Here is a 116,431-nt window from a genome sequence, read left to right on the forward strand (position 1 = left end):
ATGTCCGTTCATTTTGTAAAATTTTTGCTGTGTCAAACATTGTATATTGGAATCTAATGGGCTTTGACAAACAGACGCTTTATTTTATAAAATGCTTCTTGTGCATAACAGAGTGTTCAGTTTCTCCAAAATTTTCATTTGACCCATAGTCAATCAATCCTACACATCAATGACAATTTCTGAAGCTAAAAATTGATTAAATCTATTTAAGGTTAGTAAATCTAACTAAATAATATCATGTGAGGGTTTTCATTGTGATATTATAGAATTAAATAGATAAAAAAAGTAATAGTTCAAAAAATATATAAAAAAGTAGTTTAGCTAGACCTGAAGTTTTTTGAAACATCACAAACTGTTAGCTGCATGCAGCTATACTGGAAAATTTAGTAAGACAAACGATAAAGCTATACGTGCATCACATACTAACACTCTACGGTGCACATGGGCATAAATTAAACTAATTTCCTACTATATCCTTTAACTAATACCAAACAACCTTCAGAAGTTTTTTTTACTTATATGGTCATATTTGCCTCTAAATTATGTTAAACTCCCTCAATATTCCCGTAAAGTGAAGAAGTGGGAAACGCTGTGTTTTGTTTACCTGTAAAGATCAGAACGTGACATTAACATACTTAAATTTTTAAGGTCGTTGTGTATACATGTTTTTAGGGGAAAGTCTGAGGCAATTAAAGTGACGATATCAATTGAAAATTGCCTGAAAGTTGTTGGTGGTTATTATTTGTATTTGTGGTTTTAAAAAGTTATTTTGTCCAAAGCTATAGTTCAAAATTATGTGGGCAGTAAATTGCATATTTTACGTAAGTGAGGCACAGTGAAGCACTACATTTTCTGACCCGGAAATTCCCCGTAGGAGTATAAATCTTCAACTAGCAAACTGCTATGTGGTTTGAGAAAAAAAAACCTCAATGGAGACCATGCATTTTCAATTTATGCAATTTATAATTTCTGAATATGAACAGATCTTTTGTTTCTTATCTTTGCTTCAAGTTTTGAATACGTCAAAGCAATGCATGTATCTTGTTTTTGTTTTCATTTTAACAAGTTAACAAACATAAGAATTTATTATAGACAATATTACGCATACATAGCATGCATGTTCAAATAATTCCACAAATAACTCGTGGCGGATTTCAGAGAACGGCAGGCAAAGCCCCCCTCCCGGTTTTTAAAATAAAAAAATTAAAAAAAAGAAAACTAGATGACAATTGGTGCGGCATAATTCGTGCGTTGTGTCACACCCTCGAATAACCAGTAAAGGACCTAATACCGTCAAGGCATAACAACCTATGTAGGGCATGTTTTTATCACTAAAGTACAAAAATAGCACCCCCAATTGCAATGTCCCACTTAGGTCGCCTCTTTACATCATGTGATCATTTTGTTGTGACAGCTGTTGGGAGACATCGTGGCATTTTTCTTTCAATATAAATCTAAACAAATTCGACCAAAAATTCAAATGGATTGGGTAACAGACAAAGCCTATGTAAATACTTTCCAAAATACATAGTCAATAAATGATGTCATAATATAATTCTTCAGAATATAGCTAGTTCAAAGAGTGTGATATATATATATATATATATATATATATATATATATATATATATATATATATATATATATATATATATATATATATATATATATATATATATATATATATATATATATAACAGGAATAGAACAGAACCATTTCCAAGTACTGAACCTTTGGGAACCAAGCATATAACATTTTAAATTTAGATATAAATCCTTTTAATGATACTCTCTGTTTCCTATGAATCTAATAATCTTTGATTCTGCCAAATATGTTTACTCCAAAACCTAGCATCTCAAGATTATGAATAAGACTTAAATGCCAAACTCTATCAAAATCTTTAGAAATCTCACAGAAAATAAAACGAATATCTTTTGCTGTTTTTAAACGAGATACAATTTTATCATTAATTTCTACTAGTTGGTTATATATAGTTGAATCCCCTGGCTGGAATCTAGCTGCAGGTCTGTAGCTCCCGGTCCGAAAAAATTCGGATGGACGACCCGAGGTCTCAGGTCGTCCATCCGAATTTTTCCGACCTGGAGCTACAGACCTGCGTCTAGCTGGAATCATGTCTGAAACTTTGATAGTATCTCACTGTCTTTAATATAGTTTAATATATTTGAACAATACCTTTTCCCTACTCTTACACAATGAGCTTATTATAGAAATTGGTCTATAATTAGTAAGATTGTCAACGATACCTTAGTTCTTGAGCACAGGTGTAACATTGGCTTGACTGCATATGTATTGGTTACCTTTTTTTACTGGGAGATAGGTTGAATAGTCAGTAAGAGATTATTATATAGTAAAAGAAGTTTCTTGATCGACCATTATTCATATCCTGGAAACTTGATATTACATTGCAGTGTATGATGGCGTGTTATCCTCATGGTTAAGGATTCCACTATGAACTTAGCTGGCATCGGATTAAATCTTTTAAAAGTCCGTCCGGGCTTATCAAGATTTGATGACGTGACCAACCAGGTTTAGATTATTTCTCAGTTATCCCTGATTTATTTCCGTTTTTGTACGAACTTGTGGACGCCAGACAGCCAATCACAATTTCTCGGGTCTTTCCGGCAAGCAAGGAAAAACAGTGTTTTTCTGAGCTTGCCGGAAAGGCCTGAGAAGTTGTGATTGGCCAGACAGCGTGATATACAACGTTGTCTAAGCTCCATGGAGTGTCGTTTGTCGCGACAACGGTGTGTTTCGTTTTAAATTTGGTTGTTTTTTTTGTAAGTCTGTTTGCTTTCTTGATTGCTTGTTTGGTATTTTTATTTACACTAGCCGGATACTTAGATAACAGCAAGGGAATTTTACCAAAATATATTGTTAAGCAAATCTGCTGAAATGCAGTGTTTTAACAGTTTACCATTCGAGTTTTGTTAGCGTGTTTATGGTTTTGCGGCGAGTTAAGCGACATTAAAAGTTCTATTTGTCTGAATATACCTAAGGCATTAAATATTTTCACAATAGTAATAAAACTTTATGCAAGATTTGGCTGTTATGTAAAATATATTTTTTAATTCTATCATTTGATTATCTGCTGTTACCGTCTAACATATTAATATAAAAGTGACCAATTCATATACCATTTCATTAATATTCTAATTCATGTAATGTATTCATAATATTATAGTTTAAAAGTTATAAAATAATCTGTGTAGCTCAAGAACACATTATAATGTTTTCCAAGACTATATAAGGAATATAGAATCATTCTTTTAGTATTTTGAGAGGGTAATTTTGGTCGGGGCGTGATCAAATACAATAAAGCCCGAAGGGCTTTATGATAGATTTGATCACGCTCCGACCGAAATTGTCATTTCATAATACTCGAAGAATGATTCCTTCTTATATCATATATTTATAATTTTATATTATAAATATAATATATATAAAAACTAGTATATATAATAAATATTATATATTATATTATAATATTTTATATTATGAAATTAAAATATTAAGTAAGCAAACCCCACTGGCGTTTTAACAATACGTTATTTGAATTCATTGGACTGAATAGTACATAATCGATTCGTAGTGTTATAACAGACAAATAGACTGGAAAGTGTTGATATTTTGTCATAACCCAACATAGCTCTCGACCATAGAAAATGATACATAAATGTATATCTACAAAAATATTACTAAATGTTTCTTGGCAGAAAACATTTGTGTTTTCATCGAAATGCAATTATGATAATCATTCTCACAGCTTGCATCTATCGTGTTCAACGCCAGCAAAATCCATAATTTGAAATAGAAGGAGGTCAACAACCTATAGGGCTATAAACAGGTACAGGATATGAATAATACGGCAATCGTTCCATTTGGTGGAAAACGCTAAAACAATTTTTATATCTTTAGTTTTGGAAGGCTCATTATGAAAGCAATTTAAATTTTTTATTTATTTATAAATGATTTTTAAAGTTCGTTCCAACTCGTTGAAAAAGAAAAGAGTCGTTCATTTTGTAAAATGTTTGCCCTGCCAAAGTACATTATATACTGAAACCCTAATGGGTTTTAAAAACTGACAACACTTAATTTCCTTAAACGATTCTGCATTTATAGAACATATTTACAGAGTTGGGATTATGCTTTCTGGCGTCCAGTTTCACCAAATTTTACATTTGTTCTTTAATCTATTAACTCTGCAAATTCATGACAATTTCTGGAGCCAATAATAGAAATATCCATATAAAGTTTGTACATGTAATAATATCAATTATGTTTTTTGAGAGATACTTTTGGATTCTCATATCAAAAAACAAGTTCAACCGTCTTAAAGACAAAGTTCAGGTTGTAGCTACGTTTGTTTAGTCATAGCAATCGAATAGGTAAACGTTAACTATATACAGCAATAACATCAACATATATATAAATATATAAGCATGTGCCTTTTTAACATTGATAAAGATCCATAAATCTTCTGTAAAGGCTCTTAACATCCAAAACGTGCCTCTTTTTTTAAAAAAATTGTCAAGACAAACATATTAACGTCTTATCAACTAGATTGAAATTTTTTCAAATACATTCAAACCACTGTTTTATTCAACTTTACTTAATATAAATAATTCAAATTAATTTTTCATTAAATCATAGTCCTATTCTTGTATATCAACATCGAGTGTTCAGTAAGTATAGCATTTACAGATTAGATATAAATGAAGGTCAGACGATACGTTCCACGTGCTATATAACCTTTTCCAGGAATTTGTTTTTGATTTACTTCTACTTTGACTAGCTTTCCTGCAAAAGATTAGGGTACCTTATCAGGCATTCGTGCAAGATACAAGAGTATGCAATTTCCTATATAATATATTATTGAAAAAACACTTGAATTGCGGATATATATATATATATATATATATATATATATATATATATATATATATATATATATATATATATATATATATATATTGTATATATATATATATTATCATTTATATAAAATCGTAAACATTTTTAAAAATTATAATATATTATAATGATTTTATTTCGTATTTTATTAGGCCGTTGAAAATTTGAAAAATAATCATCATTTTCGAGGAACGCGTCATATGACCTTTACAGAAAATCTGCCATGATGACAATATCAAAATAATTTTTTTATGCAATGATACATTTGTTTTTATAGAGGAAGTATATCCAAATATAAATACAGTGACTTAAATTTGAGTACACGTTTCAACTGGGTTAGATGTGTAAACTATCACATTATCAATCAGTAATCTATGTATGCTACATAAATGGAAAAGTTGGTAGGCATCAGCTCTATGAAGCTTCTCAAATTCTGATCAGGCATTTCGCTTAATTCTGTTATACATGAAATGCATTCTGACATACAATACGATATTGCCTATTGTTTTTGTTTACACTTTTATGCAACCCTTTGATTGTAATTGGAAATGTACGAACATATCACCTGACAATAGACGATATACGGTAGATATAAACCATGTGAATTATATTAAGAAAGTGATTGGAATTTGTTGTTTGACTTTCTACTTAAATTGCTTCTCTGATGCAGAGGCGCCACCAGATAACATTATAAAGTTTCATATAGATACTTATCATTGAACTATGAGGTTTCGTTCTTGTCGGATGGAATGTCAACCTGTCCTACATTGAGTGTCATACAACGAATCCTGATACAATGAACTGTCCAAACACTCAATCATTTATCTTTGTTTTATAAAAGGGTAAGAAATAATATCAAAGTAGCATTATCATGAATTGTCAATTACATAGTGTAATATCATATCCATAGTCTATCTAACCTCTACGCTACACTTCGAGATAATCTTTGCAGCAGAAATCCTGCTTAAACTAACCCAGTTACTAAAGCCCTCTCAAAGCGCCTGCCCATAGGATGTCATTGGGGCCGAGGTTTTCGTACAATTAAGGTGGTATAGGACACTGAACGATAATAATGTGGATAAAAATATATACTAAATAGAATACATTCATCACTTTAGAATTTTTGAATATTGCAATATTTGACCAATAAAATTGGTTTAAAATGTTTTTTGGAAGGGTGAAAAGTATACAACAGAATAACGTGACATGACAATTTTACCAAAAAAGACCATTAAAAATACGACTTCACCAAAACATCAGACTAGAATCATATAATCATAGATATTATGAAGAAAGGCTTATCTAGACACAAGATATATATAGAGGTCAGATACAATATGAAGAAAAGTATAATGAAAAATAACACAAGAGGTCCATGGGCCACATTGCTCACCTGAACTACAGTTCATTGTATCATTTTGTATTAGTATTTTTGAACATTTAACCGATACATGTATATTTCTATGTTAAACTTTAAACACTTAGGGCCAAAGTATTAATCCAAGGGCCAGAATTTTAACAATATAGAATCTACATCATCTTAGGATGCTTGCATTGTAATGGCACAATTTATACCATTGTAGTTCTTGAGAAGATTTTTAAACTTTTTACAGATAAATATCTACGTTCCACCTTGACCCCTTCTTGGGGCGTCAGTAATAGTCCTGCCGTCATGATTTTAACAATTTGAAATCTACATCATTTAAAGATGCTTGCACAGAAATATCACAAATTAGAGCATTGTAGTTCTTGAGGAGAAGATAATTAAAGATTTTCCTATATTTTTCTATGTTAAACTTGAACCCCTTTTGAGGCCTCAGTATAGGTCGGGGGGGGGGGGTATCAATTTCAACAATTTAGAATCTTTATTATATGAGGATGCCTGCTTAGTAATCTCACAAATTGTAACATTGTAGTTCATGTAAAATATTTTTAAATATTTCCCCTATATATTTTTATGCTATGCTTCGAACCCCTCTTGGGGCCCAAGAATTCGTCCCGTCGTCACTTTTCTCATTATTTATCACCTACATTATTTGAGGATGCTTGCATAGTAATATCTCAAAAGGGAGCGGTGAAGTTTAACATTTTCCCTACATATTTCTATATTAAACTTTGAACTACTCTTTTGGCCCCAGTATTAGTCCGAGGGTAACAATTCTAACAATTTAGAATCTTCAAACTATTTACAAGGTTTGGTGTTGCAGTGGTTCTCAAGAAGATTTTTTAAGACATTCACCCTATTTTAACTGTTTCGCAATTATTTACCTTTTAAAATGCGATTTGTTATTTATTTTAACAATTTAGAATCCCCTTCCCATAAAGATGCTTTGCACCAAATTTGGTTAAAATCTAAATGGTTCCAGAGAAGAAGTATAAAATGTGAACAGTTTACAGACAGGCGGTCGGACGACGTACAGCAAGTGATTCAAGTGAGCTAAAACAAAACAAAAGAGGAATCAAAGTTGACTATTGAGAATACCAAGCAGATAAAACGTAACAAGACTAGATAAAAGAACAGTCAGATCACGTCGAACTTAGCAGGAAAGAAGACAAACACAAATAGACCGTAAAGGGACTAACTTAGAATTGAAATATTGTGACCATTCTAGAAGAAAAACAGGTGAGCTGGGAAAAATTGTAACAGCCTAAATATGAAAAAAAAATCCCTAGATATTTTCCCTTGGGAAGACTAAGTCAATGCAACAACACCAATCAGGCGAGACCATGCCAGTCATAAACATTCACAGAATTCCTCTTTTTCTCCAGACATCCTGGAACGATCCAAAGGACCAATGTCAATTTTACACCAAAACTTTTGAATATCATGACAGACGAATTTGAAGAGCAATGATGCAGCAAAAGCAAAGGTGACACTAAATTAAAAGAGAGAGAGAGAGAGAGAGAGAGAGAGAGAGAGAGAGAGAGAGAGAGAGAGAGAGAGAGAGAGAGAAAGAGAGAGAGAGAGAAATGTTGAGAGAGACCTGTAAGATAAATATGTCAACTTGTCGAATATTTATTATGATTTGCCAGAAAGGCATGTCATCTTAATAATTTTGACTTGTCAGATCCTTATGTCGACATGTCAAAAACATTTTTTCAACTTAATGGCACACCTCGTTGTGAATTTGTTGTGTGATTATATATGACAAGTCTACAAAAATATCTTAGATGACATAAATATCTGACAAGTCGACATAAAGATCTCACAAGTTGATATAATTATCCGAATAGTCAACATAAAGATCTGTATGCATTAAGTATTCTGTATATGTGCGCCTTTTATTTGATAAACATAAACAACATCAACATAACAACAAATTTCAACCCAAGAAAATGTAATGATTGAATACATTGCCCCTACATTCACAAAAAATATTGCGTCTTGCATTACTGAAAAATTGTTTTCTTCGAAATGCAATCAGATGTTTGTTTATCATACCCAAAGTTTACATCTGTGTGGAACGCAAGCACAATAATTTCAATGATGCATATAGAAGAAGCGGGGGAAAAAATAAAGAGATTAACATATTGTGGATTTCATTAACACAATTCAATTTCGTGGAAACACATATTGATTCTTTTTTCTAGGAACCCCTAATGGAAAAGATGTCTCCTGTTCCGAATCGAAAAAATCGAAAAACTCATACATTTCATACGCAATGATTTGCCCTTTTAAATATACTTGTTATGCTATCTGATGAACACATAGATTAAGCAAAATTCCTAAATATGCTGTGTAAATCAAGTCAAGTCTCAAATACAAGTGATCTTTTTCAGTTTCTCAAAAACAAATTAATTCTCTGTAAGGGTCAATATATCATTGAAGTGTTCGCGTTAAGAGAGTTACTCTGTATACTTACAAGGTTAATTTAAAAAGGAAACAACATAAACTAGCTTATAAAGGGGCATAACTACAACGGAATGTCGATGTCTTGCCTTGGTCAGCTGTTTCCCCCGATTTGTCGCCGATCGAGCACGTCTGAGATGAAATGGAAATACGTTTACGCCGTTTACCAAATCAGCCAGTGACATTGGCTGATTTAGGCCAGGCTTTAACCAACATCTGGAACAACATCCCTCAGGCATTTCTGAACACTTTAGTGGCATCAATGAGGCGTCGCTGTCAAGCATGCGTGAACGCAAATGGTGGTCACATGCGTTATTAATTTTGTAAATTCAATTTCAAATAACAATGACTTTTGAGTGTGCTGAAATTGACGTTATTCGACGTTGACATTAATGTGTAATGATATGTTGTTACGAATAAATGTGTTAACAGTATTACAAAAAATAAAATTTGTTCATTGTAATTTTTAAATGTTTTTTTCATTTAATAAATAATGCACATAGCTAAGGGGTTAGTAAGGATATGATACCATAATATGTAGTAGTATTATTATGATACTTTGACATTATATCCAACATTTTAAACAATGATTGATAACTGAGTGTTTATACAGCTAAAAATAAAAGAATTTGTTGTTTAACATTCAATAAATTTCAACCTCATAAGGACTAGATTTCATTTGGACAGTGGTTCGAGCTCCATCCACAGCAGTCATCGGTAGAAAGTATCTGAGCATTCAGCCTCTGTAGGACACATTGACATTCCTTCAGACAAAAAAAACAAGAAGTATAGCATGGAGGCTAGACAGTCCTTGGAAATGATATTGTAGTATACTTATATATAATGATGATTAATAAATGGATTTTAAACACTTCAAGATGTAAATATATGTTGTTAACATTCAATGAATTTCACTTAGATAAATACTTGACATGACAATGCTTGGAGAATCTTTAAAGAACAGGCATGTCCAAGCTCTTCTATATACTACTGATATGGATAAGATGATAACTAACCCGATCAATACTATGATAAATAAAGATGTAATAGTTTTAAAAGAACTATTGAAATAGAGTTAATAGTTTTACTTGAATATGCTGATGTACCAATTTGCTGGTGTGCTGACGGACATGTTTGTGAATAACATCAATAACATTCTAAGCAGTAAATCTGTAAGAAACATCAAAGAAAAAATTGATACTTTTAAAGATCAAAATAAATAATGATTGTTTGATAATATAAAACGTTAAGAATTTTTTTAATTGGAAGGTGTCAAAATGACTTAATGCACTGTGGCCGATGTTAGATAAGGCCCAAATAAAATAGTAAGAATAAAGTTTGGTATGGGTATGGTGTTGTCAAATTTAAGTCACCGCAGCATTTATAATTTGATATACTTCCTCTATAACACATAAGAAACTGGTTTTTATGACAATGATAATGTCATCTTGGCAGAATCTAATGTTTTATATATAATTTATTGCATAAGAAACTGGTTTTTATGACAATGAAATTGTCATCTTGGCAGAATATGATGTTTTATATATAATTTATATCTACTCAATAAATGTCACATAGCTAATGGACACCTAACAATGGTACACTCAGATAAAGATTATTATTACAGAAATGAATATGAATAATTATTTCAACTAGAAATAAATACAACCGTGGTTTGAACTTATTCGAAAAGAGTTCAGTTTGGTTTAAGAGGCTTTGATATTTCTGGTTCGACATACTTTATTTTAAAGACGCAATTTTCGGAAGTTTAAAACCTTTAGAGAAAAGGACTATATATGATATGGGCCTAAAATGGCCCCTAAAATGAACATCATCATTTTACTGTTAATCTTCGTTTTCTTTGTACAGATATATATATGTGATGTTTAACGTAATGTTCATTTTGATTCAACTACCCACAATTGAGAAATATGACATCGTAAAGACAACCTTTTCTCGCCATTTCTGCATTTTTAGCATTAAACAGCTAGTTTTCAAGCAGTATTTCTTTCAGAAAACATAGAGTGCATGTTGACCAAACAAAATTATTTTATTCACAGATTTATCTAGCCAAGGCTAATAAGTGACAAAAAAAATTCCTTGTTTTAGCAGGCACTCTATATTTCCCATTCATAATAAGATAAGAAAAATGTCAATTTTTGACAGATTTTGATTGAATTATAAAAAAAGCGTCACTTCTGACGTCATATACTGCCAGTGAGTGCAAATAAATCAAATAAATAGGTGGAAAATATATTTTACATCAACTCTTCTAGGATATAAATAAACATTTTATTGCACTTAAAAAATGGCGAATTATGGGGGCCAAATTGACCTCATACAATATATAGTTCTTTGTAGATCTTATCAATACCAAATGGTCACATGCTCATATGTGAATGCTATTTTATTCATGTACATGTAGTTTGTACGTCAGAAATTGTGTAATTTTGTTATGTTGTATCTATCACATGTTTATGTCAATATGCGGTGGATATCACTAATGGGATACATTTTTGTAACACTGTATATTCTTATACGACATGACGTCATAATTGAGCATTACGTAGGTTTATGGGGTTGATTGTCGTAGAATAAAAAAATGGATTATTAATTCAATTGAAAAGTGTTTAGTTTAAAATGTGAAGCATTTAATGTTATTTCAATTGTTTTTCATGAATTCATGTAAAAAAAGGTCGAAAATGAAATGTTTGTTAAACATCAAGGAACTTTTTTTTTACATGCGTGAAGTTGTGAACGTCTTGAAGATAATGTGTTGTGCGGCTAGTACAACATGTGATAAAAAGAATATCTAGTGATTTGCGATGGAACATGGTTATTACCTGTTGGATTGTTTTGACTAAACAAACGGAGCCTGAACTTGAACACATTGTCTTTGTTTCTAAATATGAAAATTCAGTTTTTGAGGGCATTACAAGCTTTATAAAGATAATTTAATTATTAGCTCCAGAAATCGCTATAGATTGGTAAAATCAATCAACTAAGGAACAAATGTAACTTTTGGTGAAACTGAATGGAGGAAAGCTTATTCACAACTCTGTAAATATTGTTTTATGAATGCATAAGAATGCATTAGAAACGTTTTGTGAAATAAAGTGATGTCAGTTTTTTAAAATCTAATAGGTTTCATTATACAATGCACTCTGACACAACAAACATTTTACAAAACGAACGACCCTTTTTCATCGAGTTGGAACGAACTTTAAAATTCGCTTGAATAAATAATTAGATTTTTCCCATTATGATCCTTCCAAAACTAAAGATATAAAGACTGTTTTTGCTTTTTCCACGAAATGGAACGATCACTGATTATTTATATCCGGTACGTGTTTATAGTTTCCCTGACCTTCTTCTGTATGCATTTATCAATCTATTGATTTTGCTCGAGTTCAACACAATAGATGCAAGCTGTTGGTATGATTACCATTATTGCATTTCGAAGAAACCACAGTTTTTTTAATGTCATTTTAATATCAAAACTATCTTCAGACAATTTGCTACTCTGAATGTCGCTTTACTTGCCTCAAACTTTCTTAAACTGTTAAATCACTGTATTTCAGTAGCTATGCTAGACAAAAATATATTTTGATAATTTTTTCCTGATGTTATCCTAGTATCCGGCCATTGAAAAATAGGCCAAAAAAAATCAACAAAACAAAGAAGCCAGCAAAACAACAACAAAATATAATTGATAAAAAAAAGAAACAAAACAAACGAAGCACGCCGTTGCCTCGACAATGACACTCCATGGAGCTTATAGACAACGTTGTACATCCTGTTGTCTGGCGTCCACAAGTTCGTACAAATCTAATATAATCCAGGTATTAATAAGAAATAAGCAGCAGTTAAAACGTTCACCGGCATATAAACTTGTTTGTTTACGTCATCAAATCTTGAAAAGCCTGAACAGCCTCTCAATAGATTTGATCCGATACCAAATAAGTTCAGAGTAATATCATTGACCACGCGGGTAGGTTAAGGCAAAAATGACAGGCAAAATTATGATCAATTTAAAAACTGTTTATTTTTATGAAAAATGTGCGGAATGTGAATACCAAGTGAATGTTTTCACCAAGATTTTATTTTTCTACTTCGGAATCGACTCGATCTTTAAAGCTGCCGTACCATGGTATCACGTGACAGTTAAAAATAGATCACTTTTTTACCTTAACAAAAAATCAAAAAGTGTAACACTACCCCGAAGTTCATTTGTATGTTTGCTACAATAATTCGATCGGCAATTACTTCATGTTTATTAGTATTACTGCTATAGAATCCTATTGTTAATCCCATAAAATAAATATTGGAAATATTTATCGGAAACCCCCTCAACTTCTATAATTTCATTGAAAATACGACGTATTTTTCATTTAAAACATCGAAGCACAGGATTCTAGCAGCACTTTTCAAGTAGTTTAGGTCATATACCGTTGATATTTACCAAAGTCATCTTTCATAATATCCGAGGTAGTATTACACTTTTGTCTTTTTTTGTACACACTGGCAGAGAAAAGGCTGGTCAAGCCATATAAATGTCGATCTGCTTACCTTATAAAACTTGCTGATTAAACAAAATATCAATGCCTGTATTATCCCGATTATATCCTAACTGACACTCATCTAAATCTAAGGTATCTGTATTAAATAAGTCTTATTTCGGCATTGTTTACACTGCATTCCGATGATTTGTCTCCCGACATGATCTGCTCTATTAAACATGCTTGTGACGTCATCAATGATTATTATACGTAATAGAGAGAAATCGAAGATATATTTAGTTAGAAGAGTTTCTAGTGATATTTTATGCCTGCACTTTTTATAATTTAAACCAGAGATAAAGTTAAAATCGACAAGTTTCTGAGTAAATTATGACATCATGCTGCTTATTGTGACGTCATATCGATCAGAGGAATTTGATCGCTGAGAGTTGCCTTATCATACCCGCGCATGTGGATAACACATCGTCATACACAGCAATGCAATATTGCAAAAACAGATCGAGTTTCTAGAATTTAAATAGTTTCAGAGGTCGCTTTATTTTACTCAAACAAACTTCATAAACCTCTACCTAACTATTCAACTTACCATTTCTGTGATATTTCTAAAGCTTTGGATAGAGTTTGGCATTCAGGTCTAAATAATAAACTAGAAAGGCTATGTTTAGGAGGAGACATATTTGCCAGAATCGATTATTTGACCCTTAGGCAACAGAGAGTAACATTAACAGGATTTATATCTATACTACTATATTAAAATAATAGACTCGAATTTTTAGTCTTTAATACCGAGAAATCGGAAGAATACTGTGTTTTGATTTATACATTTTAAACATCATTGGTTCTTGAAGATAACCAATTTGTTTTTATTTTTTCTCAGGTAAGCTTCGCTAATTAATAATCAACGAAAATTCCTCAAAAAATCCCGGAAATCACCTTGATTTTTTGGATTTTATAATCTTGCGCTTGCGCAATACGTTCATGCTAACGGGATCTTTTGTTTATGTTTCCACAATATCACATCCGCATGAATAAACTCAGAAATGATAAGTCAAATACGGGTAAATTTTCATTGGAATTTTGCTATATATTCTGTTCATATATATTAATGATTTCTTATTCAAGAAAGTATAAAATAACAAATATACATTTCAACTCAGTACTTACTTTTATCTTCGCGATGACAAAAAATATTTGATTACATGCAAAAAAGTTGCATTATATTTGTTAGGAGAGTGAAGATATAATATGTTTTATCGTTAAAATGAATAATGTCCTACGGACCCAGTTTTACAAAGAAAATACGTGTACGTTGGTGAAAAGGTGTTGAATTCTTCCATTCTATGGATTAAAATTTTTAGTTGAAAGGCATTTGCAGTTTCAGAAAGATTTGTTATGATGAATTTTACTGTTATTTTCAAGGCAACTTCATTAACTTTCTCAAAAATCGTTCCGGAGCGATTCTGCAATTTTCTGCTTCATTACGAGTTTAAGGGAGGCCTTTCCCGAGACAGTTAGATTATTCAAACTAAGGAAATTGTAGTGAAATTAATAGCATTATTGTAGGCTTATATATAGCTTTGTTATGTAAATGTTAATAATTAGTTGTGTCGATGTACCTATTTCGTAAATGTACGATACGCAATGTCGACCCGTGAACGCACGGGTCAAAGTCTAGTTTACATTAAAAATGTTAGATGTTGGGTTCTCCAGGGTTCACTACTTGGTGCTTTCCTATTCTGTTTTATATATGACACTACAAATGGTATTTTAAACATTATCAAGTTATTTGCAGATAATATTTTTTTATTTGCTATGATTGATGATAACGTCACAGAAAAAACTTTATCAATTTCAAATAAAATGTAAACTGGTGGGTTTGTTAATGTAGGTGTGAATACGTATAACCAACAAATTGTGTTATGGTATGTGGTGATAACAAACGGTGTTCAAAATCAAAAGTCCAACGGTCAAATACAAAACAGCAGCAAAGCAAACACGGACCTCTAGAAATTAGAGGTATGATCAGGTGACATGAAGAAGTGAGCGGTCAAACCCACGTGTGTCCATTGTCATAGTCGGAAAAACTGGGAAAATCTTAGACAATTGAGTGATTAATTAGGTTGTAACAATAAGTATGAAAAACTAAAATCAGCATGCGACTCAGCTGAAGATCGTATTTTCTCGCATTATTACTGATGTGAGATCGGTTTGTTCAGTGTGAGACAGCAGTGTGAGATTTTTCTGTCTTACACTGTGTATCACTACGCCGCTTTCAAACGTAAACAAACGTTGTCTGGTGTAGGAAAATGCAAAAGAATAGATTGAGATTATTCATTAAGTAACTGTTTTGCTTGATTGATTACAATTTATCATATTTTTATTGAAAAAAACCTGTTGTATATTCTTATTTTGCTTGCACTATTGAAACACGCGGATGGATAAACCGAAAAAAAAATATTTTAAACGTCATAACAGAAAGTTGCCAGACATCGTTTTTAATGTAAATTTATGCAAGAAAAATTATCATTCATTATATACTCGTGTGTCCCTCCTTAAATCCTGTTCCCTCGGTGGAATTTTACTATCCCACACTCGAAATAATGAATGATTCTATTAGTATTCATATTGAGGAAAGATCAGATAATTTGTTGATATTCAATCCAATTATATACCAAAAAATATAAAAAAAATATAACTCTGTGAACTAGTAATACTATATTCTGGAGAATCATTTTATGACACCACTTCTTGTCTTTGTATTTTGGAAAGTATTTACATAGGCTTTGTCTGTTGCCCAATCCATTCGAATTTTAAATTGACTTTGTTTAGATTCGAATTTAAAAAAAATGTCTTGGTGTTTTACAAAATGATCACATGGTGTAAAGAGGCGACCTAAGTAGGACATTGCAATTGGGGGGTGGTATTTTTGTATTTGAGTGATTTAAACATGCCCTACATAGGTTATTATGCCTTGACGGTATTAGGTCATTTACTGGTTCAATTCGAGGGTGTGATAGAACGCAAGAATTATGCCGCACCAATTGTCATCTCGTTTCCTTTTTTAGTTCCTCGGAGTTTGAATTAAGTCAACATTACCGACATTTTGCAACATCAAGCATATGTAATTTGATGCATATATGGACTGGAGAATATAGCACGTGATGATGAAGTCTCTTGCAAGGAAATGCAATAGTATTGTAACAGCTTGTCAGAAACTAATTACAAAACGATAGTCAAACTACTAAACAAATGTCAGCAATTATTGATTAAATTATTTACATTTGAAAAAGAAAATTTATCTAATATTTAAATCGAAAATTATTTCTTGAAAAAGTTTTTTTCATTTGTTAACCTTTATCAAATTTTTGTGTTTTGCTGTTAATATTAACAATTTGTTCACATAAAAACATCACAAACCGGGGACGACTTTATCCACCCTTCTCTCACCTTTAAATACGCAAATTTCTAAGGCACATACCAGGTACAGTTGCGTTTTTAACTTAGATTTATCGATTTAAGCATTGCCAACGTGTCAGCGCCATATAAAAAAGTAGAAATATCTTAAAACAGTCTATAAAATTATTAATCCTAAGAACAAATTACATTTCCATAAGGGCAATGTTGAGTTAAAAGACAAATGACATTAGGAAAAACCATAAGAATGGAAAAAGTTCCTACACGGCACGTTTTAAATGTCTAATATTGGCAAACTGCAAACTATTAACAAACTATTAATTTTTTCTTACATTGTTTTCATGGAGTTTTTTTTTTTCAAACAAATGGCAGTTCGCTATACGTTGTGGTAGATTTTTACTTCTACGGGGAATTACGGGTCAACGGAAAGAAGTGCTTCAGTGCCTCACTTACATAAAATCTGCTATCTATTGTGCACAGAATTTTGAGCTAACTTGGACTGGATAATCTGTTGTAACACATTAAATGACCCCCCCTCCCCCCCCCCAAAAAAAAAACTAAAAAAAAAAAAAAACAAAAAAAAAAAACAAACAAAAAAACTACCACCACTTCTTGTATTTGTATTTTGAAAAGTATTTGCATAGTCTTTGTCTGCTGCCCAATCCATTTGAATTTTCAATTGACTTTGTTTAGATTCGAATTTAAAGAAAAATGTCTCGGTGTTTTACAAAATGATCTCAAGGTGTTAAGAGGCGACCTAAGTAGGACATTGCAATTGGGGGTGCGACCTAAGTAGGACATTGCAATTGGGTGTGCTATTTTTGTATTTGAGTGACATCAACATGCCATACATAGGTCATTATGCATAAAAAGGTCAAATTGTAGATAAAGCAGTACGAGACGCAGCATGAACGTTATATCTTTACTGACACGTGTAATTATTGCAATGCTAATAAATGAACAATACACATGTAATAATATCAACCCCATTTTTATTTCTCGCATGTGTAAAGCTAGCAACGTCAAGACATGAACAGTAACTTGGCTGTATAAGATGTAAATAAAGCAATTATTAGCAATGTCATGACATTTACATGACTTTTTTTTTTTACTAGTGAGGTTGGATAGGGGATATTGGAAGCGGTGACGTAGAAAGTAGATTTTTGGCTGAAGACTGTGAATTTTGTCAAACGATCGAAGACTGTGAACATCTTTTATTTAGTTTTAAACTAGTAAAGCGCATAATTATAGTAAGATGTTGTTGATTTTTTCTTAATTTTGAAATATCATGAAAAATATTGGTTTTAGTATTATATTATGAAAAGAATGTCAAAACAAGAAGATTAAATAATATCATGTCATTTATCTACTTTTCAATTCATATTTTCAAAATTTTCAATAGTTTGTGATAAATAATTTAAGTGTTAAAAACTATGCTCTTAAAAACCTGTAAGTTTTAGATAACCTATAATATGTTATTTGATTTGAGTAATTATTTGTAACTACATGTATATGTTTGTTAACATACATATTTTCGTTCCAACTTCTGAGGGGAGCAGTTCCTCGTTTAGAAGACAAACGGGGTATTCAATGAACTCTGGGGGTGGACTATGTAGAATATCCCCGTCAGACTAGATAAGTGTACATGTATACTGTATATTTGTCTGTAAAACTGTAGTTTAGACTGTATTTAACCTTGTATTGCTGTTGAAAATTGTAATAAATTATGGAAATTCAAAACAAATTTAATTGATAAAAACAACTCAACATATATTCATTTTATGCTACCATTATTGAATAATTCTGGCATTTATAATTACAGACAATTTCAAATAAATAGTCTAATATTTGGTAAAACATTTAACAAATTACTGTACGTATTATTTTGATATATGAGTTATTAAAACTATATTGGGATTATCAATTATGCTATTTTACAATAAAATTGCAAAAAACTCTTTATTGTAAGGACCGAAGGTAGCAAGCACATTTTTAAAACATCCAGAAATTTTCACGTTAAGAAAAAAAATTACACGTGTAAATTCTTGTTTAGGTGTTTATATAATGTTTTAAGAATTTTACGACCTTAATTACATATATGCAAATATAACAGTTAGATTTGACATGTTAGGTAACCGTTATAATTTTCATTGTTAAGTTTGTGTTATTGACGATCGTATCTTTACTACACACGCTATATTCCAACACGTTGAGTATTTATATAGGCCCTTATGTATTGATCCTGCAATCGCTGTACTACATGATACAATGTAGATCGTGAGGCAACGACCTGATTGAGAGGTCAAACGAATGTAGGATCAACGGGCCGTTAGGTCGCTGTTAAACTGTGTCTAACGTACGACTCAGTATGGCGGGGTCACAAAGATGTATGCCATGTTTCCGCATCAATGAATTTACTATACCTTCGGAAACATTCGATAAATTCTGTTTATTTCTTATTCACCGTGTGTCTGACAACACCTGATGTAGATATAATTTGCAGGTAGGATTTGTTTATTTTTTTCATTAAGATTGTGTTGTTTGTAAACATTTTATTGATTTATGAAATATTTCCCTGTGCGTGAACGATAGGGCAATCGTTTCGTGACGTACCGTTCTTAAACAAAAACTTCATCTTCACAGCGAGATACCTTCTAGGACGGGTGCGGTCTTTGATTATTTTATTCAACATCTATATACATATTTATCAACACAAAATTTTCCGTTAGTTGATATTATAAAACAATATTATAAAATAAAATTTAACTGTATTTAAGGAATATAATTTTTATAAAGGAATATTTTTTTATTTGAATAATATGTGCTTTATATTGAAATAGAAACACGGGTTTCGCTAGAAAGACAACTTTTCCTATAAATCACTTACAGTAAATTTATTACACAATTTAAATGTCAGAATATTTTTTAACGAGCTTAAGTATTTCTTTTCTAATTTCCTGTGGGTTTTTTTTCATTTGAATATTAGCTATTTGTTTGTTTTCTGTAATAATATGGTCCATTTTCGTTGAAATTGAATTTCGTCGGTTGCCATTCCTGAAATAATAACTTTTGCATAAAGGTAGTCTTAATTTAATAGCTGCCTTTCGTTAACACGAAATACTTTCTATAATTAGAAAGTGTCCCACATGCACAACACCTTTAGTATAAATATAATGCATTTTTTCATAGACGGATGCTTTGACACCACATTTTGTCTTCACCCCCCCCCCGAATCAAAATATGACTGGGAGTAGAGACTGGGTGACATAGAGATAGAGATAGAATTTATGAATATCATAGGTAGGTTTTATACCCGTTGATAATTGTGGTCACTGAATTATATTCCAACAAAATTGCAAAATGGACAAATCATCCAAACTGTTCGTAAAGTTATAAGTTATTCGTCGCTTTACATTGGAGTCTTTGACTTCCTTAAATGAATTGGACAGCTGGCAGTCGGCCAATTACATTCGTTTTCCATAACGTACAAAATAGCGTAATTAATTGAGTTGGAAAGTCATGGCCTTGTTAAGACTTCATTAACATTCTTTAAAAGAAGATCCTATATAATCCTCAAATTTTTAAAGCTCAACTATTTTAAATTTTCTTTACTTAATAAAGTAGAATATCAACAAGTTTTATGCATCTGAAAAGAGCTGATTCAACATTTCTGATTTTACATGATAAATAGTTATATGCTTACCTAAAAAATGAGAGCATTGAGTAATTATAAATTTTGATTTGAGTGGTAAGTTATTTTCTCAGGACAACTTAACGTTTTTTACACACTGCTCCACTCATTTCACATTTTTATTTTCCTTGCAAGTTGTGATCACACGCGTCAATACTTGATCTACTTGGCTTTGTTTCTCATCTGATCTAGTCATATTTATTTCTGTTTCAAGGAACCTAAATTTATTCATTTTTTTTTCAGGAGAAAAACAGACCAAAAAATAAAAAAAAAAATAAAAAAATGATAATAAAAAAAAAAACCCCAAAAAACAAAAAAAAAACCAAAAAACAAAAAAAAAAAACCCCAAAAAAACAAAAAAAAAAAACTAAAAAAAGGAGGGTACTTCTTCAAATAAACGGTTTTCCAAAATTTTACACTTGTCGTTCAGCAAATTTATTACATGCACAGTTAAATTCAGTCAAAGCTACAATAAGTTTTTAGATAGTCATGGTCGCTAATTGAATATGAATTATGTGACACTTGCATTTAGTAACCTCTAAGAAATAACCAGTAGCAAATCTGTAAAAGAAAATGAGTTAATAACCTTTCCCTCTGTTAGATAGGGACTCCTTATATGAATAGTAATAAAAACAGAAAAATGGATACAAATCATCATCAATTCACCCCGATAAATAACAAACTTGAAAAGAAAAACCAAAAAAAAAAAAAAACCCCAAAAAACATGAAAGACGATTTAAAAGTATTATTTACTGATAAGGCGAGGGGTCCTGATATTTTTCTATTCGTGAATGTGTTCTCCATGAGCAAACCGTTGAGTTATTCATGACCACTGGCGCAATCTATATCGCATTTTCTTATAATGCATTCTCGGAATATTTTTCACTAAAGATAAAACGTTAAAATTAGGTCACTTAAAATAAAACTTCATTGCACAAAGTGGATCAAAAAGATGCGAAATTTTCACGATGTTCAGCAGAGCATTAGTGCAATGACTACACCCTTTGAACGCAGTCACCAATGAAGTTTTTTTAAATGGCTCTACTACAAAATGCTCGAAAAAGCTTAATTCCAAAATTCATAACATTGTTTGTGTCTTGACAGTACTTTCTAAACATTCTCGAAAACCTGGTATGGCCACGTTGTCTTGGTTTGGGGCTTTTGGGGTTTAATCTTTACCTAGTTAGTGATTTTCTGAATAACCACAAAAATCTGAATAAAAACCTAAATCTTTCTAAGGAAAAGGATTAAGTTTATATTTTTCTTATACAAAAAGCTTTGTATAGATAGTGTTCATTTGACTTATTTCCTATGGAATTATTTCCCTATGGAATTTATTTCGCTACCATCTTTAAAGTCAAGTCGGTAAATTTTCCTTTTTGATCATACAGTTTTGAAACAAGTTTAGCAGGAATGTAAAGGGAAAATTGTAACGACCCTACAACATACGATTAACACTTTACCATCTTTTTAATTGAATGTGACCCCTAAGTGATCTTTTTATCAAGTTTTTTTTTTTATATTTGTAATTCTCAGAACCTCCATAACTATGTAATAAAAACAGTTAATGTTCATTCTCCTTAAAATTTAAACCAAATTTGTTTGGCGCTTCATCAGCGTTTTGCATCTAATGAGCTGTAAAAAAAGATTAATCAATGAATATTTATAACCATATTGTTATTAAATTATTTTGTAAAACCATATTATCATTGAATGATTATGCATAACAACATCATTATTGAATGATAATGTATAACCATATTATTATTGAATGATTATGTATAACAATATCATTATTGAATGAACATTTATAAGAATATTATCAATGAATATGTATAACCAAATCACTATTAAATATGATGGTTTTCATCTGATTTGATCTTAAGAACTAGTGTGTAAAAATATATCCATCAATTTCTATTTCTTGATCAATGCTATAGTTGATAACTTCATTTCCAATTGAGTTTATATAAGTTGTTTGTATTAAGCATAGCAAAAAGGTGTCATAGAATATAGATGGAACATAACACATATGATATATAGCGATTTAAATCCATGTTAGAGCAGGGATGAATATTAGTGATGATTTAACTTATCTAATTACTATTAAGTTTAGAAAGGTTAAATCCTTTTGGTAAAAATTTTTAGACAATATTTATCTCCTTAAAAAGATTTCTCTGTAAAGATATCAGATTTAGGAAAACGTTCAATTTTCAGGATGAAATTTATGATTTTTTTTACGAAATAATAATTTATTGATTACTTAACAAATCATATATTTAAATCAAGTAGATCTGGTGACTATTCTTGTAGACTACCCATCCTAATAGATAGAACATTATCAATATGAGATACACGCTAAAAGGAAATTCCTAGAAACACTCTGATAAACAACTAGAACACTTAAAATGTCAACAAATTAAAAAGGTTTGGATACTCATCGATATTAATGTGGTTTGGTTACTTGTCGATATTAATGTGGAAAAAATAACGCTATGATTGAAATATTTTTGCCATTTAAGAATTTTTTTTTAATTTTGCAATATTTGACCAACACTTTTACAAAAGGTGAAATTTGTAAAATTCCCCGGAGGGAATTTTAGTCATGACTTACATATTTGGTATGTTGTTATGCAACAATTCTGGTAATGAAAAAAGGTTATGAAAATATACTTAAATTTATTTTTTTATTTCGGTAGGAAGTACTTAACAATATGGAGGTGTCCCTTACCACCGAATATATATATATATATATCTATATATCTATATATCTATCTATCTATCTATCTATCTATCTATCTAGATTCAGCTGAAAAGGCCTGTTCTTACCTAAGTCTAATAATTCCTCTAAGCGGTGCACAAAATTACAAGTAAATACATATATAATTACCAAATCCATCTTGTTTATATAATCATCGTTTTGTCGGCGACTAGGGTATTTCCCGTCAATGATTTATCACTTCCTTGGAATGTATACAGAGAGATTCCTCTACAGGCCGATGTTAGCCCCAGTGACAAGGTTTAAAAGGACTAAGTGGTCAGAGTTAAATTAAGACTATAAATATCACTTTCATGCAAGCGAACAATTTTGTTTAGATATAAAAATGTGTACACCTCAATTTTGGAAAAACAAAGCCCATCCAAATTGTATAACAATGAAAATGTATATATAGTTAAATGCCTGTTGATTCTTGAAAGGAAAATTTTGATTATGACTAGCAGAATATAGATATTCGATTTGTGACTTTGTTCCATGATTACATATTGTGCTTCCATGATTTGTTTATATATTTTGATAATAAGGTTTTTCTTTTTATATATTTTAGAGTGATCTAAAATCTAAGAAATGAAGATGAAGAAAAAATCCGGAGAATGATTAAACAGCAATCAAGGATGGAAGGGATGTCATTCCATGAGTCTTTCTTAAACTCATCAAGAACACCAAAGACCGGGTTTTCAAGGTCGATTGAAAATTATCTTTCAACCGTGGACTTCTCTCCAGAAATTTTCATCTGTTGTGGAATTTGTGGAGAGGAGTTCTATGGGAAATCTGATTATCAAAACCATGCAAAGACTTGCAGCACAACGAGGTGTGATTACAGAATATACAGCGACCCGTCCGCCGTACCATACAATGGCCTGTCGTTCCATAAAGATATGCTCATCAATTCAAACAACATTGATCTCTCGGACTCCCCTTTTAAATGCAAAGAATGTGGACAAACTTTTGGACATAAGATTTACTTACACTATCATAAGGTTCTTCATTTGAATGGCCATACAAATAAGAAAGAGAGAGCACATGGTCATCCAACATACGAAAATGAATGTTTAGTACATGAGGTGAGAGAGTCTGATGAACACTTTCATCCAAGTAACGGCCCAGAGGTTTGCAATGCAGAAGAGCTTAACAAGAATCAACGCCCATTCAGGGTTCGATTTCGGGGACAGACGTTTTCTCTGATAACTGAAAATGCAAGATACCATGAAACAAAAGCTAACAGGAGGAAACCGAATCCAAATCAAAATTCAAGTACCGCCCACGCAATGAAAGAGTCGCATTTATGTGAGAAATGTGGAGAATTTGTTTCTATAAATGTTTGTAGTTGTTCCAACAATCCTAAGCTGGCTGGAGATCAGCAGGGGCCAAGACATGCATATTTGATTCCGAAAAATACAGATGATAAAATTAAGCCCAGAAAACGACGTCGAAAAGCAAAGAGCAATTTTAATGAAAGAGAGAATAAACCATCATATCTAAGTCCTAAAGAGGAGATACATGGTTCTTTTACACAGCATGATTCAGAAAAATTTGAAACAACCCCATTACCTTATCAAAAGAAGGTGTCTCTAGCGAAAAGAGCCATCTTAGGTTTTCCATTTCCAGAGCCAAAAGATTTCATACAACATGATATGATCAATCACAATGCTCCAACAGCTATGGAAGTAAAGGTTCCCACAACATATCTACAAATTTACCTTTGCGAGTTTTGCGGGAATGAATTTAGAAGAAAAATTGATCTAGATAGACATTTACGTATTCATACAGGAGAAAGACCGTTCCAGTGTCCTACCTGTGGCCGTACGTTTATTCAAAAAGCGCATTTGAATATACATCGCAAAAGACATTCCCATGTCTCACAATCAGAATTGACTATTGATAAAACCCCTCAACCAACTCCCCAGTCTACTAATCGGGGTAATTTCTATGATAAAGATAGACGCCATGTTTGTCAGGTTTGTCGAAAGGCATTTTCTCAAAGAGGCCATCTCAATGTCCATATGTTAATTCACACGGGAGCGAAACCGTTTCGATGTGACATTTGCAACAGAAATTTTAATCAAAAGCAGACTTTGAAACGACACATGGTTACCCATGTCAGGAAAAACAGCGCAGGATACTATGTTAAAAAGGAAAATATTGATATATCAGATGTTGCAGCTTCTAGTCAGGGTGCATCTCTCCAGACTTCCAGTAAAGTTGTTGTTGAATCTCTTGGAATAAATCTTTCCAATGTTCTAATGCAGAGCCAAAAGGATTGCAATGAAAAAGCCCAAGAACAATGTTCAATTTTAAATCTTAAAACAAAGTGCCATACAGCGGAAAACATGGTCGAGGCGACAGTAAAGAAGCCACGAAAAGAACACATATGCGAGTACTGTGGAAAAGAATTCAGACAAAAGGGACACCTTAACGTTCATTTACTGATCCACACTGGGGCAAGACCATTCAAATGTGATGTATGTTTGAAAGAGTTTAACCAGAAGCAAATATTAAAACGCCACCTGGTGACCCATCGCCAGAATCCTAATAATGAGCGACAAAAGTCAATTCATTTTCTCCCAAAAGCATCGTATGAAGAACTTATGTGCGAGTCGTGCGGGAAGATCTTCACCAATAAGTATAACTTTCAAAAACACCGACTCATTCACTCTGGGCAGAAACCGTTTCTTTGTGGTGAATGCGGGAAATCGTTTCGGCAAAAGAACCATTTGGTTGACCATCAGCGGATTCATAGCGGAAATAGGCCTTTTGTTTGCGATGTATGCTCAAAAACGTTCAGCCAGAAGCAAAACTTGAAAAAGCACCAACAGAGACACGAAAAGCAGGACAATAGGCAACCTACCGAACAGAAGATACATTCAAACAATGACTCTAATCTTTCTTCCGAAACAACGAACACAAACAACGATTCAAATAATACAGGTAAAACCCAAGTCCAAGCGAGAGAAAAGGTATTCTCGTGTAACATATTAGAAGCCATCGTGAAGAAGACTTTACAGACTTTTCAGTGCGATCATTGCGGCAAAGACTTCAAACGCAAGGAGTACCTCAAAGTGCACCTCCGTACACACACCGGGGAGAAACCTTACCACTGTAGCCAATGCTCGGCTCGATTCTCCCAAAGAGGTCATTTATGGGTCCACATGTCAAAGCATAAATAAGTTGTTCTCAAGTCACAAAATACCTTATGCTCAGTATATTTTTATTTATTATTATGATTTTGTTGTTGTGTTTATTAATCTTTAAATTATATTACTGTTAGAATTAATTTTCTCTGTTATCAGAAGGGCATTGTTTCTTAAGTGGTATGAAATAATGTGAACACGAGTCATTTTTGCAGGGAATCAACGTTTAACTGTTACGAACAAAACGATGATGTATGGTGCAATTTTTAACTTTTATTAAAAGCCAAAATGATATTGTTACATTTGAATACATGTAACGAAATAAATATATTCTTATAAAATCTTACAACTGTGTTAGATTTTGAAAGAAACATATAATATGCAAATGATAAATGAATGCAAATAAGATTTGTTCCGTGCAATTAACGGCTTCTGCGAATAAGCAACAGATGCGTAGAGTCTCCTGTGTCGTATGGGTAAATATTCAAGTGGCTGTTTCTTACTCTGCGGTTGTAATGACACGATCGAATGCAAGTAAGACGAGAGAGTTGACGACATTGGTTATTAATTCTGGAAACTTCCGGGTTGTTAGTTTTCTCCGAAATATCTTCAGAGTCAAATCAGTGGCCTTTTGGTTGGTGTTATGGTAGCTACAGTCTTCCTTCTTTGAGTATATGATCCGCTGCAGTGAAATCATTATATTTTGTAGTGGCTCAATTTTCGCGGAGTTCGTGGGTATTCCTCTCATCCACGAATTGACATCCTTCATGAATTATTAAAGTTGGGTTATATTTACTTTTGTAGGAATAAAGAGAATACACGAAATTATGTCCCCACAAACCTGAAGAATTTAAGCAATCCACAAAAATTGGAACCCAGGAATTTTTATGATTCCACAGTATAGTGGATCGGAGAGATTCAACAATACGAGGGTCAATCAAAAAATACGAAGACAATGCGGCTGTCTATCGTATATTTTTCATGAAAGTCATACTTAACAGATTAATCTGTGCACCAACACTTACGTTATTGATATGCGAAGTTTTAGTCCATTTGATGAAACGGTATTTTTGTTATCCCTTTTTAAAAACATGTTTTGTCACCACGGCGCACGGTTACGTTCAAAACATGACGTCAAAATTAAACACGCACAGTTTATAGATATACTCCATCTATATATCACGTTTAGTCTTTTGTGCCTTTCTTCTTACAATTTAAAATGGCACTGAACCACTTAAAATCTTATTTGAACACATTTGCTCGAGAATCATAAGTTAGTTCTTCAATGTTTTCATTTTCTAACCATGTTTATCTTAGTTTACAGTAAGGATAACCCTGAACGTTGGTTGACGTTACTTCTTTTATGACCAAATATTTACAGATATTCTACTCTCTTTCGGACTGTTTCATTTTCAAAATACAATGACCACCACCCCCAAAAAATTTATTACAGTTAAACACAAACTTGCAAATAATTGTTGACTTATTTTTTGCACAATTGAGCATTTTCACAGCTTGTATCGGCTTTTACCTGAGTTAAATCCATTTTATTTGTACTTCTCGTTGCGCCGTGACGTCAGGCCACGTCGATGTTTTTAGTCAATTCTAAAGAGGACTATCTGACGTTAGTTACTAATATCTGTTCGACAAAACAATATATCCCGTCATTATTTGGGACAAAGAATACCATGACTATACTAAATTTGAAGTTTTAATATAATCTGGTTTTAAGCCCAATTTATAGAGATAATACGTTCAACATTTTATGGTTTATTGTTGACATAACACAAACTTTGACCGTGCGCCGTGACCTCATTTTTGCAGGATTAAATTCTAAATAATTCTTAGAAATAAAGAAATTTATTAACTTTTTTTCTTGCAAATTGTCTGAAACTATTGCTAAATTATGTCTGCCAAATTTAGTAATGATATGTCGTTAAGTAACATAGCTATGACAAAAGTCTTCGTATTTTTTGATTGACCCTCGTATTAACATTCTCTTGAACAGAAAAATATAAAACATTCGGTTTTGACACTCTGGTTTTTGTGCTTGTAATTTCTTGTTTAGGACAGGCATCTCAATGTTACAGTGTCGATCTACTGACCCCCCTCCCACTCCCCGATTTGAAATCCGGATGGACTGTTAATTTGGTTGCCTTTTAATCAAATTGTACAATAAGGACTTCTCTTTATTAATAAAAAATGAAACAATATCAAAAACTCATAATACTATCGTTTGAATCCAATGGCGTCATCTTGTGGGGGGGGGGGGGGGGGCAGATTTCTCACAGAGGCCTTTTAATTTAGAGTTGTAGGGTTTGTTACTTGCCATTTAACACCAATTTTATATTTTGATTGACAAGGAGAAATTTTTAAACAATAGGCACGTACCAACAATTTTGATAGGGATAGACCATGAAATCCAAAATCTTGACAAGCAATAAAAAACAAACAAACAAAACCACAAACAAACTAAAAAATGTCACCTGGCAAATCTGCAAAATTCTAATCAGAAGATGGGAGGTTGTTAGTGGGAGTTTAATTTCACTATTTCTAGTCAATGGGGTTAAAATTCTTTTTTTTGGGTTAAAAGTAAGGTGTCATCCCCCCTTTCTGATGCTGTCCTTGACTGACCAAATACAAAGAGCATTCGTATTCTATCACAGGACGTCCAGATGGTTGGTAGCTTATAGAGGAATTATTCTCTCTCTCTCTCTCTCTCTCTCTCTCTCTCTCTCTCTCTCTCTCTCTCTCTCTCTCTCTCTCTCTCTCTACCATTTCTCCCCCTTCTGATGCTACTACCTTGATTGACCAATTACAAAGATTTTATCACAGGATGTTCAGATGTTTGAAAGCTTATAAAGGATTTGTTTTTTTTCTCTCTTTACTTTTTGGATTGGCAGTAAACCTTTACGAATTAAAAACTTATCCGTTAGTCTGGCAAATGAAGTTGGTTGATTAATGAAGGAACCTTGGCATGTTGACCTTCCACGTGGCGGTCGACGGTAAATAACTATTGCTAAAATCCTTGCTAAAATTACATCACCGGAACAAGAGGCACATGAGCCACATCGCTCACCTGAGCAACACTTGGTAACTATTTTGACTTTAAACACATTAAATAATTAGAAATAAAAGAATTTAATATTTAGTAAAGTTAAGTACCTTAATTTTCTGATGTAAAATTTAATTTATATAGAGGGGTGGGAATGAAAATATATCGCATAATGTAAATTAAAGGTATCACTTGTATGTTATTTCCTGCAGTTTTTCTGTACATATTAAAGAGTAATAGTTTTTTAAAGAAAACAAGTTTCACGCATTTTCTAAGATGTATGTTAGTTTCAAATTCAGCACTTATTGTTGGCCGACCTTATCACCTGTAATCATAATTCGAACAAGTTGAATCCACACCATTAAATAATGCCAATATTCTAGTTCATAGATTTTCATATCAGAGGTCATGCAATACATATCCAGTTTTTATAAGAAAAAAGTGGTTAACCATTTAAACTTTCTAAACCCTTAATTTTAGGGTTCATAGCATTCATGACATCAGATGATAGTACATGTTATTTTACGCAACCTTTGTTTTTTTTCATGAATTAATTTATAACAAGAAAAACATGTACACGCAAAATCCAAGGTAATTTGTAATCTAAATTGTGTCCGTTATAATCTAGCTTCGTTTATGCGCCGACTCGATATATCCCTGAATTTGAAATGTGCAGTGAAGCTTTAACATGCGTTTTGGCTAAATTGGCTTGAAAAATGGGCAACATTCTTTTTTATGTGAACCCTTAAAAATATGAAACCTGTTAAAATATGTTTCAACCTCAATGGGATGATTTAACATATCTACAATGAATACGATACATTTTATTTTAGAAAGCAGTTTTATTTAGATATAAACATCAATATAAGAAGAACCTTATTAATATTGTTTATGTACATCCATACACAATCAAAAAGAAGTTATTGGTAATACATTAGTTTTAACAAAATGGGTAAATTACAAATGTTTCGTACATGTAAACATGTAGTTTTTCAGTGTCTTTAAGTTAAGCATGTTGTACATTAAATCCAATGAATAAAATGATGATAAATAATATTTTACTATCAGATATACACATGTATATATAATTATGAAAGACATACATATGCACAAAGTTTAAAAAAATTTGCCGTTTTTACTGTTTTTTAATAACCTTTCTCCGAAATAGCGAAAATAGAAAGGCTGTAAACAGTATCGATTTTATAATATATAATGAAATGAAAAATATTTGTCGATAAAAATTTATACAAAAACTAGTAACATAACTATTCTTGTGACATTTACTCAAATGTAATAAAACAGTAAATAAATTTGATAAAAAATGATTTAAATATACGATTTTTTTTTAAATTTGCCATTTAGGGTTTGAAACATTTGCAGAAAATAATGCACTATATACATTAAAGTGAACATCATCGAAAATAATGAAATTAAGAGCATGTCTACGAGAAAACCATGCAGATATGGAAAAAAGCTGCGGCAGCAAGTCTCAAGAATGAACAGAATTTTATCATAGATTTAAAGGATACCCATCTAGAGTCAGATATATGATGTTTGTTTTTGCACTGGATGTTTCTATTTATAGTAACGGCCAGTATTGCATTCTGGATAATTAGCCTCTAAAATCTAGAAAAGTTAAGAGAAAAATTGTCAAATTCAGTAATTAATTACAAAATGTATAAACAATATTTGAAAAAAATAAGACTATATTCTTAAAGAAGAAGTTCAAACCTTCAATCGTTGCATATTTTTTTTCATATATCTATTTACACCATGAAGTCCCAAGGGTGTAAATGTTGGCAGGATGCCAAGAAATGATAATTATACATTTTTGTCAATTTTTAAGAAAGAATTTCTCAGAAAATGGCACATTATTTTTTGAAATTTTGTGTTAATAAGAAACTGTTTGATGTATTGTTACAAATACATAAAATCCATCTTTGGACTCTCAAGGACTAAAAAGTAATAAATTAACAAAAACATCCCATTTTCAAATAAAATAAATTTTTTTTGGTTTTTGAAATTTAATTTCACAAGCGATTTTAATCCACTGAAGTCAATGTTTGTAATTAAACATGAAAAAAACACCCTATTTTGCTTTAAATTAAAAAAAATTAGTGGATATCATTGTTTCTCATAGAATTCTTATTCATTACAAATTGTCTCCCCTGTTGCGCTCTTCTGTAGAGAAGGTAAACTAGTCAGAATGTTGACAAAGCTATACAAGTTCAAGTTCAGGCTACATGTGTAAGTATTGAGAAATGCTGTGAGTGTTGTTAATATATGTTATGATATTGAATGATTTTAATTGCACAAAAATTGCCCCATCTTGTTAGTGTTATTCACTATATCACATACATATTGAAGTTTGATGGAGACTTGTATCTAGTCTATAAACTGCTATTTTCTGTCCCGATATAATTAAGCAGCACATTTGGACGAATTTTAATCAAAATATACAAACTTGTGATAGAAGTACAATTAAAATAGATGAAGGGGAAATTTTCCAAGATAATCTCATTCACAGATTATCATATTTTACTCGAAAAAATCCACAAAAACGAGAACTGATTTCTTACAAAGATTTAATTTATAATGGGGTATGACCTGAGCGTAGCCTGGTCACGCTAAGATTATTCTTTCTATGTTGAAATAATTCGGAATTCACAAGGAATGCCTCGTGCAATTTTTCATCGTTATCATCGGAGTCTGTTGCAATAGACATCACATTTCTATACGTGTACATTTCACTGGCCATCTAAAAATTACCCTTTAGATGTTAAGGTTAGACTTCATGGAATCTTGAAATGACGGGGAGGGGGCCAGGGTTTTTTAAGTTCTTGAGAATGTAACACAGTAAGTACATCTGAAATTAATAGAGAGGTCTACTCCCTACCTCTCTATTAGCAGTTGATCTCTTCTCTTGGAAAAAATTAAAGTTTGTACCTTTTCTTAAAATTAAAATATAGTTGTAAAGGAAAAAATGAGGTGTTAGGTTACCCTTTCCCCCGGGGATCTCAACCTGCGAAAACCACATATGAATATGAACATAAACTACCGGTATAAAAAAGTTACCCCAAATATTAAAATAGACATCATAACTTGTTTTTGTGGGATTGTTTTTTGGGATGTTATTTAATTATAACCCATCATAAGAAGACCTGCAGGCGTGTTCACGAAGCTATCTTAGGACTATGGTGCGTCCTAAGTACTTCTTAGGATGTCTTAGTCTTAAGTCTGTTTCTCGAAGCTCTCCTAAATTTAGGAACCGCCATAACTTTGTCCTAACTTTAGGACAACACCTACCTTGTCCTAAGACCATCATAAAGCTATAAAATCACGTTTTTGGGGATACTGGGATGTTGTGAAGCCTTTTCTTAAGACCGGTATAATAAAGCAATATTTTCCACAGTTCCAGCTTTTTCGACAAACATCAAATTCCTAATCCGGGAAGGGGGGGGGGGCATAGTCATTTATTGTAACATGTGTGTTGATTTTAACAAAATGACGTGGATGGGGACCCCGAACTCTCACCACTTCCCCATTACTACATGCCTGCCTGGGAGCTGACAAATTTTTAAGAATTTTTTTTTTTTTGCAAATACTATCTCTGTTTGACGAATGAAAATTATTCACTTATTTTTTTAACTACACTGTACACTAAATGCGTTACATTCATTGTTTTGGTTTTAATAATTTTTGATAACAATTATTTAAATTTCCTTTGCTAAGAAGTAAATTTACATCTGGTTATATAAGCCATACGTGATCATTCCTAATTTTTATCACCTTATTCTGAACAAAAAAACTTTAAAAAATTTGTAATGTTGAATGAACTGTATTTATATATTTTCGAGATATATTACAACTTATTTCTTATTTAACATGTTCGTGCATTCTATATATTGCAGATTAAATGGAAATTGGCTGTGTTTGTAAGGGTACATGTGTTTCTTCATGTAACGTTTCAAATTCTATGAAAATCGCGAGTTTATGTATATTACATATACTTGAATGACAAGATTCTCAAATGTTAATTATCTAATGACAATACGCACGTGTTGTTTACATAATTATCTGCTTGTAAGCCAATTCTGTCCTGCATATTTTCTTTAAAAAAAAAAAAAGAACAGTTACATGTATTTGAATTTTTTTGGGGCGTGTGATATTTTTTATTTCATTATTTTTTTTTTTTTTGGGGGGGGGGGGTGTTTCATTTAAAAAAAACATCAAAAACAAACTAAATTGTTATTGGTCATTGATATATATTTTGATAAATATAAATCTTTAAAATGTATACATAAAAATTACTGGTTTTAGGCCTATTGTGATAACTACCGAGACGTACAACTTTCTGGCAAAATGTTTAATGATTCAGCCCTACACAAGTCTCTCAAATCCGATCTGAATGAATAAATGTGAAAAATAAGAATGGTTGTAGAAGGTTAGGATATCCTAACTTAAGATGTTCCTACGTTACCGTCGAGCTACATCTTAAGACCCTAACCCTGATCTTAGGATGTTCCTAACTTTTTTCCTAAGTCATATCTTAGGAACACACTTAGGTCATATCTTAGGAAAGTTTCCTGAACATGCCTGCTGGTCCCAGAGTTATGAAGCAGTCTAATAAAAAAAAGTCAAAATTTTTACACTCTCTTATTGTCTTGTGATAAAAAAAAATTGAAAAAATGAAATGCTAATAAAATGTGTCTCTATATTAGATTACGCTGATATTCTGCTGATATTTACTAATTTTAAGCGTAATTTATGATGTATCATATTTTTTATTAACATTTTTTTCAGGCTTAATATCGGGTCCCTCTACCCCTCAAACAATAAAAGTTCAATCCTTTATACTGTCGGACAAAAATAATTACCAAATCTACCTTATTCTATGATCATTTAATGTGATGGACATTCATTGGCAATTGATACCACACCACTTCCACATTTTTAAAAATATTCTGTTAAATCCAACAAAGATATGTTTAATCATTTTTTTTTTCATGGAGATGATCCTTTTGGTTTTTTTTTCTTTTGTTTGTTTGCTTGTTTTGGGTTGTTTTTTTTTTGTTTGGTTTTTGGTTGTTTTTTATTTGGTTTTTTTTTTGGTGGGGGGGGGGGGGGGGGGCTTTGAAATTTGGTCATACTTCCTGAATTAAAAAATCACATGTTCAAGTATAAAAAATAAAAAGATCAATACATAATACATGCAGAGAGAGAGAGAGAGAGAGAGAGAGAGAGAGAGAGAGAGAGAGAGAGAGAGAGAGAGAGAGATATTGTCAATCTGTGGTAAACAATATGTAAAATTGCACACCAAAAGAGCCCGGCTTTAAGTATTTCAGTACTTTGAATTTTGTAGTTTTGCCCCTGTAATTATTCATTCGTGTATCTAATGGGCACTCTGCTTGTCTTAATATCAAAGGCGTTAGAACCGGGGGTGCGGGGGCTGGGGGAGGGGGCTTAGCCCCCCCCCCCCCACTTTTTTTTGTAAAGTTAGACCTAAACATTATGAACATAGCATTATAGAGGGTTCAGCCCCCTCCCCTTTTTCTAGCAGTAAAGGTAATTGTTCCTAAATTTACCATGAAAGATTGAGAAGTTGGAGTCACAGGCATACTAGTCCCCCCCCCCCCCCCCCCCCCGGATTAGGAATTTCATGATTTGGGGAAAAACATTTTGGTCGGTAAGATTTTTTTTGGGAAGTATAGGTATACCCCCCCCCCCTCCACGAATTAGGATTTCCATGATTTTGGGAATTAGTTCCCCCCCCCCCCAATATTTCTAAGAATTAGTCTAGCCCCCCCCCCCCCACTTTTAATTTGCTTCCGACGCCAGTGAATGTGTAGCACTGGCAAATAAGTCCAATTCAGCTTACATGTATATTCAAATTCCCATTTTCCCATGATTTCTCGTGTTTTAATGGCATTGATTAAAAAAAAAAACTGAAATGTGTTGAAGCAATCCTTCAGTTCAGTAAAATATTGTTTGGCTCGCGAATATGTCTGGTTTTTTCCCCATAATATACATGTTACAATGTAAAGCTTACGCCAAACTACAGATTCTGGAGAGTTTTAAAAGTAGAAAAATGTCCAACTTTAAGACAATATATTTGCAAAATTATTGAGAGTCCAAAGACAGATTTTTGATATATTGTAAAGATAAATGTCCTTTTATAACTAGAAACAGATTTAGTGAATTTAAAGTGCCATTTTCTGACTTTTAAGCATTTAAAAAATGTATATTTTCACAATTTTACAAAAAGTTGGAAACATGCCAGATTCGTGACCTATCTGCACTTAACAGAAAGAATATATGGGAATTCTCACAAAATGAATTACACAAGTGTACCTTGTTAGTGTTAACTCTAAATGACTTTTTGAATTCATATTTAAACTAAACTCAGAATTCTTCACCATAATTTGGTGAATTATACAAAATTTTATTCTTGAAAGGGTCAAAATGCTATTTTTAGTAACAGTGCTGCAGAACCAAGTTTAGACTGACCACATCAAAAAAAAATTTGTGGCAAATTAATTCATATAGATGCACACTGTTACACACAAAATATGAAGTTGATCAGAGAACCTTGCTCCCACCACCTTTTGCATGGTTTTCTCGTAGACATGCTCTTAATAACACATTTATGATACAAGATCAATATAATCAAACACAATGAAGACATCTTTTCTTTGCTATATGATACAAAATAATGTTTCGATCATAAAATACAGTTGCATAAAAATATAAATGCATGCACAGCCATATTAAAGCAATATGAGCTGTATTTTTAAGAATTCATTTTGCTGCAAAACCCTGCTAGTATGATAAGTCCGCACATATAACCTAAACTTTTATGATAAATAAGATTTGAAAAAAGCATTAATCTTTGTCGAAGGAAATATTATCTTTTATGAAATATATAGCAAATCAATTTTTGTACAGGACGACAATAATTCAATTTGCTCCATTAAGACTTCTTAACAGCCTTTTCTACGAAAATATGGCTAACAGAAATTTAAAAACCATGATATTTTTGTCATTTTAGTAGAAAAGATCATTTTATTAAAAAAAAAAATTCAACATGAAAAATGTAGCTCATATTGCTTTAAATATATATATATATATATATATATATATATATATATATATATATATATATATATATATATATATATATATATATATATATATATATATATATATATATATATAAAGAGCATTTAAGTGTTGAGTGCGTAAATTATTTTATGATTTCAAATAAAACCTAACTTAATATTTTTTTGAAAATAAATTCACCCTGAAAGCAATGTATTTCTTATTTTTAAATTACTTTAAATGAGATTTTCTACAAAATGTCTTACAAATGATGTACTGTCTCAAATAAGCAACCAGTATGAAATATTTCTTTGTTTTTCTTTTTATGTCTCATAACTATGAACTCTGTCCATAAATATATTAACAAGACAAGGCAGGTTTACCACCCACTACGGGCTGGTCAGTGACCCCCTTTCTTAATACGTACCTGTCATTTTAAAATGATTGGAACTAAGTGTCCTTAAATACTGGTGCATTTTGTATTCAGAAAAGAAATAAATGCATTTAAATAAATTAATAACATTACATTAGTAAAATATCTATAACTTTCATTAACAATCATATTACCAGGGTAGTTATCGTTTACATAAAAAGATTTGGCCTGAAGTAAGTATTAAAATCATTCAATGGCATTTAGATTCAAACCAAAAAAAGAAAAGCCACATTACTGAAAAGATGTCTTCTTATTTGCTCAAATATTTTCCACTAACATGGCACAGTTTTCGTACATATTGTGTGTGTGTGTAGTCAGTATAAATAAAGTTACAGAATATTAAAAAAAATGAAGACATTCACATACATTTACTGTATTGTAAGACATCAACATTTGCTTGTTGTAACAGGATATTATTGTATGAAATCACTGAAAACAGCTGTAAATATAATCAAAGAACATTAAGTTAAAAAAAAAATTAAGAAAAATAATTTTCTAGAAAATATGGTCAAATTATTTATATATGGATGCAAACAATTTTGCTGTGACATTTTAATATATAAAAAAATAGGCATCAGTATACTATTCTTTATGAAACAATGCAGATACATAATTAATCCTATCTTCCTTCTGCTCTCCGGCAGGTATTGTCAAATTTTTTTGCTTAAATATGATGGAAAATATTCATTTTTATGTGGTTTGTGCACAGTTTTAAAGTCTTAAAGTTTACATGACCAGCCCACAACTGTAAATTTCACAATTAACTCATCTGTAGTTCGTTTATTGTCAGTTAGTGTATTTCCTCTTATTGATCCAAGTTTGCAAATCATCTTAGAATATTGAAGAAATATATACAATCTTACATAAGTTCACTGTAGATTCAAATAATACAACTTATTGGATATCTGCATATATAGACATTATGTCAAAGCGTAACCAAGTTGTTCTCAAGTTGCAACATACTTTATGCTCAGTATATTTTTATTTATAATTATTATTATTTGGTTTTGTTTTTTAATTTATAAATTATTTTAAATTAGAATTTTGTCCGATATCAGAAAGGCGTTGTTTCTTAAACTGTTTGCTATGATGTGAACACACTCTTTTTTGTAGGGAATCAAAGTTTAACTGTTAAAAACAAAACAATGATGTATGGTGCAGTTTTAAACTATTATTAAAAGCCAAAATGATATTGTTACATTTGAATGTAACGAAATACATGTGAATATATTTTTATAAAACCTTACAGCTGTGTTAGATTTTGAAAGAACACATAATATGCAAATGATAAACAATTGCAAATAAGATTTGTTCAGCGGCATTAACGTCTTCTGTGTATAAGCAACAGATGCGTAGAGTCTCCTGTGTCGTATATGTAAATATTCAGGTGGTCGTTCCTTACAATTTTCTGCGGTTGTAATGACACAATCATCCAATGCGTATCGATGTATGGATACAAATAAGTACATGTGAACCACTCGATGACAGTGCTTTGCATTCAGTGACATTACTTATGTTTTAACCCCTGAACTATTTTTAAGACCAGCATGCTAGGGTACAGACGTGTAAATACTATGCAGCCCTGTGAGAGAGTTGTCGACATTGGTTAGTAATTCTGGACACTTCCGGGATGTTAGGTTACCCCAAAATATCTTCATAGTCAAATCAGTGGCATTTTGGTTGGGGTTATGGTAGTTACAGTCTTCGTTTTCTATGTATATGATCAGCTATAGTGGATCGGAGAGAATTAATAATATTGACATACAAATGAACAGAAAAATATTATAAAACATTCGGTTTTGACACTCTGGGTGTTGTACTTGTAATTTTTTTGTTTAGGCCAGGCAGCTCAATATTACAGTGTCGATCCATTGACCCCCCCCCCCCCCCCCCCCGATTTGAAATCCAGATGGACGGTATATTTGGTTGCCTTTTAATCAAAAAGTACAATAAGAACTTGACGATTCTTTTTATAAATAAACAAGAGATCTAGACCAATAGGCCTTAACGGTCACCTGAGTACCTAAGTCTATTAAAAAAATTGTGGAGGAGTCTCATAAATGCATTTCATAGAGTTTTCCCCTGCCTGAATTCTTTTGAAAGGACTCTTAAATCTTAATCCTATATTTTAGCAGAAGACTTATCACTCGTATTAGAGTGTAGGACCTACTACTGTATAGGTATAAAGCTTCCATACAAAGTATTTTTTCCCAGTTAGTGAACTTTCAAAAGAGGTTTTATGTTTATATGTTTTCATAAACTAAAACAAGGTGGCTAGTATACTACTTTTTACTTTACTATTAACAAGTCTACTTGTTTATTTTAAAAATTTAAAAACTGTTTTAGTTTCAAATGATAAGAATACTTGTATAACTATTTTGATCATATAACTTCATTTTGAAGAAGCAAGGGAAGATAACTTTGTTAGCTGTTATAATCCTCTTCCATGAACTCCTTTCAAATGCTTTCACAATATCATATCAATAACTTTGATGAACAGCTTCATTATTTTTCTTTTCTAAACATGTGAATTAAATCATTTCTTTCATTGAATTACCTGAGCAGAATAAATCAGACAATTACATACTAGTACCCCCTTCCCCTGCCTTACATGCAGGTGACATGAACTATTATTAAAGATGACAGAATATTTTTTTTTCTAAATATCCAGTTAGTTTTTATTCCGTGTTCTTTGTCTTTTTTTAAACATTATGTGCATTAACACTATATGGCCTTATTTCCCCCAGCCCTACAACCTGAACTCCTGACCAAGGGGCCATGAATTTCACAATTTAGGTAGAGGAGTTTGTGGACATCATAACCATGCCTTCAGTTTTTCTCCACATGTGTGGGAGTAGTGAAGAAGATTTTCTAAGATTTAATACATTTTCACTATATGGCCAAAGAAGCCTCACCTTATAGCCTGAACCCCTGCCCACGCGCCATGAATTTCACAATTTTGGTAGAGGGCTTCATGGACATCATAACCATACATTCAGTTTTTTCATCACATGTGTGGGAGTACAGGAGAAGATTTTTTTAAATTTGGCTTTTTTGGCAAATTTTGCCCCGCCGGTGCCCCTGGTAGAGGTAGAGCCATTAATTTCACAATTTAGATTCCTCTTACCAAGAGATGCTTCACATCAAAAATGGTAACAATTGGCGCCTTGTAGTTTCCAAGAAGTTAAAAAATATAAAATTGTAAAACTGAACGACTGAGGTGACCTAAAAATTAAATAAGATTATAAACTCATAATACTTATCATTTGACCTATAGATATAGCCATGACTTTCAGAATTGATTACATATTATCCAATGCTGGTGTCTTGGGGGGGGGGGGGGGGCAGATTTCTCACAGAGGCCTTTTAATTTAGAGTTGTGGGGTTTGTTACTTGCCATTTAACACTAACTTTATATATTGATTGACAAGGAGAAATTTTAAAACAATAGGCAAGTAGCATCATTTTTGATAGGGGCAGACCGTACATCCCAAAATCTTGACAATCAATAAAAAACAAGCAAAACCACTAACAAACTAAAAAACACGTGGCCAATCTGCAAATTCCTAATCGAGGGATGGGAGGTTGTTAGTGGGAGTTTTTCACTATTTCTAGTCAAGGGAGAAGGGGTTAGTTTGTTAAAACTCTTTTTTTGTTAAAAGTAGGGAGTTAACCCCCCCCCCTTTCTGATGCTGTCCTTGGCTGACTAATTAGAAAGAGCATTCTGATTTCATCACAGGACATCCAGATGTTTGGTAGATTATAGAGAAATGGCTCTCTCTCTCTCTCTCTCTCTCCACACTCTCTCTCTCTCTCTCCTCTACCATGCCTCCCCTTTCTGATGCTACGACCTTGACTGACCAATTACAGAGAGTATTCTAATTCTATAAAATACGTCTAGATGTTGGGTAGCTTAAAGAGGAATTGTTTTTTTTTCTCTACCGTTTGGATTGACAATTAATCTTTACGAATTAAAAACTTATCCGTTAGTCTGGCAAATAAAGTTGGTTGATTAATGGAGGAACCTTGGCTTGTGGACCTTCAAAATGGCGGCCAAGGGTAAATATCTCTTGCTTAAATTACATCTAACGGAAAATGTAGGATTCTTTTCATTGCCTTCCATTGCTTTAAACTTCGCCATGCATAACCACATTTTGTCATACCAATTGGAGAGAACCAAGACAATAATTCTGGCTATCAAAACCAGAATTTTGTCAGTTTTAAATTGATACACCCTTTTTCAACTCATTTTAATATACTATCCAGTCGTTAGCTTTATTTCAATTCCCAAGATATCATTTACCTATTTCAAAAGAATTTTTTATACCAGTTGTTTTTTTGTTTGGCAAAATGTATTATTAAAACCATTGCTGTGCTTTCTTTTAAAACGTCTTTTTCCCCAAACTATTCTGTAATACATCTTTCATGAGCTTGTTGCATGACTGAAATGTACATATCCAAATGAATATAGCACATTGCTAGACATTGAGATATTTTAGTGCATTTATTGAACATTTTCATATTAAACAATTCTTTACTACATATGGTTTATAGCTAAAAACCATATTTCAGATTTTAAGGTAGACCTACTGTGTAATTATTTGTTGAGCATGGACCAGCCTCCTTAATGTAAAAAAATCATAGAACAGAAGAAAAACATTTTTTTTTTTAAAAAACCCTAAACTTCACTGTTGTGCAATATATAAGGAATAAGGAATCATTCTTTGAGTATTATGAGGTGATAATTTCGGTCGGGGTGTGATCAAATCCAATAAAGCCCGAAGTGCTTTATGATAGATTTGATCACACCCCGACCGAAATTATCATCTCATAATATTCAAAGAATGAATACTTATTACTTATATTTATATAATTTGAAGCCATCGTACGATTATATATTTAAATATTAATAAGCAAACTCTGCTGGCGCCTCGATTTGGCGTCATTTGTATTATGGGTTATATAGTACAAAATCGATACGTAGTGTTATCACAGGCAAAGACACTGGAAAATGTAAATATACATGTATATTCCCTACCGTCCCTGGCAGGGGTAAATGTCATGAATAAGCTAGGGTGCCAAAGTATCATAAATTAAAAATTTTGGAATAAAGGACTGTGGTACACTCTCAAAGTCAGACTGCATGCATGAGCATTTAAAGAGATCATGCCCAGTAATATGATAACAATCAAAAAATCGAAATGTACTGGTATGTATCAATATTGTTTAGTTAGTTTTTACTGAGATGGTACAGTGTGAAATATTACTGACAATAAACATTTGCTAAATAATTCATGTATTATAATACATTTTCACTTCTTAATGCCAGCAGTTCACCACAATACATTTGTCAAATTGAATTTGAAGATTTGTTCCAAACAAATTAAGTACAATCAAGAATGCTTTTTTCTGACATGTTTCCGTAGCCCGTCACCCGACACAAACTTCCTGTCACAAAGCTTACATTCAACCCTCTCTGTACGGTGAATGCGCATGTGTTGAAACATGTCGTATTTTCGGTTGAATCCTCTCTTGCACACGGGGCAGGAGAATGGACGTTCATCTGAATGTAGAACCAGATGGCGCTTCAGGTTCTGTACAGTTCTGAATCCCCTCTGACACTCCCAGCAAATGTGAGGATGGGTCGCAGCGTGCTCTGGTAGGTGTTTTTCCAGTTGTTCCGCGGAACCAAATCCGGCAAGACACAGCTCGCATCTGTATGGAGCTTTTGCAGGATGTATATTTTCAACATGTCTGTCCAAGTCATGTTTGCGGTAAAACTCTCTCGGACAAAAGTTGCACTTGAGCTTAGTTTTTTTCTCCTCAGTGTGCTGGTCCTGGTGCCTCTCCATGTCTCGCTTGTATTTAAATGTCTTTCCACAATCCTCACAGGAATGAGTCACCGAGCTCTCATGAGAAGCAAAGTGGCGCTCCAGCTTGCTTTTGGTCCTGAACTCTTTTTGACAAACCAAACAAGAAAGAATGAGAGGTTTGTTATGTTTTTCTAATGAGTGCTTCTTTAATTTGGATATCTTTGAAAATGTCTGATGACATTCCCCACAAAAGATGAATTCTGTGCAAGTGGAACTATTCTGCTGACCTTTCATAAAGACAGATTTCACACAATTCCTCCCAGATTCTAAAGGGCTTTTGGAACTTGTTTTCTGAATGTTAGGGTCCTTTGATCTGGACAGAATTTTTTTGGCTTTTATTGTAGGATCTTTAGGGGAGTTTTCTATTATGTTGACCTCCTCCAGATTCTCTTCACATAAGTGAAGCTGGAGTGATGAGAACTTGGGGAATACTTTCAGGCAAAGTTTACACTTGAAACCGTCACTGAATCTTCTTTCTCTTTCATTTATATTTGCACTGGAATTCTCACTGTTTGAAGGTTGACTGATTTCTTGACCTGCATGCTCTTTTTCCTTAAAATCTGTATGTAAATCATCATCTTCTTCATCATGGGCCTGCTCATGAGGCTTAGAACCAGTTTGTAACTCCTCATCTGATCCCTCATTTATGGCACAATTTCTGGTATAACTATTCACCAGTGGTTCCTTATCAGTGTCATCTATCAGAGCACCTTTATATAAATTTGAAGTTTCTGGTGAATTTTCATTTTCACTTTCAGCCCTGAAACGCTGATCTTTCAGTAGAGTCATTGATTCTGAAAACTCATCAACATCATTGTGCAAAGAATTTGTTCCTTCCAAATTGTTCAGGTCCAGTGGCATGTTTGAATCCTCAGCCTTACTATCAGAATTCTCAGGATAAGGCTTTGACTGGTAAGAGTGGGCCTCTAGGGCAGCAGCTCTCTCAAACTTTCTCCTGAAATTGTTTTCATTTGGATCACAGATTGCGTCATCCTGCAAATTGCCCTCTTCCTCCTCCGAAGATATTGGAACATCACATGTATGAAGCTGTTGAGCAGAAAATGTTGTAAATGATTGACTACAAATTTTACAAACATGTGAACCTTCATCAGGGGATTTTTCCTCACTTTTACTGGGTTTTTTCTTTTTTGATTTTCTAGGCAGAGCTTTCCTTGTGCTTAATTTGTTGCTTTTCCTGTACTTTCTCATGACATTGTGTCGACGCTTGTGAATGGTTAAATCACTGAACCATGCAAATTTAGAAGGGCAAAGGTCACACTGGTATTGCCTCTCCCCAGAGTGCATTCTAAGAGTGTGTCTATGCATATCATGCTCTCGTCCAAATCTACGTTTGCATACTTTGCAGGCAAAAGGGAGGGGGTCAAAATGAGCCCTTATGTGTCTTTTCCAAGTGTTTTGAGATTTGAATCCCTTATCACAAATTTCACACTTCAATTTGGTTTCCTCCTTTTTGTGTTCATTTTCATGAGTTCTCAGATTGTCTTTGGAATCAAAAACAAACTTGCACTGTTCACATCTAAAGGGTTTGTCCTCTGTCACTGTGTGGGCAATATCTGCATGGCGCTCCAAGTCATGTTTGCGACTGTAGGATCTATTGCATTGTAAGCACGTCCACCGCTTGTTCTTGTTGGGCTTACTGACTGGTGGCATTTTGGTGTTCTTTCTACAAATTCAATTATAAATAAATAAATAAATTATTATGATCATCTTTTTTTCCAATAAAAAGTTCACCAATGTAACAATGATTCAATGCTGTTGAGTATTTTACTTTCACTGCAAGTTGAATAGAGGAAATTAGAGATATGTTGTAAACAGGTCCAGTACAATCACTAGATTTAGCTACGTAGCTTGATTTACCTACATAGCTTTATATACCTACCTGAAGTAGGTTTATTTAGCTACCTTTATGCAATTTTGCATTTTATGTAAAACAGACAAAAAGTCGCAAGGAACTGTCAATCTATATTTGTACTGTGTAGTTATATAAAAGCAACCCAGAGCAAAAATAGTTAAAACATCGCTGCGTTACAGCAGTTTGAAAGAAAACGTGCATTTCTATTGTTTGATTAATTGTATGACACCTTGTGTGCGATGAGGCATGGATAATTGTGATTGCTTCATATTGTGCTGAATTATTACTAATCAATCATCATGTTAACCAGAACTGTTCCTCTTTGTTTTCCCATTTAGAAAATAGCTATTTGGTAACACATAAACAGTTATACATAGCCCCAAAACTTTTAAAACTTTGACTGCATTTGCGCAAAAAGAGCAACAGTTTTAAGAATGATTTTTTTATGAATTGTTTTCAGATCAGTTCGAAGTTGAAAATTGCTGCTGCACCTTAGTGCCACTTTTAGTACAAATGCCCATTTAAGACAAAAGTATGATTGAGTATCTAAATAAACCTACTTCAGGTAGGTAAATAAAGCTATGTAGGTAACTAAATCTAGTGATTGTACTTGACCTGGTAAACATCAATCGCACTTGATTTCATTGTTTACATTATCATCTGAATTAATACTACATATTTACAGAATTCTAGTTTATCGAATAATGATAATCTATGCAGAATGGTAAAATTAACGCATATGAAGCAGAATATCTTTAAAATATAAAATAGTTTTCTGTTCTTACTCTTCTTTAGGCCGTCTTGAAAAAACGACCGATGATTTCCGAATGTTGAACTATGTTTATAACTGACGGTGACGAGGTAATTTGTTTGCCTGTATTTTGGCACCGTGGGTGGATTCATATTTTCTTCATATTTCATCTGGACTTTCAAAGATTATTTTGTAGCTTATGAAGTAAAGAACCCCTATTCTTTATCATTATGAATATTACACAGACTGGTGTTTTTCTTGATATTGTGGTGCAGTTGTACGGTTGCACCTATCGAGTATTGGATAGTTTTCATTGACCCAACATCAGCATGATCAGGTGCCGACACTGCCCTAACATTGGGGAAATGTTGGTCTTGTATCTAACGCACATCGACCTGAAAACTTGTGAGACCAACGTTAGGCCAGTTGAATGCAATGACCACGTTTTATTTGAAAAGAACTTTATATTATTTGCGGTGGACCGTTGTCGTATAATTTAAGCTCCGCCCTGTAAAAAGGTCCGGGGCGGACCATAAATGTTAACATTTAAGGTCCGCCTTTGCTCTAAAAGGGTCCGGCCCGTATAAGAAAAGGTCCGCCTAACATAAAAGTTCCGGGGTATATATTTTTTCATTTGTATTTTTTTTTCAATTTCGAGTATTTTGTTATAAAATAAGTGGTATTGTTTTGTTATTCTTTAAAAGGAGTACTCACCCAAGGTGAGTTTGTTAACATCCATCACGAAGTGTAAAATTAATGAAAATACATTATAATTTTACATGTAGTTAAAACTCACATTTAAAAAAAACAGTTTAAACCTGAGTTTTTTTATTTCAACATTAATTTTGCCATTCAATCTTATATAAACAGGAAATGAAACTGATTGGTGTCACTAATGAAACAATGGCTTCACTCAGGTGTTATATACACAAACACCACCCTGCAGGTGTGAAGGGTTCACACCTTTAGGTGTTTGACTGTTTGAAATGATCATGCAAAAAATGGACATTTTATACGTCCTCTTTTTGCACATCTTTCCAATATGATACACGCTTAAAAACGTGACACGTTACAAAATCAAATATTTTTTACAATTAAATTAAATATCGATACCTGCAAGCGGTACATATTATTGCTATTTTTTTTTTTTTTGCACTAGGGCACATGTATAAGCTATGCTAATTATAATAAATTGTTCAATTCTTCGATCCTTTTTTCTATAATTATATTTTTGGATCAGACTTTTGCCGTTGTTAATATCAAAGAAGTGGAGTATCCAAAGGAATTGATTTGTTCATAAGAAATTAAACACATGTAATATTAGCAAAGAGTCACATTCCTGTCTTAGCATTTTGTATCCTAAAAGAATTTAAGGTGATTCAGTTTAAAAATTTCTTAAAAAGAAAATATTTGTGTGAAAAAGGCAAATGTTGACACCCCGGTAACATTTTATTTTAGATTTCTGCCTGCTACGCCCACATAAATGTTTATCATTAATTTTTTTCACAAGTATCATATAAACATTATCAAATGCATTCCTTTGCCCCTCCCCCAATTTAAAGAATAAAAAGGCCATTAGATGAAAATCAATACCGTCAGACAAATAGCCCAAACATAGCTTAATATTTTAAGATTATTTCAATGAGACGGACAATCGTTTGCAATGGATTTTAGGCCTTTGTCGCATTTTTAAAAGTCGTCGGATAAAACTTAATTATAAATATGTTTTACTACAGTAACTTCTCTTACTAAAGATTACATTAATTTTACGATCTTCTTAGGGACACAGTGCATTTATATATACATGTACCGGGTCTTATTCCTTTAATTGAAATATCTTACAATGAAAATCAATTATTTAAATATTTATAAAGGATGTGTAACTACTCTGAATGAATAAAAAAAAACTTCCCTGAAGTCAATTTCATGTCCACTCCAACATTAAGAAGATCAATTGAAAGATATCACAACAAGAATCAAATGAATATTAAACTACATCCATGTATGACCAGTTTTTTTAACGAGGCGGACCTTCAACTATAATATTGGGTCCTACCTCTAAAATAAAAGGTCACTGGGTAAAAATACTATGAATTATATATACCATTTCACTTATAATTTCCTTATGTTCATGCCAATGTTTTATACATACTCCCCAAAAAGTAAGGGGGGGGGGCAACTCCAAGATAATTTTCACCAAATTCTGAATAACCTTGTAAAGTATACAGATAAAAGTTTAAAATTACGAAATGAATTTTTGGCATAATTTAAGTAGATTGTCTATTCTCCTGTTCCAATTGCATATCTGTATGTTATATGTACATGAATACGGACGGGCTGTTAAGCCTAAAGTGAATAAAGAAAGAATGAATAAACACTACATGTACCTGTAGTCAATTAAAACCTGCTTTTTGATAATAGGTACAAGTGTCTTCTAATTAACTTTATTTTGTTTTTTCACGCCCTTATAGTTACATGTACCACAGTTACGTATGTTCAGTATATTGTCAACGTATATTGCTTTTGTTCAGGTAATCCATATACATGTATGCGGCCTCTTTTCATTTATCATACACTAAATAAATGTTAAATCTACCTAGAGACGTATAAATTATTAGTATATAATCAAACGCTCCTAACCTACTGAAAATTAAACAAAGCACGAGCTAAAAAGACAATATAAGTTGTGTAGAACACTACAGCGGAGACATTTTTGTTCAGGGGTGTATTCTGATTAGCACAGGTGTGAATGCCTGCAGGGCTTCTTTTACCCGTGTTCACCTGTCGTGAAACCCTCTGTTAACACTCTGTATACACCGGAAGAGATTTAAAAACAAAGGGACTTAATAGTGTGTGCAAATTATTGTCAAAATACTCCTGGTTTTCTTTTTCTTTTTTCAGATTCTTATACAATTGGTCAAAATCTAACCCGCTATCAATATTAACTTTAATATTCCAAAAGTAATTTAATTAGTATTACGGTCATACATGTACGATACGCAAATGTCCGATTGGATTACATAAACAAAGACATCTTTAAGATACATGTACATGAGCAATTAGAATAATTACTTTAAGAGAACTTTTAATAAGTGACTACGGGTAGGACCTTTTCTTATAGAAGAAAGCCGGACCCTAAATGTTAACATTAAAGGTCCGACCGGACCATTTTACAGGGCGGACCTTAAATTATACGACACCGTCCAAATTTCTTCTCACGGTTGCATACGCGGACGCAGGGAGGTAGAAATTCAAATTTCGTATTTACACAGTTGAATTACGGAAGATTTTCCTCGGATTCCCATGGAATTTTTTTCTAGATCAGCGCATGCGGAGGGCTACAGTTATTCAACTTTCACTTTCTCAACATAAAATGCCCAAGACTAAAATCCCTGAACTTGATCTATCTTAAATTCTTTGTTGAATTAAAAGACTAAAGCTCACCGGGTCACAATTTCGTCTCATATCAATTTCAACACCGTCTTTGTATAAGATCAACAACTTCAAGAATGTTAAACCATTTATAACAAAAATCAAAACACTTACCTTTCCTTTATTCTGTATAAGCTGTTACAAAATTTTATGCTCCGTTTATATATATATTGTTTATATTTTTATAGGCTATATCACTTACCCTGTATATTTTGTGTATATTTCATTCATATCAAATGCTATTTTAATAATGTTATGTTCTAAATTTGTCATTTCATTTTCATTTTATTTATTCTCATATTGTATAAAACAACATAGAGAAAATATACAATACATACAATATTAAACAAAAAGCAAGAGTGTATACTGTACACATCAACCTGGAGAGTTGACTCTCTTATTAATGATATTGATGAATTTACATAAGTTATTAATAACAGCTAATTTTTTACATGAAAATAATTCAAAAAATTTGAAAGCATTTGGTCGTCTAAAATACATTGATGGTAAATAAGCTTTTCTATATTCTTTCAATTCTGGACATATCATGATATAGTGATATTCGTCGCCAATGTTATTTTTACATAAATTACAAAATCGTTGATTTCTAGGTACATTGTTCCATCTGCCTGTCTCAATTGGCAGTTTATGGTTGCTTGTTCTAAATCTAACTAATGTAGTAATGTTATTCATATAAGCACCAGAGTTTATGTAATTTCTAGGTACAAAAGTGTTATTGGTAAACAAGTTATAGATCAATCCTTTACTAGATGCGTTACAATCAGAGACCCATTTTTGTTGAAATTGGTCAATCAAAGTTTGCTTAGCAACATTTAAAATCCATTTTTCATTTTCTACATTATGCGTCAACCAGACATAGCTTAGACCACATTCATGTAAAATATTCTGTATACATTCAACCCATTTGAAATTATAATTGTTGATTTGTGTTAGGCTATGTAAAAAACTATACAATATATATGACAATTTTGATTCTTTACCTTTCAACAATCTTATCCAAAAATTCAACATTCTAATTTTTGCTTTCACACACAATGGATATCTAGCAAGTTCACCGTAGATCATAAAATTTGGTGTGGACGTCTTAAGACTAAGTATAAGTTTACAAAATTTAAGATGCAATTTTTCAATGATACATAAATTTTCAAAACCCCACAATTCAGAACCATACAGTAAAATTGGAACAACCATTTTGTCGAACATATCAAGTTGACAATCAATCGATAGATTTAATTCTCTTGACTTTTTAATTATTGCGTACATAGCTCTGGTAGCTCTAGTCACTACATATTTCCTAGTACTGTAGAAAGAGCCTGTTCTTGAAAAGATAACTCCTAAATTTTTAAATTCCTTGACGATTTCTATTTCGTTACCATTGTATAAAAATGATACATTTGAGGTTTGTCTACCTTTGCCAAAAATAATAATTTTAGTTTTCTCAACATTCACTTGTAATTTCCATTTTTCACAGTACATTTGAAAACAATGAAGCTGATATTGTAGATCATCTTCGGTTTCGGACATCAGCACAGTGTCGTCTGCATACAACATAATCATAATTCTTAGATAACAATTTAAATTTTGTTCAATTTCTTCAGACAGGCTTTTTAGTCCTATGACATTTTCATGTGATAAAAAATCTTCAAGATCATTAAGATATAATGCAAAAAGAAACGGAGATAAGTTTTCTCCCTGACGGACACCATTTTGACAAGGGAAATATTCGGAAAAATCATTATTATAAAATATTCTTGATCTACAGCCATTATACATATTGACAACAACCCTTAAACATTTCCCTTTAATTTGATATTCAATGAGTTTTTTCCATAATCCTATTCTCCACACTTTATCGAATGTAGCTTTAAAATCAATAAAAGCACAGAAGAGTTTCTTTTTCTTAAGTGAAAAAAGTTCAATCAGGGAGTAAAGAACAAACATATTGTCAATTGTAGAATAATTTTCTCTAAAACCACTCTGATTTTCCCTGATAAGATTAACATTATCAGCAAAAGTAGTTAACCTTCTACACAATACAGAAGTAAAAACCTTTCCTAGACAGCTCAAAAGAGTAATCGGACGGTAATTTTGTGGGTCAGCATAACTACCCTTTTTCTTATATATTGGTTTTATGTTTCCGACCAACCAGGCTTCCGGAATAATACCAGTATCAAACACTAAATTAAAAAGTTTAACATATAATGGTATCATGATATTAATGGATGACTTAATATATTCATTAACAACAGATAAATTTTTTGGTATATACGTTTTTAAAATGAAAAAAAAACCGAAAAAAAGTAAAATATTCAAATGTATGTCGAAATCTTTAAATACTTATTTCTTTAATTTTCAAATTAACGTCAATTGTTAAATAAGCCTCACAGGACCACTTAGTATTTTAATTATACATAATTCAACCTGTTTTGACATCTTACCTGGCACATGTTCGTTTCATTTTTATCCACGCCCACAAGTAATTAAATAACCAATTATATTTTATATTTCGGGATTAACTTTAGGGGCGTGACTTTGTAATTATCGACTAAATAAAACCAAAAGCCAAACGCAAATTGTCACCTTTTGACATTTGCAATCTAAATTAATAAACTTCATATTTTGGCTTTATTTTAATATATATTTGATTTTATTTCGAAGGTAAATATTTTTTTTATGTTCTTTTTCTTTTCAATTTTAAGAACTGATTTTATTGTGAATTTACACCTTTTGACATTTGCAATCTATATTGATAATCTTTGTATTTTGGCTTTATTTTAATATTTGGTTTTATTTCGAAGTCCCCGAAGATCCTTTATTCCCCCGGTACCTCAGCAAAGCGAATTACAGAGAGAAACCGTTGTAACAAAGCTTTTCAGAACTGTACATGTGTTTAAGACTATATATGACCAAGTAAATTAAACAATGGTTGTAGAAAGGACACCAATGAACCCCCTTCATAATTTCAGATTCTTAAATCTTCAAAAACAAGACTGTACGGTACCTGCGCAGTTCGACAGCTGTTTTGAGTTATTAAAAAGGCAGTGTCCTGTTCTTGTATGCAAACTTTTCAAACAAAATGACATGTAGGACTTCATATTCATTGTTTTTATATCTTTTGGCAATATTTTTGGCCAGTTTCGGGCAGAAACAAGCCAGTTCAAGAAATGTTTACACTCTTTTTCCTCATATGTACAAGATGGCCGCACACAGTTAAACGCTTCGCGGTCCCAATCGAACTTACCCAAATCAGTTTATCCTCGTATAAACTGGGTAACTATTAAATTCAAATATTCTAAACCTTGTACATTTACAATGTAGTATTTGTCAACATGAACAAATTTAATAATTTTTTGCATATAAATATTTAGCAATACATGCAGTTGATTTCTATTAATGTTTTTGATCATTTTGGCATGTACTAACCGATATTGTTAAAAATATATAAGCAAAATAATAATAATAATAAATCAGTTCTGTATGCTATTGTGATGGCATATAATGCAATTTTTTAAAGTACAGCAGTTATGGTAGTCACAGCAACACAAACAAACATTTTACATTCAGCATAGTGGTAGAAGTCATAGTACGTCATCTTGTCATGGCAACACACACAAATCCTTCGATCATATATTACGTTCAGCTTAGTGAGAGTAGTCATGGCAACGGACACAATTACACTGTCGTCAGAGTAACACCACTACTTGATGTGATTAGTGTTGGTACACGCTACATGAACATATGAACAGTTTTGGTATCAGCCTCCTTTTCTAGTAACCAATTCCTCCACTATAAATAGACTGAAGAGCATCTGTCATCAGTGACGTCTTTCCTGTCAGGACTCCGGATTGCTGGGAATGATATTGGGGTTCCCCCAAGTATTTTGTAAGCTTCGTTGTAAGGTGATGAAACTGACTCGTATCCTAAAGATAGATAAAAAATCCTTACTGTCACAAGATCGAATCGTATATTGATTTATTCAATCAAGCAACATTTTACTTTACAAAAAACACAAAACGACCGAGCAACATGCACTGTGCCTATCATACCTAAATACTGTGCCGGATAACTATGCCAGTGACAAGGTGGCATTTTTGCACCCGCTTTTGATGCAGTTTCGTTAAAAATCTGTATCAACCTTTGTCTGGAGAGTATATACATGTATTAACCACTTTTGTGTAAGTGTGTCTCACCTGACGGGTCAGATATTCACTTTCAAAAATTAATATTTCATAGGAAAAACAATAATTCCCGAAGGAAAAATAATTTCCGTACAGGAGATATTGAAAATCCTATAGGATATTATAAAAAACCCTACAGGAATTATATATTTCCTATTAGATAACGTATTTCCTTCAGGAATTAATTCAGACAGGTAGTTTTCCTACAGGAAATAAGATTTCCTATTGGGTTTTAAAATCGTTTGGGAGTTTCGCTCAAATCCCTATGTTAAATTCCTATAGGAACTTCTTCTATTCTGGTAGGGCATTCGAAATATTCTATTATAGGAAATTTGTTTCGAAAAAAAAATAGATTTTTTTCTACAGGAATGTATTTTTTAAAAGTAAATATCTCAACTATCAGGTGAGATACATGAACAGCAAAAGTGATTGTAAACTCTTTAAGCAATAGTGTAATCTATTATATGACATATTTGAATTTTTCGATACATGCAACTTACACGGTTGCCACCTTTGCACCGGCATAAGTATCCGAAACAGCGCTTACCTTCGACCACCGTGTCTCCTTTTTATATTTTCTAACAATTTAGGTATAAGATACTTATGTTCAGATTAGAACCATTATATATTATATATTATATACAGGACTGCGTTAAAGATCGTAAAAGCTTTTAGTAATCTCAGCAATGAAAATATTTGACGGAAGTAGCTGCATTAATCTTGAACAATATGCTAGTTTAGCAACAACATTAATTAATTCAGTGTGTCCAGTAGGACCTAGATATCTAACAAAGCAGCTAGGATAGCATGCAGCTACGATTTTGCTGACCAAGTATCATCTGAATATGTGATTTTTTTTATACATGAAGTCTAAGAGATATATCTTATTCTGCTTATTGATATTAAAGATTTTTTCCAACAGGATATATACACACGACGAAGCATTGCGGTAAGACTCTAAACAGCTAAACCGCTAAATTCTGGAGCATTGTGATATGAGTTAAAGGACCTCAGACCTTGACACGAGCTGCTGGTCACACTTCCGGGTGAACTTCCGCCATTTTCTCTGTTATTGTTGAAAGTGGAAGTGGTATCAGGGGTATTCCTACGCGACCGATTTCTGTGTGCCCTTATAAGAAAAACAAATGTTTACACCGTATACCATTATAGTAAAACTATATAAGTTAAAGTTTAAAATTTGTGAAATAAAAAAAAATTAATTGTTTTTCCCTTAAAAACGATAATGTGTTCTATATTGGAATAGTCAGAATATGACTTGGTCTTGTCCAGGCCGAATGCTTACCGTATTGCGAAGGAAATGGTTACAAGAGTTAATACCCCTGCCACCACACCAATGGAGATCCACGTAGGGAGGGACAACCCGGCACCTACCAGGATATTGGTCATTAATTCAATCAATCAATTAATCAATCAATACTTCGATCATACATCAATCATACACTAGTAATCCAGATTAAGATTAAACCGTAAACCATTACTAGTTTTCCATCAGGAAACAAATACGAATTTAACTGATCAATGAATATTAGCTTACAACAGCCTTGTTGTTCTTGTGTTTGATTATATTTTTCTACAAATATTTTTGCTAACATTTTATTGTATGAACCACACAGGTGTTCGTCAATTAGTATATCTTTCAGTATCAAAAACAGAGCATAAACTGAGAAAAATTAAATTAATCCTTTAATAAAAATGTAAAACTGACTCACTGTTATCGTGGGACGGATTCTTCCTCCTTCGAAGAGCTGAAAAAGACAGGAATTTATGTAGCCGAAGTGTTATGCAGTTTATAATGTGTCATACAGATTAAGAATTAGACAGCTTAAAAGTTTTACAGCTAATATTAATATAGCTTTTTAAAAAGGTTATAAAGTTTAAAAGCTATTCTGCTTGGGTGGTATATACAGTTTAAGTGTAACACATGTATAAACAGCTTAAGTGCAACACATGTATAAACAGCTAAAGTGTAACACATGTATGAACAGCTTAAGTGCAACACATGTATACACAGCTTAAGTGTAACACATGTATAAACAGCTAAAGTGTAACACATGTATGAACAGCTTAAGTGCAACACATGTATACACAGCTTAAGTGTAACACATGTATAAACAGCTTAAGTGCAACACATGTATACACAGCTTAAGTGTAACACATGTATAAACAGCTTAAGTGCAACACATGTATACACAGCTTAAGTGTAACGCATGTATACACAGCTTAAGTGTAACACATGTATAAACAGCTTAAGTGCAACACATGTATACACAGCTTAAGTGTAACACATGTATAAACAGCTTGAGTGCAACACATGTATACACAGCTTAAGTGAAACACATGTATAAACAGCTAAAGTGTAACACATGTATAAACAGCTTAAGAGTAATACAACTTAATGGTTTAAGACCTTACACATCATATACTTACATACATCTTAAATGTTATACACCTAAGCATAAGATTTATCAGTACATATCAGTACAGGATAAGAGTTATACAACTTTAATGTTATACAGCTAAATAGTAATATAACTATTAACAAATATACATATAAGGTTTAAGAGTTAAAAAGATTGAGTGTTGCACAGTAAAGGTGTTATACAGCTTAAGTGTTAAAAACAGCTGAAGTGTTAAATACAGCTTAAGTGTTAAATATACCTTAAGTGTTAAATACAGCTTCAATGTTAGATAGTTGAAGTCATAAACAGTTGAAGTGTTGTACATCTTAATTGTTAAATACAGCTGAAATGTTACACAGCTGGAGTGTTATACAGCTAAGGTATTAATCAACTGAATTGTTAAACACCTTAAGTGTTGCTTAACTGAAGTGTTACACAGCTGAAAATTTAAATAAAGCTTGAGTATTATACAGATATGTGTTACACAACTGATGTGTTATACTGCCTAAAAGTAAAACAGTTATACCGTTAATGTTCAGGTTTAGAGTTATCAGTACAATCAGTGCAGCTTAACAGTTTTACATTTTTATGAGATTTACAGCTGGAGAGCTATTTACGGTCAACTCAAGAATTATATTACAGCATACGTTTTACAGTTTTACAGCATATAGTTATAAAGCTTACATAACCAATACAAATAATATGATCAATCTACCTAGAATATACACAGGTCAAGTGTACCGAAGCGTTAAATATAAAAAAGAAACACGGAATAGCCAACTGTATAGTACAATTGACGATATAGAGTAAACCCGTAGGAGCCAAATATACATTAAGAACATGAGCGCCAAATATAAACAGTAAACAAGTATGAGCTAAATGTATACACAGATAAATATATACAGCACTCATAGATACTATACAGATGATGTCATTGAGAGTATATATATATCGGAGTGAAAACATCTCCGATTACAAAAAGGGTCTTCTCGCAGCTTGTTTAAATTATATACGATTCATTATATCCATAACTAGCCTAGAGTTACCTCTATTATGTGAATTTTTGTCGCAGTGTGGACCTTTCCAACCCGATAAACAACTCTGTGCGCATGTTCCCGTGACGTCATCACATCCTTCATTTCCATCACAATTGCACGTTTTCTCACACTGGTCACCGAATGAGTAGTTGGAGCACACTGTAGAAGTACTCAAACGGTTGAATGGCAATCAAATAACTAAAGATGTACTTAGTACCAATATTTAAGAACCACTCCGCATTAAAAACATTGCATAGTGTATGTCTGTGAACTTTTTTGTCCAATCAAAGAGTTTCTAATAAAACACATCGGAATTAATACTTTTAAGTAATGAGGGTGGTAGAATATCTTTTTAAGCGTTGTCCCCTTTTTTTTGAAAACCAGACTAGTCCTTAGGATATAATATGCGTTCGACATGTCCTGTTTTTTTTTGGTCACAAAATTAAGAGAGTTAATTTAAAAAATCATTGCTGAATGATAGATTAAAAAAAGTTTTACTTTCAAATTCAAAGAGTAAGGAATACTGTTTACCATTTATTTTAGAATGGTGTGCGCAAATGCTCTAACAAATAGGAACGATCTTTTGATAAAATTTCTACATTGATTTTCTTACCAATGACCTGAATCTCACATATCTGCATGATGGCCATTTTGTTGTCGTCTGCTATCAGGATGAGCAACAGACGGTGCATTGTGACGTTGTCTGGACACGTGATATCCAGGTAGCCATTGGTCAATAGGTTAGTATTATTGATGACGCACCTAGGAACAACCAAATGCAAAGCCAGACCCGCTAAATACGTCACATCTAAAAGAGACACCATCAGAGAAGGAAAGCAAAAGCTAAATTTCATCTTTTGAGACCAACAAAACAAGTGTTAAAACTTATTAAGACAAATATTTTACTGACAAAAAGCCATAAACCATATTTATAAAAAACACCATTAGCTCAAATATATCCTGTGAATGAAAAATTCCATTCACTTGTAAAATTTACCTTTTAGATTATATATTCTGATTCTTTGAATTTCAGAGGGCTTAGTAAGGTTAGCTTCCCAATACGCATTAAAGGATCCTACAGCGGGCGGCGGACAGGTTCTGACGTCGCCGTCAATACTTAACGCTGATTGGATGACCTTATGACCACTGTTTTGAATGGGCGTTTGGAATGAAATTGCTTCTATAAGATTAAAAAGGTGTCATTCTTAAAAGAAAATAAAATTCTTGCCTTATCTAGATCACTGAAGTGAAAAAACACCAAGTATAACATAAATCATCGCGGTCAGGAATAGCTATTATGATATGATCAGACATACTAGTGTTGATCTGACAGGTTGGCCCCGCCCATCCTTGCCGACACGCCCCCTGACACGCCCCAGTACCCGGATGGCAATGTCCCTCACAATGACAGTCGTAGTGTCGCGGACCATATTTGCCAGGAATTACTTTTACAGAGGAATCTGAAACACAATATTTTTTAACTGTCTTTGTCTGTGATAACAATTTTGAACTCTAAAATCCAATAACTTCATAAAACATGAGTGACACAAAATGGGCGTGTTTTATAGCATAACCGGAAAACGGTATTGACTGCCTGCGTAGTAATACATAGAATGTGCTACATAAAAAAATAGTGGTTTAAAAAAATGCTGTTTTAAAGTGTACAGATTGAATGTAAATATAAGTAATAAGCAAACTTTCTTTGAATATGATGAGGTGATAATTTCGGTTGAAGCGTGGACAAATCTATCATAAAACCCTTCGGGCTTTATTGGATTTGACCACGCCCCGAGCAAAATTATCACCTCATAATACTCAAAGAATGATTCCTAATTCCTTAAATAAGGTCGTGTTATGTTTACAGTAAAGTACAGATGAAACAACCAGCAAAATTGTAAATAGAGACACAAAAGAGAAAGAGGGAGAGAATGAGAGAGAGAGAGAAATAGAAAGAAAAAAAGAGAGAGATGTAAATTAATACTACAATTAAAAGGTCATCCGAAAATATTTATACAATGAACATTAAATCTGAATAAAAGTTTCTTTTCAAATTTAAATGTGAGAAGGAAAAATCTGAACAACTGCAATGGTAAAAAATTGAATTTAAATTGTGACACACGGAGGCAAAATATTTAAACATTGACAAAAAGATTACCACAAAGTTCTTCATCTGAGGAGTCATCGCAGTCTGAGAACCCATCACATAGTGTATCCATGGCAACGCAACCTCGACTTTTACACCGGAACTCATTGGGATTCATACATTCTTAAACCAAATGAGAATAAAACTCCAGCTAGAAAATCATATAGTATAGCTAGAGTTTTATATTTTAATTACATAAACTACTATTATAGAACTGCCAATATTGCATTTTGCACCTCTACGTCTTTTAAAAAGTAGATGCAGTTTCCGACAAATTAACTTCATTAAGAGTCATAGACAATTGATTGGAGTTCAAACTACTTATGATAGTGATATATCTCACCTGGGATATGCACCTTATCTTGACTAAAATTATTTCACCTAAACACTAGTATTCTACTGTGGTTCTATTAAAATTAGCGAGAAAAATAACTATCTGTAAATTTACGAATTCCGAATCTGACATGATAAACAAAAATTGGATATATTTCCTGGCGAAATTATAATTATTCTAATCAAATCCTTTAAGAAATGATTGAAACAGAGAATAAAATATCTAAAGAACCTATAAACTAAAGCAATGGTCTACCGTATGATTTATCAATAAAAGGAATTACACCTTAGGATTTAATTATAAAAGAAATTACACCTTTGCCAGGTAAAAAAATTACCACCTTGTCACTGGCACTATCATCCGGCTTCGTGCCATCACATAAACATAGCGGAAGTATAAAAAGATTGCTTTTGATGTGAAATGTTTTAAAAACTCACTGCATGTGATATCTTTTTCGTCTTCTCCTTGTTCACAATCAACAACACCATTACATTTCCATGACAACGGAATACATTCCCTGCTGTGTTCACAATTAAACTGATTTTCTTTGCATTTGCCTTTAAAAAACAATATTTGCATTACACATATTTTTGCATGCAAAGTGTGTGCAAAGCGTCTGCAGTTATAACACTGTAACACCTACAGAGAACTGTTATGTTATAACACTGTAACACCTACAGAGAACTGTTATGTTATAACACTGTAACACCTAAAGAGAACTGTTATGTTAAACGATGAGCGGTTTATAAAAAAGCGTAAAATGTCCAAAATTATTTTATATCATTCGTATGAAACTAAATAAATTGAATTCAGCAGTGCACAAAGCGTTAACTGCTTAATCCAGGTTAAACTCGTATAATTACTTTCAAATTGGTAGACATTGAGTTCATTTCATAGATAAATTGTGTAGCTATTGAATTCATTTCTTAAGGAAGGAGTCTATCTTGTTTCGGACTTGTCAGAAGAAAATTTGATTAAATGTTCATTAATTCAAGATGAAAAGAATTTAAAATGTCATATTTTTCTTTTCTTTTTACTATCATAGAACTTAAACATTGTATTAAAAGTTTAGAATCTCACAAGGATTATATATTTGGCGGAACATTGGCGTAGAAAAATATCACGTTTTTTGCATTTCAGAATTGCTGTAGATTCATGAGTCTATTTAGCATTTTTAAAACAATAACATTAATAATAATGTTGGATTTTTTTAACTAATGTGAACAAATGATAAGGTACTTGGGTTTCAGAGTATGTTTTGAGAATGTGATTTGCCGACCAAATTATCTTCTATTAGCTTTTTAAAGCCCTTATTCTATAAAAAGATTTGTGTGAAAAAATTCCAAAAGAATTTCGATTTTCTCTCTAATTAAATGGTAAATATTCTAGCTTTCCTGTTAATTTAAATCTTAATATAAAGTCTTTATAATAATTATGTAAAAATCGGATATATTCTAATATTGGATAAAAGGATAATCAAAATATCTTCAAAATTTAAGAAAAAAGAGGAAATTCGGGTTGAGCAATAACAATTTTAGTTTTAATATACATTTTAATTTAGAAGTATAATCTGATAGACATTCATATATGCTATCATTTCATTGAAGAATAAAAGCTTCATGTCTTAAACATATGTCTACTTAACTGCAAATAACTACGTTTATTTTTATCATCCTTTATGTTGAGAAAAAAAGTAGTGACCTTGACGTGACCTTTATGCAAAAACAAGATGGTCAAATTTGATTAAACAGATAGAACCATTTGGTTATATGATATGTTTGACGTACTACATTAAAATTTCATGAATTTCTTCATATATGAGAGAGGTTTGATAACGAAATATTTACATTTGCAAATATGTTTCCTTATATGAAACTACAGAATAACGAAAACGTTCTATTCTGTATTTTTTTCATGACGTCATATAATGATCATAGCACGCGCTTATCGATTGTGAACATAAAATCTCGGTAATTTTAACAATTCTGAACAACTGTCTTTTTCAAACGTAAATATAAGTAATAAACAACAATGTTAAAAAGTTCACCGGGATATGAACTTGGTTGGTATACGTGATCTAATCTACTGAAAAGCCCTTCGGGCTTCACAGGATTTGAACACAGGACCAACCCAGTTCACCGGGATATGAACTTGCTTGGTACGTAATCAAATCTTCTGCGAAGCACTTCGGGCTTCGCGGTTTATAAAGCGTAAACTGCCCCAAACCATTTTATCGTATAAAACAAATAAATATTGAATTCATTCCTTAAATCACTTTAACTCATTAAAGTTTATGACGTCATCACTTTATAAATGCTACAGATTATGATGCATCACTTTAAACTCACATACTTTATGCTGTCATCACTTCATACACATCACTTTATACTCATCACAGTAACAATATCACTTTATATCTTATACCTCCTGCTAAATTGTAAGGAAATCATTGGCTAGCAGCAGTCACGTGGAGACCGTGAATATCCCATACACAGTCAGTACAAAATATAGCTCCCTTTGAGCACTATGAAGTCATTCTAATAGTATAATTATGACGTGAGGTTTTGTACCCAAATTGAAACTTGTAGCTTTGTTATAAAACGCTATATCTATGTCATTTACAGTCGGTAAGATATAATCTTTACATAGTCATGTGGTGATTGGGTACGGGATGATACCTGGTTAGTAAATTTCAATATTGACTAACCATGAAGGTATCATCCCGTACCCGGTCAATAAATGACTATACATACCACAGTTTAAGACGTCATCACTTTATACTCACTATAGCTCATGACGTCATCACTTTATACGTACTACACTTTCTTTCGTCAGAGTGATCCCCGCAGTCATTTTCGCCGTCACACCTATCGCCATAGCGGATACAATGTCCGTTTCTACACGTGATCAAGTAGTAGGGGCAATCAGCAACTACATTGTAATATACAACAGTAATCGAACAGTGAGAACATCACACGAATGGCCAGAACATCATACATAGTGATACAATTGCAACATCAGTCGAACAAAAAGAATATCAAACGAAAGCATATATAATACGCACGACATCGCTGATCAACTTCGTCCGAGAAATCCCCGCAATCATTGTTGCCATCACAAGTTTTCTTAAAATCTATGCATTTTTTGTTTGTGCATTCAAACCCAGAACCTGTAAAACATATTATTTTCTTTCTTTATTAAAAGTATATTGAACAAGAATAGAATTCCTGGGTCCCCCGCCGGTCAAGCTGTCTAGTATCGAGTCCATCGACCAAGGCTGATTTTGGAACTTGACCAAGGTATTAGTGGTATAAACATTTAGTATAAATTTAATGAAAATCCGTCAAAATTTGTAGGCATGAGAGCGCTTACAAGGTCAATTTTTGGATAAAACGGAGTCATTATTGCGGTCAAAGTCCCATAACTCCAACAAAAAGTATCGACCAATGCTGATTTTCGAACTTGACCAAGGTAATAGTGGTATAAACATTTGGTATAAATCTAATGAAAATCCGTCAAAATTTGTAGGCATGAGAGCGCTTACAAGGTCAATTTTTGGATAAAACAGAGTCATTATTGCGGTCAAAGTCTCATAACTCCAACAAAAAGTATCGACCAATGCTGATTTTCGAACTTGACCAAGGTAATAGTAGTATATACATTTGGTATAAATTTAATGAAAATCCGTCAAAATTTGTAGGCATGAGAGCGCTTACAAGGTCAATTTTTGGATAAAACCGAGTCATTATTGCGGTCAAAGTCTCATAACTCCAACAAAAAGTATTGACCAATGCTGATTTTCGAACTTGACCAAGGTAATAGAGGTATAAACATTTGGTATAAATCTAATGAAAATCCATCAAAATTTGTAGGCATGAGAGCGCTTACAAGGTCAATTTTTGGATAAAACCGAGTCATTATTGCGGTCAAAGTCTCATAACTCCAACAAAAAGTATCGACCAATGCTGATTTTCGAACTTGACCAAGGTAATAGTGGTATATACATTTGGTATAAATTTAATGAAAATCCGTCAAAATTTGTAGGCATGAGAGCGCTTACAAAAAAGTGTGACGGACGGACACACGGACGCACGGACGCACGGACACACGGACGCACGGACGCACGGACGGACGCCCGGCATTTCTATGTCCCCGCACCGCGTTGCGGCGGGGGACAATTAGAAATGTTTTTATTTGTATCGGTTGCTAAAATAGCTAAAATGATGTTGGAGGCGTTATTGAAATGTTTGGAAAGGAAAAACAAAGTGGATAGATCGTCCTATATCTGAAGTTATGAACGTTAACGTATGTGAAAATAACTCTCATAAGAGGTTCATACCTAAGTTTTTTAATATGTAAATTTTGGCAAAAATCATTAAAAATATAGTGGGACAGATTAATGACATATGTACAGGCTCTTGTTAGAGGGTTAACTATTAATCTCAGCTAATAGAGCGCTTGATTCGAGAGGATCCGAGTCAAAACCCCAAGCAGAGGCAAATTTTCTACCTGTGTAATACACGATAATGATGAAAACACATATGACACATGTGTAAAAATAACAGTAAAAATTTACGTTATGCTTTAGCCTTTTTGTACACTAGCACAGGGATTCAAATGCATAAAAATAACTGTTAACAGTTTAGGTTAAAGTTCAAGGAATGGTTTACTTACATCCCTGGGGACAACCTACTTCATCCGACCAATCAAAGCAATCGTTTCTTCCGTTGCATGTGAGATTCCGATAGATACATCTGTTGTTGTCGCATTGGAACAAGTGACGTTGGTAAGAACAATCTAAATTCACAAATAATATATGTGGTAGTGCTAATTTTGCGTGTGATTAAATAAATAAACAGATCAATTATGGCACGCCAAATTCACAAACGTAGTTTCACAGTCGATAAACTAGGTTTATCAGCTGTTAACTATAGTTTACTGATCCTAAACTATAGCTAACGATTCGTTAACTATGGTTTACATCCGTGAAACTATATTTTACGAATGTAAACTATAGTTTCCGAATGATAATCATAGTTTATCGATCTGTAAAAACGTTAACAATAGATTTTGCTGATAAATATAGATTCACATTTGTTAATTTTAATTCACAATCGTAAACTATAGTTAAGAGTTGTTAATTATAGTTTCACAAATCGTGAAACTACATTTATTATACAAATTCACAAAAATGAGCTAAACATAGTTTCACAGTCGATAAACTAGGTTTATCGACTGTTAACTATAGTTTACGGATCGAAAACTATAGTTAACGACGTTTTATACTCTGTCCCAAGATATTTTGGATTCACGTTTGGCTGAATTGTTTCATATCTATAAATACCTCAGGATTCAAACGATGTTCATTCAAAAGTATGAAAAATTTCCAAGATTTCTCAGTCAAAACGCCCCTGTTAGCTTATCAGGTTTCAATACAATGCTAAAAAATGTGATATCTACGGAGATTTTGCATTGCAGCAAGCCCGGATGGTAACGTTGAAATATTGCGCGATGTATTCCGAGTGTATTCCGAATGGAGAAAAGATGTAAACATTCCCCATTTTAAATCTCCGTAAGGAATCTGTTTTCGTTCCAGTGAAAGATGATAATGTGTCAATGAAATTATCTTGGAAAATATCCCTTTCAACTATTTCAATTGCACTTCTTTCACAGGTAAGTGTATTTTTATTAAAAATCGTCCAAATGTGCAGCATAAATATCTTGGGACAGACTATAATTTATATTTCACGTCTGTAAACTATTGTATTTTGATAATTTTACTTTATAAATAATGAAAACGAAATGTTTAAAATTACTTGCATTGTTGTATTCTATCCTTTATCATTTCGTGTAACTTTTAATTGAAATGTTACATTAAAGTTTTAAAATTCAGAGAATTTAAAACTATCTATAACAATTTGGCAAGGGGGGAAATTGTTATAGATAGTTTTAAATTCTCTGAATTTTAAAACTTTAATGTAACAGGTTATAATTTCTGAGTGTTAACTCAGCACAAGTTAATTTTTCTATTTTTAGCATTTTAGAGTTACAATTTTTATTTCAAAATCATTTAAATTTTACTTATTTTAAATGCTTTGTTTTTTTTCTCACTGTTAAAAGTTAAACTTTATTTCTTAATCGAGGAAATTTATTGGTAGCGTTTTACTTTTTAATTGTATAACCATGGCATCTAAACAATTTGACACTTTTCTGGAAATTATTTAGTTACGACAGATTGTCGGACAATAAGTTAATTTGTTAAATAAACTGACAAATTCCTCGTTCAGGCAAACCTTTGAAGATAAATTCTTTGTGTTATCAGAGCGACACTTTAGCGACTCGCGAAGATTATTCTATTTTCATTACGTCAGAAAACTTATTTACTCATTTCGGCTTTACTTAATCTTCTCTTTGTTATCATACGTACATCGAAATTCATCTAATTGACTATATCACCTTTTTGGCCTTTAGTAATCAGTGTCAGCTCGTAGAAGAAATTCTGTGAAATTAGCCCGCTAGCATTTAAATCAAGTATCCTGATTGGTCAATGAGAGCAATTCCAAATTAAGCCGGATGGTTGGTGAATTTACTTAATTCACTTTCCATCCGACGTCTAAAGAATAAAGAACTTGTTTTAATTTTACGGAATTGTTTCTCTTTTCCATTAGCAACCAGTAGAAAGCCGAGTGGCATCCTACCAAGCTATTCCCCAACTTAATCATATTCACAAACAGAGAAAGTCTCTGTGTGAAAGAAATACAGCATTGTTAAATATATAGGTATTTATGACAACTAAATTGCCAAGAGATATTTGTAAGTATTTAAGGAAACTCAGCTCTACTGTATTCCATAAATCGGTAAAATATCCCCAGAAATGCACATTATTAGATTTACATAGCTAATTATAGCGAGAGTGACTGAAAGTATAGGAATTCGAAGTTGCTGATATCATTTTAAACTGTTCAATAACATAAACGTTATCATTTTACTACAAATGTTAAAGGCTGTGGGACTGTGTGTTTTACTCATATATCAAATACACGTGAGTGTGCAAATGAAAATGTTATTTATTATATTGTATGAACTATTAATATGTATATTAATTATTGTAGGGCTGATCCCTTGTATATCAAAGTCCTGGGGTCAGACGAATTAATGAGTTATCCCACGACCGGCCTGTTTTTCATCCTTAAAAAACCGGACGCCATTGCCAGAACTAATAATTTCTGATCATTAGATAACAAAAAATACAAAAATGTTATAATCCTGCGAGACCTTAAATTTTCATGCAGGCTAAGAAATGAAAGTTGCAGATGGAATGATAAAAATCTCAAGCTTTAAATTGAATTTTCATGAAGTTAATTAACTGATGTAGATTAAAAAAAGATGACAAACAAACAGTTGATGTTTATGTAAATTTAACCATTTACCTCCTCCACATAGTGATGGCGTCTCATCGGACCAATCGGAACAGTCCTTATTTCCATTACATATTCTAGATTTGTTTATGCAATTTCCATCAAAGTAACATTTATGTTGGAAATCTGTGCATCTCTCTACAATGAATTATCAGTAAACATACACTATGAGAACTAGAATCAAAGAGTTTACTGTGTATGGCCTAAAATCAAGAGGAGGAACGGAAATCGATAATGCTTTTTGTAAAGACAAAAAGCAAAATCAGCCTAATAGGTCAATTCTTTTGTTCTGAACAAGTGATCCTTTTAAGTGATACATGTCCTATCAACGGCATTTGGACGTTGAGATATTCGTTATAAATTGATTTTACTAATTAAAATATGACGTCATGTAAACGTTAACCATGCGTCGGATTTTATCGAGTTCAAGATCGACGAAATCGATCGTCCAACACTTACGACAGAGGCTGTCATTTTCATCCGAGCCGTCGCCACAATCATCGATGACGTCACACTGGAGATTCCACTTTATACAATTTCCATTATCACATTCAAAATCAGCAAAACCACATCTACCTGAAAAATATTCTAAATTAAAAAAAAAATGAAATTGTTCATCAATTGTGATTATTGGAAACCATTTTTAAGAAATAATTTTGACCTCAGTTTGAGTTATCTATATGAACAAATGAACATATTGTATACTTTAATTTTTAGCATAAAATTGTACATGTTGGAGACCCATTCATGCACAATATTATATTCAGTAAAACGTCATTTTAAAATCTTATTTCAGATTTATGAATCTTTAAAAGATCTCTTTCAAAGTCTGGTTTCATCGTTGAAAAACTAAGAGAATCTCTTTACTTCCATTATTTATATCCGATAAAATAAAAATATTGCTTATTTTTGGTGACAAATAAGGCATTTGAATTTAAGAAAAAGCCTTCAAGTTTAAAAATATATTGAATTTTTTTTAATTTTTTTTTTGGGGGGGGGGGGGGGCAGACACTTTTCATAGACGTAATAATATAAAAAATTAATCATGGGAAAATTGAACCCAAACCAAAATTTATGGAAAGTTTTAAAAACTAGAATGAATTTAACATACATGTAAAGATCAAATCGATTAAGTTTAAATCGTTGGTGATTTTGTTTGCATCGACAAGAGATTGATCTATAACAACTTTTTACCCTGTTATAAAGTCACTTATAATCTCTCTCTCTCTCTCTCTCTCTCTCTCTCTCTCTCTCTCTCTCTCTCTCTCTCTCTCTCTCTCATAAATAGGTAAACAACGTCTTTATCAGTTGAACAAACAGAGTTGATAAAAAAACAAATACAACATGATATAATATGTACATACCTCCCCGTCAATAGAGCAATCTGGAAAAAATAAAGTTAAAATAATAACAGTCTATATCAAACGGACTTACCGGATCTGCTGATATTAATTTGGGAAAAAATCAGCAACACAATAGCGACCGATCTCTCCAGCATTTCCTTGGAGGGATTGGGTATTGCTAAATATGCATGGACCGCATGTCATGTTCTTATCTGCAGCCAGAGGAACGATTTGTGTATACCTGCGTTTAAACGTTACTCCAATACTGTGGTCAGGATAGGCACAGAGCCCTAACGGTTATCTGTATTGACTAAACCTGAGTACCCGTACCCCGCACTGAACCCCAACAGCTACCTAGATATTTCATTAATCAGAATAGCAATACACCTATCGTTAGCTCCTCCTCTTTTTTACTTGACATCAGCTACCATATATACACACACATCACACACTGTCAAGAGTGCATGGGAGGGTAGTCCGAGGGGACGTGGGGGGGGGGGGGGGGGTATACACAGAATAACAAAATTTACCTGACCTACTACCTTAATAGAAGTTAATGTAATGAGCGAGATTTTCTTATACATCCAGTGGGTACTAGTATCCCTTTACTACTTTTCTATAAAGAGATGTTTCAATTCGATGATATGAATTGAATCCAAAACAATGATGTTTTATATAGATAAGAGGACACAAAAAATCTTTCATCTCATGATGCGATTTTAAAATTCGTCAAGGAGTAACCAGGAACGGCAAGATTGAATGCAAGTTTGAAATTTAAATCTAATAAATTAGTGAAGTAGTAAAAAATATCTAATTTTTCGTGCAAAACATACATATTTTAACAAGAGGCCCAGGGGCCACATTGCTCACCTGAGCAACAATTGCCTTAATTCTGATCAAATTAGCATTACAGTATCAAAATATCTTGACAACTATGTACAGTAGATCTTGCTAAAAAATTTGAAAATCTGCCAATTTTTATCCACCTCTTTCTTTTGGTAAATACCAAGCCCCTTTTGTTTTTGTACCTGTAAGAAGATTTTTCTCTATTTCTTTATACCCCCCCCCCCCCCCATTTTTTGGCCCCACTTTTCTCTAGGGTATTATGGTTTCATCAAACTTATATCTGCATAACCTGGGCTTTCACATAAGTACTGAGTTTTGGACTGAAAACTTTCCCAGAATATTTTTAAAGATTTTCTCTATATATGTATATGTAAAAATTCAAACCGCCATCACGGCCCTGACCTACTACTAGGTAACTAGGCTACTAGAGAACTTGAATTTACACTACCCGAGGATGCCTCTACACAAGTTTAAGCTTTTCTGGCCAAATGGTCTTTATGAAGAAGATTTTTAAAGATTTTCTCTATATATTCCTATGTAAAAATGTATCCCCCATTGTGGCCCCGCCCTACTCCCAGGGACCATGATTTGAACAAACTTGAATCTACATTATCTGAGGATGGTTACCAGCTAATTTGAGCTTTCTTGGTCAAATAGTTTTTGAGAAAAAGATTTTTAAAGATTTTTTCTATATATTCCTATGTAAAACTTGATCCCCCAATTGAGGCCCCACCCTACCCCCAGGGACCATGATTTGAACAAACTTGAATCTACACTATCTGAGGATGCTTCCACTCAAGTTTGAGCTTTCCTGGCCTAATAGTTTTTTAGAAGAAGATTTTTATAGATTTTCTCTATATATTCCTATTTAAAACTTGATCCCCCTATTGTGGCCCCACCCTACCCCCGGGGACCAAGATTTGAACAAACTTGAATCTACATTATCTGAGGATGGTTACCCGCCAATTTGAGCTTTCTTGGCCAAATAGTTTTTAAAAGAAATGTTTTTAAAGATTTTCTCTATAAAACTCCTGTATAAAAATTTATCCCCCAATTGTGGCCTCTCCCTACCCCCGGGGACCATGACTTGAACAAACTTGAATCTACACTATCTGAGGATGCTTCCACTCAAATTTGAGCATTCCTGGCCTAATAGTTTTTGAGAAGAAGATTATCTCTATATATTCCTATTTAAAACTTGATCCCCCAATTGTGGCCATACCCTACCCCCGGGGACTATGATTTGAACAAACTTGAATCTAAACTACCGGCCTAATAGTTTTTGAGAAGAAGATTTTTAAAGATTTTCTCTATATATTCCTATGTAAAACTTGATCCCCTGATTGTGGCCCCACCCTACCCCCGGAGACCATGATTTGAGCAAACTTGAATTTACACTACCTGTGGATGCTCCCATTTTAATTTGAGCTTTTCTTGCCAAATAGTTTTTGAGAAGATTTTTAAAGATTTTCTCTATATATTCCTATGTAAAACTTGATCCCCCTCTTGTGGCCCCTCCCTACTCCCGGGGACCATCATTTGAACAAACTTGAATCTACACTACCTGAGGATGCCTCCACACAAGTTTAAGCTTTTCAGGCCGAATAGTTTTTGAGAAGATTTTTGAAAAATACCAACAAATTTTCAATAATTCTCAATTATCTCCCCTTTAAAGAGGGCGTGGCCCTTCATTTGAACAAACTTGAATCCCCCTCACCTAGTGGTGCTTTGTGCCAAATTTGGTTGAAATCTGCCCAGTGGTTCTTGAGAAGAAGATGAAAATGTGAAAAGTTAATGATGACGACGACGACGCCAACAACGACAGACAACGGACAAATTGTGATCAGAAAAGCTCACTTGAGCCTTTGGCTCAGGTGAGCTAAAAAGCGGAAATCTATGTAATGGCACTTTCAAATATATATATTTTTAATTCACCTACAGTCATCTACATACTGTTCATGAAATATTTTTTTATTCTAGGATCCAAAAGTACTGAGCATTTTATCTTGTATTCTTAAATTTCAACAATTTATAAATTTAAATCTGGATTAAACTGATGTCCTCAGTATTTAAATGACCCGCGCATAAGCAATGAAAAGACAAACAATAATGTGGCAAATAATAAGGCATGATAAAAACAGCTTAATTATTTATTAATTATATATTCCTATGTGAAAGGTCAACCCCCCATTGTGGCCCCACCCTACCCCTGGGGGTCAAGATTTTTACAACCTAAAATCTACACTACATGAGGAAGCTTCCACACAAGTTTCAGCTTTCCTGGCTTATTGCTTTCTGAGAAGAAGATTTTTAAAGATTTACTCTATAGAATATATTCTATGTAAACCTTTGACACCCCTATAGTGGCCCCACCTTACCCCAAGGGACCACGATTTGAACAAACTTGCATCAACACTATCTGAGGATGCTTCCACACAAGTTTCAGATTTTCTGCTCAAATGGTTTTTGAGAAGATTTCTGAAAGGTATCAGCAAATTTTCAATAAATCCTAATTATCTCCCCTTGAAAAAAATTTTGTGGCCCTTTATTTTGGCAAATTTGAATCCCTTTTACCCAATGATGCTTTGTGTCAAGTTTGGTTGAAATTGTCCCAGTGGTTCTGGAGAAGAAATCGAAAAATGTAAAAAGCTCAGGTGAGCTCAAAATGAAAAACAAACAAAATATAAACTTATTGAACATTTTATTTTACATCATTCAAAGTATTATTATGTACATTGTACAAGTAATATAGCACATAGTTATGATCATTTGATAAACATTAATATGGTAAAATAATAATATCCTCTATTACACAGTCTGTGAAAAATTCACATACATTTTCATGTTTAAAACATCAGATAAAATACATACTCAAGAAAAATGTAATGGTTAGACCCGAAATGAGCTTGACAGAGAGAGAGACAACCACTTAAATATGAGGATGATATATAAATAATGATTCATAATACATACAATAGATAACAAAAATAAAATGGCTTCTGCCAAAGCATCATACATGTAACCAACGCTGTATAGGTCTAATGATCAGTCTTTCTCTTTCTCAGTCCACTTCTGTCACCATGAAAATTTCCACTGTATAGGTCTAATGATCAGTCTTTCTCTTTCTCCGAGTCCACTTCTGTCACCATGATGGTTTCCACTATGTTGTTAGAGGATGATTGTCCGCTCTCCAATGACAAAGACTCGCAGGAGACCACCGTGACATCCATAGTGTCCTTAACCCCTGACCTTGCGTTGGCAACAGCCTGCTGAACTGCAATCTGTCGCTGGGCCCGCTCCGCCATCAATGCATGTGACATCTTAACTTGGTGCTCCATTTTGAGGGCATTTATTGCCTGCAGATATAAGAAGATAAATGAAGTAATATTGAGGGCATTATTGCTCGGTATCTTGGTCGGTATCTCTGACAAGATTTGCAATATTTGGCCAGAAAGTGTAACAAATGTTGCAATAATTTGCCAGTAACTGTAACAAGTGTTGTTATAATTTTGCCAGAAATTGTAACAGGTGTTGCAACAATTGGCAGTAATTGTGATGAGACTGGTAATACTTGGCTAGTCACTGTAACAAGTATTGCAATACTTGGCCAGTAACTTTAACAAGACTGGTAATACTTGGCTAGTCACTGTAACAAGCATTGCAATAATTACACAGTAACTGTATCAAATGTTGCAATACTTGGCCAGTAACTGTAAAAAGCTAGGTGTTGTGTTACTTTGCCAAAAATTGTAACAAGTACTGCCATACTTGGCCAATAAATGTAACAAGCATTGCAATAATTACCCAGTAACTTTATCAAATGTTGCAATACTTTGCCAGTAGGTGTTGTGTTACTTCGCCAAAAATTGCAACAAGTACTGCAATACTTGGCCAGTAATTGTAACAAGATTGGTAACACTTTGCCAGTAACTGCCTCACCTCTTGTTTCTCTTTCTCCATCTGGGCTTTGACCTGCTGGACTGCGGCGTCCCTGAACAGTTGAGTCTGTTGTTTGGCCTGCTCTATCATGGACTTGAGCTGCTGGGCCTGTAGTAACATGTTGTTGGCCAACTGTAACGAGAAAGGAGGGAAACTGCGGGTCATGTCAGTCAAACTGCAGTAAAACATGTTTATACTTTATCGCAGTAGTCAAGCAATTTTGATTTGCTATAAATTCAACATGATTTGTTAAATCAGATTTAGATTTATCATACATTTTTTAGTTTAAGGGAATTGACTGTAAGCATGACTTTGTTATAACTGTGTCTGCTGTAACTCCTCTCTGTACAGATTAACATAATGACAGCAAACACACTTATAATGATTTCCCACTTTCAGCATTTATTACATTATCATATAAAGTTTCATTTCCTGTAGTCTAAAAATGCATGAATAAACTTATCAGGTCTAAGGGATTACAATTAAAGAAAGGAATCAACATGGTTTGTTCTTGACTCTATGACACAAGCTTTACTATCTGCATGTAGTTAAACAAGGGTCCTAAACATGTGACTGAATTTTTATTTAGAAAACATCACATGGACCAAGACCGTTTTGATGGTTAATCAATGTAACCATATACATCTTTATATATGGTTACATTGAAATCAACATCAAAACAGGCTTGGTCCCTATGGAATACATGTTCAATACCTCCACAATAGTGATTTAAAATGCGAAAATATAATCAATCAGAATTCATCACAGGGACAGGAAGATAAAGATAGCTTGCCCCTGTCAACAAAACCACACCCCCTCCCCCAACAAGGAATATAATTTTTGATCTCTGACCCAGGAACTTAATTGTCCACTGACCTCCTCTAGTTGCCACCATTGTCTCTGCTCTGACATGTCTGGTACGGACAAGATGGCTGCATTTGTAAGACCGCCATTGGAAGATTTCACATCAGAAATAGGTGCCATAACAACAGCATCTGTAACCCAAAAAATAAAATCATACATCACATAGCAGATGGTAACAGTGAATATCTACTTTGTCATCGAGAACCAATCTAAAGGCTCTATGGTAGAAACTCAATTTAAAGCATAATGAGCTGCAATTTTCATGATGAAATATTTTTTTTTTTTACAAAAATGATATTTTCTACAAAAATGACAAAAATATTATGGTTTTTAAATTTCTATTCGCCAAATTTTTGTGAAAGAGGCTGTTAAGAAGCCTTAATTGGAGCAAAATTGAATTATTGTCGTCCTGTACAAAAATTGATTTGCTATATGCTCCTTAGAAGAGAAATCTTTCCTCTGACAAAAATTAATGATTTTTTCTAATCTTATTTATCATAAAAGTTAAAGTTATATGCAGACTTATCATACTAGCAGCTTTTTGCAGCAAAATAAAATTCTAAAAAATACAGCTCATATTGCTTTAAAATGTGACCTTGTAAAATTCATAAGAAAGACAAGCATTTGGGTTACAAAAAATATGCATAAAGATTATTGCACTCATTTTGTTAACATGATGAAAATTCCATGGCAAAAAATCCTATCTTGAAATCATAGTTATTATTCTATCAATACAAAGGTTTATGTGATAAACTGTAATTATCAAAATGTACATGTATCATGTACCTCCTGTTGTGAGAAACGTTCCCAGATTGTCAGCTGTGGTCAGGATCTGCATCTGCATGGTCTCGCCCTCTGACGTGGTCACTTTGATTGGCTGGGCAGTGTGTGTCTGTCCACCAATTGAAACCATCACAGCTACAGGAGAAAAGAGAGTCAGGTCTCTTGTCCAATTATCACAAAATTATAAAAATCTTAATGGGCCACTCTAGCTACACTCTGGACACTTGTAGGAAAAATCCATAACAGCTAGAGCAAGGTGAAAATCATAAGTAAATGGCAAATCTAACTTATCTCTTAGCTCTAATATTTTCTATTAATTATTGATAATTGCAACATTTTCTAAAAATCATTAATAATTGCAACAAAGTGTGTAGATTTCATTCTTATTATTTTTGAGGAAAAAAAAGGATATACAAGAATTTAGATAAAAAATAATTAATAAATACTTTATCTGATTAAATCAATATATTTATGTATAAACATGACTGTTTTTATAAATACACAAGCATAAATCATACACTAAAATTGCCATAGATACATACCTCCCGTATCCTTGCTGATGCTATTGGCTGGTACGATGGTTGCTAAGGAAACAGGTGAAGTGACATTTGAGATTTGCTGCTGAGAAGGGGGAGGGGCAGGCGATTTCACCGAGTTAATTCTCTGTTTTTTGATTGGGAGAGGAGATGACAATGGAGGGGAAGGGGGACAACTCTCGCTGTCCTTCTTGCGTCTTTTGTAAGGAACGAACAGTCGCACTGGACCAGTCTGAAAAACGAGAGGCCCATGGGCCTTAAAAGTCACCTGAGTATAATTCAAATCTTTAAATTAATATTCTTATAGATTTTAGCTAAATTGTTTTGGAAGATTCTCAGCTAAACTGAACAGAAATGTAATTTTCAAATCAGTGACACATTATCTGATGCCTAAATTTAAACATCATTTAAACCATTGTATCAATATGCTCCATTAAAAATTTTCAAGTTTTAAGATAAAAGCAAATTTCTTACAACTGTTTCATCATCACAGCAAGCAGCACAGGTGCAGGACGTAGCGTGTGGCTGTAGCACACCATCCTCTATCAGACACTGTAGGGTCCGCCCACCATAGCGTATGCTCCTCTTCCAGTCCTTGCTGCTTGCCCGTCCGCTCCGGGCCTCAAACTCGTTGGGTGTAAACCATTCGCCATCACTTTTTATGCACCTTCCTCGTCCACCTAAAATATATTAAGCATACATTTGCAGATTATGTTTGGTTGTTTGTTGTATGGTGTTGTGATTTATATACTATATTCCATACACTGCATGGACATGATCATTCTCGCCAATGACCAAAGTTTCTCACAATGCAGTGCATTGTTACATCTTTTTTCACATATAATTTTATCTGTTGATTAAATGACGTAACAATACACTGGAAAGAAATGGTACTAAACAAATATTGGTCTTATGCTAGTAGAATCTTTTAGAATTAATCAAATGAGGATGCCACTTTTACATAATTGTACCTGATCCAAACTTATTTTTGTACAGTTCCCCGTTAGAATTCTTGCATCTCACTGGAAGAATATTGCCTTGAACAGATTCGTCCCACGTGTATTTGAACCCTTTCTCTCTACTGAGTGGGGTGGCTGGGGTAGGAGGGGGGAGTGGAGTGGTGGGGGTTTTAAGCCCCGAGTCAAAGGTTTGATCATGGATCACAATGTGCGTGGTTTTTATTTCCTCTTGAATTTGTTCTGCTGGAACAAGGCCCTGTGTTGTGGTCACGTACAGCTGAGAGGGAATCGCCTGGTGACCCTCGGCATTTACCGTGTTGTTGGCATCGCCACCGGCGTTAGTTTGTTGATGATCGTCCGTAAAGGCCGAGTCGTCTCCATTCGGAAGCTCTTCGGAAATGTCGACTTCTGACATTACGGAAAAATTACGGAAATATTGACTGATGCATTCTCAATAAATTTGATTTTATGAGTCATATTTTGGCTTATATCTGTTACTTTACAGAAGATCAGGTTGTTTCCCAGCCTCAGTCATATGGTTTCAGCTTCATGATTCGTGTAATCCCAGGTTTTCTGGACAATGACGAAGATATCCGTTCTTTTACGAGTAATGGCGGAAAAGTACGTCAATTAGTCTCAAACCAAAAATTAAAAAAAAAGTAAGGTTATACATTTTTAAATTTTTTTTAACATAATTTATAAAGATCTCACTGTAATTTAGCTGAACATCAATTTTTTCTTAACGAATAAAATTCTTATTCTTCAAAGTCATTTGGTTAGAGAGTAATCAGCCATAAATCGAAAATGGAACCCTGTACATATTGGCATGTTTTGCTAGCTTCAATTTTGTTACTCAATCATATGAGAACATCTGGATGAATATCTGTAATAATTCTTTTTAAAAGTATGTTTATTGAGAGAAATGCACATGAAATGGTAATGATTAATGAGAAAGATAGAACTATTTTAACAAGAGATTGGCCTTTTGGTAGTCGTGTAAACAGCAATGTGACATAGGCCTGTCTATTTCATTGCTGTCCACTCAGCCATTACTCTTTGAAATCAACAAGATTTGTCTGGCTCTTGAGCTAAGACTATGCAATCTGTGCATATTTCGCTTGAAACTGCGTCATTTAACTTGTTTTGACGTAAGAAATAGATAGCTACGTCCAACCGAAAGTCCAAGGTCTTGTTAAAATGGTTCTAACTGGTAAAATTAAGCAGGCGGGACACGCCAGTATAATGATTTTAATTGCGACAAGTGACAGAAGTTTGGGATGAATTTACAGGCATGAATTATGAAGGACTTGCCCAATATTTGGTAAATATGCTGGTCAAAATATCAAGCCAAACAAAATCTCTAATAGATGAATAATTGACATCAGGTTCTTAGGCCCCTTCTACCTATTTGTTTGAGACGGTTCGCCACAATTCGTTCAAATTCTATTTTAAACTTAAACTTTGTCCAAAGTCTCCCCCCCCCCCCTTTTTTTTTTTAGTTCTTTTGAGATTAAAAGTTTTGTAATAAACACAGTGAACAATTTTTCCTTTCATATTACCAATAAAATTAAGGATAATAATAAAATAAATGTATATTGATAAAAGATGATTGGTAAATTGTTGTTATTTTTAGTACTGGCTGCAAACTAGTGAGCATCTTCTTAATGACCAGTTCTTATTTTCATTATGTTATGAGATGTGGTTAATAGACATAATGTATAGAGGAACAGGTTACAACCAGAGATAAATTCAATTATTCTTCAAAAATCAAATCAAATTCCTTTCATTATAGGCCCTAGGGGCAGGGTATCATGAAAACAATTTGATGGAAGCACCTGAGGAGGAAGAGGATATTGATCTTATGAATGATGAGACATTTGGTGGTGACATTGATGGTGTGTATATTATACACTGTAAAATATTTTTTATATACAATGTATATTGCAGATGTATTGTAGCAAATGAAATATTAGTATTAAGGGAAGCAATGTCCTAATGGAGTGAATTTTCCCCCTTCCAACCCCCCCCCCCCCCCTTATAATATACTGAGAAAATGTTGCATGCAAATTCATTGGCAAAAGCTGTTATTTTATAAATAATTTTTGCTGAAACATTTACCTTTATATTCCATCCAACCCCATTATGTTTACTATTGGAAGTTCATTAAATTGTCTTGCCATGCTTATGCAATCGCAACTTCTCAGGCCTTTCTGGCAAGCTTGGAAAAACACCTCGAATGTATTAACATTACCGGATGTTAGAATTTTATACAAAATGGAGTCGCTTCCTATTAATATAAGTATCGGCTAGACAGCCTTATAAGTCACTACTGTATTATATTTTAGGGTATATCATTTACTTTAATGAAGTCTAGCTTACATCTCAACAGATCATAAAATGTGTTGTATTTATATCAAGTTTTATAAAAAGGGGGGTTGTCATGGACGCCTAGGTAATACATTCGAGGTGTTTTTTCGAGCTTGCCGGAAAGGCCGGAGAAGTTGCGATTGCATGCTTATGGTGAAACACCATAATCAAAACTGTTTTGTAACATTCTGATAAAAATTGCATGTCGCTGCTCTATTGCTCTTGTAGTTAAAAAACAGTAAAGTTATTTATTGACAGCATAATGAGCACAGATTGTGTGGAACAACAGCGCTGTGCCAATTAATAATTCAGTAAGTTTTTTTCAATGAATACTACTATTTTGAATACAGAGGACTTTGATTGGGAGGAGCAGCATGAAAAACTATCAGAGGTTATCGAAGTCGGCGACAAAGTTCTGTATGGACGGCCATCGAGAGGTTCTGAATACCAAAACAACTATGCCAGTCAAGAGGTACAATTCGAGAAGATGTAGATAAATTTGATTGCAATATTTTACTGCAGTATGTAAGAATTCTGCGAGGCCATCCTTTAAAAAATGTTCGTTTGGAATTGCCACCAGGGGGTTTATAGATGCAGGAGGAAGGGAGATTTTTTTTTTTTTTTATATTTCAATATTGAAGTTTAACTAATGAAAATATGTTGAAAAAAAATCCTTATAAAAGGAAGTTCTTTATTTTTGCTACAATAATTAAATTTAATCAGTTGGGGGGAAGGGGGGGGTATTTCAATGAGGCGAGAGGCAATTCCAAACAAACAATAGTTTTATTTTGGCCTGGACAATAAATCTGATCAGTTAAACACAAAATAAATAGTTTTAACTTCAGTGAGATTGGCAGGCACACATTTCAAATCTTTGATTGATATAACATTTCAATATAACAGAAAACTATGGACCTGCATGCACAGAAAAGTATGTTTTGTATTTCTAGAAATAGCTAATATTGTATGAAGGTACTGATATAATTTTTCTAAGAGGTTTGGTAATTCATTGTTTGGGTTTTAACACAGGAGTTCATGGAACAGAGTATACGGCAGCTTGTTGTGGAGGACGAAGAAATTGACGACCCCGCCATCCTCAATGTCAGCAAAAACTGCCCAATACCCAAAGTGAGGCTACGTACAATTCTGACAAGTCAAAAAAATCTGTTATATTCCTGAAAAAAGAATTTGACTGCATTCAGGGTTTTAAAAATATAGAAGTGCCTTTGATTTTAAGTAAAAAAAAAAATGACTGTATTAGTGTTAGATAGAATTATTTAAGATGATGGTAATTCTTGTTTTGTAGAAGTGTCAGAACCTGGACGATCTGTTTGGCCCCTCCTCCCCTCCAGCACTACTGGACACGGAGCACCTGGTAAGACACGTCAAAGCTCATCACTACAGCCATTGTGCACAAACGAGAGATATTAGCATAAGTCATTGAACTTGGTTTATCAGTCATTGTAAAACAAATAGTTTAGATTTAATGTTGAAATGCCAGGGACATGTGCCTTGACCATGACATAGATAAATAAATTAATGAACTTACCTGTTGTTTATGTTTGCAGGTGTCCCCGACCAGCAGAAACATCTGGGGGTCCCCGGTGAAAGAGGCCTATATGCCCCCCACGGTCAACAACCTCCAGACTCTGTTTGAGTTTGCCAAGGCAGCATCGGGCACCTCCCATGCCAAAGTAAGGAGACAACAAGGAGACAACATCAGTAGTAGGGGAGGGTCTTGTTAGAATTAGTAAATAAACAATGGACAGAGAGAAATCAAAGCTGTAGAATTGTAGCTCTACGGGAAATTCTGGTTGACGAACTCCACAGCTAAAGTTCAATCCATACAAAAAGCTGTACATTTATTGCTCACAAAAAGTTGCAAATGATTTTATCACAATATATATTTTGAACTGACCATAAATAAATGGAGGAATGATTGCGTCAAGGTCAGATCCATTGCTCCTGTCATCCTGTCAGAGGGTTTTGTGGTTTGTTGTTTACCTATTTTGTGGGCCAAAGTGGTCAGTGATTCATACCAGATTTACATGTAGCTGTATCAAAAAGTATATTTTCAAACTTGTAGTAATTTCTTGTGATCTTAAACCAGAAATAAATGAGCAAGGTCAGCATATAAGGATCTTTAAAATTATTCCACACAGGGTGCCCCAGGAAGGACTTTGGAAGAGCTGGAACAGCAGATAGTTCCGGGGTCAAAAGGTCATGCGATGACAGCAGAGGACCTGGAGCGACAGCTGAGGGGTGAGGGTCAGAAACCGCCCCCTCTTCCTGAGCCTCATCTACATCACCCCCCACCAGGATTTCTACCTGGGTCACATGGCCCAAGAAACCAGACTCCACAGGTGAGTCATGTAGCTTACACAGACTAGTAAACAACGGCCTCCTATATAATAGTGTTGATTTGACATGTCTGAACATTTGCACAACTTTTATCAACTGTATACTGGTGTCAACCTTCAGTTAATGAAACTTTGTTAAAAAATTAGATAATAAGTTGCTCTTGATGGTCATTAGATAGGTTTTAAAACTTTTTCATCAAGCTACTAAAAATATAGAAAACGTGTTTGTCCAAATATTAAAATATACTTTTTTCTTTGCAGCGAATGCCCCCGGGATATGGTCCACCGTACATGCCAATGATGGAAGGCCGGCGCTCCCCCCTGGGTCCGGGACCCTACCCTCCCCGGGCTGGTGAGGGTCCCCCTGGACCCACACCTCCTGGTCCGATTCCACCTCACCTACTCAATGGTAGGAGATCCCCACTAGATTCTGTGCCCACCACCCCTCAGAATAATAGATCCTCCCCTGTGTTGTTGCATAGGCTTTCTCCACTGGGTCCAGGTTTGCATGTCTTCAGATGAATTCCTGTTATATGTTCAATGCCTGTTTGTGTTGATTCCATTCAGAACAGAAATGAATTTTGGTTTTCTGATTTCTTAAGAATAGTTTTTAATATAGAGAGAAAAGGCTTTGTGGTTATTTGCATATCAGATGCTTAGCATCAATTTCTTCTTGCTTAATTAATGTGTCAATAAACGAGTGCATGGAATATTGCTGTATGTATTATAAGCTGCATGTCATTGTACATGTGTTGTCCACCATGCTTAGTTTCCTGTTGCAGGATTTGGTCACACTTCACCATCGCCAGGAAGAGTGTCCCCCATATCTGTTGTATTGAGGGGGTCACCCTCACCCCCTCCCGGAACCCCCCAGAGTTCTATATTATCTGCCTATGCACGAGGGGCTTTACAAAGTCTTCTGGGTAGGGTGTGAATTTCACTGCCTTGATGAGGCAGATTGCATGGGGGACATTTTGGTTTATTTTTCTAACAGTTGACCAAGTTTGATGGTTCCCCAGTGTTCATTCTCATATCTCAGTGACACCAAGCTAAGTTTTCTGTTATTGCATGACTTGTTCATTTACCTTCTGAGTTTTATTTTGTTGAGGTGTTGGATGTTGTTTATTTTGCATGATCATGATAATGAAATACTTGTTCTCTTGATTTTTTTTTCTTGGACGATTTGTTGATTCCATGAGTTTTACCTTTATCCTGATCCTTTACCAGCACTTCTCATCACTGGTGTGTTAACAGTGTTACCTCCTTATGTACACATCAATGATGCAATTGTTTTGACTAAAAGATCTTTATTTTAATATTCATTGGCTTTTGAGTAAAGGGAATGATCATTTTCATTGATTTTCATAAATGAATTTTCACTCAAGTTTTACCATACTTCAAATATTTTGAGTCTGTTATGAAATGCAGACTCAAGTTTTTCTAGTACATGTACATCAGAATTTGATAAACTGTATAATAATTTTTTGGCTCAACTTTTGGTAATTACATACATGTACTAGCATCCAAGATGTATACAAATATTTGAGCACTGAAAACTGAAGCTTTTAGAACCTAATAGAAAAAAACCCAAAAATATCTAATACCTAATTTTGAGGTATATAGTACATGTACTGGTATATTAAAATTATTACTCTTGTAAGTATGTACTGAATATTTTTCCTTTGATACAGGGAATCGAATGACCACGCCTCCCATTGGAATCCCCAGGCCCATGCTTAGAGGACCGCCTCCCCCTCACAGTCCGTATAACAGCCCAGGACCCAGACAGAGCCCGCATGGAGGCCCCTTTGGACCCCCACACGGCAGTCCGTACGGCCCACCTCCTCCAGGATCCTACCCACCCCCTCACAGCAGCCCAGGGGGCCCTAGGTATGTGATAGTAAAATATGGTGACAAGCAATTTTGATCCTATTGCACATGTTACACGTAAGAGGATCCTGATACAATTTTAAGATAAAAGGAAATGAAACTGAATTTGATATAACATTTTGACTGTAACTGTTTAACAGTAGTCTCCTGAAATGTGGGAAGGTTTCTTGTGTCAGAAGTTTTGATTGTCTTGCTTAAATTGTTGTTTGTATTTTATAGACCACCTCACCCAATGGGTCACTCAGATCCCAGGAGGGGCCGGGGAAGGGGCCATTTCAGAGGGCAGTAAGTAATTTCATACCAGATCATTGCCTTCTTTGGAAACTGTAGTAGTCCTATGTGTGTATCAGGTGCTGTTGATACATTGCATTCTCTGAAGAAGGATTGTAAGAGTGTTAATACAAAGCAAATCTAGGTTTACTATACATGTATTGCATATAATTCATTGAAATAAGGACATTATAGAAGCTTTTTAACACTTTAGAACACTGTATGGTATCCGACCTTTACAGAATTAATCTGATTCTCACTTCGTATCAACCATGTACTGAAGAATGTTGTTGTGAAAGGCCTATTACACCTGTATATGCAAGTATTCTTTATTTATATTTTTCATTCCTCCATGTCCATGTATCATTCTAGTAGTCGTGGAGGTTACATGAACATGGATGTCAGGGAAGGTTACTCAGAAGGTCACGACCCAAACAAATATGATCAAATTCATCACCAGGGCAACCGAGATCATCGCCGTGACTACCAGGATAACCGGCGAGAGTATGATCGACGGAGATATTACCACTACAATCCGGACGAAGACAGGAAACGATCGGTGGATGCCTACGCTGGACTCATGACCCAGAAAGAGAAAGACTGGATTATCAAAATCCAGCTCATCCAGCTCCAGACGGAGAATCCTTATCTGGATGACTTTTACTACACTGTAAATACGCTTCCTTCAATTCTTTTTTGTTGGTTTCCAAATTAGTTGTCATTTTGCTCTAACTTTTAGAAAGTTATTTATTAGGTACAGATAGTTTTCCCAATGAAATATAGTTTTCACCTGTTTTGAATTATTACTTTATAATATGTGTGCATTTCTACGACAATGAGGACCAACCATAACCATGAATATATTCGATGCTGAACATCTCAATAAATATGTACATTTACTGATAATGAAAGCATCTAAAAGCTGATCTTTGTAAAGAGCATTCTTTTTACTGAAAAGATCTTCAATACTTTCCATACACATGTATGGTAATGTCATTATGGTAAAACTTGTCAGGAGACTGTCAGGATTACCTTTTTGTGTTAAGATCGACATGTAGTTATAAAGAGACAATGTAATTTTCATATTTTTCCATGAGTCCATACTGTTTAAATTCTGGAAAAGCTTAAAATCCATACAATTTGGATCACTTAGTCCAAGGCCAGATTAGAACATATTTTGACAATGAACATGCTTACATACTAATTCATTCAATCATTCATTCATTCTGTCACTGTGTGTAGACTTACACCCTAAAGAAGAAGGCTGAGGAACGCCTCAAGAGACAGCAGAATGGGGCGTTAGACGACAAGGACTCGGAGCTGAACCTCATCATACCAGCCATGGCTAAACTGGAGACCAAGCCCTACAAACCAGGTACACTTAAACACGATAACTTACTATATACTTACTATGAACTTGTTCTTATAGTGAGGTCGGTGACAGACCTCCAGGTACAGTTAACACAGTGACAAACTTTACCATTAGAATGAATTCTACTACAGTTATTGCCAAGATCAAAGAGATGCCGCGGACGTTGTTCTCCAATATATCACTGACGTCATCAGTAAATTATCAGATCAGAAATACCTATTTGTCTCGCATTGATCATGAAAATACAACTTCAAACCGTAAAAAGTTTTAAAACTATGTCAATTTTACGTGTTAGTTCCAGTCAAAACGATGTGTATTGCCTCAAATGTTTATTTTTAAGAGATCAATGCGGCTGTTCCTAGGACTTCCCAGCACATTTTCACTGCGTGTTTTTACATGAAATATATAATGTGTAGTAGTAGTAATCGTATTATATTAGGAATATAACTCAAAGATATTTTATAAATAAGTGAAGAGTATTAAAATCCAAAGAAAAATTCTGTCGTCTGCCTGTGATTCCTTTGATCGATACACATGTAAACATTACTAACAAAACCGTTGGGGTTACACGGAACAGCCATCAAAATGACCTAGATTGTCTCTCTATAGGAAAAACAAACTGTAGAAATACTGGGCTGTTAGTAGAATAAAAATAAAGTTCTTGTTTTCGTGAATGTTGCAGGATAACCTCCTCGGTCTCGAAATGTTGTTTGAAATATAAAAGCCTCTGCTAACGCCTCAGCTTTTATATTTCCAAACAACATTTCTTAACCTCGGAGGTTATTCTGCAACATTCACGATAACTCATACTTTATTTCTTAATTTACACACGGGTAAGCCAGTGCCATTTCCCCAGTACCTTTGATACATCAAAAATAACAAATAAGGCAATCTAATTTATAGTGATATAAAACTTTTTTCCTGGGATTTAACTATTTGTATGTTTTACTATACATTGTATCTAGACGGTCTGTCTGTTTGTAGGTAATGTAAATCCCTCAAAGAATGTGTCATTTGAGCTCTAAAAGTATAGATTAATTTCAATTGTCAATTTTGTAAGTTTGAATGAATTCAGTGCCTTGGTAACCATGCACTATTATATAGTTAGTATAAATTTTACATAACATGTAACACTACTAGTGTAGGTAAATCATGAACCAAAATCTCTACATATCAATTGCTTTTTCCTAAACAACAACAACAATATCAATCTGTTTAAAACAACCTGAAAAAGCGAATTTTCATCTTGCATATAACCTAGTTTAAATGAAAATAGATTTATTATTCCTGTAAATTGTTTACAACTCTGTTTGATTTTTGATAGATTTTAGAAAGCCTGTAAATTGATTACAGTTAGTTTGATTTTTAATAGATTTAAGTTTGCCTGTAAGTTGTTACAACATAGTTTGATTTTTGATAGATTTTATAAAGCCTGTAAATTGTTTACAGCTCAGTTTGAAGGCTCTCTGGGCAGATTAACCACCTCAAGTGTTCACAATCCCAGGCAAATTATTGACGTCAGGAGTGACAACAAGCCACACTCAGAGGAAGGAGAGCCCAAGAATGTCTCCAAGGAGCTGAGACGCAGCAGGCAGCTGTTGATGGAGATAGAGAATGTAAGTCTGTGTGTAGAGAATGTAAGTCTGTGTTTAGAGCTGAGACGCAGCAGGCAGCTGTTGATGGAGATAGAGAATGTAAGTCTGTGTTTAGAGAATGTAAGTCTGTATGTAGAGAATGTAAGTCTGTGTGTAGAGAATGTAAGTCTGTGTGTAGAGAATGTAAGTCTGTGTGTAGAGAATGTAAGTCTGTGTGTAGAGCTGAGACGCAGCAGGCAGCTGTTGATGGAGATAGAGAATGTAAGTCTGTGTTTAGAGCTGAGACGCAGCAGGCAGCTGTTGATGGAGATAGAGAATGTAAGTCTGTGTGTAGAGAATGTAAGTCTGTGTGTAGAGAATGTAAGTCTGTGTGTAGAGCTGAGACGCAGCAGGCAGCTGTTGATGGAGATAGAGAATGTAAGTCTGTGTGTAAAGAAAACTTAAGTCCGTATGTAAGTCTTCATGTAGAGAATGTAAGTCGGTGTGTAGAGAATGTAAATCTGTGTTAAGAAATGTAAGTCTGCGTAAAGAGAACTTAAGTTTGTAATTAACTCAGTGTGTGGAGAATGTAAGTCTGTGTAAAGAAAACTTAAGTCTGTGTAGAGAATTTAAGTTTGTGTGTAGAGAACTGAAGTGTTAATGTAACTCAGTGTGTGGAGAATGTAAGTCTGTGTTTAGAGAATGTAAGTCTGTATATAGAGAAAAAAATCTGTATAGAGATTGTAAGTCTGTGTAAAAAACTTAAATCTACATGTATGTATAGAGAATGTTTGTCTGTGTTTTGAGAACTAAATTCTTTAGAGATAACTTAAGTCTGTAAATAGGGACTGAAGTCTGTGTATAGAGAAAGCTAGTCTGTGTAAAGAGAATGTAAGTTAGCTGTTATGAGAATGTAAGTCTATGTGTAGATAATACAAGTTATTTATAGAGAATACAAGTCTGTGTACAGAATGTAAATCAGTGTAGGTCTATGTGTATAGAACATAGGTCTGTGTAGTGGAAACAGACAGTGTAGAAAATTTCAGTCAGATTATCTGTATGACAAATCTATGAAGTGTATACACAGTGAAGAATTTTTTCTTTTATTGCAGGGTTATAATCTTCTCTTAGATGTGGATGACATCGAAAAGAAAATATTAGCTTTGCCAGAAGAAGCAAGGTAAATAATATAATGCAGATAAGGAGATTTATCTATTGCCAAATACCCTCCTTCCTCTTTGTAAGATCTATAAGGCATTGTCAGATTGTAAAAGCACTCCCTAAGAAAAAGGGCAACACAGAAATGATCATGTATCAGTGAATGGTCACTTTCTAATTTGGCATAAACTTCAATCTATTGGACTCAATTTTTTTTTACCTTTTTTTAGCCCCTGTAAATATTTAGAAAAAAACACAATTATTCTAGCTTCTCACTTTTATGGTATTTAAAAAAAAATAAGTTTTTCAGGTGTACAAAATATTCAGAGCAAATGTTAAAACATGATTTTCACCTATATGTAAACAACATGCACAGTTATAAACAAATGCCCTGGAAGGATATTCTTGTTCAGCTCTGTGTCTAAATGGCCTCTACCATTTAAGCAAGTTTTTAGCAATGTGTGATGACTCAAAATGTTTGCCTTTGTTTGCAGGAAACCATTATTTGAAGACAGGAAGAACATGCTGACAGATCTCTATAAATATTTACTGTGCCCAGGAAACAATGATCATTTCTTGTCCATCATGTCAATCCGCAAAGGGAGGAAACTGGTGGCTCGGGTCCTACCACTTCTGGAAAAGGTACTGATCTGTGTATTAACAGACAAAGGTTATTAGAAATGCTTGGATTTCCTCGAAAGAAAGCAGGGGATTAATTTTTTAATCCTATATAAGTGTGTCATGTAGCTCCTGATCACATTATTAAACAACACTATCTTTTTATTTTGATAAATGCATTTGATTGTGCACATTGTGTTATATTGATGACAAAAATATAAATTTCATCATTCATTATATTTTTTTCTAGAGCCAGGCAGAGAATATGGTACAGTTACTGATGAGGAACATGGCATATCTGATCAAAAAGGATCAAGGAGACGAGGTAATGCTAGAGTGTATATATATATATATATATCTGATCAAAAAGGATCAAGGAGACGAGGTAATGCTAGAGTGTATATATATATATATATCTGATCAAAAAGGATCAAGGAGACGAGGTAATGCTCAAGTGTATATATATATATATATCTGATCAAAAAGGATCAAGGAGACGAGGTAATGCTAGAGTGTATATATATATATATCTGATCAAAAAGGATCAAGGAGACGAGGTAATGCTAGAGTGTATATATATATATCTGATCAAAAAGGATCAAGGAGACGAGGTAATGCTAGAGTGTATATATATATATATATATATCTGATCAAAAAGGATCAAGGAGACGAGGTAATGCTCAAGTGTATATATATGATGTAGATTCCTAATTATATGGAGGAATAATATCCGTGTAAAACTGTAAGAAGCACCCCTCAAGAATTTAAAAATCTCGCTTTTATTTTTTGGACAGATATAAACTAAATGGAACTATGATAAAAATGTATATTCTCACGATTTGATGCAAAACGTTTGAATCGCGGAATTAAAGGGTACCTGCAGTGCCAGTCAATTTTTGGTATAATGGAGATCTATGAGTAAAAACGTCATCCTGAAAATTTTACAGCGATCGCATAAGTAGTTTTCGAGATATTTGGGGAAAACTCGATTTCACACCTGAACGAGTTTTGAATCAAGCCGTTTTGGCGCAAGATGAACTGTGACGTCACGGGGTCAACGCGACTGTATGAGAAACAGGAATATCGTATGAAAACTGTTCGTTTTCTTGCATTGTTTTATCGATGTATGAACATTTTTTTATGTTGTTTTATTTCCTTATCAACCCTGGATGACTAAATATACTGTTGTTTGAGTTAAAACCCGTTTTTATCGAACAAAAATGCCGAATTCGGAAAATTGTTTGCTTCATGAATTTAGTCAAATGTGTTGCACATTTTGCATATAAATGCACACCATATGTAGCAAAATGGCAATAAATCAAACTTTTGTTTTAAGAAACATATTTTGTTAATATTGTCATTCTTTCGAATGATTTTTCCATGACATTATTAACCGATTAATAATATTGATAATACATATTTCGTAAAGGGTAACGCGGGGTCTATTCCTCGTATAAGGCATAAAATTACAAATGATTTCGCCCGATTATTCAATAATAATGATATAGGACTAATAACAATCAAAATAGGATGCATTCTTTAACAAACAGACACGGGATTATAAACGGATCAAGGCGAAAGTCCAAGATGGCTGCATGATTAAGTCTGTCTCGTATTCTTTTAAAAATACGATAATGGAATTTCATTTTACATTTATTTACATCCTTTGTCAAAATGTTCAAGTTTATTCAGATTTCATAATGATTCGCTGTCAGTATAACAATTTAAGTAACGTGGAGTTAAAGTGTTAACTAATTGCTGACTATAACGCTCGAAAGAAAGTTGCACTTGATTAAATAAGAAATTAAGTAAATTTTTAATGTAAATGTAATTACTTCCAAAATAATTACTTGATCACATAAAAAAGGTTTAAATTGCCGAATTTGGTCATTATTTCAGTGATTAGATAAGTATCAATAAAGGCATTTACTTCGAACATTAGTTTTTACTATTTGTCTTTAATCACTGATTGACGGACTAGATACATGTATTAGCTTACGAATGCTTGATTCACACAGTCTTATTTATTTTTATTTTTTATTGTTTAACAATTGAGTAGCTAATTATACACAATTCAATTTACCAGTCTAGAGGTGTGAAACCCTCTCTTTGTTCACCAGTCTCGTGTACCATGTGTATACATACCGCAGATACACGTGTGTCTGGAGCAGTGGCTTCGTTAGTTTACCTGTTTACCTGTGTCATTGTCTCGGATCGCTCGTGTGTGAAAGGATATTATGCAATCAAAGAATAAATAATGAACCTAAATCTGCCCATGCAAGCGTTTTAAGATATCGTATTCATCGGTAAAAGGGCGACGAGAATAGCAAATTTTAAAATCCTTTAAAAATAAATCTGACTGTAATAAAATAATTACGGATACAAATTTCTAAATATACAATACTTAAAATAAATAGATACGTCAAAACATCAGACCTATATTAATCATTTTGGCTGAAAAATCGAATTTAATTTGTATAGCTTTGTGAAGAAATTTCCCTTGTGTTGACCTCGTGACGTCACTTCCGCTGAAGCCTCGTTATCGCCTAATTCTGTTTTCTCTTGATTAGATTTCCTTAAGCAGGTAAAAATAGCCACTTTGAAGCGGCGTAACTCCGTTATTTTTGCATCGATTTCGATGAGGTTTTTTGCATTACATTTTGGTAATTAAACTCTTTGAAATATGTTTCACATCGGCTTGGCTGCAGGTACCCTTTAAGTACTAGCGTAAAATCTATGGTATGTTCCATGTTTTAACATTTGATGTGTTCCGTGATTTCATGATATGATTGATGTTTGTTCCACATGTTCTGTAATCACACTTTCTGTGTTCATATGTTTTGTTCACATTGTGTTATATATATGGTGCGATGTGGTGTTACATGTGTTTACATGGTCTTTGTTACATGTGTTTTTGTTCTATCTGTAAACTCAAATTATATTTTGTAAGGTTTATAGTACATGTAAAACTGATGTTAATAATGAAGTCCAAAGACATTTACTTATCAGCCAGTAAATTGCTCTATATCTCAGGGTCTGATGTGTCTCCACGACTCAGTGATCCGTGTGATTGACACGTGTGACCTCCAGCGTCTGGTTGAGTTTGCCACGGAGCTGAAGGAATCCCGACAAAACCAGTCAAAGACCACTGCTGTCGCCATACAGAACAAGGTCAGTCCAAAGAGGTCAAAGTTTAAAGCTTCAGTGTAACACAAAGATCAAAGTTCAGTCTCAATGTAACACAAAGTTCAGAGTCTCAATGTAACACAAAGGTCAAAGTTCATAGTCTCAATGTAACACAAAGGTCAAAGTTCAGAGTTTCAATGTAACACAAAGGTCAAAGTTCCGATGCTTGATGTCAAACAGGTCAAAGTTGGATATATTACCTCATGTTTATATACATGTTCTCAATTGTATATTTGATGGATTTGAGTTCAAGACTGAATTATCTCATTCAGTTATTAAAATGGTGAACTTGTTGTTAATATACATGAATACATGTTCAGTGAATTGTATGATGTCAAAATATTGCAGGCTAATTATTAGTAGTGTTGTACACAGAGAAAAAACAAAACTTTTTCTGTAGATTGATAAACTGCAGTTAAAAGAACTACCAGTATATGTGTGTACCAACAACTACTGTGGATTCATTAAATATCATGGGCCAATTTTTATGGATTGTTTAAATTTTACAGATATGTGGGGACATTATTTTGTGAAATCTCTAATTCCTACAAAAGGAAATATGACTTTAAAGTGGCATGGTCACGATTTTGGTCAAGAATTATTTTTTCGATTTTAATGTTTAGAATGCTTCAGCAAGGCATTTTTAATAGGCAACCAAAATTTGAGTGTCATTTGTTGAGCTATAAGCGAGTTACAGAGCTTACAATTTCTCGCTATGTTAACAAAGCTTTTGTTTACATTTTGAACGTTGAAGTGAAAAATCCAGTTTTAGACCTAAAATGAATGTGTTAAACATTAGGAACTGTTTATTTATGCTTAAAATGAATAAGAATATAGACAAATCATCTTGAAAAAGATTTTTTACAGGTATATTGAACCTATGTAAACAAAAACAGGGCACAAACCTTGTTTACATGACGAAGAATTATGAGCCCTGTATCTTGCTTAAAACTCATCGACGGGCACCCAAATTTCATTTGATCATTAGAAATGCATTCTTAAAGCATTGTAAATAATAAAAACAGAAAAATAAAATATGACCAAAATCGTGACCATGCCCCTTTGATACCCTGATTTATTAGTTCCTGGAGGATGTTAATTCGTTGATGAAAGGTACCTACGGATTCCAGGAAAATTGAGCCGCCACGAAATCGAATGATTCCACAGTATCTGTGTCTTTTACTCTCTATGTATGAACTAAAATAACAACTTGATGGTGACTTCTTTCTTTGTCTAGTTCGGCAGCTCTTTGGTGTGTACTCTGCTTCACCGAGGTGAAGTTCTCCATGCCAACACCTCACCTCTAGACATGGACAATCAGCTGGAATCACTATGGTAACGTACACATACATCGTATAACTAGAATTTAATAAATACTCTGATAGATATATAACTGCTTCTGATAGATCCTTCTCCACATGATATGTGACTGCTTCTTAAGGTACCTTAAAAAGTTTACTTCCTGATAAGAAAGATAATTCCTGCTGGGAAAAAATCACTTAATATTCCTGTATAAAACTGTCAATATCTCCTTAGTTTTTCTAGCAAGGCATTTTGATATTGTATGCATTTTAATTATATTTTTTATTTTTTGAAAAATTTTAATAACTGTTCAAAAGCATAAGTTTGTTTGTTTACATCTTGTTATCTTTGGACAGGTGCCAGTTTGTCCATGAATTCGCAGGAATTCTTGCGGTGGTGCCAACGGAATCTCTTGTTCACCCAAAACAGCACCACGCCTCCATAACGGAGCACTTTGATCGACTCCTCAACAAAAAACTGATCGCTGTCATCGAAGACAAAGTTAAACTCTTCACTGAACCGGAACGGGCTGCGTGATGTCTTGGTCTGGTCACTAGAGTAACTTTCGTCTGGAGAGAAAGAATTTTGACAATTGTATACATTAGAATGTAAATTAAATCTTTGCTGAATTTTAATGAAAAGATAGCTATCAAGCAAGATCATCAGAGCAATGAAGCTGTTACAACTCACCAGTAAGATTATATCGTCTGGAGTTACTTGTGCATGGCTGATTCATCGCTTATGGAGTCAGAATATTTCAAAAAACTTAGGGCTGTTCTTCAAGCTGGTTTTTGTGGATCCGAAGTTGTTTACACATTATCATTTACCTTTCTTTTTTGGAGGAAATAAGAATTTCTTTATTGGAACTTACATGTAAAATTATCAACCCTTTGTGTGTCAACGTATATTATGGGTGTTAAACTCATCCCAAAACTGAAAAGAAATATTGCTTCCCATTTTAAAAATGCATTTTTATTTTTTTTTATGGCAGTATCCCATCATGAATTTATTAATAAGCGAATGAAATTGCATGGAACATTTTGTGTGTATTTATATATATCTTTTCTTCGATCTTGTCACAAAGTCTTCTAAGAGGGAAAGTTTAAAAAAATTACCCATGATTCATTAGAGGAAAAGATTTTTTGTCTTTGAATTAAGAGTGGTCATTTTTTTGTACATAAAACTTAAATCATGATTCACTTCCTCTAACATTTGTATCAATGTCTGCAGCAACTAGCACACCATATCCATATACATATATATCTAATCAATTAAACAGTTTGTTTTCAATCTGAAAAAGGAGTTCATACTTGTATCAGTATTTGAGATGCACTGTTTCTTTCACATTTTTTTAAAGAAGAATTTTAATAAGTAATTCAATTTAATTATGTATTAACACCATCTACTACATGTGTAAATCCTTACCCTCTACATGTTTGGAAATATTCATTTTATATAATGTAAAAAAAAAAATGATTTGTAATGTTGGCTGTGATAAGGGAACTAGTATAAACTGGTGGGCCCAGAGTAATATTTGTGTTGTAAGTGGTAGAGTCTAGCTAGTGTATTGTGTTAGTGACTTGTATAACCAATACTTGATCATACTTTGGTCTGTGGGGCGATATTTTGTTATGCCCAGGCGATATACGTTTTAGGATACTAATGTCTGTGGGGCGATATTTGTTAAGCCCAGGCGATATATGTTTAGGCCTTAAAACACAGACCATTTTGATTTTGATTTTCTTCACCCAGTAATAGTGCTTTTGTTACACTAATGCATTTGAAAGTAAAGATTTGCAAATAAATTTTTGATTATTTTTTCTCTGCCTCTACTGTATGATGTGTCTATGATGAAATGTGAAAATATGTACATTGGCCAAGAAAATTGAAAGTCTTAGAGTATTTTTATTAAAGTTGGATGATTGTGAAATTATCTAGACACAGTATAAAAACGTCATGCAATCACAAAGTTACTGTGGATGAACTTGGAACATCTAAAGATCCAAATCTAAGTATTGAAAGTACTGATGGGTTCAATCTTACAGAAATTTCCAAACCCTCCCAACCCGCCAACCCCCACCGTGTTTTCAAGATCGATCTTCAATCCTCCACGAATTGAAAACTGGAGGGGGGGGGGTAAGGATGAAGGATATCATTTTAATAAGATTGATGTAGGATTTGACTCTACATTGGTTCTTGGGTTTGCTGAAATACTTTTGAAATGCAGTGTACATTTCATTTATTCTTCTCGGAAATGTAGACTGGTTCTATCCCACACACAAGGCAAGTTTATTTGGTAATAAAGGTACGTACCAAGATAAACAACTCCTACTTTATGCAAACTTCAACGGAGAATCACAGAGTTTATGAATATGGCCTAGTGTTTACTCGTTGTAAGTTGGACTGGAAAAGGCTAAGCACAAAAATGATGGAACAAAACGAAATACGAAAATTAAAATCAATTTTGATTTAGCATTATTTCTCCATTGTGCAGATGCAGTAGACACAATATGTATTGCTTAAGTGAAGAAATATTTTGAACCATAGCTCTATTGTTTCAAGTAGTACTATATTTACAAAATCGTCTGAAACAACTATTGAAAATGAATTTGCGAATAATTTTTATCTTTTTTCATTTATTTTACTAATACCGTACCGAGATTTTGCCATGAAGCGAACAGAAATAGCTGTAGACAGAGTGGCAACGCCCGTTTTAACATTAATTTCAATGTAACCATAAATTTTTAAACGGGTTTTGCCCCTGTGGCTGTAGGGTATAAATTATCTGACTTGGATTGGCATCTCAAGTTTACTAATGGAGGAAGGATAGATCTAAACTTCCTACTTAAAAATAGGCTCATATTTTCAGTTAACCTATATCTTGAATATAAATAGAAAATGTGTATCAGTTTAAAGATCAAATCTAAACTAAATGATAATTTCGGAGAACACCTTCCAGGTGAGGTATGAGGATAATCAAGTCAGTCCTAGGGACTTTGATGTCGGTTTTTTAACCAGTCTAAATTCCGGGTGTATATAACAATTCAATGACGTAACATCACGTATTTGTAACGTCACAATCGCCCACATATTGTGACGTCACAATATTGTCTAGCTAACAAACGCCTTAGCGATTGATACGGTCAAGTTGTGTATCGATATGGGGTTGCTGCAGAGTTGTTTTGCGAAAAATAACAAGGTGGGAGTGATGAAGGAGGAGGCGGAGGTGTACGAGAAGGTGCGCCGTGCCATGGTCACCGAGGACCTGACGGAGAAGAAAGGTGGGCTGGCCTTCGGTCTGACGTTTGTCTCCGAGGAGGAGCCAAAGATGCCACCACGCAGATTGACAGAGCTCAAAAAACAGGATTTTGAGAAATGGAGGGGTAAGTTAATTACTACAATTTATTGTTTAAGGGTTTATGTCATATATTAGAAATTCATTGATGAAAAAATGAGTTAATACACTGAAGAAAGTTTAATATTCTTGCACAAATTTAACTGATTATTATTAATTATTTTCTTCTCAACAGACGATCAGGAAAATGTCCAGTCCCAAAAGCAGAAGCTGGCTCAGCAGCGAAGGGAGGAGGCCCTCCTCCAGAAGAAGATCGAAGTCGCCCATAGAGAGATGGAGAGGCTGGAGAAATATGTCAATCTCAGCGTTCAATAACTGTCTTATTACAATTAACTTGTGATAAACAACCTTGATCCCAATCTTGTTTTATTTTCTCTCTCTATATATAATATATTAGTCAATTAAGGGGGTATTTTTTATCACAGTAGTTGATATTGAAAAAGTTGTTATTAATTGTGAAAAAAATCTTAGTTACATACTACATGTAGTATAATATGTTAATGTATAATTCCTTGTTTAATCAAGACTATGATTTAAATTTGTTCAAATTATGAACAACTGAAAGGATCAGAAAATTATTTATGGAAAGTGTCAAAAGGTTATATTATTATCTTCACTCAAAGAAAAAAGAAGATGAAATTTAACAAAACAAGAAGAAGTAAAAATGCAATTCTATATTTGACCTCGGGTAATAACGATCAAAATAAAAAAAACTACAATTGGGATTCGTTATCTTTTTACATAGATCTAAGAGTCATTTTCAAAGGTCCAAATTTTTGTGACACAGGATTTCTGGTAAATATTGCAATAAAAACACACATTTTTTAGCTGATGTATTTGATAACAATTAAAAAATAAGAAAGAAATTAGAGTGTGATTAAAAATTGATATAAATACTGAAAATAAGCACGTGAACAAGTATACATGTAGTTAAAGGAGCATTGATGCTAATAGTAACAGTTACTTATTTTTATTTCATGGCCTCGCCCTCGCAATTTGCCATGGGTTTTGAAAAGTTTGGACTCTAACCACTACCTGATATACGATGAACAAATAGGGGTAAATTCTGCTCTTGTATTTGTTTAAACTTTTTTTTCCTGTCAAATATCCCTTAGTCCAGAATGCTCTGTATATCGTGCCTATACTAAAAGTAGCTAGTTTTAAGGTGGCTCTATACACCACTTTTTGATGACGCAGTACGAAAAAAAGTAAATCTGGAAACATGAATTTCCGGTACTGGCTGATTTAAACTGAGGTGAATTGTATGGGAACCGCTATTTTGAAAAATATGTTAAATGGATAGATTTAATTTGATAATTGGAAAATTCATTACTTACAAGTAATGTGGTATGTGACACCTTCACATTGTGTGGTATTATTTATTGAAATAAACAATAAAATCAAGTATGAATTTTCAAAGAGTTTCTTTAGCATCATCGATATGTTACACTGTAGTGCAGTGGGTTAGTGGGTTCACTACAAACAAGTAGGTCATGAGTTCGAATCCCGTTGAGAACAATAACTTTTTTAATTTTCCAAAAATTTCTAAAACGTATTTTTTGGTTGAATACCGTGAAAATTCTAAACAGGTGAAAATATTTCAATTATAATATACTTTAATGCACATTAATATCGACACCTCACGGGGATGAGAGGGTTGCTTTGAATTTCTCTCAGGTTGGGATACATAAATCCTATTAGCCTAGTCAATGTTCCCCTTTATTTATTTGACTTAGTTTTGCATTAAAGCGAATATATTCACTTATACAGGGCAAAGTCTATAATGAAATATGTATGTATTTATCATTCCAACATTACATTTAGGAATTAAATTTTCTTCAACTCAGAAATGAAAAGTCCCCGAGGTGTTTGGGCCTTGGGACTTAGGAACGATAACCCTTACATGAGGAACTTTCATACCAAATAAAATTTAAAATATTTTTTGTGTTTATTTGCAATGGTTTTCATTCAATTTTTTATGTCACATATATTAAAATACATTTTCTTATAACATCAAGCAACTTTTTCAGATGATTTTTCAACAGAGTAAGAAAATATGAAAAATTATGTTTTGGGGAAATACTAAAAAAGATTGCAATAATAACATTTTTGAATGTTAAGAAGCGATATATTTTTTTTATGTGTCCGAAGGAAATATCCATCATATGACAAAATAATTTCTCTCAATTTGTTGATAGCTGTCTTTTAAAAAAATATTTTACAAAAACACGAAAAAACATTAAAAAATTCTTTATAAATACCTATATTATCCCTATCGTCATTTTAATATTTGAAAAGTATATGTTTTGTGGTCTTCTATTGAAAATTGGAATAAACTGTGGGTGTATAGAGCCACCTTAAGGGGGCGTCATTTATGGCATGCTTTAATATATAACGGCTGAAATATTTGATAACTTTAAATTTGAGTTTATAAATCATTTTTTTTTAATTCACATCGGGTTCCCTTGTTAAAACACAGTGGCATATTGTGTTGACCGAAATTTGACAGAATTGTATCTTATAGAATAATAGTCTTCTTTTCATTCACATAAGCAACATGGTCACGCGTCTAAAAGAAAATCGAGTCTTTCAACTCATATTTCTCTTTAGCTTACCTCTTTAGCTTACACCTAACCGTTTTAGCGGGGGGGGGGGGGGGGGTAAAGTACATGTAATGAATATTACAGGATGGCTGTCTATGAGCAACTGTCGTCACATACATCATGTACATGTAGCGGATAAACTAACTGAATATTTGATTTATTTGAATTGATTATTACGACTCATTAATAGGGGTGTTTAAATAAGCCAAACACTTAATACGATATTTTTGATAGAAACAATTTCTTGCGAAATTGGGTTGACTATTATATTAGCATCAATTCTCCATTTCCTTTGTAGCATGATCTTACTACACTTGTTCGATTGATTGGCAAACTTAATAAAATCAGACTTGTGAATCGGTTCCTCTAAGATACGCTATGCATGTATGTATTGTGTATCGTAGAGGAGAGGATTAACAAGTCTATATGATAAAATTTTTAGACTGATTCACGGCTTACCTGCTGATGATACTGACATTTTTTCACACTCAGAAAATTATTAAAATATATTACATGCATTATGCTTTAAAAGTTTCTTTTCTTCATTTAATGTGCTTTTGTGTCTTTTATTTGAAAAACGTCATTAGGTTGATTTTAGCCGGGCATGTGATACCTAGACTAAACATAGGTTCATACGCATCGGGCTCGCGATTCAGAGCAGACCACGTGGGTAAATTTTGACAGACGTTGGGGTATGTTGTGTTCACAAAATTCTCACCATTCTTGTCGAGATATTGTATAGATATTACAGATTTGAGAAGTAAAATTTGTTTCTCGGATTTGTTCCATTTAATACTCATTAAAATTTGTCCAGACTAAAGTGTAAATGTGCTTCAACAAACTTTTTATATGTTCATTTACAGTTATCCATGATCCACATAAAGTACGTGATTGTGATCTGAAATTTAATTGAATTTAAGTAGATTTTGCAATCTTTTAACCAAAATTTCACTTCAATTAAAGTTGATCAGTGTTGTACGTCTTCTAGATAACCATAGAAGCACATGAAATTTTCCTCTGTAATACATCAGCTAGTAATCCGAGATTCCTCTGACTCTAACCCCCGCTTTTATATTGGGACGTGCGGGGGAGAAACCCTGCATGTCCCAATATAAAAGCGGGGGTTAGAGTCAGAGGAATCTCGGATTAATCAGCTAGTTACCTTTCCTCATTTTACAGGTCAGAACAATTCAGTGTGTAACTAGTTATTGAATTCTGATTTAAAAATTGTTACTTTTCCATCATTGTAATTGTTCATTCTAGAAGTAAAGGCAACATCATCATGGGACGACTATCAAGGAAGAAGCAGCACAAGGGAGATAAACCATTGAAGGAGAAGTACCGAACCAAGAGGAAGACAAAGGACCTTGATGAAATCCACGAAGACATGAAACCGGGAAAATCTCAGAAACTGCTGAACCAGGAAGCGGACTTTGATAAACCTGGTGCGGGGCAGTTTTACTGTCTCCATTGTGCGTAAGTACCGGATATTTATTATTATTTAGAACTGATTTGCATCTTAATTGGCAATAACTGCACATTTTGATGGTCCTTATTTCATTTGTAAGTTGGAAGAAACACAGGAATATGAAATTTTGTCAAGTTGCAATACCTGATGATGCTAAACTTGCAATGGTTAATATGTACCTATACCTGCATATTAAGAACCAGATCACCTTGAATAATTTACAATGGCAATGTAGTCAGGGCTTGGTGCTACATTTAGTAATTGTTTGCAACAATGATTTGTATAAATCCTCAATAAATGGTAATCTTTGCGTTGAATGTTCAGTTCACAGTTATCGAACATGTTAATCTTTTGTTTTCATTGTAAAGAAAATCATAGTTGTATTACTAAATTAATAAAAGTTCTTGTTGTGTATCAAACATTATGATTCTTTGTTCAAGCTTAGTAGCACATTTTTCTATTCATGTGATACTTTATATTTTGCAGGAAGTACTTTATTAATGAAACTTCTCTGAAGACACATTTTAAAAGCAAACCACATAAAAGAAGGTAAGTGATAGTAGTAATTAGACATCTGTTACTTTGTACTGATAAATTCTGTGTTTGCTGACTGTGTGCAATTCATCATCCTGATTTAATTGGGCTTACATTGTATAATTCTATTCCATCATGTGTCAACCATAATTTTGTTTGTGTCCTTACATTTACTTTAGTCTGTTTATAGATATCAAATGCATTAAGTTCTTTGGAATTTGTAGATTACTTTTCCAAAAGACTTTATTTTAACAGAAATTGTACAGTCTGATTGAAACATATACCCCCTTCCCCTTAAGATGAAAAGATAAAGAGAGGGCTAGTTTTAAGTACACTGAACAATTTAATTCATTACAATTGAAATGATACAGATTAGTTTGTTGAACAATTTTTAGAGTGAAATATCAGAAATTCCTATTGAAATAGCTACTCCTTTAAGAGGACAATTGTTTTTGATGAAAAAGTTCAAATTTGGCACAAACCAATGCTGGATAATGAATATATTGTTGTAATTTGACTGTAAGTGATGTGTGTAATAAATGAAAATCCATTTATATGGGGATTCTCTACTTAATCATTCCATTTCCATGATTTCCGATTCTAATGACATTTTTTTCACTTGTACAGCTAAGATGACCTTTGAATTGCCATTGTTGCAAATATGATTTAAACAATTGCTTTCTATGATTAAATGATGAAAACTAGAGCTATCCCATTACTTACAGAAGGAAGGGCAATTCTATTTTTTTTTTATTTCAAATTCACTGTGGAATCATTAATTGCAGACACCAATATTGTGAATAGATTAATTAATGTTGGAGCGTCTGTGTAGTTACAAGTATCTTTCTGAAAATGAAATGAAATTATCCAAGAACAGACACATTGGGGGAGAATGATTGTAAATCAAAATTTTATGAAAATTCAGTTATATTAATAAAAAATGTCTACGACAGTACTTCAGGATTTTATGAAGTGTGAATTAAAATGCAGATATTATTGTTTCTGTAGGTTAAAAGCCCTGTCTATTGAGCCTTACACGATAGAGGAAGCAGAGAGGGCAGCCGGAATGGGCTCCTATAAACGACCAGAAAAGGTTACCGTGGAAACACAGTCAGCAAGCATGGAAACTGACAACACCTAGTGAAGTGTGTTTGTGCATGAAAGGTTGTTGTGATATGAGAACATATATGTGTTAATGAACTTTGTTATCTTTTAAGTTCAATTTTAAATGGGAGGTTAAGGGGGAGGGGTAAGAATGTCTTTATCTGCACTATATAATGTTCAATGCAGTATAAATATAGGTACATGTATGTTTAAAACCTTCAAAAATATTTTCAAATATTATTGTTATTTGACTGGGGTATGCATTTTAAATCTGTTCATTTCGCTTGATACCTATATATAAGCCTCGGCCCTTTCTTGAACCTAGTTTAATCCTGCTTTTCAAGAAATGCATTTAATGTTTTATATCAACAAGACAAATATAAACTGACATTTATCACTTATTCGTATTTGAACAAGACTTACAACTTCTGCCTATTTATTTCCCAAAGTTTAGAAGGTCGAGTATTGGATTAAAATAGTCCACCTGAATTTTGGTCAAACCATTGTAAGAGCAATATTTTTTGTGAAATACACTGTACAATGTACATGTATATTGAAATGATACAAAATGTAAAATCTTTTTGTTGAAAAATAAAATTTTTTACAGCTGAGCACATGACTTAAGGTTTTGATTTGAACAGTTTTAGTTGTACAGGAACTTAATTAAACCACCCTTTCTCCCATAATATTAAGTCTTATACAGAATAAGATAACGGTGTATGGTATACAGTATAATTGTCGGCATTAGTCAAGGACTATGAAATATAGGACCAACAGTCCGGACTAAATAAGGGTTTGATGTACACAGAAAGCAAACTTGATCTATTGTAACTTCTTCTTCAAACCCAAAACCAAAAATTGAGAAAACACTGAAGTCAAAAAATGTATAATTTATTTCTTGAAGGCATTGATTTTAAAGCTTACCCCCTCTAAGTAGAATGTAGGCCGGCATACATACCCACAGCAGAACTTTTCATCAAAGTGTTGAAATTATTTTTAAAAATATATAAATTAAAAATTTTGATTAAAGTCGTTTACCATTTTCTAATCTTAAAGCTGGATATTTCAAATAATTTGACAAATATCAATCAAAATTTCTGATTTTAAAATGGGCAAGATGTGCTTCCCCCAAATAACAGAACACTTTATCAATGTAATACCCAATTGATCTGGAAACATAATATTTGCGAAATTTACACCTGTAGAGTATTCAATACTATGTATAAACGAATACAAACAAGTTTTCGTTTATTGTATGAAAAACTCAAATCATTGCAAAGATGACATAATATTTAATAATCTGATGAGTTGTCCAACTGTCTCGCCCATCTCAGCACTTTGTTCGTACTTATTTACAGACACAATAAAACCAGGCTTCTCTCAAAACAAAATCAAGATGGAATCGATAATTAAACAAATCTTGGGAGTGCGGTTAATCTATTTTTATCTACGAGACAAAGCCAGAAGTTCACGGTGTCCTCAACAGTCAATTTTCGCCATAGTTTTGACGTCATCAGATGTAACGGTGGATCTCGCTCCCCCGCTGTGCTTGATAAAGATTTTTCAGTAGACAATATGTTGATATGTGGAATGACAATAATTAATGCGAGCAGTCATAAAGGCATTTAAATCCCGATGAAATTTCCTGACAACTCCTGTCAAATCTTACAGTAGTATTTTGATTTGGCCCTATGTGCGTTAAAACCATTTTGTTGTAAATGTTTATCATTAAACATTTAAACTGCAGAACCAAAACAACACTTTGCATTGTATGCACATTTTTGCAATTAAAGATTTTGGACGCTGGCCCAAAGCGCTTCAGCCTACTGTGACTTAATCCGCCTTAATCACTGATAATCCCTCTTTTTCACGGAGACGTCTAGCAGGTTTTCAACCGATCAACGCCAAATGTTTTCCAAAGACCACAAGTACACATGAGGACAGGTTTTTAAAATCACAACCAAGAATTTTAAGATATACATATACGGTTAAAAAAGATTCGGAATATGTGCACAGTAAATAGATAAATAATTTTTCACATATTCGATATCAGTGCGCCTGTACTTCAATAGGGGGCTCGGTAGAATTGGGGGGTGGGGTGTGACCCCCTACTGTATTTTCCTGGAAGGTTCCCGGAATCTCTTGGTCCCCCTTGTAAGGTGAGACCCGTTTTGGGGGTTTCTGGTCGGCCTTGCTGTTCATCGTCCCATTAACCTGGCTTTCCATGCTCATCGTTTTGGCGCGGGCCCCGAGATGCACACGTGACGTAGAAAACGCATCAATTTTATCCTGGATAGTGGAGTCTATGTTGGGTAGCACTAGGGGAGCTAACTGGTCCTGTCTGGGGTATATATAGTGGTTCAACTGTACCGGCCCGTTAATTTTCTGAGAGTTCAACAATTTGATTTTGCGGTACGGCTCGCTCATGGCCTGGGATACCAGCGCCTTGACAGGACTGGGGTCGACCCGGGGGGTCCTTATAGGCGATTGACGGCTATTCCGGGGTATCAACTCGAACTTCCCTTGATGTTTGATAATTTTTCTCGCCGGAAAATGTTTGTACGTCTTCTCAAAGAACGGCAGAGGGGTTGTAGAGGGCGACTCTGTCTTGTTGGACATGTCCAGCTCCTCTGTCACAGTCTTAGGTTTGTGCATCATGAACGTGGCCGAGTAGTACGTTATTTCACGGGACCGACCCACCGCGCCCCTCTCTGACTCCAGCACACACTTATTGGACAGTTTGGACGATAGATCCGCCACCTCTTGTTCCCGACACCTCTGGTTCATCTCCGTCAGGATCTGTTGCTGTTTCCCCAGGCGCCTCTTTTCGAAACTCGTGGACAGTTCCATGATGGCCACTTTCTCGGGAGTCGCCACGCGATGTCTCCCGTCACGAAACTGGGTAATATGTTTCAAGTTATCCCGAGTAGGGTCCTTTAGAAACGGGGGAGGGGGCTCAAAGTCCTCCATAGAGACTTGGTCTTGGAAGAGCCGCATGGTTCCTCGGCTGGGCTATACGCACCTCGCTCCGCTCGCCTGTTACTTTCTCATATTAAACAGAGAAATGTCCAATCACAGAAAAAGATCTAAATGTGGAGTTTACCGCCAACCTCTGTCGTGGATAATTGTCCACAATCACTGGAATCAAATATCAATTTACATCGTCAATTCGTTCCGAGTTCTTCCATAAAAATATACGCAATGGGATCTTAATTGTCCTACGCAACAACAACAGACCGGGATTAACGCTTGCGTCGTTCATTTAAATTTCAGATCTTAATGAAATCGAATTTTTTTCCTTTCCTCGCAGCTAATACAATAATCAGATTTTAATCCCTGTTCTCTGGAATATCTACACTGACTTTTTTAAAGAGTCACGCTTATTGCCTTGGTTCCACGCAATGATTTTAGACGCGCGGAGCTCGATCGCTAGCTATAATACACACTCCATACCACGGTCCCTGCGCGGTTTTGGATTTCTGATTAAATCATTTTGTGTATTGGATTTTAAGTCGTTCTTCGAACCATAAAAACAATTAACTGTCGAGAATATTTCATCAGAGATAAACGGGTTAGAAAAATCAAGGAAATTGATACATCATATCGTAGGCAAATCGACGAATGATTTCAAATACGCTATTGTTTGAATATTATCGAATTGGTTAAAGCTGAAATATTTACTTAAATGTCACTCGCGCGGCATGATAGAGTAAAGAGGGATCAAATTTGTGACTTTGTAGCAATTTAAAACTGGGTCATACATGCTCAGTATATAATTCTAGCAAAATCCCTGTTTATTTGACCCATGTACAGTGTATGTGTTTAATGATTGGGGGGTGAGAGGGAGGGGGGAGGGAGGTCCAAACCAAACACTTCACTGGTACCAAGTTATACAGCTATTTAAATTAAACTTTGATGTAAACATTGCTGAATTTGATTTGGCTTTTAATTGCCATCGTTCAGCAGTTAAGAGGTCGGGATATTCTATACCATTTCTATAGAATCCCTCTCATAATTTAATTGAACTTCACAGCTAGAGGATTGCAACTCGCGTTAAAGAACAAACATTATTGTTTCTTTCATTTCGCACACCTTTAAACTTCTTTTTCAAATAATGACAAAACATTATTATTTTATTGAATTGACCAAGATTGCTCTTGAATGAAAAAATATAATTTGGTTTTATGAGAGTTTTCCTTTATCAAAAAAGCAAATTAAAAGATCGTCTTTATACTTCCAATTTATTTTCATTTTTAAGGCGAATGCATATTTATGCAATATCACATTGCGGAAAAATAATTTGCTTTTATGAGAGTTTCCCTCTTATCAAAAAGGAAAAAACCGTCCTTACTTCAAATTCATTTTCTTTTTTAAGGTTCATGCATATATATTCAATATCACATTGCGATACATTTAATATTACTGCATATGTTTTAGAAACAATTCCCACAATATCATATGTTGTTTGTGTTCTTATAAAGCATAATAATGTAAACGAAAGCTCTTTCATATTGCATGCATGTGCCAGTATCAATATAACTTATAGGGAATGGGCACAATTAATTGAAACAATAGAAATGAGATAATTTTTTATATTTAACATTTATTTTAAGATACTACATAATGACATAACCAAAAATGTAGAACCATTTTAACTAGAGCTTGGACTTTGGGTAGTTGTGTCAAACAGCAATGTGACGTAGGCTTGTCTATTTCATTGTAGGTCACTCAGTCATTGCTCTTTGAAATCAAGAAGACTTGTCTGACTTTTGTGATCGATCATGAAGAGGTTTTGACCCAAGAAATAGAATGTTACATCCTACTGAAAGTCCAAGGCCTTGTTAAAATGGTTCTAATGTATTTCACAGCTCTTTTGGAGAGAGAGAGAGAGAGAGAGAGAGAGAGAGATTTATTTTTAATGAAGAACTCATAACGAATCACCACTGTAAATATCAGCAAATATTTACAGAGTTTAAGCGTTTAGGACCGCAGTGGACCCTCAGAGTTTAAGCGTTTAGGACCGTGGTGGACCCTCAGAGCTTAAGCGTTTAGGACCGCGGTGGACCCTCAGAGTTTAAGCGTTTAGGACCGCGGTGGACCCTCAGAGTTTAAGCGTTTAGGACCGCGGTGGACCCACAGAGTGCGTTCGCTATAACCGTAAATATACTAGCTGTTAATCCATGCCCAATCAAATGGACTCACAACTCTTATAGTCGTACTCCATGGTGCTACGTGTAATTAATAGATCGAGATGAAGTCATATAGTCCAGGGACACAACATATGACACCCAGCGCCCGCAGCGGTTTTTGAACCAGCAACCAGCTCAAAATAGGAGTTTTTCCACACATTCAATTTCAATCATACGTAATATTTTGTAGATGTATATAAAATAATTATAGTGAAGGATGATATAAGCAAACACAAAATAAGTGCTTTTCCTAAGATTTAAGAAGTGCCGTGTTCTATATTTTAAAATTGTATGATGATCGCATGATCTAAATGTTAAGAACAATTTAAAAAACAAATCAAAATTATTTGCAAAAGAGAAATTGGGGGGCATTTCATTCGTTCAAACTGAATGTCAGGAAAACATTACTTGCAATCAAAAATCGAAATATAGTACTCTTTGTCTCAAAAACATAAACAGGCACGTAAATTTACATAAAAATTTTATTTATGGCGGAGTTGCCCCCCCCCCCCTTTTCGGGAGCATAGCATAATAAACAGATTTGAAGTGAAAATAATGAAATGAAATTGAAGATTGAGGTTTTTGAAGGATTAGGATTTTCCAGGATCGATGGGGGACTTCGTTTTTTTCGGACACCCCCCCCCCAAATAAAAAAAAACAAAAACACGATGCGACGTGCCTGCCAGAAAGTTGAGAGACGAATTGCCTTTTTTTTTTAAAGTCTACTGAGTATACATATTACATGTGTAAGATAGTTAACAAAAAATAAGCATGCCTCTATTGCTGGGCCTGGACCATGAAAATTGTATCTTTTATTAGAAATAGTGAATTTTAAAGGACATACTCGGATCTAGAGCGAGTCGGGTGGTCTGGACCCCTCCCCCCCCCCACCAGAAATTCAAATTTGATTAAATTTGCAGAGTAAAATTATCAACTGATCAAGTATAGGCTTTGGAACATGGTGCAAGATAGTTAACAAAAAATAAGCATGCCTCTATTGCCGAGTCTGGACCATGAAAATTGTATCTTTTATTAGAAATAGTGAATTTTAAAGGACATGCTCAGATCTTGAGGGAGTCGGGTGGTCTGGACCCCACACACCAACATTGTTTTCATTCTCTGAACATGAGCAAACATTTAAGCAAAACACTAATGTTTTAATCAAATCTTTACACTACAACAGGAAGTAAAGGCATGGTGTGCAAGCAGCATTCATTGGCAAACATATTGTATTCAACATTGATTTATACTCAATAGTTGAACTCCTCTTCATTTTGGTTTAGAAAAAAAAAGCTACCAGTTGTTTATACCAAATAAATCTATCAATTTATTCATTGTCAAGATCTGGTAGTTTAATAAAAACAACATCTTACAGACTTGAATTTAGGGTGGAGGAGTAAAACTGCATAGGCATCTTACTCCATATCAACATAGTCAAAAAGCAACCAAGAGAGAGACAGATGGAGCAGTAAAAGGGGCAGATAATCCCACAGAATGCTTTGTGTCTCATTTGATTTCATACACTCTGATGTTCTTCCAGCTGCTGCACACACAGCACATGTCTCCTCTTTCACTGACTTTCATGAAAGCAGGGCAGGGGATACATTCCAAGACCCGGATCAGAGAGCCAAAGCTGGACAGTATGTGGACATTATTGCTCTTGGATCCACCCACGTATAGATTATCGAGCGCGTCTCTATCCACACTGCAGGGACCACTGAGCTTTGGGCTGACATACTTCCACAGGGGCACCCCCTTCTCATCGATGCAGGTCACAGTGTCCGTTTTTACATTACTGTGCACAATGTGGCTGCGACGAGTCACTGCCACGTACAGAGAAGACTTTTCAACTGGGTATCTGTAAACCAACTCTCCCTGTAAGTCGTATTTCAAAATTGCAATCTGACAAGCAACAAAAACAAAATTTTCCCAGATGGATATGCCATAAGGCACCAAATTATCTTGCATTATGAATTCTCTCACCGTGGTAAAATCATTGCTTGACATGACAATCACACTTCTGTTTGTCTGGTTTGTAATGTATAATTCATTGTCTGAATGTTGCACGTCAAAATAAGTATCATCTGTATCACTCTCCCTAACTTTATCCCAAGTGTTACGTTTCAATCCAGCCAGCCAGAGACCTTTCTTGGTTGAATTATATTTTGCTAGAGCAATCACTTCATCTGAAATGAAATTTCCACCACAAATGTTGGCATCAGGAAGTTGAACCTCATATATCAGAGAAAATGACACATCCTCAATGTCCCTCCTGTTCAGTAGATGTTTCCGTGAATGTAAAACTTCAAGTTTGGAAAACCTTTCCACTTGTTTTAATTTTCTTAATTCTTTTGATATATTTGACTTGAGCTTTATTTCATGTTCTTTCAAATTCACAGTTTCCAATTTAAGCATCTCAAACTTTTCTCCGACATGGTGGTATTCCTTCATAAAGCAGGCATCACTCGCATCCTCCAGGTTCTGAAGTCTCTGTATACAGTGTCTGCTGAAGTGAATCCTGTCTGAGACAGAATCAATATTTTTATTTAACATGTCTTTGCTCTCCTTTGTAACTTTACTCAATTCATTTAAGTGTTCATTTTCAAGCTTATCCAGATGAGCTTTAACTTCCATTCTTAACTTTTTGGTTTCTTCCAGTATACTGTCTGATGTGCTGTCTATTTCACTGAGGTTGTTTTCTTGCTTTTTCTTGACCATTAGCAGTTCCTGCTCATAATTATTCACCTTTCTTAGCAATTTTTGCAGACTGCCACCCTTCTTTGTTTTTTCAGCGATAGATTGAATGGTTTGGACATCGAGGCATTTCCTGTGCTCAGTGGTTGCGCACAGAGTGCACATAGCCCTGCGATGCTCCCCGCAATGTAGTTCTACTTCTTTGTCAGGGTGTTCTGGACAACTCCCATTTTTTACAGATGATATAACACTCTGCAACACTAAGCTAGGTTCCTTCAACGGGACAACAACATGAACGGACGTTATTAAATTTCGCCTGTGATATTTAGCACAATTCGCACAAATTGCTTCCTCACAGGTGATGCAGATGTCCGTAGCCTCTTCCTCTTCATTTTCTCGATGACACGCAGCACACAAGCTGGATTCTTTACTTGTGGATAGTTTGTCTAGAATTTTACACACGGGTAAACCTTCTGCCCATGTTTCAGGTTTCCCTATACCGGCTGGTGCTGGGACGAACTCTCTACAAAGTGGACAAGAAAATCCCACAGGTGCCTCTTTCGATTTGCACGAGCTCACTATATACGATGAAATGCAACTGTGACAAAAGATGTGCGAACAGGGCAAAATCCTTGGTGTTCTAAATTTTTCGAAACAAATGGAACAAATAGTAAAATTGTTTTGATCAGTTGCGGATGCCATTGAACGATGATTTTTAAACTCTGCAAAAACGTAGTGGAATCATGTCAAGGGTCAGACAACATACCCGTTACCTTATGGTCACATACCACTATTTTTACCCCGTGCTCATTGACCACGCAAGTAGTTCCATTCTAAAAGTGTATGTATTATTTCAAAAATTCCTAGGGGTACTAAATTGTCGAATTTGGTTCCTTTTATGGCATGGATGGAAAGAAGAAGGTTTGAAAAAAAATACAGACAGGAAAAAATTTAGAAAAATTATCTTTACAGGCGCAATAGAAAGGGTGTAAAGAGGCCAATGTTTACATAAATTCCAAAGTGGAAGTGAATTTTTCATGGTAGGGGTTATTTTAGGGGCCATATCTCAGTCCCCTCTCGATTGATTTTCCTGTAGTTTGGATATGTTGTTGGACTAGTGTCATTCTATAGGTATGCTGAATTTGAACTCATTTGAGCCGGTGGAATTTTTTATATGATTTATTTTTGTATAAAGGAATAAGAGGGAAAAATAATTGTGGTCTGTGTCCTATCAGGTCAAAGGTCAAAATCCACGTTTATCAACTTAAGTCTAATTTTTCGTTATTTTTCAAAGAATTAGGATGAATAATGACATTTTGTGGGGTTCTTTTTCAATTTTGGCAGATAATATGAAAAAATAACGGTAAAAATTGTGTGGAATGGATTTGAACGGGGTGTGAACAGCATGGTGTCATCAAGGAGTCAAACAGGGGACGTAAGTACTTGCAAAATGTCTAAAAACACTTTCTAATGTTAACTTTACTTATCACCCAAATCATAAAAGAATTGGTCGATTTGTCATTAAGTTATAAAGCCTTAAATATACCCCCCCCTCTCTCTCTCTCTCTCTCTCTCTCTCTCTCTCTCTCTCTCTCTCTCTCTCTCTCATATTAATCATAGTACATGTAAAAGTATATGTATATTGCCTTTAATATTATTTTGATTAAATTATAAGGAGGAAAGTAGGGCTTATGTTACTTTATGATTCCTATGAATGATGACATATTTCACTGCCTAGCAGATTGCATGACAGGACATACAAGGTGGTAAAGGGGCACCTGCTGCCCCCCCCCCCCCCCCCCCCCCCCCAGTTAACACCATTTTGACAGAGAAATAATGTAGAAAACAACAAATGGTAAGTTGATTTTATTCATTTATTCATATTTTTCTTACAATTTAACACTTGGAATCTGATGGTGAGTATAGGCATCACACCATTTTCCTCAGTACTTTAGAATATGTAAACCTTCATGTATACATATTTATATGAGACATATACATTTTACTGGTTAGAAATAGTCATTTTAGCATCTAAATTATCAATGCTTTGCAAACTTTTATTTAAATTACTGCTTTAAAGTCTTATTATGTCAGTTTTTTCCCCTCTTTGTGTCCTAGAAATGTAACTACCAACAAATGTAGCATGTGTATGAGTTTGGTTGCTGGCATTGAACAGTGATTGCCCAAGACATATGAGGTCTGCTAGAAGCTTTACTATTTGTAATACTGTAGTAATATCTTTTTGGCACTCTCATCATTAATTTGAGTCTTGGTCATCATTGTTCATGGTAACATACCAGACATTTTCACCTCTAAATGCACAATGTATGTAGAAACCCTTGACTTTGAATGGTGAATCCTCGCTACAAAAGGTATGATCTCCTCAAGATTAATCACACCAGATAATGCTGAAAGAAGGTGATGGACTTGTAATTTCTAAAATAGTTTCTCGTTAATGTTTGTAAAAAATCCCTACTTTGGATTTTAATGTGTAGAGTTATCTCCCTGTTTTAAGAGTACAGTTTTCATGAACCAAGGCTCCTTATGAATTAGGGTACATTTAAGTAATTTATTCAGTGTATATGTAATGAATGGACACATAGAATTCATTCTAAATTCTTCTAAATTGTTAGTTTTGTTTCAAAAGGCATTTTATGCCTATCCATATCAGCCCTGTGTACTCTGAGTTAATCTACTTTGGTCAGCAAGTGCCATTTCCTGAAAATGTGTGAATGGTTCTATGTGATTATCTGCTTAATGTAAACGGATTAGCCACTGTATATTTATCAAAATACCTGATTTCTATAGCAAACTTAATGCAGAATTTTTAAAATATTTTTTCAAGCTCATAGCATGTGATTAAATGTTTCATTTTTGGCATTTTCTGAAAAATTTAGCCATATTTGGGGTATTTTTTTCAAAAATTTCCAAAAAATAGTTCCAGGTGTAAAAGAATTAAATCATCATTAGCATCATCATGTAGACATGTTAGGTTAATGAATGTAATAGATTAATGAAACTTTTGACAAGTAATTAATGTTAAATGTAGCTCTTGAAATTTGAATATTGTGTGTAACGTGCTAGATTTTGCATGTTATTTCAGCCTTCCTGGACCATATTTCAAAGGCCTATAACTCTGATGCAGAATACACAATTCCCGCCAAATTTCACAGGGAGGTGTATTATCGGTATAAGTGTCTACCTACCAAGTTTCATCAAAATCAACGAAGAATTGTGTAATTATTAGGTCACATACCACTATTTTTACCCCGTGCTCATTGACCACGCAAGTAGTTCCATTCTAAAAGTGTATGTATTATTTCAAAAATTCCTAGGGGTACTAAATTGTCGAATTTGGTTCCTTTTATGGCATGGATGGAAAGAAGAAGGTTTGAAAAAAAATACAGACAGGAAAAAATTTAGAAAAATTATCTTTACAGGCGCAATAGAAAGGGTGTAAAGAGGCCAATGTTTACATAAATTCCAAAGTGGAAGTGAATTTTTCATGGTAGGGGTTATTTTAGGGGCCATATCTCAGTCCCCTCTCGATTGATTTTCCTGTAGTTTGGATATGTTGTTGGACTAGTGTCATTCTATAGGTATGCTGAATTTGAACTCATTTGAGCCGGTGGAATTTTTTATATGATTTATTTTTGTATAAAGGAATAAGAGGGAAAAATAATTGTGGTCTGTGTCCTTATCTGAAAAGGTCACATACCACTATTTTTACCCTGTGCTCATTGACCACGCAAGTAGTTCCATTCTAAAAATGTATGTATTATTTCAAAAATTCCTAGGGGTACCAAATGGTCGAATTTGGTTCCTTTTATGGCATGGATGGAAAGAAGAAGGTTTGAAAAAAAATACAGGCAGGAAAAAATTTAGAAAAATTATCTTTACAGGCGCAATAGAAAGGGTGTAAAGAGGCCAATGTTTACACATATTCCAAAGTGAAAGTGAATTTTTCATGGTAGGGGTTATTTTAGGGGCCATATCTCAGTCCCCTCTCGATTGATTTTCCTGACGTTTGGATATGTTGTTGGACTAGTGTCATTCTATAGGTATGCTGTATTTGAACTCATTTGAGCCGGTGGAATTTTTAATATGATTTATTTTTGTATAAAGGAATAAGAGGGAAAAATAATTGTGGTCTGTGTCCTATCAGGTCAAAGGTCAAAATCCACGTTTATCAACTTAAGTCTAATTTTTCGTAATTTTTCAAACGTTTAGGATGAGTAATGACATTTTGTTGGGTTCTTTTTCAATTTTGGCTGATAATATGAAAAAATAACTGTAAAAATTGTGTGAAATGGATTTGAACGGGGTGTGAACAGCATGGTGTCATCAATGAGTCAAACAGGGGACGTAAGTACTTGCAAAATGTCTAAAAGCACTTTCTAATGTTAATTTTAATTATCACCCAAATCATAAAAGAATTGGTCGATTTGTCATTAAGTTATCAAGCCTTAAATATACCCCCCCTCTCTCTCTCTCTCTCTCTCTCTCTCTCTCTCTCATATTAATCATATTACATGTACATGTAAAAGTATATATATATTTCCTTTAATATTATTTTGATTAAATTATAAGGAGGAAAGTATGGGCTTATCTTACTTTATGATTCCTATGAATGATGACATATTTCACTGCCTAGCAGATTGCATGACAGGACATACAAGCTGGTAAAGGTAAAGGGGCACCTGCTGCCCCCCCCCCCCCCCCCCCCCAGTTAACACCATTGTGAAAGAGAAATAATGGAGAAAACAACAAATGGTAAGTTGATTTTATTCATTTATTCATATTTTTCTTACAATTTAACACTTGAAATCTGATGGTGAGTAGACATCACAACATTTTCCTCAGTACTTTAGAATATGTAAACCTTCATGTATAGATATTTATATGAGACATATACATTTTACTGGTTAGAAATAGTCATTTTAGCATCTAAATTATCAATGCATTGCAAACTTTTATTTAAATTACTGTTTTAAAGTCTTATTATGTCAGTTTTTTCCCCTCTTTGTGTCCTAGAAATATAACTACCAACAAATGTAGCATGTGTGTGAGTTTGGTTGCTGGCATTGAACAGTGATTGCCCAAGATATATGAGGTCTGCTAGAAGCTTTACTATTTGTAATACTGTAGTAATATCTTTTTGGCACTCTCATCATTATTTTGAGTCTTGGTCATCATTGTTCATGGTAACATACCAGACATTTTCACCTCTAAATGCACAATGTATGTAGAAACCCATGACTTTGAATGGTGAATCCTCGCTACAAAAGGTATGATCTCCTCAAGATTAATCACACCAGATAATGCTGAAAGAAGGTGATGGACTTGTAATTTCTAAAATAGTTTCTCGTTAATGTTTGTAAAAACTCCCTACTTTGGATTTTAATGTGTAGAGTTATCTCCCTTTGTTTTAAGAGTACAGTTTTCATGAACCAAGGCTCCTTATGAATTAGGGTACACTTAAGTAATTTATTCAGTGTATATGTAATGAATAGACAAATAGAATTCATTCTAAAGTCTTCTAAATTGTTAGTTTTGTTTCAAAAGGCATTTTATGCCTATCCATATCAGCCCTGTGTACTCTGAGTTAATCTACTTTGGTCAGCAAGTGCCATTTCCTGAAAATGTGTGAATGGTTCTATGTGATTATCTGCTTAATGTAAACGGATTAGCCACTGTATATTTATCAAAATACCTGATTTCTATAGCAAACTTAATGCAGAATTTTTTAAATATTTTTTCAAGCTCATAGCATGTGATTAAATGTTTCATTTTTGGCATTTTCTGAAAAAATTAGCCATATTTGGGGTATTTTTTTCAAAAATTTCCAAAAAATAGTTCCAGGTGTAAAAGAATTAAATCATCATTAGCATCATCATGTAGACATGTTAGGTTAATGAATGTAATAGATTAATGAAACTTTTGACAAGTAATTAATGTTAAATGTAGCTCTTGATATTTGAACATTGTGTGTAACGTGCTAGATTTTGCATGTTATTTCAGCCTTCCTGGACCAGATTTCAAAGGCCTATAACTCTGATGCAGAATACACAATTCCCGCCAAATTTCGCAAGGAGGTGTATTATGGGTATAAGTGTCTACCTAACAAGTTTCATCAAAATCAAAGAAGAATTGTGTGATTATTAGGTCACATACCACTATTTTTACCCCGTGCTCATTGACCACGCAAGTAGTTCCATTCTAAAAATGTATGTATTATTTCAAAAATTCCTAGGGGTACCAAATGGTCGAATTTGGTTCCTTTTATGGCATGGATGGAAAGAAGAAGGTTTGAAAAAAAATACAGGCAGGAAAAAATTTAGAAAAATTATCTTTACAGGCGCAATAGAAAGGGTGTAAAGAGGCCAATGTTTACACATATTCCAAAGTGAAAGTGAATTTTTCATGGTAGGGGTTATTTTAGGGGCCATATCTCAGTCCCCTCTCGATTGATTTTCCTGACGTTTGGATATGTTGTTGGACTAGTGTCATTCTATAGGTATGCTGTATTTGAACTCATTTGAGCCGGTGGAATTTTTAATATGATTTATTTTTGTATAAAGGAATAAGAGGGAAAAATAATTGTGGTCTGTGTCCAAAATGAAAGCAAAATATATAATAGGATCCCGATCCCGATAATAAATAAGGATTTATTTATTATCGGGAGGGGGAAAAGTGTCTAGATCTTCCACGCTTTGGAGATATTTTAAACACTTATCTGAGATATTATAGCTTTGCTTGATACTCATGTATTATTAAATCGATGAATAACACCTTATAATGACCGTAGTTCCACTATTTTAAAAATAATTGTGTTACATTAACAAAAGGGAACCGGATCCCTCGGCCCCTTCTATTTATCCGCCAGTTGCACATGTGTCTTTTGAAGAAAAAAAATTATTTTATAAATTTTATCATCCTTATTAATGTGAGAAACATATACGCTCAGTAAGAACTTAGTATTTTTAAAATACCCCCCCCCCCCCAAAAAAAAAAAGAAAGAAAGAAAAGAAATAATGTATATTTTATAAACTTTAATTTATTTTGGACAGATAAATAGTAATGTTAATTGATAACTATATCGGATTGTAGATGAACCCTCTTTGGTCATTGTCGTATAATAAAAAACTTTTATATAAAACCCAGCATAAATTGTGAAATTTATGACCCTTTGAACTGATATTAGGAAGGGGTTTTATGTCACCATAAAGGTGGAATAACACACCTGGAAAAAGCCACTCAAATTAATAGGAAATTTTTTGATAATGAAAGATATAATGATAAATAAACAGTACAAATGTCAAATGAGAGAAAAATTTGCAGTTCGAGGATAAAAAAGAATATCTAAAATAATCATTTCAGTAAGTAACAACAAATTTAAAGCTCCTGCAGGATTCGAACTCGGGATGTACGGATCCAAGTCCGACACTTTATCTACTCGGTTATGGAGTAAGTTACACGTTTCAGTCCATATATCCTTTTAATAAAACGAAATGTCGTTTCGATCAGCGGTCAGCCATTTTGTGATGATGTGTTATTCCACCTTAAAACGCCGTAAATAACTGGTCATTATGATATTTTTTAAGACTTACAGACGTTTAGGCCCCAAGAGGTTTAGGCCCAAGCAAAGACGTTTAGGACCCAAGATGTTTAGGCCCCAAGATGTTTAGGCACCAATTTCAATTGCAAGATGTTAAGGCACCTGTTGTTTTAAT

General features: G+C 33.7%; 7 protein-coding genes across 11 annotated transcripts; 3 read left to right on the forward strand and 4 right to left on the reverse strand.

Annotated features, from left to right (window-relative positions):
• Window positions 1–5,461: 5,461 nt before the first annotated feature.
• Window positions 5,462–95,436, forward strand: LOC128184831 (protein PAT1 homolog 1-like). 3 transcript variants are annotated; one of them, XM_052854445.1, is made up of 21 exons: window positions 5,462–5,465; window positions 77,447–77,549; window positions 78,372–78,493; window positions 79,051–79,149; window positions 79,328–79,396; window positions 79,590–79,715; window positions 80,184–80,384; window positions 80,643–80,790; window positions 82,073–82,271; window positions 82,491–82,556; window positions 82,914–83,211; window positions 83,784–83,916; window positions 83,971–83,993; window positions 86,600–86,667; window positions 87,140–87,287; window positions 87,514–87,588; window positions 90,297–90,434; window positions 91,687–91,784; window positions 92,108–92,252; window positions 94,927–95,134; window positions 95,282–95,436. In XM_052854445.1, exons 2-21 carry the CDS (start codon window positions 77,480–77,482, stop codon window positions 95,419–95,421), a joined length of 2,574 nt encoding a protein of 857 aa, XP_052710405.1. In that variant the 5' UTR covers window positions 5,462–5,465; window positions 77,447–77,479; the 3' UTR covers window positions 95,422–95,436. The 3 variants fall into 3 exon arrangements, with proteins under 3 accessions (XP_052710405.1, XP_052710403.1, XP_052710404.1); XM_052854443.1 differs by lacking the exons at window positions 83,971–83,993; window positions 94,927–95,134; window positions 95,282–95,436 and adding exons at window positions 81,164–81,304; window positions 85,363–85,529 and having other exon boundaries at window positions 80,643–80,883; window positions 82,917–83,211; window positions 92,108–93,571; XM_052854444.1 differs by lacking the exons at window positions 83,971–83,993; window positions 94,927–95,134; window positions 95,282–95,436 and adding an exon at window positions 85,363–85,529 and having other exon boundaries at window positions 92,108–93,571.
• On the forward strand, window positions 23,748–26,602 carry LOC128184832 (zinc finger protein 665-like). Its single transcript, XM_052854446.1, has one exon. The coding sequence runs from the start codon at window positions 23,781–23,783 to the stop codon at window positions 26,352–26,354; it is 2,574 nt and encodes an 857-aa protein (XP_052710406.1). The 5' UTR covers window positions 23,748–23,780; the 3' UTR covers window positions 26,355–26,602.
• On the reverse strand, window positions 42,115–44,463 carry LOC128184835 (zinc finger protein 91-like). The gene has a single exon (XM_052854450.1). The coding sequence runs from the start codon at window positions 44,446–44,448 to the stop codon at window positions 42,298–42,300; it is 2,151 nt and encodes a 716-aa protein (XP_052710410.1). The 5' UTR covers window positions 44,449–44,463; the 3' UTR covers window positions 42,115–42,297.
• Window positions 52,335–76,274, reverse strand: LOC128184854 (uncharacterized). The gene is made up of 20 exons (XM_052854477.1): window positions 75,667–76,274; window positions 75,170–75,375; window positions 74,702–74,927; window positions 74,163–74,294; window positions 73,389–73,507; window positions 72,513–72,644; window positions 71,792–71,929; window positions 63,670–63,763; window positions 62,031–62,135; window positions 61,784–61,897; window positions 59,404–59,523; window positions 58,645–58,755; window positions 57,806–57,949; window positions 57,487–57,669; window positions 57,103–57,297; window positions 56,499–56,648; window positions 54,763–54,798; window positions 54,336–54,420; window positions 54,049–54,161; window positions 52,335–52,774 (listed from the first exon to the last, which is right to left on the reverse strand). The coding sequence occupies exons 1-20, from the start codon at window positions 76,067–76,069 to the stop codon at window positions 52,641–52,643; spliced, it is 2,940 nt and encodes a 979-aa protein (XP_052710437.1). The 5' UTR covers window positions 76,070–76,274; the 3' UTR covers window positions 52,335–52,640.
• A 2,893-nt stretch (window positions 95,437–98,329) lies between the features above and the next one.
• Window positions 98,330–101,427, forward strand: LOC128184551 (zinc finger protein 593 homolog). 3 transcript variants are annotated; one of them, XM_052854088.1, is made up of 4 exons: window positions 98,330–98,401; window positions 98,973–99,185; window positions 99,664–99,726; window positions 100,720–101,427. In XM_052854088.1, exons 2-4 carry the CDS (start codon window positions 98,992–98,994, stop codon window positions 100,850–100,852), a joined length of 390 nt encoding a protein of 129 aa, XP_052710048.1. In that variant the 5' UTR covers window positions 98,330–98,401; window positions 98,973–98,991; the 3' UTR covers window positions 100,853–101,427. The 3 variants fall into 3 exon arrangements, with proteins under 3 accessions (XP_052710048.1, XP_052710049.1, XP_052710047.1); XM_052854089.1 differs by having other exon boundaries at window positions 98,395–98,469; XM_052854087.1 differs by lacking the exon at window positions 98,330–98,401 and adding an exon at window positions 98,564–98,592.
• Window positions 101,428–101,690: 263 nt separating this feature from the next.
• Window positions 101,691–104,393, reverse strand: LOC128184550 (uncharacterized). The gene has a single exon (XM_052854086.1). It carries the CDS (start codon window positions 103,810–103,812, stop codon window positions 102,865–102,867), a length of 948 nt encoding a protein of 315 aa, XP_052710046.1. The 5' UTR covers window positions 103,813–104,393; the 3' UTR covers window positions 101,691–102,864.
• A 2,657-nt stretch (window positions 104,394–107,050) lies between these two features.
• On the reverse strand, window positions 107,051–109,448 carry LOC128184273 (probable E3 ubiquitin-protein ligase MID2). The gene has a single exon (XM_052853701.1). It carries the CDS (start codon window positions 109,398–109,400, stop codon window positions 107,511–107,513), a length of 1,890 nt encoding a protein of 629 aa, XP_052709661.1. The 5' UTR covers window positions 109,401–109,448; the 3' UTR covers window positions 107,051–107,510.
• Window positions 109,449–116,431: the final 6,983 nt, after the last annotated feature.

The sequence above is a fragment of the Crassostrea angulata genome, chromosome 5, assembly GCF_025612915.1.
Source record: "Crassostrea angulata isolate pt1a10 chromosome 5, ASM2561291v2, whole genome shotgun sequence".
Classification (NCBI taxonomy): domain Eukaryota; kingdom Metazoa; phylum Mollusca; class Bivalvia; order Ostreida; family Ostreidae; genus Magallana; species Magallana angulata.

Excerpts from the sequence above, each read along its gene's own strand:
- LOC128184832 (XM_052854446.1), top strand. The coding sequence starts at position 23,781 with ATGATTAAACAGCAATCAAGGATGGAAGGGATGTCATTCCATGAGTCT.
- LOC128184835 (XM_052854450.1), bottom strand. The coding sequence starts at position 44,448 with ATGCCACCAGTCAGTAAGCCCAACAAGAACAAGCGGTGGACGTGCTTA.
- LOC128184854 (XM_052854477.1), bottom strand. The coding sequence starts at position 76,069 with ATGTCAGAAGTCGACATTTCCGAAGAGCTTCCGAATGGAGACGACTCG. Across the intron at positions 63,764-71,791 it reads AGGACACTATGGATGTCACG|ATTGTTCTTACCAACGTCAC; the intron begins GTGGTCTCCTGC and ends TTGTGAATTTAG. Across the intron at positions 57,950-58,644 it reads CTCAGATGAAGAACTTTGTG|ATTCCTCTGTAAAAGTAATT; the intron begins GTAATCTTTTTG and ends ATTGTGTTTCAG.
- LOC128184831 (XM_052854443.1), top strand. The coding sequence starts at position 77,480 with ATGGAAGCACCTGAGGAGGAAGAGGATATTGATCTTATGAATGATGAG. Across the intron at positions 77,550-78,371 it reads ATTTGGTGGTGACATTGATG|AGGACTTTGATTGGGAGGAG; the intron begins GTGTGTATATTA and ends TTTTGAATACAG. Across the intron at positions 87,288-87,513 it reads TCCTACCACTTCTGGAAAAG|AGCCAGGCAGAGAATATGGT; the intron begins GTACTGATCTGT and ends ATTTTTTTCTAG.
- LOC128184551 (XM_052854087.1), top strand. Across the intron at positions 99,186-99,663 it reads TTTTACTGTCTCCATTGTGC|GAAGTACTTTATTAATGAAA; the intron begins GTAAGTACCGGA and ends TATATTTTGCAG. Across the intron at positions 99,727-100,719 it reads AGCAAACCACATAAAAGAAG|GTTAAAAGCCCTGTCTATTG; the intron begins GTAAGTGATAGT and ends TTGTTTCTGTAG.
- LOC128184550 (XM_052854086.1), bottom strand. The coding sequence starts at position 103,812 with ATGCGGCTCTTCCAAGACCAAGTCTCTATGGAGGACTTTGAGCCCCCT.
- LOC128184273 (XM_052853701.1), bottom strand. The coding sequence starts at position 109,400 with ATGGCATCCGCAACTGATCAAAACAATTTTACTATTTGTTCCATTTGT.